At 56.7% G+C, this 139256-nt stretch overlaps 4 protein-coding genes and 1 long non-coding RNA gene across 11 annotated transcripts in view; 2 read left to right on the top strand and 3 right to left on the bottom strand.

Moving 5' to 3' along the window:
* The window catches only part of MAP7D1 (MAP7 domain containing 1), a 41737-nt gene extending 12113 nt beyond the window's left edge, over positions 1-29624 (bottom strand). For 3 of the 5 annotated variants that reach the window (XM_034754064.1, XM_034754065.1, XM_034754063.1), the window contains exons 1-7: positions 29250-29624; positions 9525-10379; positions 8976-9044; positions 7404-7567; positions 6804-6918; positions 3047-3157; positions 33-155 (exon numbers count right to left, since the gene is read on the bottom strand). In XM_034754064.1, coding sequence (XP_034609955.1) covers positions 33-155; positions 3047-3157; positions 6804-6918; positions 7404-7567; positions 8976-9044; positions 9525-10379; positions 29250-29289 — 1477 coding nt within the window. In that variant the 5' untranslated portion in view covers positions 29290-29624. The remainder of the gene's footprint in view (positions 1-32; positions 156-3046; positions 3158-6803; positions 6919-7403; positions 7568-8975; positions 9045-9524; positions 10380-29249) is intronic. The other 2 variants (XM_034754067.1, XM_034754066.1) reach the window with 1 other exon arrangement.
* A 14482-nt stretch (positions 29625-44106) lies between these two features.
* LOC117868218 (probable beta-D-xylosidase 2) lies at positions 44107-53663 on the bottom strand. Of its 2 annotated transcripts, none has more exons than XM_034754006.1 (15): positions 53561-53663; positions 52738-52913; positions 52092-52252; positions 51712-51871; positions 51241-51411; positions 49984-50075; positions 49209-49366; positions 48630-48733; positions 48086-48310; positions 47065-47150; positions 46580-46716; positions 45980-46069; positions 45359-45567; positions 45000-45206; positions 44107-44656 (listed from the first exon to the last, which is right to left on the bottom strand). In XM_034754006.1, exons 2-15 carry the CDS (start codon positions 52882-52884, stop codon positions 44369-44371), a joined length of 2235 nt encoding a protein of 744 aa, XP_034609897.1. In that variant the 5' UTR covers positions 52885-52913; positions 53561-53663; the 3' UTR covers positions 44107-44368. The 2 variants fall into 2 exon arrangements, with proteins under 2 accessions (XP_034609897.1, XP_034609898.1); XM_034754007.1 differs by lacking the exon at positions 53561-53663 and adding an exon at positions 53394-53414.
* Positions 53664-56991: 3328 nt separating this feature from the next.
* Positions 56992-86124, bottom strand: LOC117868219 (angiopoietin-2-like). 2 transcript variants are annotated; one of them, XM_034754009.1, is made up of 9 exons: positions 85933-86124; positions 69198-69353; positions 68248-68369; positions 66080-66312; positions 65388-65512; positions 64545-64646; positions 62572-62738; positions 58076-58206; positions 56992-57554 (listed from the first exon to the last, which is right to left on the bottom strand). In XM_034754009.1, exons 1-9 carry the CDS (start codon positions 86023-86025, stop codon positions 57394-57396), a joined length of 1290 nt encoding a protein of 429 aa, XP_034609900.1. In that variant the 5' UTR covers positions 86026-86124; the 3' UTR covers positions 56992-57393. The 2 variants fall into 2 exon arrangements, with proteins under 2 accessions (XP_034609900.1, XP_034609899.1); XM_034754008.1 differs by lacking the exon at positions 85933-86124 and adding an exon at positions 76434-77008.
* Positions 86125-103077: 16953 nt separating this feature from the next.
* Positions 103078-111483, top strand: TRAPPC3 (trafficking protein particle complex 3). The gene is made up of 5 exons (XM_034754089.1): positions 103078-103202; positions 106583-106680; positions 106965-107064; positions 107870-108052; positions 108635-111483. The coding sequence occupies exons 1-5, from the start codon at positions 103161-103163 to the stop codon at positions 108752-108754; spliced, it is 543 nt and encodes a 180-aa protein (XP_034609980.1). The 5' UTR covers positions 103078-103160; the 3' UTR covers positions 108755-111483.
* Positions 111484-139139: 27656 nt separating this feature from the next.
* Positions 139140-139256, top strand: part of LOC117868151 — a 7826-nt gene continuing 7709 nt past the window's right edge. The window contains exon 1 of the long non-coding RNA XR_004643575.1: positions 139140-139233. This is a non-coding gene — a long non-coding RNA (uncharacterized LOC117868151). The remainder of the gene's footprint in view (positions 139234-139256) is intronic.

Consider the following 139256-nt stretch of genomic DNA (forward strand, 5'->3'; position numbering starts at 1 on the left):
CGCCCCCGGATGCCCCAGAGGGCCCAGCTTACCCTGCTCCTTGCCAGTGCCGGCCAGCGTCACGGCGCTTCTGCTGCGGGCCAGGAAGGAGAGGGTGGGCGTCATGAGCCGGTCCACGATGCTGCTCTCCCAGGGGCTCAGCTGCAAGCTCCGGTCTGGAAAAGAAAGAGTTTGGGAGACAGGGACCTTAGCACCGCTCTGGGCCCAGCTGCGCCCCAGCCCTCAGGCCCTGGGTTCATGCTGGCCCCAGCTGGCTAAACACCCACCCCTTCCCCACCGTCTCCATTCCCGGGTCTCCGCGCTGCCACCCCATTCAGCGCCTCAGTGACACCCCAAGCCCACCGAGAGCTCCCCAAGTTTGGGCGGGCTAGGTCAGGGCCCTGGTGCCCCCGGACGCCTGCCAGTGCCCACCGGTAGCAGTCCCACCTGCAAGGCCTTTGGAGCGGCTCAGCTGGGCCGGGCCGGGCCCTTCCCTAGGGCTGCTCTCCCCCAGGCCAGCCTGTGGGCCCTGCTTCAGCTACTCTCCCGGTGGGCGCCCCACAGGGCCCACGCGGCACAGGAAGGGAGGGGGAGCCCGGGGGGCCTGCAGTTCCTGATCCAACGGGGTGCAGGGGGAACGGCCACCAGCTTGGGAGAGGAGCCTCCAGGCCCTGCCTGTCCACCGCAGAGCCGCCCTCTGGCGCAGCCCCGCCAGCCCGCTCTCAGCAGAGGGCCAAGGATTGAGCCAAGCATGGAGCCCCGTCTCCTGCTGCACTGGGTCCCACTCTGCTGCTGCCCAGGTTGCCGCTTGCCAGCACCTTCCCCAGCCTGGTGGGCGCCTCGGGGAAGCCAGTGAAATGGGGACAGATGGGCAGGGACAGACAGATGTACACAGTAAGAGGAGACCGGCTGGCAACAGCGCCACAGGATGACAACGGGATAGGCACTGCCCATGCCAGCTCCCCAGAGGTGGGCAGGACATTCATCCCCAAGGCCTCTGCATGCCGTGGTGGCACTGGCTCTGGGCCCAGACCCACGGCTTGCATCACCCCGGCCATGGGGCAGTGGGCACTGGCTTTGGCGTCCCCATGGACCCTGGGCCCAGCTCCCAGCTCAGCCCCCAGACGGCGAACACCTGCTCAGCCACGCGGGCTGACGCTCCAAGTGTGACGGCTGCGCAGGGCTGGCATCGCAGCTCCAGGACCATGTGATGCCCTTGGCAGCCTCCCCCTGCCCATCCCCGTCCTGGGCCCTGCTGGGATCCATCTGTCCCTTCACTACAACCCCCACCCCCCAAACAGCCTCAGCCACAGGCCAGCGCCCCTCCTAGGAATCCCTCTCACAGGGCTGGAGCAAACACCCTCCAGGCCAGGGTGGGTGAATCGGGGACACGAGTGACAATGGGGGGCACCGGACAAGGACCCCCAACCCCGAGTTCTCTATAATAAATAATATATGGAGATATACTTATCTCCTAGAACTGGAAGGGACCTTGAAAGGTCATCGAGTCCAGCCCCCTGCCTTCACTAGCAGGACCAAGTACTGATTTTTGCCCCAGATCCCTAAGTGGCCCCCTCAAGGATTGAACTCACAACCCTGGGTTTAGCAGGCCAATGCTCAAACCACTGAGCTAGCCCTCCCCCTGCTCCTTCCCCTGGCACCATGCCTGGCTAACACAGCCCCACAGCTCCTGGGGGTCAGGCCCTGGGCTCAGACTGTGACACTCCTGGAAACAGCAAGTCCTGAACTCGGGTCAGCTGCACCTCTGTCCCACTGAGCCCCGAGACCCATGTGCCCTGGGGCTGCAGCACCTGCCGCTTGGGCCCTGACCCACAGGGCTGGAGGGCGGCCCAGCCCCTGGCAGAGCTCTGCAGCTGACCCCCTGGTAGAGCCAGCTCCCCTCAGCCCCCGTGGGGCAGCTGAGCCAGGTCCACACAGCCCTGCCCCTGCCAGTCACCGCCCCCATCAGCTGCTCAGGTTATTTATACCTCAGCGGGATGGAGGGCTGCAAACTCCCATCACTAGGCAACCAGCAAACAGAACAGCGGCTCGGGGGTTATAAATAGCCTCTGGCTCGGTGAGCCGCGGTGCAGGGCTGGGCACCGGGCTCCGGCTCCCCGGGCAAGCTCCTTGCAGAGCCAGGCGGCCCGTGCAGGCAGCCAACCTTGTTCCCGGCGAGCCGCCCGGCCTAGGAGCCCCTATGGACGGGCACGGCGCATACAGACTCCTGCTCCGCCCGCCAGACCCCCATGGCCCATGCTGCAAGGGCAGAGGCGGAGCCGAACCAAGAACTAGCCCCTCCCCCTGAGCACTGCGGTGGGGACGGGCCGGCCCTAGGCCAGCAGTCCGGGGGGGCGCCATCCCCCAGCAACCCCCCTGCCCGGCCCCATAGCCGATGGAGCCCAAGCAGCTGGCAGCCCACCCGTGACCCCACGCTCTGAGCACAGCAGCGCCATCCCTATCCCCTCCCCCCGGATCACACATGCATGTAACCCCATGCGCCCCATACGCCAGTCACACTAACAGAGCATCACCAGCACCCTGACAGCTCACCCCCAGCCCGAGGGGCAGCAAGGACCCCAGTGCGTCTGGCACCAGTCCCTCTGGTGCTGAATTCACCGGCCCTGCGCAGCTTTCCCCCGGCTCCCTTGGGTGAGAGCTGCCGAGGGTGGGGGGCGGTGCCCGAATGGCCTCAGCTCCCACCGAACATGGGGGTGTTCCCCAGAGAACCGGCTGGTTCCCCACGGGAGACCTGGGTCCCAGAGCCCTCAGTCACCGGCAGAACGGCATCTGCAGAGCGCCACGCTGGCAGGCCAGGCGAGGGCGTTTCGCCCAGCAAGTGAGGAGATGCCTGCAGGCTCCTGGCTCTCCCTGCAAGAGAAAACAGCAAACGGCTTCTCCCCTCTCCACGGGCGGCACATTGCGAGGGCAGGGACTTGGGGGGATGGGCACTCCCTGGCACTCAAGGGGGCATCTCCCTAGTGCTGGGCTGGAACTGGGGTCAGCTCCCTCAGCTGCTTCTCCCCACTGGCCCCATGCACTGGGGGGAAAGGCAGAGGTCTCTTACTTCTACTGGGAGAGTTCCAGAGAGTGGCGGAGGATTTGGAGAGCCGCTTGTTGATTATAGAGTCCACGTGTTTGGGGAGGTTAACAGCGGACACTGAGCACCGGCTCGCACCTAAAGGAGGGAAAAGACACAAGGGCATTACGGTCACGGCGGCTGGAAGCCGGGGGAACCTCGCATGCAGGCATGCAGCATCGTGTGCCCCTCGAGTGGCAGGATGGAGCTCCCATCGGCGGGATGTGGGCACTGGGGCGGCGGCCGGGGATCCGGGAGGAGGTCTGCCCCCAGCACAGGACTGCAGGGTGGAGGGGCAGCATCAGATCAGCCCAGCCCAGCGCAGACAGAGCCCTGGGCCCAGGGAGCGGCACGCAGGAGGCACAGGGACAGCTGCTGGGATCCACTGAGATCTGGCACCTGCTGGAACATCCATCGGGGGTGCTGGACCCTCTGCCCAGGGGAAGCACCCGCTGGAGGGAGCGATGAACAGCACCAGGGCCCCGTGGCACTCTGGCTTCCCGGGGCAGGAGGCTCGGCTTGGCCCGGCCCGTCAGTGGTTCTGCTCATCAGGCAGGGATCTCCTCTTTGGGACGACGCACCTGGGCCCCGTACAGCTGGGCCTCTTGAGAAGCCAGGTCTGTGTCTGGCCCTGGAGGCTGCTGGGAGCAGGGGCGGTGCTGGGGGGCGCTCAGAAGTTGCTGGCTAAGGACCCCAGCTTGGGCTCAAAGGGCAGTTCGCCTCTCCTGAATCCCAGCCCACTGGGGCAGCGTCTCCAGTGCACAGAGGGAGAGCAGCGGAGTTTGGTTGGAGAGGAGGCTGGGGGGCTGCGAGTGGGGGTGGGCCGCAGGCACTAGACAGGCTCCCCCCAGACATACACACTGAACCCAGCCCCCCGACTCCGCCAGCGCCCCTCGATCCTGTCCTGCTCCAGTCCCGGCCCTCTCACAGCTGTGCATCACTGCTCTGGTGCGGTGGGAGTTTGCATCCGAGTGCCAGGGGCTGGGGGCTAACCCCCGTCTCAGACATGGGCCAGGGCAGCCTCAGCCCACCCGAGGGGCTGCCCCAGGGTGGAACTGCCCCCTCCCTTCTGGCTTACTGCAGCTTGCCCTGGTTGGGGTGCAGCCCTCCCTGGGCGGTCGGTGCAGGGGAGGGGGAGCAGCTCGGCCACTGCCAGGAGTCTCAGCCAGGGACCGGCCATGGGAGGGCTGGGAGCAGAGTCCCTGGGAAGGTTTCGTCCCACAGTGCTCCAGGCAGCCCCACGCCTTGGAGGTGGGAGCTGGGGTGTTCTCTGCTCTGAGCCAGCACTGCTGAGTGGCACAGGCTGGCAACCAGAGCGGAGCCCTGAGGCAGGGACATGGCACTCCGGCCGGGGCTCCAGGGCTGTCACACATCTCCTGCCGGTGGGGCAGGTCTAGGCGCCCTTGGCCCAGACGCCAGGCGAGCCCGAGGGAGCATCCCGACGCCCCACAGAGACCCCTGCAGCAGGGCGGGGTGTCAGACAGGGCCGGGGGGCGGGGATCTGCTGGTCAGTTCATTGCTCAGGAAAGAGCCATTTACAAAACAAATTAAGAGCAAAAAGGGGGTTTCCCCCCAAACTGCCCAGGGGTGGAATCTGCAAAAGCAGCTGCTGATGGGCGGAGCTGGCCCGAGATGCCCAAGGAGCCGCCCCATTGCGAGCTGCCCAGCCTCTGGGAGAAGCAGATCTGGGGCACCCCATGCTGGGCTCCCCGGAACCAGAGGGGGCGAGTCAGAGCGACAGGCGCCCCCAGCCAGTTCAAGCACCTGTCAGAATTTGGGGCAGGGCCGGAGCTGGGCCCAACTCTCCCAGGTCAGGACCCTGCCTGTGAACTCAGCTCCATGGACGGCTCCCAGCAGAAACAAACCAAACTCAGCCATTCCCTCCAAGTTCCCCCACAAACGGCACTTGGAGTCAGCCAGTGCGCACCCCCACATCTCTGCCTCTCCAGCACCTCGGCCTGCGCCCCTTACAGCCAGCCTCTAGCTGCTCTGGCTGCAAAGAGAACCCCAGAAATGTGGCCTGCGTGTAAATGAGGCAGAGACATTTACTTGAGTCTGCAGAGAGCCTGCACCCACAGCTCGGCAAGGAGAACCGCCCCATTCGCTCAGCGGCCCAGCCACGATCACGTCAATGCCAGCACTGTTCACTATTTCACGCCACACGTGTGAAGAGCAGAGAGGGCTGTGGGGGTGCGTCCCTGATCTGCACAGCTCACGGGGAGCAACGCTGCATTTTGGTGTCACAGGTGGGCGGCTTGGGGAGCTGCCGCCACAGGTTTCTTTCTCCTCAGTCAAAGCGGAGCTGAGCCCAGCAGAGCCCCACCGACCCGGAGAGGTGACCTCACAGGGCGGAGCTTGTTTGTGGGCAGAGCGTCCCCCATTCGGGCCCTGCTCAAACCCGTCCATTGGGGGAGGCGGCGCAAACCCTGGGCAGTGCCAGTCCCAGTTGAGTGCCCAGGAACAGGTGAAGCCGCAGTAAAGGGGACAAATGACTCGGAGGCCCGTCCCACTGTGACGAACTGGGACTGTTCTTACTGTGGTGTGTGAATGCTGACAGGGGAGTGTGGCTCGGATAGTCTGCATTGGAGGATGGGAGACGGCCCGAAGGCGCATACCTGAGCGTGTAACATGAGAACCCAGGAAGGGGTTGGAGGCCAGGTCACACCTTAGCCCAGGAAACTGAACAAAGGCGGTGGGAGGGGTCGCTGAAGGCAGAGTCTTGGAAGCTGGGCGGTGAGATGGTTGGGAGGCAGAGATTGCTCTGATCTCCCAAGGTGGGCTGGGATGCCCTGGGACCCCCAGATGGACCTAACTGAGGGGGGGCCCTGTTGTCTGTGTCTGCAAGACCTGTCTTGGACTGTATTCCTGTCATCCAAATAAACCTTCTGCTTTACTGGCTGGCTGAGAGTCATGGTGAATCGCAGGAAGCCGGGGGTGCAGGGCCCTGAGTTCCCCAATACTCCGTAACACCCACCTGGCCACGAGGGGCTCCCCAGAAGGCGAAGCGAACGCGATGGATGGCGCTCTGTGCAGTGCCGAGCCGGCTGCAGCCCCAGCTCAGCACACGCAGACCGGACGTCAACTGGACTGCGCCACGTCTCCACCCGGGGACGGGGTAACGGCAGCACGGGCCCCCAGAACATTGTGCCATGTCCACACATGCTCACTCGTGCCACATTCCCAGAGAGATGGAGGACGACACGGCAGCGACACAGCTCCGTATTCACAACAACCAGCCGACGTGACTCCCCTTTCTACAGGCTGCCCAGGAACGGCCGGGCAAGGGCACGGCTTTGGAGACGGGGAGCGAGCAGGCGGCAACACCCCTGCTGGCGGACAGGACACCAGCCACTGAACTCCGCTGGGCAATGCGGACACGGAGCGCCCACACACAGGGCGAGGGCACCGAGAGCAACACCCCGGTGCAGAGAGAGGGGCCCCGACGGGCTCAGGGTACCATGCTGGTGCTGCTGCGCAGAGGGCAGCTGCTCAGGGCCAAGGAGGTTCTGATGGATCCCCCCAGCCCTGCCCCTACCTGGACACTGCAAACCTGCCCAGCCCCTCCCTGGAGGCAGGCTGTGGTGGGTGAACCCTGCAGAGCATGGCCCGCTGCCGAGAGCCTGGGGCCCCACCTGGGCAGGGGAGATTTCCGAGGATTCCACATTCCCCCCTTCATTTTCTCACGCCAACGGAGAGCCCAGGCAGCTTGTGCCCAGCCATGCGTGCGCCTGAGCCCCCGACTCACCATCCTTGTGCCGGGGGGAGCTCTGGTGCAGCGCGCCAGCCCACGACCACCTCTGCTGCCGGATCTCAGCCCAGGTCTTCTTGGCTGACCTCTGGATGGCGGCTTCGTAGCGCTCCTGCGACGAGGAGAGGAGGTGGTGAGGGGCGGGACCAGGCGGAGGGAGCAGGTGCAGAACAGCCAGCAGCTGCATCCCAGCATCGGGGCCCAGCCTGAGGGGTCAGGGTTAGGGACTGGGGCGAGGGGCTGGCTCTGAAACTAGTACCTGGGGAGAAGGAGACGTGACGTGGGCTCCAGAGCGAGCCAGGACAAGCACCTGTCGCCGGCCGCACCCAGCACTGCCAGGGCATGTGGAGGGAGCTGCAGGAGGGGGAGCTGGGGGGCGATTGCATGCTGGGGGGTGCAGGGGCACAGGGGAGGTGGGGGATGGGACATGCAGTGGGGGGTACAGGTGCCCAGGGCAGGCGGGGGCTGGGATGACTCTTCTAAGGGCTGGAGAGTTTGGGGTGGTTTTTCCATCCCGTTTTGTGCCCGGAGATCTCACACCCAGGGGCATTTATGCCAACCAGAGGCTGTCCCTGCCCTGCCCATCCCCGCGCCCACCTTGTTCTTCTCCAGCTTCTGCCTCTGGCGCTCCTCCAGGATGGCCCGACGCTTCTCTGCCTTCAGCCTCTGCTCCTCCAGCCGCTTCCTGCGATCCTCCAGCTGCCTCTCCCGCAGCACCTTGGCCTTCTCCTCCTTCTCCAGCCACAGCGCTCGCTTGGTGGCTGCCGAGAGAGAGCTCGGCTGTGAGGGGATGGAGCCCGCAGCGCCCAGCCCCCAGCGAGCTGCACCACAGGGGCAGGTTGGGCTGGGTTCCTGCCCAGGGCCACAGCTAGTGCGGCTGGGCTCATTCTGCAGTGCCCCACCCCGGCCCTTCCACTTAACAGTCATGACAATGCAGGGCCTCTAGAAACAGCCCCTTCTCCCCGCCGCGTTCGTTTGAAACCTGGTCTGAACAAACGAAGCCGCTGACAGGCCCCGGCGCCTGGCCCAGCACCTCAGCCTCTGCCAGACCATGCAGCCAGGGCCCCCGGAGCCAGCTGCCCTGGGAAGACTCGGAGCCCCTGGGACCAAAGACCTGTGTTTCTATAAAGCACATGGTGCCGGGCAGTGCCCATACGCTGCACCACAGCCCTTTCCATCCTGGGCCTCTCTGCTCCTGGGGCCAGGCAGTGCCAAGCGCGATGGGGACCCCATCTAAGCTGGCCCCCTTTCACTGCCCAAGGCAGATACAGCGAGGGAGGGCAGCCTGGCCAAGCTCCCATGCCCAGGATGCAGCCCCCAGCACAGCACTGCTGGCCATAGGCCCCCTCTCTGGACACTGGCCAGACAGCAGCGGGTGGAGCAGTGGCCACTCTGGCCCGGCAGGGCACGGGGCACTGCCCGAGGATGGGTGGGAAGCCCTGGGACAGCACCTCTGACTGTCTGCTCACTTAGATCCCCCCAGGGAGTGCTGGAGCAGAGGCTCTGGAGAGGCCCAGAGTTGGGCACAGTGGGGCTGTGGAGCTGCTGGGGTGAGGTGGCCAGAGGTGCTGGGCTCTGCCGAGCTCCCTGCAGGCAGAAGCCCAAGGCAGGAGTCAGCGCCACAGGTGTTGGAGGAGGATTTGGGGCAGAGGCATCGGCAGCAACGGCTGGGCCCGGAGGGGAGGAGCCTGGGGCCAGGACAAAGGGGAGTGGAGAAGCCGGCCTGAAAAGCACATTCAGGGAAACAATGGGGGAATGAGGGTGGAAATAGTTGGGAGACAAGGAGGCTGCTGTGTGGGGACGCGCAGGGGGCCCTGCAGTGCGACTGCCGGGAGCTGCGAGAGCACGAGGCCCCGGCTCGCTCAGGGCTCCTGGAGCAGTAGGGGCGCTGTGTTTCACCGGGATCCCAGCGCCCGGGGCTATCCTGCGACTCCCAATGAACCCGCAAAGCTCCTCTAACCGGGTTTGTCTTTATCCCGCTTTCCCCTTTGAGAACCGAATCCAGGCCAAGTCCCTGGTGCCCACGGCGCCCTCTCCACGCTCCTGTGTGCCTATCACCCACCGGAGCCCACCCAGAGCCCAGGGCACCTGCACACACAGCCCTGTCCCCCAGCTCCCTTCCGCAAGGGGCCTGGCCTGGGGCTCACGCCAGCCTCTCTGGCTCCTCACCCAGGTACTTGGCCCGCTCCTCCCTCCGCTCCTTCGCCTGCCTCTGCCTCGCTTCGGCTTTCTGGGCACCTGCGGGGGAAAGGAGAGAAAATCTACTCAGCACAGGGCTTGCAGCCCCACCCTGCCCCCAGCCCGCCGGCCAGGGGAGGCTCGGGACATCTGCTGGGCAGGGGGGAGGCACCGACATGTGATCCATGAGGGCCAACGTTTGGCCTGGGCCAAGAGCCGCCCAGGGAACCAGACCATGGCATAAGAGCACAGGCAGCTGCTCGGTGCTGTGACGGGCGCAGCCCCCCTGCTCATCCCTGCAGAGGGGCGCTCCGGGACCACACACCCGCCCTGGGCCCCAGCTGGCCTGTGCAGTCCCTGCAGAGCCTGGTCCAGCACTCACAGCCAGCTGCAGGGATCAACGCACCAGCTCCCGAGAGCTCCACTCGGGTCGTCCCAGCCCTGCTGTTCTGGGCCTGTCGTCCCCTCTGGCCAGGGCTATGGGGGCAGGAGAAGAGGTACCCAAGGCCCCGTGCAGCACTGCCCCAGGGATGCACGCACCTTGCTTGGGCCTGGGGCTGGTGGCCGCTGCGGCAGGCGGTGGAGAAGCAGCGGTGGCAGGGGATGGCCCATTGCTCCTGCGGGGTAGCGCTTCTCCTGGGGGGGTGGCTGCAGCTGGGGAAAGCCGGGCATTTCCTGGAGGGCTCTTTGCAAATGTAGGGGTCTCTTCCACAGCAGCTGGAGCAACTACTGGGGCTGGCTGGTCTCCCCGGGGGGGCAGAGCTTCTCCTGGAGGGGGGGGAGCAGCGGCAGGGGCTGGCTGGTCTCGCTGGGGGGGCAAGGCTTCTTCTGGAGGGGGGGGGGCAGGGGCTGGCTGGTCTCCCCGGGGGGGCGGGGCTTCTCCTGGAGGTGGGGGGGCAGCGGCAGGGGCTGGCTGGTCTCGCCCGGGGGGCAGAGCTTCTCCTGTAGGTGTTGGGGCAGTGGCAGGGTCTGGCTGGTCTCGCCGGGGGGGCAGGGCTTCTCCTGTAGGTGTTGGGGCAGTGGCAGGGGCTGGCTGGTCTCCCCGGGGGGGCGGGGCTTCTCCTGGAGGTGGGGGGGCAGCGGCAGGGGCTGGCTGGTCTCGCCCGGGGGGCAGAGCTTCTCCTGTAGGTGTTGGGGCAGTGGCAGGGTCTGGCTGGTCTCGCCGGGGGGGCAGGGCTTCTCCCAGAGGAGTCACTGCAACAGGGGCAGGCGTGGCAGGGGGGGAAGGCTGGTCGCTCTGGGGGGGGATGCACTCTCCCATAGAGGTCGCTGCGGGAGGGGCAGGCCAGTCACTCCTGGGGGGCAGTGTTTCTCCTGTAGACGGGGAGGGGGCTGCAGCAGGAGCTGGCTGGTCACTCTTGGGGACGCTCTGCCCTGGAGGGGTTGCTGCTTTAGCTGAAACACAGAAGCAGAAGAGAACAAGGTCAGTCCTTCCCCAGAGCCCAGGGCAGCCCCACACATGGGCCCCAGGGCAGATCTCCAGCCTCATGGGGGCAGGAATCGGGGGAGGTCGGCATGCCAGAGCCCCACTCTGCCCCCCCACCCCAGCGCTCCTGACTGTGGCCTCACTCAGCAGCGACCCCTGCCAGCTGTGTTCTGGGGCTGGGGTGATCTACAGATAGGCAGGGCCGTGCTGGCTCCACGGGGCCGCCAGTGCTGCCCGTCTGCCCTGGGCCGTAGCGGCAGAGGGGGAGCCAGTCGGCGCCGCCCTCCCCAATGGCCACCGACTATTTTAGCCTCGAAACAGGAACCAAGGACGGGATGTGAGAAGTGACACTGAATGCTGCTTGCTCCAGCCCCAGGGCCTGTGACTTACAGCCTGGCCCCCACTCCCCGCTCCCCCCAGTCCCTCAGCAGCCCCATTGACCTCTGCCAGGCATGGGGCAGCCCCTGGGGGCCCCCATGTGTCTCATACAAGGGCCCCCCACTGCTTGTTCTCTCAGGCCTGGGCAGACGGTTCAGCCCCACTGGAGGAGGCTGGGCTCGGGCGGCTTGACCAGGGCGGATTTCTGAACAAAACCGCCGCATACCAGGCAGGGAGCTGGCTAGAGGGACAGAGTGGGGCGTCTGTGGGGACCCAGTCAGCCCAGCCCCATGGGAGTGAGCCTGCCAGGCCCACAGGCCAGCCCATGGCAACTCGCGCCCCACCTGGCCTGTCCCCCGGCACTGTGATGTGTTGCCTGGAGCAGAACCACAGACTATGGGAGACAAAGCCCCAGGTGTCAACTCCCTGCAGGAGCAGGGGCAGCCGAGTAGCCAGGGTGTGGGTCGGGGGGTGGAGGGGGGTGGCAGGACCCACAGGCCGGACTGGGGGAGGGGGAGATCTGAAGGAAGCAAAGGGGACCCATTGCACAGGAACCAGGCGTTTGCTCTCACGGGGCTGCATGGACGGCCTCCCAGCATTGGCAGGACCAGCGAAGACCCAGAGCATGAGGACAGAGGGGACAGGGCAGGGGCTGAAGCAGCGGCTGGGTGGGTGGGACAGGTTCCAGCTGGGAGGCCGAGGCCCTGGTGTCCCAGGGAGATGAGAGGGCCAAGCCGGAGGCTCCTTCAGCCAATCCACAGCCATTGGCATTCCCAAGGAGGGGGACGGCATGACCCCCCGGCCCTGCCTTGCCCCCTTCCGAACACAGCCGTGTCCCCCCATGGAGGGCAGGGCCCCACGGCAGTTAGTCGCCCACATGCCCCACAGCCCCATGCTCCAGGTGCCAGGCACAGCGCGTCCCTCTGGCCAGCTCACACAATGCACAGAGCGCCCATCGGCGAGGGCCTGGCACTGCCCGGCACCGGCCATCAGCCAGCAGGGCACAAAGCCGCCCTGTTTCCTGTGGGAGCAGCTGCCTGCCCTGCTCCCAGGTGGGGGCCGAGGGTCCTGGATCCTTGGCTCAGAGCCAAGCCTGCCCCAAAACAGCACCACTCAGAAGGGAAGGGTTCCTGGGCTGGGGAAGGGGAGGGCCCGGGGCTGGACTGTGCAGCAGGGGGCAGGACCCCCCGCTCGCCCGGCTGGCTGGGGGATGCAGCGCCCCGTCCCTTCCCAGCGCTGGAGTGGGAGCTGCCTTTCCCAGCCCAGGACAGTGCCGTCCCCGCTCCCCCGACGTCATCGCTCCAGCCCGGCTCTGGTCCCGGCAGCAGAGACAGAGCCCGCGGCAAGTGCCTGCACACAACAATTGACTAATGCAGCAAGAATGTCCATGTGAGGCCGACGCATCTCCAGCAACCAACAGCCGCCTCCCCCGCGCGGGGCCACCCAGCGCCTCCCGCACCCCACCCGCTCCCACAGGAAGTGACAGACTGGGCCTGACCGGACGGAGGTGTAGGCCTCTCCCAGCCCAGCGGGGGTGAGACAAAGCAGGGAGAACACCCCCCCACACACACACACACACGGTGAGTTGTCAGCAGAGAACGGGGCCGGCTCCTGCCCATGGCTACAGGAGGGCATGCTGGGAGGGCATCCCACAGGCCGTTCGGCAGAGCTGGCAGGCTCAGCTCCGGTTCAGATACAGGCTAGCGGGGGCTGCAATTCAGGACTGAGGGGCACCGACGTTCCTTTGGGAGCATGGTACCAAAAGGTGACCCGGAGGGAAGGTGCCATGATGCATTTGCCGCTGGGGCTCAGGACACTTCCCCCTCCGCAGGAGGCGCCCAGGTCCGTGCCCGCAGACGTCCCCAGAGATGAGCGAGAGGCGTCGGTCCCCTGCGGCTGCAGCGGGGCCTGCGTGCCGGTTTGGAGAACGTGTCCCCTTGGGAGGGGTTTATTCCAGCCCTGGCGTCGGGGCTGCCCGTGTCCATCACAGGAGCCAGGCAGGGAGAGGGGACGGGAGCAGGGCCTGGATCCGGGGCTGCTGCATTAGTGTGTCACTATGGCGCTCCACAGAGGAGTCCGACGGACGGACGGACAGACACGTAGGAAGGGCACGGACAGCGAAGCCAACGCCTGTCCCCACAGACAAGCATCACCTCAGCCTGCCCCCTGGGTCCAGGCTGCCCCCCTCAGGCCAAGGGGTCACAGACGCATCATTAGGCGGCACGGCCAACGGGAAAAGTGCCTCCAGACATAGGGCCCTGGGGGAGCGGGCCCACCAGACGCCAATCACCGGGCTGGACCACGTGGGTGCTCTCCCCACGCCTGTGCCATGGCGGCATGGCAGCAACATGGCTGGTGGCTGCACGAGGCCCCATCAGCGCAGGCCCAGGAGAGTGAAGCAGCTGGGCAGTTTGGGGGGGGCCAGGATCCCGCAGCGGATTGGGGGAGAGGGGCCATGGGGTCCCTGGTGGGACACACCCACAGTCCAGGCTGGGGAAGAGCAGGATGGCACTGCCCTCCCAGAGCCATGGCCACTCCTGGGATGGCAAAGACCCCAGAACCCTCCAGGGAAAGGGCCCGACCATGGCTGGTCCCTTCCCCCCACCCCTAACGAGGACCGAGAGCTAACCCGTCCATGCCAAGAGAAGAGGCAAAGCCACCCTCCCCCCCGAGGTGCTGGGCCTAGAGCTCTGCTCTGTGGCTAGGGTGGCCCGTGCCTGCTCCATGCACCTGGGCTCCAGTCGATCCCCGTGACCCCCTCTCCCAAGCGCGGGACCCTCGCTTCACCGAGTGGGATCTCACCTCTGAGCCACTCAAAACAGAACTCAGCTGGGGCAAAACTGCCAGCACTGGCCACCCCCGCAGTGGGGAGGAGACAGACAGACATGCCACCCTGGAGGGACACTGGCTGCACCAGCACAGGAAATGATTGAACCCACAAAGGGCCTTCAGCATAGTCAAAAAGTCAGCGAGCAGCTGGGCGTGAACGGCTGCCTGTGTGTGCCGAGGGCTGGGATGGCAGCAGAGGCTGTGGGTCGGGACTGAGGGGCACTGGCAGAGGTGGGGGGAAGGGAGGTAGGGATTTGCTCTGGCTTGCTGGTGTTGCCTCCAACACACCCAAAGAGCCCTCCCCAAACGGATACGCCCTGACACACAGAAACCCATTTCCCCAGTCACAGGACCCGGCCCCGGTGCCCGCACCCACAGACACAACAGGGGAACACACTGTCCCTGCCTCTGAGAGGAATTGCTCCCGCATGCGTCCGCCTCTCCTGCCAGGCTACTCCCACCCATCAGTCTGCTTCGGCGCGGGCGCGTTACACGCCAGATCAAAGGGGCGTTTTGTTTACAAGGCAGCGGGTGTCAGCTCTGGCATCACAGCGCCCGGTTCCCAGCGAAGCTGCAGCATAGGCAGCGTGAGCCAGGCGGCTCCAGCTCCGTGACTCGCGGCTCCCGTGCAGCTGCACCAGGAGAGCTTTGGCCCAGCTGGGCCAGATGCTCACCGAACTCAGCACCCCTCCTCGGGGCTGGAGTCCTGGAGAGCTCTGCTCGCAGTCAGGCTTGGAAACAAGGGCTGAATTCTAGTGCCCAGCAGCTCCCAACTGGGACACCAACAGCCAGAATCTCCAGAGAGCCCAGCACCCAGTGTGAGCTCAACAGGGACATCCACCGGCAGTGGGATCCCAGCCCACACTTTCACAGCTCACAAGATTTACTGCACTGTGTCCTTCCATGCCCCTGCTCAGAGAACATGGGCGCTCAGCGGCCCCTGCCCGTTTACGGAGCAGCACACGGGGCAGTGCGAGAGAAAAGCCAGACCATGCTGCAAGGGCAACACACGCCGGGCACGCACCAGAGGGACGAACGCCACCTCCAGCCCGTTCGCCAGCCCCAGGAGTGGGGCCGAGGCTGGGTCAGAACCAGGAGCGGGTGGAAATTCTAACACGGCGTATTTGGAGAAGTCTCGGGAAGGGCGTGTGCCCGTTGAGGGGAGAGGAGGGGCGGGCGCGTTCCCTCCATCCATAGGAGTTTGCCTTCATAACACCCCAGATAGAAAACTCCCCGTTCAGACGCAGGCCTGCCAGGTTCGAGAGACTCGCGCTCACAGCCAGAGACTGACCACAAGATCCCACGTGCCTGGCAGTGCAGCTCTAGCTCGGGAACGGTGACTGGGCCGGCCCGGCCCTCAGAAAGCAGCCGACTCCCTGGCCGGGCTGTCTGCAAAGCCACTGAATAATCCCCTGGACTAAACCAAGCAGGGAGCAGCCTGGGAAGCGCAAGTAACCACTGCAGCAAGAGCCAGGGAGGGGCAGGAGAGACGCCCAGCTCCGGGCCGAGTGCTGGCAGGGGGAGGTCACTCCAGGGCAGCCCAATCTTGGCACATTTCCTCTTTTCCTGACCTCGCAATGCAGAGTGGGCACACTGGACGTGCTGTGCCATCCTTGCACACGCACACAGCACCAGCAGGGTGCGTGGAGACGCCGCTGCCCCATGGGGTCTCCTGGCCTCGGCCTGGGTTACGGGTCCAGTATGGAGGAGTGAGCCGCGGACGTTGGCAGCTCGCATGGGAACAGTTCAAAGCCCCTTGGTAGTACGTGCCAGTTATAAGCAAGCAGTTGAAAACTGATTAGCATCTATTAACCCTTTATTCATGTGACCTTAATACAGACCGTGACCCAGACCCCTGCCTCCGGCCAGACCCTGCTACCAGCATCCCTGGTGGGAAGGGCTGCCGGAGCCCTGTCTACACCAGGGGTGGGTCACCCAGTCAGCTATGGCTCTGTGTTCCCGGCACAGGAACACACCGCATCTGGGCTGGGATCCCACGAACCCCGCTGAGTGTGCCCCGGACGGGAAGGGGACCAGGCCAGCAGAAACCAGGCACTGGGGGGTTCAAAGGCCTGAGAGCAGCTCTGCTTGCAGCCCAATACTGCCCCCACCCCGGCCCGTGGCAGGAGCAGGCTCTGAGCCCCAAGGAGCATGCCAGGGGCTGGCACAGTCTGGCTGTTGGAGCCAACTCGGGACATCATTCAGCTGCTGCATGCGGAGCTGGGAGATGGCGTTGCGGGGAGAGGGTCTGCGTTCTGCTCCCTGGGTGCTGACTGTCTCTCTCCAGGGAGCCATCAGCCCCGATCTCCTCCAAGAGCCCGTGGCAGCAGCAGCACCAGGCAGGCGACCCCAACGGGATCCTGGTGCCTGGGCCCCACAAGCCACTGACGGTGCAGCACGTGGCAGGGAAGGGCGACGCTGTGGTGACTGCTGACCATTCGCGTGGGGAGCAGCCCGTTCAGGGGCAAGCGTGCACAGGGGCACGCGCATGGGGAGTCGTCACTTTGCCCTGGAAAGTCCCCTCAGTTCCAGGTCCACAGCCCTGCGTATCACAGCAGCGTGGAGCCTCTTGGCGGGTTCAGACCTTGCACTCCAGACTGAACAGTCCCGGGCGTAATGGTTTGTAAATAACGGTCTGATCCAGCACTATCTAGCGCTTAGAGCAGGGCCCTGGGAGCCAGGACTCCTGGGTTCTGGGTTCCCAGCTCAGGGAGGAGAGTGGTGTTTAGTGGTTAGCGTGGGGGGGGTGAGAGCCAGGACTCCTGAGGTCTATTCCAGACTCTGCATGGCTACATGCCTCAGTTTCCCTATATATAAAACACACATATAACGATATATGTGTCTTATAACCTGATATAACGCGACCTGATACAACACGAATTCGGATATAACATGGTAAAGGAGCGCTCCGGGGGGCACGGGGCTGCATGCTCCGGCGGATCAAAGCAAGTTCAATATAACACGGTTTCACCTATAACACGGTAAGACTTTTTGGCTCCTGAGGACAGCGTTATATCGGGGTAGAGGTGTATTAGGAGGCCCAGCCAATGCTCTCAGATCAGCCTATGCATGGAAAGCTCCTAGCTGGGACGTGGCCCCTGCACTAGCAGTGGGGAGGCTGAAGCGCGGGCAGGCTAGGGCAGTTGGGAGGTGAGATGTGGCTGCAGAGCCGGCCCCTCCCGGCAGGGTGACGTAATGCACCCCGAGAACCGAGGGCTGGGTAATGTTTGCAAAGTGCTCTGCAACCTGGGGCTGGACAGGGCCACTGAGCCCGACAGACACATGAGCTGTATAAAGGGCCCCGGCCCCTCTCCTGCCACAGCCAGGACAGGAGAGAAAAACAAACGCACAAGGACCAGCCCTGGCTGGCTCCTGACGGCAGCACGGCACAGCCGCAGGGCCAGGGCCTGGCGGGCCAGGACGTCCCCGCTGCCGTCTCGGCACTTTGGCCACAAAGGCGGCAAGCTGCCGGTCGGTATGTCTCAGCACAGACCCAGCCTGCAGCTGGCAAGGAGCCGTTTGCACTAGCGCAGGGGCTGCCTGGTGAGAACGTCCCCAGGGATCCCAGAGACACTCTGTGCCACCGGCAGAGGCATGCTCACCCCAGGAGCTTTGAGAGCAGCGCTGGCACTGGGAGAGGATGGCATCGCTTTCCAGGAGCAACCCAGCTCACAGCTGCAAGGGGCTCGTTCCAGGGGAGAACGTGGAAAAATTGCCAGTGATGGGCACCCAACTCCAGTGTCCCCTACCACAGCATGCACCCCCCCCAACACAGGCTGCACCCTGCCTTGCAGCTCTTGCAGGGAGGCGTCCTGGCAGGCGAGCCCAGCCCCCGGTCACTGCCAGGGCTGGGGATACAGATGGAGGAGCGAGAGCTGGAGGTGGCAGCCTCATGGGTTCTCGGCTGTCTGGGCTGGACCAGCTCCATCCTGCTGCGCTGTAAGAACTGCCCCAGCCCTCTGCCCACAGCACCGGGTGTGTCTGAACAGGAGTCTGCCCAGTGCAACCCTGCAATCAACTGCACCAGCTCTGCCCACAGCCCGTTCCCCCTGCCACTGCACAGCAACGCCCCTGGCAGCATGGCAGCATCCCCCCAGTGGGGCAGGCAGGAGGGGGACCAGCGGGGTCCCCCATCCTGAGGCTCATGGTGCCCTACTCAGCAGTTGCAATGCCGGCAGGTGCTGCACATGGTGCAGACCAGCTTGGCTGCTCCAACAGGTTAGACACACACGTGCATTCCCACCTGCAGCGGCAGCTCCAGTCTGACCTGTCCTAATGCCCCAAGCCCTCCCTGAGTGCCACCTGCAGCGATCCGGCCTCCGCTCTGCCCGCCTCGGACCTAGCGCGGAACCAGCCACCCCAGCACTGGCCTAGTGCACACAGGCCGGGGCGGGAGCCCAAGGGAGCCTGGCATGGGTGGACATGACATGGGCCAGAGACAGCCCCTTCGCAAATCTGCCTGTCCCATTCCCCCCCCACACACACACACACTGCACCCCTTCTCTGCCGCCCCAGGGCAGAGCTGCTGGCAGATTTGGCTGCACATGGAGCCAGATCTGGCAAGGAGACTCGGGCCATTTACGGGCCAGGAGTAGTTGAGGGTATCACCCCCTCCCCCCGCCCAGGGTCACAGCTCCTCGGGCACCCACACCCAGACCGCCCTCCATGGCCCAGTCAGACAAAGATTCTCCGAGAGGCAGCCGTGTCCTGCCCCGCCCGGGGCCTGCAGCCACCAGATGAGTGAAAGCTTCAAGCCCAGGATGACGCCTCAGAACAGATGGCAATACTCTCCCAGATCCCCAAACGTACCCAAGGCAAGGCCGGGGGATGGGCGACTCTGACCAACGCCAAGACCAGTCAGGGTCCCCCTGCAAGCCCGGACCCCCGTCAGGGTCCCCCTGCACACGATTTCCCTCAGGACTCTTGGACCTGCAGCCGAACCGCCGTGGGCTGCCGAATTAGTGGGCTCGGCAGGGTCAGGCTTGGCCAGTGGGCAGATGGGAACCCTCCTAGGAAAGCCCAGGCGGCGCTTCGGGAAGCAGGCTGGGGGGACGCAGTCGGGGCGCACACCCCAATGCATCAGGGCTGCATGAGGCCAGGTCATGCTGCAGTATCGGCTGTGTAGGACTCCATTAGGGACCCCCAGCTCCCTCGCTTTCAGCTCAGCCTCCTGGGAGAGCCCACGGAGAACATGATGCCAGAGAAACAGGCCTGGAGGCGGGTTCCTGGCCCGCAACGGCTTCAGGTTGCAGGTCTGGGCCCTTGACGCTGCAGAGAGCTCCCCTCCCTGCCATCGGCGAGGCTAACGCACATCCAGTGAGTACCAGGCAGGCAGGGAACACCACCCCCTTACTGGGGCAGTAGGGCAGAGCTGGGGCCGCCGGCCCGAGCCACCAGGGCCCATGTAGGCCAGTTCACCGGCCAGGCCAAGATCCTTCCTAGGTGACCAGAGGAGCCAGAATTTCTTCGGCTGAGGCAGCGCCTGTGTCGGCCCCTGCGCTGACCCAGCTGAGGCACAGCCTCGCCCTGCCCTGCCCCAGCCTGTCGCCAGCTGTCGCTGTCTCGTCCCAGCAGCTGCCCCGAAACCCGACGCGGTTTGTCTGCCAGGACAACGGTCAGGGTGGGTGTACTGCGAGTGGGGAGGGAATTCCAGAGGGGATGAACTCCCCCCACGCATGCGCAGAGCCAGGCTCTCCGCCCTGGCCCCCCAGACACAGGTGTTTCCCATTCGCCTCGTGCAGACTGGCGATTCCAGGGCACGCCAGGCAACTCCCCACTTGCTGTGGCGAGCCCTTGGGCCCAGAGTGCCCCAGCTCCCATAGCTGGCGTGCAGGGGGGCAATGGCGCTGAATGGCAGGGCCTGCTCGCCCCCGTCTCAGTGTTGTCGGGGGGCAGCAGGAGGGATGCTCAGGACAGGCAAAGTGCTGCTGTCAAAGCCATTGGGGCAAGGCAGGACACACACACCCCTGCAGCTAGCTCACAATCCTGCCGTCACCACGGCACACAAGCACCTGGGGGCATCTCTGCTGGCGAAGCCTCATCTACACTAGGCAAGAAAGCTTTGCAACCAGCCAACCAGAGGGACACTTTACTCTCTCCGGGCACGTGCCACAGGTCCGCACACACGCCTTGCCCCAGGCGTCTGATGAGCGCTGGTGGGGGTGCCCTCCTGCAGGGCCCCCGCCAGAGAGATGGAGCTGGGCACAGGCCCCACAGCTAAGCAATGATCAGGCCCTCCTTTGCTGCCGGCGCTCCCCATGCCACCTCGCTCGGGGCCCCATGGCGGGCACGAACACGCGCAGCTCAGCAGGGCACGGGGGAGTAGCCTGGTAACATGGGGCAGCTGCTCAGAGAGGCTGGGAAGCACATTGCTAACGGACTGGATGCTCGCTGAGACCCCTCAGGGCTGGGCTGTCCTGGGGGTCAAGGAGGGGCCTTGGATCCCTCCTGAGGATGGAGGCGTGGCACCCCTGGCCTGGCTGCTGAGCTCTGCCCCAGCGGGGCCTCTGCTGGAGGGGATGGAGGCGCTTGGCTCTGTAGGAGCAGGCACTTTCCCAGGGCCCCGTGGGAGCTGCCAGGCAGAGAGAGGATCAGAGCATCCCCCGTCATCACAATCCCAGGGCCCTGCCCCCTTCCCAGGCCTTTGGGCTGACGCCACTTGTCCCTAGCAGGCTGCAGCATGCCAGGCTGGGGTCCCTGTGCCCTCACCCGGCCCCGCTTTGCGCCAGCGTCTCTTCTAACGTCAGCAGTTTATGCAGGGGAAGATCCAGGCTTCACACACGCCTGGGCCCAGCAGAGCTCTGAGCTAACGCCCTTACCTAGCACAGGAAGGGCAGGGCACGGCGGTGACGCCAGGCCTGGCCCCGAGCCAGGGGCTGCATCTCACCGGCCTGCTTCCCTTCATCCCCAAGCAAGGCTGATCCCGAACAGCCCAGTCGCAGCCCCTGCCTCCCTCTGCACTTGGGAGGGGCAAAGACCCCAGGACACCAGCTTCGGCCTTGGCTCCCTTCAGAGCCACAGCGCAGAGCCCAGCCCACACCCCACTGCCTCTCCCATGGACCAACGCTGCCTCGTTGGTTCCTGGCGCTCCCCCAGCTCTGCCGGTGCCCACCTCTTCAACTGGAAGCACCTTGGGGCTTTGTCATCTCTGTATCGCACCTAGCGCAGCGAGCCCCTGCTCCATGGGTGCTGCTCCTGGGTGCTGCCGGAGTGCAAATGAAGAGCGATCTCTGGTCTTGTTTCACGTATGCCTTGGCACTGCCTGGCTAACCCCAGCAGCCAGTCACGAGCCTGTGGAAAGCCCAGCCCCCCGCACTGCCTGCCAGAGCGGGAAGAGGAAGAGGAAGAGCTAGAAGTCTCCGCTGGATGCTCCGGCAGCCCAGAGTCAGGCGGGGCAGAGGCTGAGCGAAACTGAAGCGGCGCTAACTCCCAAGCATCCGTGGGTCCCCAGTCTCCGTCTCAAAGGGCTGCGCTCAGCTCCGGGAGCCCCCTGGGCTGCTTGTGCAGCACTGACACAGCAGGGCCCTGGGGAGCCGAGTGCAAAAGCAGTCATCCTGCGGGTACCTGCGGTCTCCCAAGCAATACTGCAGGACAGGCGATATCCCCTGGGGCGCACACACCCGCCCGGGCACCAGCGCAACTTTCCTGGGAGGGTCTTTCTTGTGCAATCTGCTGCTGACGCAGCTCTCCGCGCTGCAACCCCTAACCTTGCTTAGCTCATCAACAGCTCAAGGGGAGCCTCTCGCAGCCAGCGGGGCGGGGTGTCAAGTCTCTGCATGTGCATGGCTGGGATGGGAAGGCGCCAGTAGGTTCCCAGTTACAGGGCAGCAGGTGGGCAGCCCAGCATTGAGCCAAGCAAAGGAAGTTAAAATGCGGCTTTCCAGAGCCCATCTGTGCGGCGTGCAGTCCACAGCCAGCCCGCCGTGGGCTTTGGAGCTCCCTATCCAGGGCCATACAACGGCACAGAAGGATCCCCACCCCAGAGCAGGCTTCCATGGAGGGTGGCTAAAGAGGTCTCCCACCGGCTGTCAATGCTCATTTCCAGCTGAATCCTGCCATGCTGGGTACCGCTGCCAAGGGCCAGGGTGTGTGGCACGAAGGGGAGCCAACAGGGAATTCAGCCGAATGCTCAGGTCAGTGCAGCTGGTTACTGGAAGATGTGTGAGCCGCTGGGGCTGGCTCGTTACTGCAGGGATCTTGTTGCTCATGGACAACAGGCTGCAGGGTTTGGCTGTTTGAGGAAGAATTTGTTTGGGGGAATAAAACAAAGAACCCAACGCCGAGACGCCGGGGAGCTAAGCAGTCACCGCGCTGGGCCCCGCAGAGCTGCTGTCCCTTGAACAGAGGGATTCTGCCGCTCTGGGCGGAGGCCAAGTAACGGGGCCACCTCGGGCATGAGGCCAGCGGTGTGTCGCTCCCTCCCAGGTTAGCACAGCTTCTGCCCAGGCCACTCACACAGCTCGCAGAGGGCCAACTCCTACCCCAGCTCAGCACACCAGGGCATGGCAAGTGCCTCTGAATCCGGCCACTGGCAGACACACCTGGGCTCTTCCCTCATTGAGGAGCACACGGGGCTGGAGAAAGGCACCCCACTACCTGCCCCAGGAGGGGGGTCCCCTTCCCATCCCCAGCATGGGGCCACCTCCTCTACCCCCACTCGGGCAAATGTGCCTCAATGACTCAGAGAAAGCCCTCTAGCAGGCAAGGGATGGTGCAATCTCCATGGTTCATTCAGTCCTTGGCCTCCTCACCGCAACGGCCAACTAGGGTCCATTGCCTGAGGCGCCCACAGAAACCTGGATCACGTTACACGGGCCAGACTGTCATCACGTGGGAACAACTGCTGGTCACTACTAACCTGACGTCAGATTGGAACCAGCACCCTAGGGCCCTGCCTCTGAGTCAGCCAGCCCCTGCCCTGGGGCCGGATCAGAGCCAGGACCCCTAGAGGGGAAAGCCCCCGGACCCCATTCTGCAGCCTTCCTGTCTTCCCACGGGATGATCAGGAGCAGCGGAGCGTGTCTCAGACATGCTACAAAGCCACACGCCCAATTGCTCACACACACGCAGCTTCCGGGGGATTAGCATGAACAACTGTATCCGTCACACCTGAATGACAGCATCTGAGAGCGTAACTAAGCAGCCCGCGCCTGACGCAGCTCCTGGCAGGTACAACCGCTCCTCTGCCCACAGCGCCGCTTGTACGCCCACCCCATGACAGCTCAGAGCTGCAGGCCTGCCTGCCCCACAGCAGGAAGCCAGGGCCGACCCAGAGAGCGCCCACCACAGTCTGAGGGCAAAGCGCTGAATGGAACCCCTGCCCTTCCATGCCAGCTCAGCACAGACAGATGCCACACAAAGGGGTGCTCATGACACAGAGACTACGACCCTCCCCCGTGACTGGCGTGGGCTGGCAGCCCGGTCCCACAGCACCTGGGCTCGGTGCCCAGGGGAAGCCAACATCCCCCCAGGACCATCTTCCAACACTCAGAAATGAAAACTGAGCTGCTCCCGTTCGGGTCTGGCTCCCAGCTGCCCTGGGGCGGGAAGGGGGGTGCAGCAGGCTCAGGCCCGAGCCCTGAACTCCCCCCGGGCTCGGCAGGGGAGCTGCAGCTGGGGTTTTTGAATATCCATAGATCATGCCCCCAGTACCTTCCCCAGCATTCATTCATCCTCCCAGTGAAAACAGGGCAGGGGTGTGTGTGTGTGTGTTGGGTTTAACCCTTCCCCTGCACTGTTTGCACCAGAGTCGTCAGGGCCCACAGCCCATAGCCCATGAGAACCCAAAAGCTAAACAGACTGGAACCAAAGCCTGAAGCTCCCCAACTCTCCCCGGACTCTGGCAGGGGGTGTCCAGACGCCTTCTCCAGGTTAGCCTGCATTTTAAGGGGCTCTCTGCTTCCTACGGTGCCATCACATTTCCGCTTGCTCCTTATTTGGGGGAGCTGGGAGGGCCGTCCTACCCAGCACACAGAAGCCTGCTGAGCTGTCACTGAGCTTAGGGGAGAGACAGACACTGCCCCAAAGACCTTCCTAACCCTAAACCGACCCGCGATAGGGCAAGGGAGGCCGCACCACAGCAAGGGGCCTGCCTGTGTGGGGCCGGGCACTACCCAGGAGATTTAGGGTCAATTGCTCTACAGACCAAGCCAAAAGAACTTGTTCTAAGAGGAGGACGTTCTGGGGACCATTGGCTCAGCCAGCTCCCTGTTCCCCCCGTGGATAACCTGCTGCATCTCCACAGCTTGTGGAGCACCGGAGCAATCCTCGAGGAGCAAGGGAGGCCTGCTCGCCACGCAGGAGCTGAGAATACTTCGCTGCAGTCGTGACCCCGGCCCCTCAGTGCCAAGGCAGAGCAGCCGTGCTGCAAGGCCGTGTCCAGGATGTGGAGCGAGGAGCGAGGCGTGACAGGGGAACTCAGGGAGGCAGGATCTCAGGGCGGCGCTGGGATGGGACCTCGGGTTGTTTACAATTCATTTAAAAATAAACAAAGGAAAATGGGCCAGAGAACCTGAGCTGCTTTCAAGCCCCATGCCTATCTCTGCACTGGACCGGCCCGGAGTCAGCGCTAGACCCCCAGGGCACGCTCTGCGACCGGACACCCATCGGGCCAGTGACAGCAGCTGGGTAGGAAGTGCCTGAGGACCGGGGACACCCTGAGCAGCAGCAGCAGCTTACAGCATGGGCAGAATTGCTAGCAGACCTCGGTGAGTCGGGCGCTGAGCTCTGAGAAAACCTGCCCATCAGGGCCACATGGTGGCTGCTGGGCACTTCTGAAAGTCTGGCCCTTGTCCCAGTGCCTTCCAGAAATCAGGCCTAGCAACCTCATTTGCAGAGGTGCTGAGCATCTGCCGCTCCCCTGGACTCTAACTGGAGCAGGGGAGCCCAGCACCTCTGCGAATGAGACCACCGGCGTTAACCCTGCAGCATGACCCCTAGATCACTAGCAGGACCCAGCCCGCAGAGCCGGCTGTTCTCCCAGCAGTGAGGTCGGCCGTTTCCCCAGCGCTGGGCTCTTGTCCCGTCCCGGAGTCAGCGCCCCAGAGCGCTCTCCGGAGTGAAAGCTGCACTAAGTCTTTTGGACAACGTACTCCGGGGCTGTCACACTGCAGTTCTGCATGTTGCATAGCTCAGAAAAGCAATCGGGCTGGCCTCGGCCAAGCCCTGGCCTCCACCCCATGCCACCCCTTCCATCCTCTCCCTGACCTGGCTTTCTCCAGAGTCCCTGCCTTGGCTGGTGACCCAAGTTCTCTGTATTTTGGGCCCCCAGTCCCAGCGGGAAGAGGAAAGAGACCACAGAGAACAGGCCCGTGCCCGCTCTGTCCTTGTCCTTGGCCGGCCTCACCCAGCTGCTTGCATTTAGCTACCATCTCTCTGCTGATGGCTCCACAGAGCCGCCCTTCCTTGCCCAGTCCTAGATCTGTGCCACTAGCACCCTGGCTGGCTTGCTAGGGGACGCGGTGCACCCGTTGTTCCTCTGCCAAGCCCTGTCCAGGTCAATTGGAAGATGCCCAGCCCTCCCCTGGATGCCAGCCAGCTCGAGGCCCCCCTGAGGAGTGTAAACACCTCGGGCAGGCGAAATCCCGGCCCCATTGAAGTCAATGGCAAAACGAGTTGAGCGGGGGCCAGATTTCACCCCGTTTCCTCGTCCCCATGGGCTCAGGGCCGTTTCACACAGTCAGAGCAATGGGCAGTCAGGGCGAGTCCACTCTCCGGGCAGTTTGGACTGACCAAAATTAATAGAAAGGGGGAAATGTTTAAACAAACCCCTTTCCACCAGAAATACAAACTCGTTGATATTCGTGCCAGGCTTCACAGAGACCCGCTCTGCAAAGACAGGCCTAACACAACTCGATAACATCCTTTGGAAACGATAAAGAGCTAACTTGTCCCCAGGACTGTGGCATGCTGCAAAACTGTTCCCACATCTTCCAGAGGCTTAGCACCTGGATCTCTCTCCCTCCCTCCCCCCACCCCATTCCCATTGTTTTCTTGCTAGGAGATTAACAACAAACTAGCTTCCCATCATATCGGTGGGACACACAGAAATCCCTTGGGTGTCTGGCAGCAGGACCTCCCACCAATGGCAGGGAACTTGCCCCCACCCAGCCAGAACACATGCCCCCGCCTCAGGCACAGGCCATCATCACCAGGAGGGAAAGAACAGTCCTGCTCAGCTATAAACAACGGAAAGCCAGGCCCATCGGAGGAGCCGAGAGCCAGGCACAGACAATACGTCTGCAGTTTTCTTTTTAAACACAGTATTTATCAAACGCTGCAGGGCCCCAGGGCTGCAGCTCGGCATTTAGGGCCGGGTCGCCTGCCTGCGACCAGCAGCGAGCTCCGAAGGGCCCTGGTTCGTCTGGTTCCCCTGCCAACACTGTCCTCCCCTCCCCCGGACGGCTCAGGCCTCCATGAATCACAGCAGCTGTCCCTCCCACTCCTGCAACAGGGCATCAGGGACGGAGGGGGGAGGGGGCTGCGGGCCTTCCCTCTTCCTCCATCAGTGGAAAGACAGGCCTGCCACAAAGCCATGCTTAGTCACAGCGCTGCCCTGCCTGCGCCCAGAGATACCAACACAGACAGGGCCAAAGAGCATTTGGCTGGGTCCCTTCGAGGGACTCGGAGCCAAAACAAATCCTGACTCCAGCCAGCCGCTGCCCTCCCTCCGGCTGCCCAGGAGCAAGAGAATTCAGCAGCGTTGGGCAAAGCTGCAACTTCAGGCCTGGCTGCTCCTGTCACCCAGGGAGACAGAAAACCCCTGGCCGGGGGAGAGCAGCACGGCACCTGGGAATGCCGTAAACCTGCCCAGAAATGCAGCAGGAGACAGCCACACATGGATGTTGCATCCTCAGCATCTGTCCCCCGATGTCCTCCCACCACGCAGCCACCACGAAAGGCCTTTTCCTTCCCACTCGTCAGACCAGCCTCCTGCCTTCCTCACTGAGATCTAGGGGGCGGCTATGCTGCACATGTGACCATGCTGGGGGGACCCGGTTATGGGCTAACACACCATTGCACCCTGTGGTGTAGACAAGACCCGACAGCGTTTTGACCATGTCTCCAACCAATCCCAGGGTCTGGATAAGCTGTAGCGCAGTTCAGGGACACCGTGAGCTCCCAGCTCCACAGCAAGACGGAGCAGTGTCAGAGGACAGACGGGTTGTACCCAGGTTGCCCGACACTGCGGACGGTCTGGGAAAGCTGCAGAGATGGGTACTGTGGCACTTACAGCTAAGCACACGGATGCCAACCAAGCTCTGAGTGGGGCTGGCTCAGCTCTGCCCTCAGCCACAGCAGGGGTATGAGGAGCAGCGACAGAGCCAGCACACAGACGGGGCAGGGCGGGCACAGAATCCCCTGCAGGTGCCTGCTTCGGTTCTGGATTTCATGAGCCAGCAGATGTGCCCTGCACCCTGTGTGCCAGGGGGCTGAAGCCGCTGGCATTGGGGAGGGGCCACCTGTATGGGGTAGGAGAAACCCAGCGAAGAGGGAGAATAAAATTAACACCCCCTTCACCCCAGCTCTGCTCCTGAAGAAAGGGGAGCCAGCAGACAAGAGGATGAGACCCGGGGGAGAGATTCAGCTGACCCGTGTCAGTGCCACCCCTGCTCGGGCCTGGCCCATGCCCCTACCATGTGTCAGGGCTGGGGACCCATGCCGGTGATGCCCCAGGGCAAAGGGAAAGGAGGAGCAGGCAGGTTCTGGGGGAACGGTGGCCTGACCCACAGCAGCCCCAATGCCCCCTGCAGCTCAGTGGGGAACGAGGCACACCCAGAAACACCAAGATCTTGCCCTCTCTGCACTGCACGACAGAGACTGCTACTGTCTGGAAAGGTCTCATCAAGGGCAACTTCTATCTTGCAGCCACTTGAGTGAATCTAATTAGCTCCTAGAGGCTGCAGGCTTGGCAATCTGTGGGCCTACTGAGACCACGTTAGCTCCTTTCCTCCTGCTCCCTAAAACTCCAGGGAGGGGGCACTGCCTTCCCCTGGACCCTCCATTTCAACTGGGTCTATCTGCCTACCCAGCTGGGCCTTCGTCACCCCCCAGTGAAAGCGAGCACATCATTCACGACTGGATGGCGAGGAGACCTCTCCGGAGAGCCTGGGACCTGCCATACTACCCTGAGCTCTGCAGAGCTGGGATGCCCGCAGGAGTTGGTCGTTCAGAGGGACCCGTACTCCCCTCACTCCGCTCAGACTTGTCCGTTTCCCCAGAGTGACTCCTGATTTACGCTGGGATGGGCGAGTGCAGAATCAGGTCCCCTCTGGCACCATCTGCTACTCAGACGCCAATTCTCCTGGTGTAAAACATCACAGTCCCACAGCCCCCACATACACATCTATGGATCTGGCCTGTTCATTCCAATGGGAGCTGCATCCATTCACACCAGCTGGGGGGCCCAGACTGCAGAAGTCACTCCCGATTTGTATCAGAGGGGGAGCCGTGTTAGTCTGTACCCACAAAAACAACGACGAGTCTGGTGGCACCTTAAACACTAACAGATTTATTTGGGCCTGAGCTTTCGTGGGTAAAAATCCAGACGTGGTGTTTTACCCATGAAAGTTTATGCCCACATAAACCTGATCGTCTTTAAGGGGCCACCGGACTCCTTGTTACTCCTGATTTGCAGAGTCCGGTGTCTCTGTGCCCCAGCCCGGTTTAGTCACGTCTGGGCTGCAAACACTGCAGGGCGAGGCTGACGGTCCCGGGCCTGGCCTAAATTAGGACATCTCTGGGACTTGGCTCCAAAAGTCTGCTTCTGCTGGGGGAAGATTCCAAATCGCCCTGGAACCCCCAGGCCTAGGGCTGAATTCAGGGGTATCTACCCAGCCGGAGGAGGGACCGTGCCCCCCCCCAAACTCCCTCCTCCAGGGAAGGGGTCTGAGCGCCCCCCCATCACCCCTTTCCCCGCAGCCCAGAAAGCCCCTGGACAGGCCCAGCCCCCCAGCGTGGCGCACCCCCGGTTATTCACACTCTGCAGCCCGGCTGGGGGTCCCCGGCCCGCCCCGCGAGCCTGGGCCAGCGGCCGTTTGCCCACCACCCTCCAGCAAAGGCGGCTGTTCCCGGCCAGCAGAGGCGCCCGGAGAGATGCTCCCGCCCAGCCCAGGCCCGGCGCTGGGGAGGAATCCGGGAGTTCAGACCCGCTGATCTCTCGGCTCCCGGGGCTCAGGGGGGCGGCCGGGCTGGGGACCCCCCCCGCCCCCGGGGAACTCCCCCTCCCCCATCCCCAGGCACCGCCACGAGCTTCCTCCTTCCCCACCCTGCGAGCGGGACCGGGGAGAAGGGCCAGAGCCCCGCGCCGCGGCCCCTTCCCAGCGCCCTGCGGGGCTCGGGCTCGGACCGGGGAGACGGGCCAGAGCCCCGGCACGTCCCGACAGCAGGGCGCGGGGAGGAGGGGGGTAACCGCAGAGCCCCGCGCTGGAGAGGGGCCGGGGCGCGCCGCACAATGGAGCTGGGGGGGGGACCCTGGCGCTTCGCGGGACTGACTCCGACTGGACGCTGCTTTCGCCTCCCGGGCTGCAACCCCCCCCCCCCGGCCCGGGGGCTGGAGACCAACCAGTGGGGGAGGGGCACGAAGTATCTCACGACCCCCCCAGGCTGCCCGAAGGCCCCGCGCAGCTATTTACCTTGGGCTCGGGGCCGCATCGCCTCGGCCTCCCGCTCCATGCCGCGCGGGGGAGGGCGCTGCTCGCTCTGTTGTGGCCCCCCCGCCCCACAGCAGCGGGATCGGACACGAATCAGTCACTGCTCCGCCGCAGGCTCATCCCGCCCCGGATCCGACCCAGCCCCTTCCAGGGGGGGGCGGAATCCGCCCCGGCTCGTCGCCGGTCCCCGCGCCCCCCGCGCAAACACCACGCGCCGCCCCGGGGCGCAGGACCCGGGCGCCTGCGGTGAAAGGGAAGCGGGGCCCCGGGGCTCTCCAGCCCTGGCCCGGGGGGTGCAGCCCGGCGAGCTGGGGGGCGGCAGGACGGGGACCGAGACTCCCCCAGGCAAAGAACCCCGCGGCCTCTCGCCGGCGGCAGCAGCTGATGGGGCAGCAGCGAGCCCCGGCGCTATTGTACAGCCAGCCCGGTCCCTGCCCGGCCTCCGGGACAGGCCCCTACCATGTCTGCACACCCAGCCGGGAGGGGGGTCTCCGCCTCGCCCCGGGAGAGGCCGGGGGCAGGGGGACGCCTGCTCTGGGACGGGGGGTGGCCAGAAATCCCCTGCGCTGCGCCGAGCGCCGGCGCGCCCCGGCCTGCGCGCTGGGTGCCCGGCGGGGGAGGGCAGGGGCCCGGGCAGATCAGCCTTCCCCCTGCCTCTTGGTTGTGTCCGGCAGCGCGCTGAGACTATCTAGGGAAAGTTGGATGCTTGGGCGAGCCGCGGCTGGTGACTCACTTAGGAAAGGAAAGAAGGGCCAGGAGCAGCCGTGCGCCAGCTGGGAGCGGGGAGGGGGGTACCAGGCTGGGGGATGCTGGGAGCAAGGGGGGGACCCAGCGGGGGGGGGCTGGGGGCAGGGGGGTCCCTCAGTCCTGGGGATGATGCTGGGGTGAAGTAGTTCCCCTACCTAGCCTGTGCGTTCCCCTCCACGCCTGCCTGGTCTGTCTTTACTCTCCGCCTGCTGCCGGCTGTCCCTGTCACCAGCTGCAATGGGGCTCATTACACACACAGCACCTGCCACACCAGTTAGTTGCATTGACTGGAGTTTGAATCATCCCGCAGAGACACTGGTTTCCTGACCAGGAGTCACAATCCCAATTTTAATTCTTGCCTCTCCCTTGCTAAATTCTCTCCCCTGGCTGCTCCCCGCCTGCACGGGGCTCTGAAGACCGGCCACTTACTGACGGCCTTATTCTGAACAGCACTCAGCGTGCCCCTTATATGAGGGGAAGGGCGATGGGACCTTTCGTTCCCAGCTCAATGTGCCCCTACACTCCCCCGCCCCTGCCCCCGGGAGCCCAGGGTGCTCTGCAGCCACCCGCTCTTTTAAACTCAGCCCTTTTGTCTGGCAAAACTCCTTTGGCCTGAGAAGGTGATAGGGATCAGGGCTTGTATCTCTCACCCACCACTGCAATGCAGCCCCCTCTGGGGCAGCCCCCAGCAGCTAGCAGCTGGGACCTCAGGTTCGTGTCTCCCCCAAAGGCTGGGGTGCCTCCCTGTGCAGCACACCCTGGTGTTGAGTCTTGCTACCAGCTGAACCTGCTCCTTGCTGGGGCCCCCAGGGGCTTATAGAATCATAGAGTCTCAGGGTTGGAAGGGACCTCAGGAGGTCATCTAGTCCATCCCCCTGCTCAAAGCAGGACCAATTCCCAACTAAATCATCCCAGCCAGGGCTTTGTCAAACCTGACCTTAAAAACCTCTAAGGAAGGAGATTCCACCACCTCCCTAGGGAACCCATTCCAGTGCTTCACCACCCTCCTAGTGAAAAAGTTTTTCCTAATATCCAACCTAAACCTCCCCCACTGCAACTTGAGACCATTGCATCTTGTTCTGTCATCTGCTACCACTGATAACAGTCTAGATCCATTCTCTTTGGAACCCCCCTTCAGGTAGTTGAAAGCAGCTATCAAATCCCCCCCTCATTCTTCTCTTCTGCAGACTAAACAATCCCAGTTCTCTCAGCCTCTCCTCATAAGTCATGTGCTCCAGCCCCCGATCATTTTTGTTGCCCTCCGTTGGACTCTTTCCAATTTTTCCAAATCCTTCTTGTAGTGTGGGGCCCAAAACTGGACACAGTACTCCAGATGAGGCTTCACCAATGCTGAATACAGGGGAATGATCACGTCCCTCGATCTGCTGGCAATGCCCCTACTTATACAGCCCAAAATGCCATTAGCCTTCTTGGCAACAAGGGGACACTGTCGACTCCTCTCCAGCTTCTCGTCCACTGTAACCCCTTGGTCCTTTTCTGCAGAACTGCTGCCTAGCCACTCGATACCTAGACTGTAGCAGTGCATGGGATTCTTCCGTCCTAAGTGCAGGACTCTGCACTTGTCCTTGTTGAACCTCATCGGATTTCTTTTGGCCCAATCTTCTAATTTGTCTAGGTCCCTCTGTATCCTATCCCTACCCTCCAGCGTATCTACCACTCCTCCCAGTTTAGTGTCATCTGCAAACTTGCTGAGGGTGCAGTCCACGCCATCCTCCAGATCATTAATGAAGATATTGAACAAAACTGGCCCCAGGGCTGACCGTTGGGGCACTCCACTTGATACTGGCTGCCAACTAGACATGGAGCCATTGATCACTACCAGCTGAGTCCGATGATCTAGCCAGCTTTCTATCCACCGTACAGTCCATTCATCCAGCCCATACTTCTTTAACTTGCTGACAAGAATACTGTGGGAGACCGTATCAAAAGCTTTGCTAAAGTCAAGGAATAACACATCCACTGCTTTCCCCTCATCCACAGACCTAGTTATCTCCTCATAGAAGGCAATTAGGTTAGTCAGGCATGACTTGCCCTTGGTGAATCCAAGCTGACTGTTCCTGATCACCTTCCTCTCCTCTAAGTGCTTCAGAATTGATTCCTTGAGGATAATGCTCCATGATTTTTCCAGGGACTGAGGTGAGGCTGACTGGCCTGTAGTTCTCTGGCTTATGCTTGGCAAGTTGTGGTGCTGTCACAAAGGCCCAGGGAAGAGGGGTCAAGGTAGGTGCAACACGCTGCCGAGGTGACCAGGCTGGTCATGAGGGGAGTAGGAAGTAAACTCACAACCCGACTGCACCAATAATCATCCGTCCCGTCCCAAGGGGGAAAGGACTGCTCCAGGTAGCAGCTGGATGTTTGTCCGTGCCAGGTCTCCTGCTTCCAACCACAACCTAGTCACAATTGTGGCTTCCCACACGGAGTGGTGGCCACAAAGCTCTAAGAGGGGCCGATGGACACAGCTGGCTCAGGGGAGCATCACAAGAGGTAACGAGCCTTTCTGTCCCTACATCACTGACCCGAGACACCAGGTCAGCAGCAGCCTAAAGTCATTACCATGTGATGGCTGTTTGGCGGGGGGCCTGCGTGCAATGAGCTTCATGGGTCTCAGTTCTGTTACTAGTGGGCCAGGACTAAAACCTCCCCCACAATGTCCCCCCGCCTTGTTAGGGCTGGTGGCTGGGTCCTGAACACATGCAGGGCCTAAATGAGAGCTTGTGCTTGGCTGTTTTAATTCGTTTGCAGCATGCTAGTCTAGATGCTCCCGGTCACATTTCTGGTCATGTTCATTAACTCAAGTTAAAACAGGAGCGGAGTCTCCCGCAGAGGTACCCTAAACTCTCCCTGGAGCTCTGTACTTCGCACTGCCTGGGCCTGCACCAGAGCGGAGAGGGTTCGATCCAGCACGAGCACCTCTCAAACAGGCATCACCGGGCTCTCCAGCAGGCCCCCTCACACCCAGTCTAGCACTCGCTGGGCAAGTGCTTTGGAGCCCAGAGTCTCCTTCCAGTTCCATGGCTCTGTCCCGCCCGGCCCTGCCACTAGTACAGGTAGGTCCCTTTGGGCGCGTGGGGCTGGAGCAGGGTCACTGAGGGAGGTGGGACTCTAATGAAGCAGGTCCTGGATGTTTTTTGCTGCAGCCCAGGGGTTAGATACTTGTAGGGTGTAAATCACTGACTTTAAGGGGGTGACAGATTTGCACCAGCCGAGGCTCCGGCTCAGTGAGAATGACTCAGTGGGCACCACCCTGCACACCCTGTCACACACAGCTTGGCTCCGACTCCGGCAGGGCCATTTGCACCAGGAGGGCTGCTCACGTTTTGCTGGCCCCGCGCACACTGCTCTGGGTGGACGCTCATCGCGGCGCTGTATAACCGTTGGCTGGAGAAGAAGCCACCTCCGCTACATTCTGCCGGCAGAACCTAATTACCCTCATTGGAATCCAGCCAGGAATGTGCAGAATAAAGTGAAAGATTTAAAAAAAAAAAACCACCCACTAGCCCCTTCAATCTGGGTTTTGAAGCAGCCAGTGGCGCAGTGGGCCCGGCCCATTGATTGTGCTGCAGGGGTAGAGCTGTGCTCAATAGGACGCTTGCCTGGCTCAGGGAATCGTTCGATTCAATACATTGTTCAGCTAAACTGCCTATGGCTCTTTGAGGTCAGATTATCAACGGGCAGCATTGAGAGGGGATTAGCAGCATCTCGCTGGGGACTGCGAATTCCGGCGCTATTTGCATGTTTAAGGAAGGGCTCTGGTGCCAGCACTCGTATGTGCGGGCAGGGATCCGGCAGCAGGGAGGAGCTGGGGAAAGCAGCCCGTCCGGCGTGGAAGCCAAGGGGGCTTGGGCAAGGCGGATGGTGTGACCGGCCCGGGGATGCAGGGACACGGCCTGCTACTGCTTGGGGTGGGGAAGTCGGGGCTCAGTAGCTAATGGCTGCACCTGTTCGTGTGACAGGCGCTGCTCTGGGGTTCGGGGCTTCGCTCCCCTACGGGATCTGCCAACACAGGGGCTGCAACCACCATTATCACATGGTCAGAAGCAGCAAGGGGGACTAGACTGGAGGGAACAGTCCCTTCCGGGAGAGGGAGCTGACGGGGCTTCCTGGCCACTAGCCTCTGGATCAGCCCATTGCCCAGCAAAGCACATCCTTCCTTTAGCCAACTAGCTGCCCATCAACTAGGAGCAAATTAGCCATAAGGAACTTTGCCTGTAATTCGATCTTCTGTCCTCACCCTGCCATCACCCAGAAGAGCGGGGCCTTTAAAGGCACCCTGTAGCGGGGCCGTCTATATCTAAATCACATTCTCTAGCGCTAGCTCTCAGAGCCAGGCTGCCTGTCCCGACCCACCGCCAAGCGGGTTTCCCAAACCCTCCCCTCTCCGGGAATGCCAGGAGTGACTCAGGGGCTGGGGAGCCTGGTGGCCCCAATGAACTGGCTAAACCAGGGCCAGTTTGGCAAGAGCAGGAAACCGAGGGCCGCGCCCGGAGTGCCAGGAATAGAACGCGTGGCAGCCACCCGTTCAGAGGGACAGCCCCGCAGATCCCAGTGAGTGGCACTCCATCTTGGCTCCGAGTAGAGCAGAACATGCTGGGATCCAGCCCTCTCTGCCAGCCTCTGCCTTGACAAGGAGGGAGAGGAGGCTGCGAAGATGAGCACCAGGCGCAGACAGCCCGAGATGCAGGAAAGGCGGGCGTGGGACAGAGCCCATCCAGCCTGTGCTCGCCAGGAGTCCTTCCTGGGCTCAGCTCCTCGATAGATTGGCGCTAGCAAGGCTGGTCTCGCCCGTCAGGGCAGTAAAGACACTGACACTGAGGAGTGACTTGAAAGCGAGAGAGTGGAAGGGAGGCAGCTGTGGGGTCGTGGGAGGATTGCTAAGCTGAGCTCCTAGCCCAGGGCCAGCTCCGCTCTGGCTGAGCCCCGCACTTGGCAGCCCCGTTCCCAGCCCTGGGGCTTTTCGCCCAGCTCAGCACAGTGCCGAGGTTTCCCCGAAACCCCATCTGGCCTCGCCCTCCCGGCTGACTCCACACCGGGGAATGTTGTACGACAGAAGGAGAGTGAAGGGAGCCACGCAGCCGCGTGCCAGGAGTGTGCGGAGCTCAGGCACAGAGCCTGGGGGGAGCTGGGCAGCTCCCAGCCAGCCTTTGCCCCCGGCAGAGCTCCTGGGGCAGGAGGAGACAGATGCTAACAGGCTCCCACAGGCCCCTGCTGGTGGGTTGGGGGTGGGGGAAGTGCTCTCAGCATCAAGGGGCCAGGACCCTCCCTCACCACGTGCTGGCTTCATGCTCAGAATAAACCTGCAGACACTTGGAGGGGGTGGGGGAAATCGGCCCAAAATATCCAGGGGACAATTGCCCAGTGGCCCTGCTACCGACCGGTCCCCTATCCACCATCAAAGCTCCAGCGCCCTGCTGGCTGGGGTGAGCAGGGGCACGGCGGACTCAGGAGGGCAAACAGCAGCCACTAGGGATGGGGACTCTGCCTTCCAATGCCCAGCGGGGTCAGAGAAGAGCCAGGCCGAGCGGGGCAGGATTGTTCCCTGTGCCCAGCCTGGCTTTAGAGGAGGAACCCCCCCCCCCCCGCCCCATATACCCACAGGGCAGCTCCCAGAAAGGCTGGGTAGCTACCGCCTTTGCCCAGCCAGCCCTGACTGCAGCCGCTGGCTCTGCATGACTGAGTGGCCCAGCGAGCCGCTGTATTGTCACTCCCCTTCCGGGGGTCTCCAGCAGCCCCACACCCTTTCATTTCCATGACAAATGGCATCGGACAAGGGACCCCCAGCGGAGTCCAGACAGGGCTGCTCAGCAGAGACCCCGCGGGCGGCCACAGACAAGGCGGCCAGGCAGCTCTCAAAGGCATTTTTGCTTGGTGAGGCAATGGCACCTGTGGAGGGGTCGTTCGGGGACACAATGGGAGCAAGGAGACCCCTCCCTGCATCTCCGGAGTAACCCCCCCACCCTGCCCCTGCCCCTGCAATGGGGCTTTGCATTCCCCAGCCACAATCAGAGGGGCAGGGATCGGGGCTGCTCCCAGCAGCGCTCCGTGGTGCTCTGGGATTCTCCAGCGGCTCTCAGCCTGGGGGTTGCCAGCCTTGGGGCAGGGGTCCTTCCTTCCCCCTTCTCTGCTGCCAGGCTGACTCGGCCACACTGAGCTTCTGGGACAGCAGGGGGAGGGGATTCGAACCCCGATGGCTCAGCTCTCACCTGGGGTCTGCTAGGAATCGAGGCAGCTAGCGGGGGACGATGCTCAGCGCCCGCCCCAGAGGCAGGCTCCTTACTGGATGCAGTCGGAGTGGGGCAGGAGAGCTGGCATCTCAGTGCTGCTCACACCCCTCTGCCTCCCCTGGCCCTGAGGACAGGATCAGCTGCCCGATCAGGGCCTCACTCTTCCACACCCTCCTCCCCCAGGCCTGGTCCAGCTCCTCTCTCTGGATTCAGGGCCGCAGCCAGCCCCCCTTTCCTTAGCATCCCCATAATGCACCACCCCCAGAGACTCCTTCCATCTGCCAGGGGATGCGGCGCCTGGGCAATGGGGGAGGGAGTGTGCTATGGAAGGGGCGTAGGGGTGCTTCCCTGTCACAGCTCCAGCTGAGCACCCCTTCTTAGCCACTCACCGGCCTGCTACGTGAGGGCCTCTGGGCACACTCCTGGGGTGCAGATCTTCTGTCCAGCACCCCGTCCCAAGCGCTGCGGCCATGCAGTCCACTGCCGGGCCTCTGGAGCCTCCCAGAGCTGATACACACCCTCTCTACCAGAGCCCCACCTTTGAGCCTGCCGCGTTGCCTCTCCAGCTGGGCATGTGGTAGGTGTCAATGCCTCACACACACTTTGCGCCAGACTCTGAACCACCATTGCTCTTTACTTAGTAGTACAAGAAATACACAGAGCTATGCAAACATCATAAATCCTACCTGCATTGCCCTGCCTCAGTTTCCCCCCCCCCAAACACTCCAGAGCATTCTCTGGGCTGGGGTCAGGCTCCTCTGCCATTCAGGGTCCTCCTGCTGCAATGCGTGGCTGGGGTTGTGAAACATTCTCACACCAGCTCACCTCCTCTGGCCTCGGCCAGCCCTTGCCCTCCTCCGTCCTGCACCATGCTTCCTGGGGGGATGTTAGTCTGTCCCTCCCCCCATAAGTCCTTTGTGAGGACACATCCTTGGAGCACCCCATTGTGGCCAGGCGTAATGTCACCGGTGTCCTCCAGCCAAGACACATTGTGTTCAAGCCCCTTCTGGGGTAACCAAACAGCAATCCAAACAAGTCTGAATAATTCTTCTGCCCCCTTGGGCTACTGCAACTTTCTCTTCTGCTTCCCCTTCCAAACCCTATCTCAGGGCTCCCCCCAGGAGCCTCCCCGGCTCCCCAGCGGCTTCTCTTCCTACCAGAGTCCTGCCTTCTCTTGCCCCCTTTCCAGGGCCCACCACAGGGATCAGTTCTGACCCTACCGCCTTCCTCAGCCTGCCAACTCCAGCCTTCTCAGGGACGGGGGAGCGTCCTATCTCCTAGGTCCTCTCTCTTCAGCTGAGCACCCCAGCTCCTTACAACCTAGCTCCACCTCCTCAGGCCAGAAGACAGTTAGTTCCTCAGCCCCCCAGGTGCGGAGCGTGACTAACTGGAGTTCTTTCCCTTGCCTGGCAGGTAATGGGGGTTAAGCCTCATCACTTCCTTTTAGAACCTTTCCGTCCCTTGGTCCAGTGACTCCTGGATCCGAGTCGACAGGTGATCCAGGAGGCTTCTTTGCCAGGGGCCTTCTCCCTTGGCAGACCAGTTCCCCTGGATGGGAGCCAGTCTCCTGCCTGGCATGTGTGTATTAGAATGGAGGAGCAGCCTGAGTTAACGACCCTCTGTTGGCAGCCCTCTACCAGCCCCCTGGGAATTTCAGTCCAACATGGAGATAAAGAGGCAACAACGAAGGCAGCTAGTTTCCTCCCCCTTCCCAGTGGTGTTGGGAGCACAGGGAGAGTTCTGAATCTCACAGAGAATTCATACACGCAGCTCCCGCAGTCATCACCTCTTCCTTTCCCCAGAGACAATGTGAGGTGAGCCAGGTCCCTTCCCTGTGCATGAGGCAGCCTGGGGCTCTCTGTCTTGGCAGTCCGTGTGTGATCTGCCACAGGACCCGCACTCGCCAGACGGTGTTTTGGGACGCACTAAACTGTTATTTCTTGCCCTGTTCCTGGGAAGAGGCAGCGTTCCTGACTGGACGGCAACGTAACACAAAGAATCACGTTCCCCACGCTGCCCCTCTCCTGCACCGCCCTCTGTCCCACTGGCCTGTGGGTCTCTGGAGCACCAGTCCCCAGAGAAGTGGGATTCTGGTTACTCTGGGAACCGTCATTCTGAGAACGCCCAAGTGGAAAACTACAGTGTAGACGGAGCAAGAACGAAGAGGAGCGAGTGCGCAGAGCCCTCCGTGACCCCGGGACGGTCAATACGCTTGTATAATAACCTCAGTATGTATTGATCGCTCCGCTGCAGATCGAGTCACTGCTGTATCGCTTGCTTTTTGCTGGTTCCTGTGGAGACTGGGAGCAACCAGCCTCCCAATCCTTATGGAAAAATCGATGAGTTAATTATGATTGTGTCTGCACGTGCTAAGCTGGCCCGACAGAGAGCCCCTAGTCCTCGAGGCAGAGACAGCGTGTTCCTCATTCTCCTCTGCACCGAGTGCAGAGCCCAACGCCAAGGCAGCTCGACCTTGAGACCTGGGAGGCGGCTGCCTCTGGGTGGGGGTATGTGCGGGGGTTACAGGCAAGTCCCCCCCCTTTTCCCAGGGGGATCTGAGCGGGAAGATGGGGATATGATCCCAGAGGCAGCTTTGCACATGGATCGCTGCTCCCACTCCGGGCCCCTGGAATGCTGCAGGCTGCTGGAGCTGCGATGTGCACAGGTGCTCAACACCTACTGTTAATCAGTGGTTGCTAGGTGCCCATTGCCTCAGGGTGCCAGCCAGCCAGTGAGAGCGTGTGCGGATGGGGTGACCCGTGGGTCTCTGCTGGGAATGGGCCCAGTGCTGTGCCAGCGAGGCCGCTGCAGGAGTTGTGTGGGCGGGCGGAGCTCTGCCACGGGTCAGGCACCAAACCGGGATGGATTCGGGGTACAGATCAGGCGCAAGGTGGCTCGAGCTGCGCCTGCCTGTGCCGCTGAATTGTGGCTTTGGGCCGAGCCTGGCGGTCCTTGCTCACTCAATCTGTGCGTGCCAGCAGGAGCAGGGGACGCTCTCAGGGAGGGCCGCTGCGTTCGGGGCTTTAATCAGACGGAGCATTACTCTTTCCTAGTCGCCTCCTGCCGATGCACTCCTGAGAGCCCCGGAGCTGGGCGTGCCAGAGCCTGGGCTGGAGGGAGTGCAGGGGCAAAGAGCCTGTTCCCCTCTCTAGCCCTCAGCAATCAGGGGGAATGGCTCCCAGCCTCGCCGCAGCTGCGCTAGGAACGACCCCACTGCCCACACCCACACGAGTCTGCCTCTGGCTGCGCTGTCTCATCAGCAGTGTTGGAGCAAAGTCTAGAGCCGGCTGATGAGCTGGGCATGTTGGCTGTGTCGGGACGGGTCCCCGGCCTTGCGCTCTGAGCCAAAGACAAACAGGGAGGAGGTCGGGGCAAACATCAGGCGGTGCTGAGATCATCGAGCAAAGTACTCACTAGGGCTCTTTCCCTTCGGCCTGCCAGTGCCCAGGGGCTGCTGGTCACTCTCCTCTTGTAGCCAACACCCAGCAGAGCCACTGACACACACACAGCTCCATCCCAGAGCCGCTGACACACACACAGCTCCATCCCAGAGCCACTGACACACACAGCTCCATCCCAGAGCCACTGACACACACACAGCTCCATCCCAGAGCCGCTGACACACACAGCTCCATCCCAGAGCCACTGACACACACAGCTCCGTCCCAGAGCCACTGACACACACGCAGCTCCATCCCAGAGCCACTGACACACACACAGCTCCGTCCCAGAGCCGCTGACACACACACAGCTCCATTCCAGAGCCGCTGACACACACACAGCTCCATCCCAGAGCCACTGACACACACGCAGCTCCATCCCAGAGCTGCTGACAAATATATAGCTTCGTCACGGCTTTATGGCACAGCAAAGCCACCTCTTCTTGAAACTGGGGGCTCCTTGCTCACAGGCTCAGGCTTGCTGGCCGGCTACCCAGGGCACGGTACCTCTCCCCAATACACAGGGCTCTGTCCTCTTAGACTCCAATTCCCCCACAGCCACGGGTTCCCCCCTTCTAGCTCATGGTAAGTTACTGCCACTGGAGGCTGTGATTTCAGCTGAACATGCGCTGGGCACAGACCTGAGGGGCCCAGCCCATTCATCACAGCTATCACTGTCCCTTTCAGCCCTGAGCTGGGGGATAGATAGATAGATAGATAGATAGATAGATGGGTGGATGGGGATAGGGGGGTGTATTTGGATAGATAGATAGATGGATAGATAGATGGGGAGTGGATGGGGATAGATAGAGGGGTGTACGTGGATAGATAAATGGATAGATAGATAGAGGCTGAGTCACTCCTGGCATGTGAGTTTCACCGTGAGTGTGGGGGACAAAGGAACCAGCCGGCCACTCCTACCCCGCCCCGGCGTGGCCACACACCCAGCTCTGTGATGATGCTGGACGGCACCTGTCATTAGCATCGCGGTGTGATCTCATCCTGGCCTGTGCAGGAAGCCAGTGTGCCAGCCTGGCTGGGCAAAGCTTACAGCAACGGCATTAGCTCCGCCAGCTTCTCCCTCAGTTCTCGCCCTCCGTGCCCACTTAGCTGGGCTCTCTCTCCCCTCCAGCGACCCTGCCCTGAGAAGGGCACCCGCTCCCTCTGGGCCATTGCCAGCCGAATGCGCCACAGCACTCCTGGGCTTCTCTAGGGCCGGGGGAGGGGATCCTGCCCGTCAGGGCCTGGAGTTGGGCTGGAGGGATCCCAGAGCAGGCCCTGGTGACTGCTTGGCCCCAATCCAGCCTGGCGCGCTCCCTCCTCCTTGTCACCAGACCCCGCAATCGTTACTGGCCTCCTTGGGCATGGGCATCTGCAGCAGGGCCGGTGACTCTGCCCTGCCCTCACCCACCTGGAGTCCATGGCCCAGCGTGAATTCCCAGCACATGCCGCTCAGGCTGGACTCTCACCCAGAGCCGGTGTTACTGGCCCCGTGCTGTGTGTGTGTGTGTGGGGGGACAGTACCTGAGTACTGCTCTGCAGCTGGCATGGCAGGACCCTGGCTCAGAACTCTGCTTTGTCCTATGGTTCTACCTGCTTCTCGGGCTCCCAGGGCACCCTCGTACCTGGCACCCCCGCAGGCAGGCAGTTTGCATGACTCCAAAGGCAGCCGCAGGAACGCCAGGGCTTATTTTCAGTTTGCTGGCGGCACAGAGGCTGGCGGCATGACACACAGACGCACAACCTCCCCCAGAGACAGACCCTCCAACACCCTTGTGCACCCACGTTCCTCCACACACCCAGTGCTAGTCACACAAACAACTGGTCACAGCCAGGCACACACCCCATTTCCCATCACCCTGGAGGAGGGGCAGCTCTGTGGCCCGGGCAGAGTGGGGCTCAACGCCACCTGGCTGACTGGTTTCTCTGGAGCGAGGGCATGTTTGGGCTGCAGGGCACAACCCAGCACACCCCGGGGCCATCTGTCCAGCCAGCAGAGAGCCCAGGGCCCTTTCGGTAGGGTTCTGGTTGCCCACCAGGTGTCCCACCCAAACTCCACTCCGCTCACTCTGCTCTGCCAGCCCAAACCCCCAGAGCCCTCCCATGGGATCCAGCACCAAGCGTCGCTCCCCGCCCTAACCGGCTGGGCAGCATTTGCTGTGTGCCATTAAGCAACTTCCACGGCACACCCCAGAGGCAGCTGCACTTCCGTGGGGAGATAAAGGATCCCTCAGCAGCCTTTCACAGTTCAGAGAGCTGGGCAGCACCCTGGGCTTCTCAGATGGAAAGTGCCAGCTCCATCCCAGGCGCAGCATCTGCCTCCACCACGTGGCCCCCAGTGCCGCTGATCCCTGCGTGGCACCGTACAGCTCTGTGGGGACCCGGCCCCCGAGTCTGGGGAGAGCTGGGCAAGGAGCCCCGTTCTCACCCTTCTCTGCCCACAAGCCCCAGCCCTGAGCCGTTTGGCAAATCAGCCACAGGCCGACGCACGGGGGTCTGCAGCCCTCACTCCTGGGAAAGTCCCTGTGGCAGGGGGCAGAGGCCTGTGTAACCTGACCTGTCCCCACACACAGCCTGGCACAGAGGGGAGGGGGGCATCCATGGAGCTGGCCACCACCTGGCCCCAGCTGCTCCTGCCAGGAAGCGGGCTGCACCGCCTGGGATGCAGGAGCACAGAGCTGTGCCCCTGTTGGTGCCATCATAGCATTGTCCAGCCGGCCCTGCCAGCAGCATTGGCTCTGGGCACTCTCTCTCCACCCAGTGCCCAGCCCCACCCCTGCTATCATAGAGAAATCAAAGGAGGGCAGGGCTAGGGCGGGCCGTCTGTGCACGGCGTGTGCCTGGGTGTCGCAGGGACGGGCATGCCAGCCTAGGTGACCACCCAGCCAGCCCCATCCATCCCTGCCGTGCCCTGAGGGCAGGCCTACCCTGGTGTGGCACTCCCGGCCCACAGTGCCCCCCAGCTCTGGGGAGGTGCACGTGGCCAGTGGCTGAGTTCCAGCCTGGGCCCTTTCCACTGCCTGCTCTATTCCCAGGGCCGCCCCTTCCTGTTGGGGCTTGCTGACCTCAGGCAGCTGTGGGACTCCCTGTCCCTTCCTGCCCATTGTGTGTGTGTGGGGGGAGGGCATGCTGCCAGGCGGAAGGGGGAGAGCCAGCAGGATTTGTCATCACCCTCCCCCACACATCCACCCCTCTGCCCCCACATCCTCCCATCCTCCCCCTGCACTGTTCCCCTCCCCCCAGCACGGCTCCCGTGTCCATCCCTGTCCCCTGGCGCCGGACTGAGCTTGGTAACTCATTTCACATGCTGCCAGCCCTTGGTTCCCTCTGCCCTGCGCTGGCCTGCAGGGCTTGCCCAGGCAGGAACAGCTCCTTGCCCCGTCCCTGAGCCAGCCAGCCCCCACGCTGGTGGGGCCAGTGAGCCTGCCAGTGCCAGGGACCTCCCACCTCTATTCAGCCAGCCAGCTTGGTCCCTGCCGGAGGGGAGGGGATGTGGGCTGGGATCATCCCCTGCCGTGCCAGGCTGGGGAGGAGGGAGCTGGGCTCCAGATCTCTCCTGACCAGGTGGCACCTGCGGCAGCAGGGCCCTGGGACATGGCCGACCCATAGCCGTTGGGCCGGGAGGTGGCAGGGCTGCCCGCTCGGCCAAGCTCCTGCCCCAGGGCAGCGCCCACAGCAGGGTCGCTCACGGGGCACAGCTCTGGCCTGGCTGCGTGCCCATCGGTGAGTCACTCTCTCTGCCTGGGCTGCCCGGTCTGTGGTGGAATCTGGGGGTCGCTGGTGCTGCGAGAGCTCAGCGAACCGGGCAGAGCCCACGGGGACGGGCGCTGGAGAGACCGGCCCAGACGGAGCAATGCCCCTGGCAGGGGCAAGCCCCCCGTTCGCAGGCCCTCCATGCACTTGGCCAGAGCCTGGCTGGGCTGTAAGGAAGGGGGGCGCCACCCAGCGGAGAAAGGGGGGCATGACAGCTGGGAGGAGGGTGCCTGGGGGCAGGGCAGGTCAGCACGTCCCATCCTGGTGCCAGGAGCTTTGTGCCGCTCCTGTCGCCTGGGCACAGTGGGGGAGACGTGGCCCCCTTGGGAGTGCTGTTGCTGGGGGGTCAGGTCGGGGGGAAGGGGCCTATCTGAGAAGCACCCTTCTGGTCTGGGGGAGGGGGGAGCTCCTACACAGCAGGGGTTCAACCAGCACCCAGGTGGACTCAGTGCTCACCGGAGTGTGCGGCCACATGGCCCATGCAATCCCGCCAGGACCCCCTCCAACCTGTGCCATGGCTCCAGCACCCCCTTTGGCCTGCAGTGCGTGGCTGCAGGCGGGGAACAGCGCTGCCAGGCCCCGGCAGGGGCTGGCAGAGAAAGATGGGGGAGCCCAGTTCCTCAGCACCCCCATTTCCAGCTGCAGCTTCCATAGGGGTCAACGCTGGGCAAAGTTTATTGTGCATCGAGTGAATGAGCTCCCATTGTCCCCAGTAGAGCCAGCCAAGTGCCAGCCGGGCCCCCGAATACAGCCAGCCAGGTGCCGGGCCGGCCCTCCTAACCCTGATAGAGCCAGCCATGTGCCCCCGCTTCCTGCTACAGCCAGCTGGGTGCTGGGCCAGATCCCAGCCCCACCGCACATGGCCACATCCTAGCCCCCTGCAATTCCCATTCCAGTGCCCCAGAAACCGTCCCTGTCCTTAGCAGCGGCTCAGGGGTCGGGTGCTGCCGGTCACAGTGAACTCCGCCCGCAGGACCTCGGAGCTGGCACGTGTCTCCTGGCCCGGCTGCTGCCCGCCCACAAAGAGCGTGAAGGCGCCCGGCTCCAGCTGCCACTGCTCGGCCCAGACGGCGCGCTGCACGTAGGTCACCAGGAACAGCAGCTTCGCCGCCCGGCCTGCGGCAACAGGCACCCGGCGGAATCCAACCAGCTGCCAGCGGGGCACTGGCACGGAGGGCTGCGCCCAACGCAGGTACAGCTGCACCACCTGCAGGGAGGGGAGAGGTGGGCTGGGAACAGCAACGGGGAGCCAAACGCCCAGGGCAAGGCCAGCAGGGACCAAGGGGTCCTGCCAGGTGCTGCTTCTCCATGGGCAGCGTCACCCCTCAGAGATAACCTGAGAGACTGGCTGGAGCAGAACCATGGCACTGCCTCACCCCAATGCCACAGGAGTCAGTAGGGTGCCACCTCTCCTGACCGCCCCGGCCCCACAGGGGAGGAGCCATCAGGGCTAAGTGCTGGCCTGGCACAGGGCCCACATGACAATCCCATTCCCCCCAAGCCAGGCCCTGCCTCACAGCCCCCCGATCCGGGGCAGGGAGAGCTCTCACCTCTTCACCATCCCTCTGCCCAGTGTTCTCCACCACCACGGAGACGCTGAGGTTGGCGCAGAGGGGCAGCACTGTGGGGCTCAAGGCCAGGTCCCGGTAGAGGAAGGTGGTGTAGGACAGTCCGTAGCCGAAGGGGTAGAGCGGGGCCACTGGCCCATAGTACCGGTACGTGCGCCCCTCCATGGTGTAATTCTCCATGGCTGGCACCTGCAGCCACAAGGGATGGAAGATGTCAGCCACAGGCCATGGTGCCATGTGGGCATGGGGGGGCATGGTGCCAAGCTGGCCTCAGGAATAGGTGGGGGAGCTGGGGGTTTTCCGATTTCTGAGCCCCCAGCACCGGTGCCCCTGGGCCTTACCTGGTCCATGCCAGCTGGCCAGGTGGCCGGGAGCCTGCCCGCCGGGCTGGACCCCTCCTCCCCCAGCAGCACCTTGATGATGGCGATGCCCGTGGCCTGCGCTGGGAAGAAGCACGCCAGGATGGCGCCTACTCCGTGGTGGGCCTGGGCCCAGCCCACGTCCAGTGGCCCCGCGTTGAACAGCAGCAGGATGACGGGGCGCCCCACGGCTGGAAGGGACAGTCCAGGTCAGTCCAGAGCCGTCCCCTTGGCATGGCAGCTTGGGGGACGACAGCAAACTGGGGCCCCACACTAGCTCAGGGAAGCCCATGGGGCAGCGCATGTTGGGGTCTCATCCCTAGACCAGGCAGACTGAGGTCTGCGATGCTCCGAATACCCCAACTCTATGTCCCACTGGGCTCTTCCATGGAAGCCCATCACTGTGGTCTCTGGGCTGGGCACGCAGGGCACTGAGCTCAGTCCCTCCAGGGCCACCCACGCGCAGGGGCAATGGGTCCCCCGAGGGTGGGCTGGGCTGAGCCTCAGGGGGTGCTGTGCCCACACATCCGGCCCCCTGGCAGCTCCTCACGGGTGCCCAGATTCCCATCCCTTGCAGCCCCAGGTTGCCCCAAACCACCTCACCCCAGGCCACAGCGTCCTGCAGCAGCTTCTGCTGGTGCCCGGGCAGGGACAGGTCCCGTCGGTCCTTCGCCTCTGTCTCCAGGTCAGTCCCTGAGCAGGAAGGGCCAGCGCCAGTCAGTTCTGATGCCCCCGCCCTGGGCTGCCAGGGGCTGGGTCGCACCCCCCGTGCAGAGCATGTGCCTCATCTCCACCCCCCGACCCGGCGGGGACATGATGTGGGGGGAACATCCTGGTCCCCTTGGCCGAGGGCTCCCGGCAGATCGAGGAATTGTGGGAGTTGCCATGCTGAGGAGAAGCTCACGCCGCACCCTTTGGGGAGCAGGCAGCCCGGCAGGGGGCCCCGGGCCTTACCCGCCCTGGGCACTCGCGGGCTGTCTTGGTGGGAGGCCCCTCACACAACGGGCAGCCTGGGCCCGCAGGCCCAGCCCTGCCCCCGCGCCAGGCTCTGCCACAGCCTCTTGCGGATCTGGGGGGGGAAGAAGGGGGGGGCAGGAAGGCAAATGCCAGAGCGGCTGAGCCCATCCCCTCAGATCCAGACCAGGCCCCCCATCACTGCCCGGGGACCCTGCTGCCCCCCCCCCCTGCCCCCGCCCCCCATACCTGTGCCCAGGCACACCACGACGACGTCGGCTCCCCAGACCGCCCTCTCCACCTCGCCCGGTGAGTAGTACTGGCACCTGGGCTCACTGCAGCCTGCGGCGAAGCTGACATTGGCTGGCAGGGTCTCCAGGCCCCTCCTGCACCGGAACGGGACCAGCCTGCCATCAGCGACGTCACTGATACAGGGGCCGGGCACCCCCCTCCAGACGGAGAATCCGCCTCCCCGGCAGGGCCGAGTGGGACCAATGGGCAATTCTGCACCAGGTGTCAGGCGGGGATGGGGGAGTCCCACCGATGCCCCTTTGCCCTGGGAGCTGCCCGGCTCGGACCAGGAACCAAGCAGTGCCATGTACCCAGCCCGCAGAGCAGAGAAATGCCACAGCACCCTCCCCACCCAGCTGACGGATGGATCAGGGCAGCAGCCTGAACTCCGGGGTTGGGGGATCCCAGGAACCGATGGGGGGTGGGTTTTGCTCTTGCTCTACCTGGGGGTGTAGATGTACTGGGGGTCCGGGATGGGTGCGTAGTCCCCAAACAGCACCCTGGGGTTGTCGGCAAAGGGACCAACGACCTGCAGAGGAGGGGAAACAGCCGAGGGTGGGACAGGAGCCGCCCGCTCCACCCTGGCAGCCCCAGGGCCCAGGCGGCGCACAGAAGCCGGGGGGAGGAGGGCCAGGGGGGCCATGGAATGAGCTGGGTGGGTCAAGGGCTGGCCTAATGCAGCCCCTGGCAGCTTTGAGCCTCACTCTGGGGGAGGGCCGGCCGTGCTGCCCCCCACCCCCACACTCCCCCCTGCCCCACGCAGCGCCTGCTGTCCCTGGGACCCATCGAGCAGCGCCCACCCCAAGCTCACCTGTGCAGTGCCCCCCCTCACTGTGCAGCCTCTGTCCAGGCCCCCAGGTCCCACTGAGCAGTGCCCGCCCCCCCATGATGCGCCCACTGCCCGCATAGAGCAGCGCCCGCCCCCCCATGCAGTGCCCACCACCCCCATCGAGCAGCACCCGCCCCCACATGCAGCGCCCACTGCCTCCCATCGAGCAGCACCCACTGCTCCCCATCGAGCAGCGCCTGCCCCAAACTCCCTGTGCAGTGCCCCCCCACTGTGCAGTGTCCCCCCCGGGTTCCCAGGCCCCACCACGCCTTGCTCCCTCTTGCTCTCATCAGCCAGGCTCCAGTGCCCGCCAGGACCCGCAGTCTGCACAGGGCACCCTTTGGTACTGAAGGGTGGGGGGCTGCAGCTTGCTCCAGGGGGGTGTGGCTGTGGGGCCCCTGGCAGGCTGTCAACGTGGCAGGGTGCCCCTGGTGTCACGCAGTCCCCAGCTGAGGTGTCCGGTGTGGGGCAGGGAGCCCCAGTGCGGCCGCGGTTCTCTGGGGCAGGGCACGCAGTGACTGAGGATGCCAGGGGCTGTGTGCTCTGCTGGGTGGTCAGCCTGGGCTCCCCCGCGGCATCCCAGTCACCACAGCCCCAGTGGGTCCCCCCATCCCCGCCCCGAGCAGGACACTTACCGCGATCCGCTTGCCGGCCAGGGCCTGGGCGCTGAGGGGCAGCGTCCCCCCCTTGTTCTTCAGCAGCACAAAGCTCTTGACGGCGGCCTCCACGGCGAGGCTCCTGTGGGCGGGGCTCTGCACGGCGCTCAGGTCGAGGGCGCTGTAGGGGTTCATGGCAGGGGGGTCGAACTCCCCCAGCCGCAGACGTGTGTAGAAGAGTGGCCGGACCCGGGCCCTCACCGTCTGCAAAGGGCAGTGAGATCCCGTTACACCGGCTAGGGGGCAGCCAGAGCTCAGATCTGGGGGGGCCGCTGCAGCCCCACATCCCAGTCATGCCGGCGCAGGGGGTGGCTCAAGCTCATACTTGGGGGAGACGGGCTCCCACCCCACATCCACTCTCCCGCCAGTCCCAGGTACCCGGCACTCTCCCAGCCCAAGCAGGGTGACCCAGCCCAAGTAAGTCCATGCCCTGGGGCCCGGGGCCCCTGGTGCTGAGCTTGCCGGCCCCAGGCCCTGCTCCGGTGGGGGGTGTCCCATCCACGCTGCCCCCAGAGCTTCTCACCTCCAGCGTGATGTTACCCTTGGCCACAGCCTCGCTGATGCTCATGAAGACGTTCTCCGTCAGGCTGAAGGACAGCTCTAGGTTGCAGCCAGCGTTCACCGAGGCTGCAGCGTGGCAGAGAGACAGGAAACAGCGCATTACCGCCGGGCTCAGCCTCTGCCCCCATTGCCCTCCCCCCTGAGGGCCCCCAGCCCTCTGCGCCTGCCAGGCTGGGGGCAATGAGCTCAGCTCTTGAACGGAGGCTCCAGCACCCTTGTTAACTAGGCCTCGCGGGCCCTTGGGAAGGGGAGCAGCAGGGTTTGTACAGAGGGAAAACTGAGGCACATGCGTGTGTGTGACTTGCCCAAGGTCACAGAGCAGGTCAGTGGCGGAGCTGGGAATAGAACCCAGGAGTCCTGACCATCAAACCAGTGCCCAACCTTATCCCGCCCCACCACCGACTGTGCCCCTGCCCTCAGATGCCAGTTCTGCTCTAGTGGCACCAGCAGCAGCTGGGCCCTGCCTCGCTCCCAGCCCAGGCAGCTCTCGGCCAAGCGGGGCCAGGCTCCTGGGCCGTGGGCTGTGTGCGTCCAGGCTCACCGATGGCCGTCTCCAGGAAGCTGTGTGTGTAGCGGTGGGCCAACATGATCAACTCCACGGCCCCCTCGTCGCTCACCACGTAGCCCTGGAAGCCCCACTCTGCCCGCAGGATGTCTGTCAGCAGCTTCTTGTTGGCGCAGGCGGGCACGCCGTTGATCCTGCCGGGTTGGGTCTGGCAGTTATTGCAATACCGAATGCAGCCACCTCTGGGGCGGGGCACGGCAGCTGTTTTAACAGTGCCTGGCAGTTTGGGACAGGAAGTGAAGGAGAACGCTGCACTCAGTTGGAATTGCAGGGGGATTTACTTCAGCAGAATGTAACTGCCCACCTGGGAACCCCAGGCCACGGGGCTCCCGCCCTGACTCGCCCCGGAACTGCCACGAGGTCACTAGCAATGACGGACGGAGAGGACCGAGGTTTGACTTCTCCTCTAGAGGACAGCGCCCCCGAGCAGCATGCAGGGGCATTGGCTCAACCGAGACGTGGGTGGAATAGCGCCCCCTCCTGAGCCACTTGGGGACTCCATCCAAATCCCAAACAGCCAACCCTGCTCAGCTCGAAAGCTGTACAGCTGCGGTGGGGTTCAGGCTGCTGACCTGCCCCCTTCCAGGGCAGAGGGGTGCGTGTCTGAGAAGAGCCCTCGTCTCCCCCAGGAGAAGCTAATGCTGAGAACGGGCCAGGAGCGGCCTGCAGAGACCCCTGCCCCGGGCACTGCCCCCCAGCCACGTGCCCCGTCTCGGGGCCTGTCCGGCCGCGGGCCTGCCTCGCCTGGTACCTGTTGTAGCTGCACATGACGCTGTAGGAGCCAGCGCGCACACAGGCCTGGAACTGGGGCAGGAAGGTCATTCTCCAGTCCCGCTCTTGCACCTGCAGGACGCAGAGCACTCGGTCAGGGTCGCGAGCCTGGCGCAGTCCCCACCCCCGCCCCATGGCCCCCAACATCAGCCCTGGCGGAGCTCACCGGGACCCAGAGACCACAGAATCGTACAGGGATGCCCTAGGCCAGATATATGCACCCAAGGGTGGCATGTGAAGTCTCTCCCACTGGTCGTAAATGTGTGTACGGGTCATATTTCAGGCGTCCTGTATCTACACTGAAAAGTACGTTCTGAAGATAAGGCAGATCACCGGGAGGTGACACACCTCAGCCAGGTTCCTTGCAGGCAAGGGGTGACAGACGCTCATCTATCTGTCTGGTCACATGTGTTTATGCATCGTAGGTCTTACAATGGATGCCTATGTGCACACCAAGCCAGGCACCAGGGGTAGGATTATGAAATCTCCAGGAGAAAAAACCTACAGGAAAAACAATCAGGCAGGCATGGCGGGGGCGCTGCTTCAGACTAAGATCAAAGGATTCATCTGGTATATCAGGTACCGCAAGGAAACACACAGTAACTTTCACCTAGCAGGCAAGCTGACAGCGTGACTTGTCTCCTGAACGAAGATCACAGCCAAGCCTGGAAGGATGGTGGGTGAGCATTGCTCGATCAGGCAGAAAAGTAGCTGGTTCAACAAGCCTGGGTTCTTCACACCTCCAGAGATTCCAGGGCCAGAAGGGAGCGCTGGGATCCAGACAGACCCCTGTACTGCGCTGGCCAGAGACCTGCCCTACAATCGTTCCTGGAGCAGATCTTCAGACAAACTTCCCACGTGGATGTGAAGCTGACCTGGGATGGAGACTGCCCCCCACCCCAGGCCTGCTCTATTTCCATCACTCAACTTGCTCACTCCAATCTCTGGGCTGTGTTAAATAACCGTTCCCTTGTTCTCACTGCCCAGGGCTCTCAGCGCTGGGTGCTGAGCGGAGATGGAACTGGCCTGCTCCTTTGGGAGCTGCAAACCTGTGAATATCGCACGCGTCCAGTGGCTGGAGTGGGCCTATCTCTAGCCTGTAATCAGCCAGCGGGGCCTGTGGGGCAGCGCTTGTGGCCGGTGGAGTGGGGGAGCTGACCCCCAGCAGACACAGACCAGACTCTCGCGCTAAGGGTCCCTCACGGCCCTGCGTATCGCCAAGGAGCGTCGCACTCACCTTGGCATCAAAGCTGAGCCTGGAGACGGGCACGTTCTCGGGCCCCCCGTGCACGCTGAAGTGTTTGCAGCCGGCACTGGCCTTGACGTAACGGGGGTGGTCGCCCTGCAGCCCCTGCACGAACGCCACGGCCAGCTCTGCGCTCAGGAACGGGTCTTCGCCGTACGTCTCCTGAGGAGAGACAGACACATGCATTGCTGCTGCCGCCCCCTCCCCCAGTTCTGCCGGTGCCCCTCAGTCCCACCCGCAGCCCCTGGGCTCCCCCTCCCCCAGCTCTGCCGGTGCCCCCCAGTCCCACCCGCAGCTCCCCCTCCCCCAGCTCTGCCGGTGTCCCTCAGTCCCACCTACAGCCCCCTGCTATCCCAGTCCTCCCATCCCAGCTCTGCTGATGCCCTCAGTCCCACCAGCAGCCCCCTGCGCTCCCAGTCCTGGGCTCCCCCTCCCCCACCCCACTCCCGGTCCGGCTGTTACCTGGTTCCTGCCCCACAACGGGTGTCTCATGATGTTCAGCACCGGGCTGAAGCAGCTGAGGCCTGTGTGGTCGCCGTAGATGCCCGTGGACATGAAGTAGTTGTGCTTGGCTCTCACTTCCGTGGCAGTGGCATTGGCCACACGGTGGATGAGCTCGGGGCTGTGGGAGAGGGGAGAGCAGCTGAAGCATCGGGGGATGAGCCAGGGCTGTGCCCAGAGATGGCACAGGTCCCCTCAGTGCCACAGCAGCTGCCCCTGCCCTGGGCAGAGCTGGGGCAGACACACGCCCAGGCACAGAGCCTGCGCTGGGCTAGGCCCCAGCACGGCCTGGGGGGATGCCCAGACATGGCAGCACGGGGGCCCCTCTGTTCAGACAGTACCTGAAGGAGGCCGCCAAGCCCAGCGCTTGGGGGAAGGCCGTGGCCCAGCCGGGGGCTTCCCCATCCCCACTCAGGCACTCAGTGTTCCAGTTGTAGGGCTTGATCCCCAGCCGCTCAATGGGGGGCGCTGGCCCGTTGTACTTAGCGCCACCTCTCGCCATCTGTGGGGCAGACACCAGAGGTGAAGGGGGGCACTGAGGGACATATGAGGTTGGGCACTCTGCCAAGGGGCTGCCCTTGTTCGCCCGGCCTGGCCCTGCAGAGAGGTGGGGCAGCCGGCACGCTCGGCTCTTCCATGCCAGATCTCATTCTCCGTCCCAGCAGGAGACATGGACAGGGCTGGGGAGGCACCATCTGGGGGCGGGATCTGTGGGATGGGAGATTCCAGGGGCACACAGCTTGACCCACCCCCTCCAATTCAGAAACCCTACCCCACTGATTCCCCTCCCAGCTCCCTCCCCTTGGACCGAGGGTCTTTATAGGGTGCCCTGCCAGGCCCAGACTCCCACAATGGGACGCCGAGGCCCCAAGGATGCTGCCCTCGCCTCACTGCCCCCCGCCCCCCGGGAGGGCAGAGGCTGTCGCCCCCCCAGGAATGCAGCTGTCAGTGGGGTTGCTGTTCTGGCTACAGAGACCCGCTCCATACCTGCAGCACCAGCTCCCCCAGGGTGAGCCGCCCGATGAGGTCGTCCAGCCGCTGCTCCCAGGGCAGGGTGGGGTCCCGGAATGGGTAATCCTGGGCCAGGCCCAGCCCTGCCCAGAGCAGCAGGGCCGCAGCACGAAGCCAGCACATGGCGCGCAGGATCTAGCACAGACCACGGGCTGAGGAGAGAACACATCCATCGATAGCACCCGACAGCCCCAGCCCAGGGCCCCTGGCACAGCTGGGGCAGGGGCTGGACTCGCAGCTGGTTCCAGCGAGGCTGAGCGCCCCCAGACCAAGCTCCCCACTCGGAGGGATCCCCATAAATCCTGCAGCCACCGGCCACCGTCTGGGGCTTCCCACAGGCCGCGCCCGGAGCTCTCCAGCCTCAAACATGTCGTTTACCCCGTGGGGCCGGCCCCCAGCCCCGCACACAGCAACAGAGTGAATTCCTGGCCACGATCCGTGTGGCATGTGCCAGGCTGGGGCGCGTCCCAGGTCAGGGCTGCGATAACAACCCCAGAGCCATGGCACCAGAGGTGGCACAGCGCCACGCCCGAACCGGAGCCCCCAGGCTCCATCAATTAACCAGGCTTGGCAGGACCGGGGAACCCCCCAGCCAGGGACCGGGGAACCCTGCTAGAAGCAGCCCCCGAGACCTGGAACGGGGGTGACTGGGAAAGGCCAGGCAGCCCCGATCCTGCCCCCGCAGTGCAGCGGGGCGGGCGAACCGGCGCTCGCCCAGGGCGCACGGGGCGCTCCCAGCTCCGGGCCCCGCCAGCGACCCCCCGCCCGTGCCCAGCTCCCCGCCCCGCGGGTCAGTCACCGGCCGAGCGGGGCTCGCTGCGGGCTGCGCTGCGCTGGTGGCGGCGGAGCGGATCACGAGGGCTCCCGGAAGCCCGGCGGAGGGAGGCGGCGCTGGGGAGGAGCGTTACGCGGAGGGGAGCCGGGACACCCCCGCACCTGGGGGCCGAGCCTGGCGGGCGGAGACAGGGGCCGAGCCTGGCGGTGCTCTCGCAATGCTGGTGCCAGCCTGTGCCCCCAGCCCCATCCAGGCCAGGGCTCGGGCGAGCTTCTGTGACCCAGCAGAGCCCACCGCTGCCCGCAGCTCTTTGGAGCCTGCCCCAGGACTGTGCATTGGGTGAGCAGCGCTGGCTGCAGGCAGGTCTGAGAGGAGGCCCCCGGGGGGGGGGGCTGGCCCCCTGCATTGGATTCTGGGCTGGGTCCAGCTGCTGCCACATGCGCCCCGTGGCACAGACCTTGCTGAGCGGTGTCAGCTCTTACTGGGGCCTGGCGCCCTTCCCAAGCAGGCTGGGCTGTGGGTGCTGTGCCCACAATCCGCGCTGCCGAGCGCCAGGACAGCTGTTCCCGCTGGATCCGGCTCTCAGGGCACAGGCAGACAAGGGCAGGGCCATGCACCAACAGCTGGGGGTTGGGGGAAGAGTCGTAAGGAATCCTGGCAGCACTTGGATTGGAAACCCCAGCTGGACGGGGGAGCCCCGGCCTGGTTCTGGTGGGAGCGCACTGAGCCCCGCGGGGTCACCCTACCTGCGCCCGGGGAGATGAGAACCAGGCATCGGGCCTTGGGCATCTCGATACCTGTATCCAGCCGGACTGGCATGGCCAGCAGAGGGCAGGGCTCACTTACATATGGGCTCCAGCAGCCCCTGGCAGCAGCTGGGTCGGGCACAGCTGGTTTGATGTGGGGCGGGGGGAGCATGCCTGGGTCCTCAGCCTCCAGGTGGCACCATGGGGAGCGGGGTTCCCTTGCTCACTTGCCCCCTTGGCCTATCATGTCCCCCTGTGCTGGGCTCGGGGGCTGTTTGTATCAGAGCCCATTGAAGCTGGGGGGCATCCAGTGAACTCCCCAGCACCCTATAGCCCGTATCCTACAATTTGCCCTCTTCCCTTTTCCAACATCAGCTGGTTGCGGGGCGCTGACTGGTGGCCAGATGTTACTACGGCAGTGCTCACAGCTGCAGGGGAGGGGGGTGAACTGTCTGACGTGTAGACGGGAGGGTAACAGCAGACGCTGCCTCTGGAGCAGCATCCTCTCCAGCTCAGGCTGTGCCCTGTGAATCCCCTGGCACCACCAGCCATAAGAACAGTGTGTGTCAGTTTCCCATTTGCTCAGCCTCTCTCTCGCCACAGCCCCCTGCCGCCCAGCCCCTGGGGGGGAAGAGATGAAATTGCTGCCCATGGTGGGATTCTAGGCCAAGGCCACTGTCCTGATACAGCACGCTAGGAGGTCACGAATGCCAAGCATAACCCACAGCTCTAAGTGCTGATGTGGGGCTAGTTGATGAATTTGCCAGGGGGCCAATTAGATTTTAAAGCTGAAATCTAACACTAGATGGGCTACAACATTTTTCAAACTGGCTAATATTGCAATGGAATTGAAATAGGAGAACCTCTTTTGTTGAGTCCTGGGAGCGTTAGCAGGCTAATTTTAATGCTAGGTTCTTTTCAGGTCAGCTTTAATCTGGGATAGTAAAGGGGCTGTTTTTCCCACATGCCAGCTACTGCCCTGTGTGCACGGCCTAGCTCCTTCCCCAGGCACTGAGCTGAGAGGCCTTCTATAGTCTGGATTGGCCAGCAGTGCCTGCCCTCGCCCAGCTCTCACCTCTCCCTGCTGAGTATGACCAAGGGCCCTGGAGGTTCAGAGGTGCCCTCGAAGAAGCCAGCCCCATCCACATGGATAATTAAAAAGCTGCCCTGAGAGCAGCTGCCAAGGCAGGGAAACGAACCCCCTGGAGTCGATAAGAGGCCTTTGAAAGGGACCCACAAAATCTTCCCGCACAACTTTTGCATGCATGGAAATTCATATTTGCATCTGCACTCAGATTCTCATATGCAACCCTACAATAACAAACCCACGTGTGCAGCCCAGCGCTCGTGAGCAACCCTACAGTAACAAACCCACGTGTGCAGCCCAGCGCTCACGATCACAGAGCTCATTGGGATGGGGAGCGAGAGACACGAGGCATGGGCATTTTGGCTGCTGGCACATGGCAATTTTGGGGTTAGCATTTCAGTGCCAGCCAGAGTGGTGCCCCAAGCCAACTCCTGAGCCTGCCCCTCCTCCTTGGGAAGGCGGGGTCATTGCTGCGCTGGCCGTTTGGGGGGGGGTTAGACCCAGGGAGAGGGTAGCAGCACCATAACTTTGCTTTTCCAAAGCACACCCAGGCCCCAGCGCAGCTCTGACTCCTGCATGGTCTGGGGTTCCCTCTTTGTGTGCGTGGGGGGGAAGTGGTCGCCTGGCATCACCTCTGTAGAGCTGCTTTGGAGAGGGTGGATGGCGGCTGGGGGTTATGAACAAGCCACAGTGCCAGGATCCAAACCACCTGCCCTCCAGGGGCACCTGGCTCAGCCCCCTGCTCACTGGGCCCCAGACCCCTGTGTGCGGCGCGTGGCGTACCTGCCCTCCCAGCCATGCACACATTCTGTTACAACCCCAGACGGTGCCAACCCTGAGCCCGGGGCCTCGTTCATTGAGGTGCAGGGGCCTCGGCCCGACCCAGCCCTGGGCTTTGCCTGAGCCTGGCCCAGTTTCTGGTGCCTGCCTTCGGGGTGAGCAGCAGCCGAGCGAGGGAACCTGCCAGCTTTGCCCTCTTCACGCTGCAGCGCCTCGTGGCTTTGTGACGTCTCCGCGGGGCTGTAACCGCCCCAGACGCTGGGCCCTGCTGGCAAAGACTCGTCACCTGCTCAGCAGAGACTCTGTGTTACAGTGACAGAGGGGCAGAAAGAGCTTAGAACACGCCACTGGGGGGTCAGGACCCCTGGGTTCTCTTCCCAGCTCCCTGTGTGACCTCGGCACATCCCTTGCCCGCTGGGTGCCCGCCTTTCCCTGGCTGTGAGGTGGGGATACCTGTTCGTACAGGCCGGTTGCGAGGCGCTGCAGCCTCACCAGGCAAGGGCACAGAGCCCCTCGGCCAACCCCCGCCAGTCTGCTTCTCCTCTCCCAGCCCCAGAGTGCTCAGCAGGCCCCCCTCGGGGGTTTCTGTCCCCGGGGGCCATGGGGATCCAGGGGCTGCATGTTCTCAGCAAACCCTCACCCTGGGCTGAGACCCTGCCCCTCCCTGCAACACAGGGGGAGGGGGCTGGGCATTCCCCTCCCTCGCTGCCCATTTGGTTTGCACGCCAAGCAGCCCGGACCACAGGGCAGCGCGCTGGGGCCAGCCCAGCCCCAATGCACCCAGACTGGGGGGGTAAGATCAGCCCCCCAGCTCACGCCCAGGGACTCATCCAGCACAGCTGTGCTCTCCACTGATGCTTTATCTGAACACCGTGACCCCAGTGTCACAAGCCCCCAGCTCCCCAGGAAACAGCAGGATGTTTGTGAACCAGTTCCTGACCCGGGAGGAGATTAAGGCCTGGACGCAGGCTGCGTTTGGACGAGCTGGAGGGGGCCGCCTCTGCTCAGGCCCGTCCTCGCTGGCTGGTGCCTGGGAGCGAGCGCTGGCGCGGCGGGGAGGAGGCACCGAACAGAGGCAGGGCAAAGCAGGTGTCCAGAGCGCTGTGCCAGCTCGCCCTCGGGGCCGGACCCACGTGCCGGAGGCCGTTCACGTGGCGCCACAGGAGCCTTGGTGCAGCCGCAGCCCGGCCCAGCTCCCCTGCAGGGACGGCCCAGCCCCAGCGCCCCGTCCCGTCTGGGGCCTCTCAGAAGTCCGCAGCCCGGATCATCAGGGTGGTGGCCTTGAGTCTGTGGCTGGGCCCCTTCCAGTAGTGCCACTTCATGCCGTTGTAGCGGACTGTCGCGGGGCTAGCGGGGTAGTAAATCCCATTCAGGTTGGAGGGGCCGCAGGCATCGAACCACCAACCTAGGGCACAGAGAGGGGGTCAGAGGGACGGCGCACCAGAGCCCCAGGGCGAAAGTGGGGGCTGGGACTGACTGGCTCTCTGTGGGGCTGCCACTTTCCCAGTGTTGCCCAGGGAAGCCCAGCAGCGAGCTCCTGCTTTCCTGTGTCTCCCTAGTCAGGCGGTACCACGATATCGCCCCGGGGGTGGGGGGGAGCTGGGGGAGGAGCGGCCGGGACGTTACCAGAGCTGGAGTCATTGGGGGCGCGAGAAGCAATGGGCGCTGCCCAGGCAGGGAAGGGCCTTCGTTATCTCACTGCAGCGCTAAGGAGAGCAACAGAGGTGTTCCCAGGGGCCGAGGATCCTGGAGAATACACGGCGGGACCCAGTGGGAGCTGATTCCCGCAGGGAGCGTTAGATGGACCACGACAGAAGAGGCCCAGTTACACGCCTCCCAGCCTCAGCACGGTCATTCAGGGCTGAGTCGGCTACGAGCCCCACCCAGCCCACCCACAGCCCCGCAGCGCCCCCTGGGGGCAGTTACCTCCGGTCGCCATCTGAGCGCACTTGCAGCCGCAGCGGTCGTTGTCGGCATCCTTGGTGCTGAAGGCCGTCCCCGGGGGGCTGAGGCTGCTCGTCCTGCCGGCCGTCCCGCTGTAGTCCCGCACGTGGAGCCTGGGGAGACACAAACACAGAGCTGCCACGCCAGGGCCGGGCTCACGGGAGATCAGGGACACGGGAGGCCACGTGGGCATGGTACAAGGCAGGCCTAGAAATGGGCAGCACAAAGGGAGCAAACCCCAGAGGCTTCAGCGCCTTCCAATCCTCAGTTTCTCTGGCACACACCAGGCTGTCTTCCAAAGTGTCCTTCCCGCTTCCCTCCTTAGGGCAGGAGTTTTCCCCAGCTCGGGGCTGGGCTGTGGTTCAGGCCAGCCACAGGGCTTTTGACCAGCTTCTCCGCCAGTGGGGCGCTTTTACCAAACAGTCCTTGCCCTGTCGCCCTCTTCTCCCTGCTAACTCGGCCCTGCAGGAGCCTTCTAGCTGCCCAGTGTCTACAGACACCTGCCTTGTGCTAGGCCGAGGCAGCATTTACATCGGCCCCTTCTCCCAACTCATTCCTTGTTGGCTGGGTGAGAAGGGAGCCCTGCCCTGCCCCTCGCAAGGCTCCGGGTCCCAGCCCCTTAAAGATTCAGTAACCGGATCCCTTTTAACTGCTACTTCTTCCCTGGACCCTTTTCCTCTCTCCCTAGATCTCCTCGGGCCTTGTGGGTCCAACCACCTGAAACCTTAAAGGCCACGTCACCTGACGGGGACTGACCAGTGGGCAGTGCTGCCCCCAAGGGGCAGAGTTCCCCATGGCACTGCCATTTTCTATGCCTGCCTTGTGCAGGGTGCTGCCCGAACACAGAGAGCGACAGGCGAAAGGAGCTGGGACTTTGTGAGCAGTACCAGAGCTGGCAATGGCCCCATTCCCTCCCAACCCTGGAGAATCCGCAAAGGGCAGACGCTGTGTGACAGGTGCCTGTCGCACCAGCTGTGCTTGGCCTCCGTTGCTGGCTCTCTGGAGTGGGATGGCGTGGGGGGGATCTGCTGCAGGGCACTGACTGGCGGGGAAGGGGGGAGGTTGGAGTCATGCCGGATGTCCTCAGGGCCTTGAAGCCGTGCGCTGGGTGAAAACAGGAGCTGCAGTTTCCAAAGCAGTTGCCAGTATTGTCCCCTCAGCAATTTGCCGTGGGCAGCCACTGCCCGCTCCTGCCTCCTCTACAGAGACGATGTTTGTTTTGCTTCTTTCTCACACAAAAACACCCTGCCCGAGACAGGGGTTATTTAGCTTGGCACTAGGGCCCGCAGGGTCTATTGTTCTCGTGGTGTCCTGACCAGCTGAAGCAGCAGGTGGCTTTATAGGTAAGAGAACCAGCTTCCCACCCTGGACATGCACAGACACAAATATTATTGCCGGCAGGCATCAAGGAGTTGTGACTTGCCGCAGCTGTGAAGCCGAGCGCCCCCTGCTGGTGCAACTGTGTTTGGACCAAAGGCCAGGCCAGGGAGAAACCCAGGGCCCCACTGCACAGCTCCAGCCACCCATGGGCTCTGAAAGCAAGATGCAACGGTGGCTCAGGGTTTTCAAAGAGCTGCAGCCAAGGAGCTGTCGCGGCTGTGTCTAGCCCTGGAGACCACGGAGGGGGCACTCGGATGGACAATGACCCCTTCTTGCTCATGGGCCAGCTATGGATTCACAGTGTAAGAACCCGCAGCGCTGCCTCTGCGTGCGCCGAGCTGCGTGGGTGGTAGCGGCTACTCTGGGGTGCTGGGCTTGGAAAGGGACCCGCTGGCCTTGCTTTGGATGCTGTCATTGGCCAGCCTGTCTGGAGCTGGATGGAATGCGAGGAGTTGAGTGACGGACCTGCCATGGAGCAAGGGCAGCTGTTGGATGTGGGTTGTTACCCATGACCTTGTGTTTTGCTGGGGCCGATCGCCAAGAAGGACTCGGCGAGAGCCCTGCTTCTCATGGCACAAAACAAAGACAGCATCGGGGCAAACCACGTGCACAAGCTGCCAGGCCAGGGTGACGAAACGCAAACTGGCTAGTGAGGACTCTTAGGTGTTTGCAGATGGAATTTCACAGCATAGTCCCAGCATCCAGGATAAAAACGCCTCTAAAATTCCTGAAAAAGCTGCCTGTGTGTCTCACCAGGTTTGGGGACTCAGAGCCAAATTCTCAGCGCTTGGGGAAAAGCTGTTAGATCAAACAAATGGAGAACGAGCCCGGTCTCCTGCCAGGAACCCCGATCCCCATTCATTACCGGGGTGTGGTGCTGCGCCGGCCAGTCCAGTAACCATGATTTGTATTCCCTGGAGGGATCAATTAGAACCAAAGCCCAGTGCAGCCACTGGAGAGACTCCCCCTGATTTCCACTGGCTGTAGATCAGGCACAGACGAAGATTTCTGCCCTTCATCGCAGAGCCGGGATACTCAGGAGAGCAGGATTAGCCTGCCAAGCACAGACCCCACTGGAAAACACGGCTTCTGGATTTAAAGCTCTGAGGCCACGGTTCCATTGGGTTTTAGCAAAGGGCATGTGCTTGGCTACTATAAAAAGCTGTTTTATTCCCTTGTCTCTTTCGTTTGCAAAGTGCATGCCACCCTGGAGGCAGCAGGACTCTCACTGGAAAAGACATTTGCATTAAGATGATTTCAGTGAACTGGGAGGAGGCGCGTGAGACTCTTGAAAAGGTTTCATGGAATTGTTTCCTCACGTGAGATATAACTGGGGGAGTCTTTGCCAAACTCCAGGCCAGGGCTGCCAGTCCTGTATTGACTCACCTCATTGGGAAAGCTCTTCCCAGCGATAGGCCCTGTCTGTACGTGTTTGACTCCACCAGCGTTACTAATGTGGGGCCATCGGAGCAAGTGCTTTTGGTGCTGGAGCTGCCTGGAGTCTATGAAGCACACAGAATCACGCGTGTCCGCTGATCACGGCCAGGACTGGGCCAGTGCAGCTGCAGTGCCGGTAGCTCTCTGTGAGGTCACACTGGTGTTGTATGGCACAGAATCCCGATTCCCACGTCACCAAGCTGCTGCCACGTGCAAAGCAGACCCCGTGGGGTATTGCAGCCCAGCTAGGAGGAGGCCATGCCCCAGGTGCCTGGTAAAGGAGCCGATTCTGAGCTGGCTTGGATGGTGGGTATGGGTGGGGTTGTTGGCACCAATTGGCGTGGAAGGAGCCCGCTCTCTCTTCGAGAGGGGTCACAGGTGTTCCCCAAAAGCTGGGCTCAGACGTACAATGTGGACAGCCTGTAGGGCCCGGCGTGCTCTGCCGTGTGGGGAATCTAGGCTCAATTCCTGCTCTACTCATGAACACGGCAACATGCCCAGTAGAGAGAGCCGGATAAGGCACTTCACAGGATCACGTTCCTCCCTAGCGACCGCTCCGCCCAGTTACTGAGTCAGCGTCTGATCAGAGGCTCTGACAGCTTGGGGGTGTTAAAGCTAAAGGGGGTGAAAATGGGAGGGAGCGTGGACAAAATCCCAACGAGACTTTGCAGAAGGAACTCCGAGCCGGGGGTGCTCCGGGCTGGGCTTCTCCAGGAACAGGAGCATCGGGACGGAGCCGAAACATCACTGGCGGGCTCCAGGGCCTGGTGCAATGCGGGTGGTGGTAGTACCTTGGGACAGAAAGTGCCTGTATCGGGGGGGGAGGGGCGGGGGAGCTGCCCCTTTGAGGTCCAGAGACCTGGAGTTGGCCAGCCCCATAGAGTTAGCCCTGCCTGCCGCACCTGGGAGAGGTCTCCTGTTCCTCCCCGCACCTCACCTGGGCTCGGGGTGGGGTTTAATTGGTAGAACCAGCTGGGCACGGAAGAGCTGATTTTCCTCCCAAGAGCAGCAGGAAGCGGCAGAGGAAGGGGGATGTTCAGGGAGAGACAACAGGAGTGAAGCTGGAGTGAGACTTCAGCAGAGGCTGCCACGGCAGGGAATGGCTGGCAGGAGGGAACGCTGCGTCTTCAGGGAAAGGCTCTGGGCAGGGAAGGCCTGAGAGACCCCAGCAGGAAAGCCTACGTGTCTGGACTTGCCGCAGATTCGAGAACTATATTTGGGGAATGATTTGATGTTAATCAATCTAGCCCCCAGGGGGGAGGGGTGCCGAATGAGAGAAGAGCTTGATTGACAGAGTCCTGAGAAGTGGGGAAACTGAGGCAGGGCACCTGCAGAGCAACTTCAGGCCACAAGGGGGTGCTGAGGCAGCAGCTGGCTCATGCACAATGCAAGGGGAGCTTCTGCTGCAGCATGGGAAAGGCAGGGGATTCTCCATGGCATGTGCTGTGCCCATGAAATCTCTCTGGACTCTGCTGTGTGGGATGAGAGTGAGCGGGAATTAACCCCCCACCCCCCTTCAGGAGACCCAGAGGCTGATCCTGGCTCTCCAGGCCCAGGTGGGCCTAGTGGATTTGGCAAGGGCTGATTGCCATCGTGGGCGGGGCGGGGTCATCCTTCGTGCACAAATCGCGACGCTGGAAGCTGGGCGAAGCGAGACTCACCGATAGAGCTGCTCCTCGCTGCCCAGGTGGAAATGCCCGTACAGGGAGTAGGCCTCGTTGCTGTCCCAGTCCCGGAGCTGGATTCGGAGGGAATAGGAGCCCTGAGCAGTGAGCCGGTGGATGAAGTCATTTCCCAGCCAGTGTTCTCCAGATGGGGACCCAAAGCCCTGCGTGGAAAGACCAGAAACCCAATGAAGCAGGAGGGGGCTGCCAAGAACCAGCCGGCGGCACTGGGGCTCACCTGGCTTCGCGCTTAGTGGCTGCTACCCGAGAAGTCCCCAGGTTCCTGCTTTGTGATTTCTGTGGTGGAAGGGGCCAGCTCTGCTCTGCTCTGGGGGAACTGTACGTACAATGGTAGCTTTGTAACTAGAGCGTCACTGTGGGGATTAAGATCCCACTTCTGGGCCTCTGAGACGCCTCAGGCTCTGGCATCTGGATCTGGTTAGAACGGCTTTCCAAAAACAAAGCCCGTGGGTGGCACCGCAGTGTTCAATGCAGCCAGGCAAAGGCCAAGAGGTGCCCAAGATGGGCTGAAAGAAGGAACCCGGAAGGAAGCAGGTTTTGCAGCACGTCATTCGCTCTACCAGCCCCACAACAGTGCGCGTGGCTGATCCAGGCGTGGTCCAGGGAGCTCTGTGCTGGGCTTTGGAATTCTGAATGAATCCAGACAACGGTTCATTGACCAGTAACTTCTCTGGAGAGCCCACAAGTCAATTGCCTTGGTTACCCCTGCTGTGCCCAGATACATCCCCTCCATCACATTGCAGCCTGAGAAAGGCCAACCAGGGCACCGCACAACACCACAGGCTGAGCCAGTGTATGAGAGGAAGGAGTTTCAGAGCCCCCTGCACTCCTGCTCCTGCCATGTATGGAACCAGGCCATTTCTTGGATGAGACACAGAATCTCCCCTACACCCAGATCCACACCCACACCCCCTCTCCCAGCGCTGTGGCTACAAAACCACTTTCCAGGGCCAGCCACACGACTCACAGGGGAATGAGCTGAAACCACAGCCAGGATCTGAGATCTTTTCCCAGCATCTGCACAGATAGCTTTTCCACGGGAGTGTTTCAGATGGTGGAGAGTGTGTGTGCGTGTGTGCACCAGACACTTCACCATGTCGCCACTTGCCCACGGGGCTCACAGAGCCAAATCCATGCATGGTGCATCTCTGCAGACTTCAGTGGGCAGGTCCTGGGGATGGATTTGGTGGGACTGGCTGAGATATAACCTTCTAAAACTGTCCCGCCACATGGAAGAAGCCCTGCAATTCGGGACTCACTTGGAGCAGCTGGGGTCTTTCCAAACACCAAGGGTATGGATCCAGATGTTCCCTTCCATACAGCCCACGCAACCAACTCCCAGCAGGGTATCCGGGGGGAACCCTCCCTCCCTTGACCAGTTAGCAATTTGGGCATCTACATTTGACACCCCCTCGGACCCTGGGCCGTCCGTGGAAAGCGGGGCCTGGCCTGCTTTGATTCAGGAACGCTGGTGGCACAGAATCTCCAGGTCATGGCCTCTCTCTGTCTATGGGACTTCTGTGCCCGTTACCACAGTATCTGAGCGCCTCTCCGTCTTTACATCACAACACCCCAGTGAAAATAGCCCTGACCCTGCAGCGGGGGGCAACCTCAGCTCCCTCCTTGTGGTGCAGGGGCGGCCCCGCTCTCCATCCCTTCCCCCATCGCTGGGTTCCTGTTTGCGGCCTCCCGTGTACCCAGAGCCAAGGCCTTCACCACATGCCCTGAACAATAAGGCAGTAACCTCTGCTCCTCTTCTTCCTTCCCACGTGTGTAGGGCGGCCGGGGCTCTGGGTGGGGAAGCGAGGGCCCTTCGCCCCTGGGAGTGGCTGGCTATTCCTAGCCTCCACAGGAAGCTCTTCCTGCCCCAGCGTGAGGAAATGCCGGGGGTCCCACACCACGGCCTCACCAGGGCGGCGCTGGCTGCCGACAGGACGGGGAAGCCTTACGTGTTTGTATTCCTTCCAGGTGCGGTGGAAGTCCACGGAGCCGTCCTTCCGGTGCTGGATGACAGTCCAGCCTCCCCCACTGGTCTCCATGTCGCAGAATGCCTGTGAACGGGATAGCATGGTCACGGCTGGACACATACAGCACAGCCCCACGAGCGGGCGTGGCCCATGCCAGAGCGTGAGGGGCCCACGTCAGAGCGTGAGGGCCTCGTATCCAAAGCAGGGGCTCGGCTGTGATCCCCAGGCCTGGCCCCGGCTAGTAACCATCCCCACTGTGGTGTCCGTGAGAGGCAGAGCGGGCCAGTGGGGTGGGTGGATGTGATGGGCGAGGGTTGTTTTGGTTTGACAAGTGCCATTTTTCAGGGCCGGGGATACTCGTCTGCATCTCAGGAATGTGAATGCTCAGCCCCTCTCTGACACATCGCCTCCCAGGTGCTTGGTGCGCTTTGCCTGCACTCGTTAACCCAGCCAACCAGCAGACCCTGTTTGCAGATGGATACGTGGTGGGGCAGAGCTGAAGCGATTTGCCCAAGGCCAGACAGTGAAGCAGTGGCAGAGCTGAGGGAAGAACCAGAATCCCATTGCCCGGCTCCAGACAGTAGCCGCCCCCCGTTCCCCAGAGGTGGGACCAGAAACCAGGAGTCCTGACTCCCCGCCCCTCTCTGCTTTACCCCACTCCCCGCCCTCTACCACTGGCCCCTCCTAGTGGGTGTCAATAAGCTACATCAAGGTGGGGGCTCTGCCAGCAGCCATGTGCTCGCATATCCCGGACCCTGGGCCAAGTCTGCCGGGGGCTGGGGAGGGGGCCCGGCTCAGCTGAATGGTGCCAGGCTGGAGACTTACCCTGGTGGTGGCTGTGGAGTTGGGGAAGCGCAGGGTGTAGACTCCGCTGGCAGTGAGGCCCGATTTGTACGCGCCCCCGCAGTCCCGGAACACCTTCTGCTCCCCCTGCGGGGCCGGGGAGATTTCTGGGTGGAGCAGACAAGGGGACACTCAGCTCTTCCCCCCGCTGCTTCAATTCCAGACGCTGCCCAGGGAGACTGACCCCACCGTCCCCCCTCCCTGTGGCTCTGCTGCCATGGGACCTTGCTCCTTGTGCACCTCCGATTAGCAGCTCACGCCGCACGGTCCCAACCACACTGACATCGCACTCTGCTCCAGCCGCCTGAGTGGAGCCAGTGGCCCAGAATCTGCCGGGAACCCACGGGAGGAGGGAATTCTCAACAGGTGTAAACCCAGCCCGGCGTCTCCTACGCCAGCCCTCCAACCCCAGCATAGGGGGCCTGCTGGGACGGGATGGGGCCTGGTGGCGAAAAGGCTATGCCCAGGGTCCCACAGGGAGCAGAGCCAACCCTCCAAATTAGAGCAGCCCCTAGGCTCTTCAAATTAAAGTGGGGTGGGGCAGCTTGAGAGTCGGGGAGCAGCTCTCCCGACACTCCCCCAGTCTTGCACCAAGTGCGCTGGGCCATTGCTTGGGCCCGACTCCCGAGCAGCCACTCCCAGCCCCCCCCCCCCCCATGCCCCGCAGTACTGACGGTTGCACTGAGAGACCAGGCTCAGGAGCTGGTGCACTGTGTCCATGAGAGACGCCTGCTGTCTCTGCAGCACCGTGTTGTTGGCTGAGGCTGTGGCGAGGTGCTGCTCCAGTTCCCGGATGAGCTGGGTTTGCTTGGACAGCAGGCTCTGCATCTCCAGCTTCTCGGCTTTGATCCCTTGCAGCTCCTCCTCGTGTTTGCCTTCCACGTCCAGGACTTTCTTCTCCAGAAAGCTGGGGGCAGGGGGCCGAGAAGGGGGGGATTAAGAGGAGCCTCAGAGACAGGGAGCCAAGGAGGGGTGGCCCAGCCTCGGCTGGGGCCTGGGAGCCCTGGCTTCCCCTCCTGGCTTTGCCAGACTCCCGGTGTGACCTTGGTTGGGTCACTTAGTTTCTGTGCCTCTGTTCACATCTACACAAGGGGATAATTGCCCAGCCTTACCTCAGAGGGGGGCTGTGAGGAGAAACACACTAGAGACCGGAAGGAGCCCAGATACCGCGGTACAGGGCAGATGAGGACCAGACAGACAGATCCTGCCCACTGCCTGCTGCAGTCCCCAGGGAGGCACGGCTCTGGGGCTCTGGCTTTCGGCCCCCACTAGCACAGCGCTGCCAGCCCCACGCTTTCCAAAGGCAGGGTGTCTTTTTCAAACTCCACACCCCAGCTTTTCCTGAATCGGCCTCCTGTGTTCTGAGCTTTTAGGGGACGCGTTTTCAAGCTGTGCCTCTATGAAGCCGTCGGCCCAAGCACAGCGCTCAGCGTCCTTCCCAAATGCAATGAGCTGGGGACAGGCCGCCTGCCGCCGGGGCAAGGGGGGTAGGGACGAGCCATAAACCCTTTAATGACAAGTCCCTGGTCTAGCAGAGGCCCCTCTCCCAGCCAGAGCTGGTTGGCTGGCTCCCCGGCAGGCTCTGCCAGCTCCGGTGCCGGGGCCTTAGCTGCAGGGAGGATTGACAAGGGAGAATGTTCCCAGAAGCATAAGCCGGGTGGTCACTTCCAGTCAGTGGGGATCTCACTGGAGCTCAGTCCATTCACGGCACCCGCACTGGGGGCCTTTGACACAAGCCCTTCGCAGTTCTGGGATGTGCAGTGCGGAGCCGCCCCTCTCCAAGCAGGCACCCTAAGCCGGCTGCCCCCCTCTGCGTCTGTTAATCACCCTAATAGTGGGGGCAACAACCTATTTATTTACAAGACAAGATGGGGGAGGGAATATCTTGTATTGGACCAACTCCTACTGGGGAGAGAGCCAAGCTTTGGAGCCGCGCAGAGCTCTTCTGTAGGACTGGGAAAGATGCTCCGAGCAAGTGGCACAGCTAAACGCAGGTGGAACAGATTGTTAGCACATATTCTAGGGAGCGTTCAAGGTAGAGTGTCCATTAACACCTCTGCAGTCATAGGACAAAAAGGGGAGTTAGCGGGGTTACAGATTGTTGTAGTAAGCTTGGCTCTCTCACCAACAGCAGATGGGCCAATAAAAGACATTCCTCGCCCACCTTGTCTCCAATATCCTGGGAGCAACAGGGCTACAACTACACTGCGTGTTTCTTTACAGTCACTGCAGGCAGCAGCTGCCTGAGTTTCAGACACACAGTCGCCCACCTCCCTACGCCGCACTCCAGGAAAGGGAGCAGGGCGCTTGCCTGGAGACGCTTAGAACCACTTCTGGAAAGGTAGGTTCTGGGCAAGAGGAGAACTCCAAAGCTCTGGAGTCTGGGATCCATTTTGCAAAACAAAAGTTCCCGTGAGCTGCAGGGACTTTTGTATTTTATTGTATTTTTACTGGTTGTTCTGTAAGCCAGAGCAAGAATTTCATCCAAACAGGGGTGTTTATTATGATCACAACACAGGCTGCCAGTTAATTAGCAATATAGGAGCTTAAAATGAGATTTTACTGAATTTGCCATGAAAAATATTTGAAATGAAAGGGGGAAATGTTCCATGAAATGCCAAAGAGTTCCCTGAAACCCACAACTTTTGTCAAGTCCTCTGGGCCAGATCCTCACCTGGAAGGTGACGTCATTGGAGTGGTGTGGCTTGACGCCAGCTGGGGATCTGGCCCTAGAAACAATGCTAAGTCCCAGACCACGCTGGGTTGTCTTGTTTCTATTCTGTGTGGTAGAGACAGCCAGATCCCCGCAGTCTCACAGCCCGACCCAGAGAAGGGATTTTACCTGTTCTTCTCCTGGAGCTTGTTTATTTCCTGGGTCTGCAGCAGCAGCTGTTTCTCCAGCTTGTTAGTGGACAGAGAGTTCTCCAGCAGCTGGATCTCCAGCCTTGAGGTCTGATTGAGAACCTGCGCGGGGGGAGAAACCAGACTGGGATGGTCAGGAAGGGATGGGATCCGAGGGGATGTGGGTTTGGGAAACATGCTCCGAAGTCCAGCAGCAGGAGGAGCAGGCTGCATGGGGAAACGGATTTTGGCCTAAGTTTGGGCGGGGAGGAAGACTCTGGGGATTGGGGTTTCCTGTCCCGGTAGAGCCCTCAGTGCAGTAGGGGGCAGATTTGCAAGGGCTCACCACCCACCGTCGGGGCTGGATTTCTAGACCCCTGCACGGATACAAAATTTGCATTTGCCTCCAATCCGCAAACATGGTCCATGGGTATCCACATGCGGATATCCACGGATATAAAGCGGATATCCACAGATTTGCAGGGCTCTATGGATTTCCCAGAGCGCTCAGCTCCCATGTAGGCACCAAAACAAAAAGCCAGATTTTCACAAGAGCCCAGGATGCAACATGCATGCAAGATGCTGAGCAATTCTGAAGTGTCCAGCCTCAGTCCTCTGAAAGCTGGAGTGCACCTTCTACAACTTTGAGGATCAGGGAGAAGCTGTTTGAAATCACAGCAGCTTCAGTGGTGCACTTGTCATTTAGGTGTCTTCACCGGAGGTGGCATCAAATTCCCCTCTGTTTCTTATAAAGATCTCCAGCAAAAAATACAAATCCCAATGCACGGAGACTAGCGAGATGCAGCGGAACATTCTCTGCCGTGAGCGGGGAACAAGTCCAGCCCGGGGGTATATGAATGCAATCTTGTTCCAGTCCGTGGAGTCACACGCAACGACTCCAGGGCTCGGCGCCTGGGGGACAGCTCGGGAGACAGCCCAGCCAGCAGTTACCTGCGTCTCCACATCGGTGAGCTTGCGGGTCTGCTCAGCCGTCTGGCTCAGGAGGTTGCTCCCGATCTCCAATATGGCAGCTGTGTGGTTCTGCACCGTGTGGAACTGGATCTCGGCAAGCTCCATTTTCACATTCTCCTGGATGTAGCTCTCCAGCTGGGAACAAAAAACAGGCAAAGAAGGGGTTGTGTGGGAAACGACTACTTCCCTCAGCAGTGGGAATGGAACGGGGGGGTTTACACAGTGCGTCGTCAATAGGTGACGGTGTTACACTGGTAGATAAAGGCCATGCTGTAGCTGCAGCTTGATGTGCTGACTTGGTTGCATACCTACTTACCTACCTGCCCATCTATCTATCCATCCCCCTACATGTCCCGCTAGCTAGCCAGCCAGACCACCCCTGCACTCCCTTCTCCCTTTCCCCAATCACACTTCTGTATCTATCCGTCCATCCATCTGACCCCCGGCACACACCTCCATCCATCCGTCCATCCACCACCATGATATTTAGGCACCTGCCTTCTGTGAAACATGCAACATGAACTCTAGGAAACATACCTCATAGTCAGGTTCTCAGGTTAATAATATCAGCCTCCCATGTCTGAGCTGCTCCGCACGCTTTGGTTAAACCTCACCTGCCCCCCACCCCCAGAAAGGCAAGGCAGTGCTACTGATCCCCCCAAGGAGACAGGTACAGAGACGTGCAGTGGGGTCACCTGCAGTCATGCTCCCCCCGGGCCTGGCAGAGCTGGGACTGGGTTGTGCTCTAACCACTAGACCGTTCTCTCTCCCTGCGTTCCTTGTGCTGGAGGGGACGAGTGGTAAACAAATGAGAGTCTGGGAACGGGCGAACCGAGCCCCGCTTGCTTCTTTCTGCCTATTGTTTTGTAACTGACCCCCTGCCCCCGAAGGCTGTGGCAAGGGGGCCGCGTGCTTTTCGCCCGCAGGGCCTCCTCGCTGCATAAATATTGCTCTCCGCACTGTGTATGCAGATGATGTGCCCTGCCCATGTACAAACACCATCATCCCCATGGGCATTTGCCAAACTTCCTCCCATTGTAACGGGGGAGCGAGGAAGGGAATTCAGCTCATCACACCCGCCTGCGCTTGGCTCCTCTTCGCGTGCCCGAGCCGAGAGCGCACGGGGTACGCTGCTTCGGAGCAGGGGCTCAAACCCATTCACTGCTTGCCTCCCATGGCAGTACACAGACTTCCTTCCTGGACTGGGAGCTCTCCGGGGCAGCGGCCATGTGTCTGTACCAGTGGCCCATTTCACTGCATCGCTTTGCTTTCGTCTGTTACACAGATGTAAACAAGGACTTATTTAATCCTTCCACTGTGCCATGGAGCCCATCCTGAAGTGATGCAGGACGGGCCCAGCTCTGCAGTGACTTGTTTAACTTGGAGAGAGATTTTTAAAAAGAAAATTTAAAAAAAGGGTGGGGGTTAAATTAATAAACACTGATGGATTCCCGGTGACTCTGGGAGCACCTCCAACACTCTCAGGTCTGGAATGAATGTGATTCCCTCCCTCACAGCAACCTCTCTCCTTCGTGAAGCAGGATGGGAGCAGGTTTTCAAGGCACCTTTCCTACCTCAGAAAGAGACTGATCCTGGGTATGCAGCGGCCGTGACATGCACACCCACTGTACCTCCCGATGGCTCACACACAGGCTCACATGTTCTGGAGACAGGCTGCTGGCCCAGACCCTCAGATCCTTGCCTCCTTCTGGGGCAGTTATCAGAGATGGGCAGCTCTATAACCAAAGCCCTGAGGCTCATGGTAGTAAAACACCACCTCCCAGCAGGGCATGTCTGCAGGACCTGGCCCCTTGCCGCTATTTAAAGAGCATCTGCTGGTATTTAGTGTTGTGTTCTCTTTTATTAGGGAACTAAAAGTCCTTGAGAACTAGGGCTAGGAACCAGGCCATTGGAAACTGGGATGATACTGACCTTAGGAACCAGTCGAATCTCTAGGGGAATTAAAGAGTGAGGCAGTACGCTGGGGCTGATTGCAAGGACTGCTTGGCCCACTGAATCCTCAGTCCTCTGACTTGTGCCCAGAAGTCCCACCTGAGTGGGGGCCCCTTGGTGGTGTGCACTGCACGTGCACTCAGCAAGAGACAGGCCCTGGCTCCGCGTGACTCACAGTCTCACTAGACAAGACAAAGGGGAGGAGAAGGGCACAGAACTGACTTGACCAGGCTCCCACCCACCATCTGGCAGAGCCAAGAACTGAGGCCCAGGCCAGTGTCTTAACCGCACGCCGTCCTTCCCAGACACAGGCCCACACTGCTCAGGCAAAGCCAGGTTCATTGAGCTGCAAATGTGCCAGGAGGCTCCACTCTCATTCCCCTCCCCCAGCGGGTTGCCATATCCCTGGCACAAGGCCTGTTACTCAGCCAGGCAGACCAGATGTCCCGATTTTATAGGGTCAGTCCCGATTTTTGGGTCTTTTTTTATATAGGCTCCTATTCCCCCCCGTCCCGTCCCGATTTTTTACACTTGCTGTCTGGTCACCTTCTACTCTGCAAAAGCCCTTTTATTTTAAAATCTGGGTCTCTTTGATGTTACGTGAACCCACCAGAGACTATCCTGAAAGGGCAAAACTCTCACTGGGTTTTGGTCCTGAGCAGCCAGGAACTGCCGATTCGGATCAAAATTGCAAAGTAAATCAGAAAACCTGCTAGATTCCAGCTGATTGTTGACAAGGGGGTGGGGTTGTCAACCCCTTATTGACCAGCGCCCCTGAAATGGGCGCTGGTCAATAAAAATGGACTTAACTCCAGTGGTACCACCCTGATTTGGCCACTTCCAAGCCACAATGGCTGGAAAGCGTTGTCTGACGGGCTTCCCTGCCATATCCCATAACAGCAGGCCCAAGGCGGCCTCTCGCATTCCATTCCTGACGTGCTGGTGGCTGAGTCGCAGCGGGAAGGAGTTACAGGGTGGGGGTTGTTTGGGGAGAGTCGCCCGGGGGGTCTCAGCAAAAGAACAGATTATAAACAGGAAGCTGGGTGTCTGGCAGGAATACCAGGCTCTGTCCGCAGGAGGATCTGAAAGCACTTTGCAGATGTTAATGAACTGAGTCAGGGTCATGATCCCCGTCAATGAAGGAGACGCCTGAGGTACAGACTGTCATGGTTAACACAGGGTCGGCTGGCCAGGACCAGGCGACATGATGTTAAACCTGGCTTGTTCAGGCCTGCTTGATACTGTAACTCAGCAGGGTCGTCTTTCACAGCACAGACAAGCTGAGTGACTTGGCCAAGGTCACGTGCTGAGTCAGTGGCAGAGCTAAGAACAGGCCCCAGGTCAGCCAGAAAACCTTCGTTCTTGTGAGTGAGCGATGGCCAAGCGGAGTCATTCACAATACAGCAGTGCCGGCAGCGTCAGCATGAGCTGTAAAATCCCCCGTCCCTTTGTCCTTGACCAGAGGTTCCAACTCACCTGACAGAACTAGGCTTCCGGTTCCCATGTGGCACCACCAGGGGCATGAGCCTGGCACCAAGGTTGTCACGGCTCTCCACCGCTGAGTGACAGACAATTCTGCCGGGCCTTTTTTGACTTGCAGAAGGAACCCCACCCCTACCTGTGTTGCTAAGACGCCTGATTTTCAAACCTGGGCTCCTTGCACAAAACCTATAACTCCCTTCTGTGGGCACACACAGCTTTATTTTGGCAGTGCTTGGGGCCCCATTGTGCTGAGTGCCGTATATACACCAGTGAGAGCCAGCCCCTGCCCCGGGGAGCTCTCGGAACGGACCGGTTAGTTATCCTCACTTTGCAGATGGGGCACTGAGGCCTAGAGAGATTCAGTGATTTGCTTGAGGTCACCGAGGAAGCCTGAAGCAGAGTCAACAAGTGAACCCAGATCTCCAGAGTCCCAATGCACCGCTGTACCCACAAGCCTATCCATCGTTGCTTCCCGGAGGTAGGTAGCCCCTCTCCGAGGGGCCTAGACCACGCTCGAAGCGCCTCGGTGTGAGGTTTGGAGGGAGAATAATGGGAGATTTGGGGGGGAAATGTTTGCAGGGAAGAGCCGACAGCCTCGTGTCTGAGCTTCATGTGCAAACACTGAGCAGAGGCTCACGGGGAAACGTCAGTGCCAAGCGGTTTCCGCCTTTGGCTCTTTGAGCCCAGCAGGTGGAGTGAAGTTTGCTCCCTTCTGCTGCAGCTGAGCGATTACGGAGCCCTGTCCCCCAGACACTCCTGGCGAGGTTGATGATGCACTTTGCTGAGGCTCAGAACCGGCCCATCCTATTTTGCATCCGCCGTGGTGTCTACTGGCTGTCAGAGAGCCCGAGAACCCCCAGCTGCCCCTCGCCCGGTACGCCCGGGGTGTCCACATTCCATCAGCAGGTCATGGAGCGCAGCAGCAGGGGCTGTCAGGAGGAGGCTGGCACCAGGTCCTCACACGTTGGATCAGCTGGGCCCTAATTGCTGCTTTCCCCCCCACCGCTTGCAGCCATCCTGGGCGGTGACGCGAAGCAGGTTCTCCCCGGGTCATCGTTTGGATGGGAGACTGAGGGCGGCGGTGCTGGCAGTTCAGTGCAGGGGAACTTCTGAGTGGGCCATACCAGACACCTGGGCTTTCGCTGCTGCTCCCCCTCTGCTGTCCAGCTGACATGGCCGGTCCAGCTCAGCACCCAGGGGTGAGAGACAGGCCCTAACATCAGCACCTGCCTTCTCAAGGAGAGGCCCCAGGGTGGGGCTTTAGCAGGCGATGAAGCCACCAGCCCAGGGCATCTTGCTCCCGGTGACGATCCCAGCTATACGATTGGAGTCCGAGCGACCAGAGAGAGGCCTGGTACGAAGCAGCCAGCTAGCCCCTGGCATTCCTCTTTGCTGTTCCCTCCTCTTGCCCCTCGCTCAGCCACCAGCGTTATGGCTTTACAATTCACCAGACCGTGTCTCCTTTCCCTGTGGCAGAACGCCTCTGGCTGGGCTCCCCCTGCTCCTAGTTGGCCCTGGAGGAATCCTGCTTCCCCGATGAGTCTGCCTGAGAAACTGTGGCTGGATCCCAGCAGGGCTGAAAACACGAGTGCCTGGGAGCAGCCCCCTGGCTCCGCTCGCGGCGCTGGGTCCCGCTCAGCAGGGAACCAGATCAGCACTGTTTACCTTCCACCCCAGACAACATGATTCATGGCTTCTTGGGCAATAAACACACATCTGGGTGTCCAGGGAAAGGAAACAGCTGAGGAGAATGTTTTCCAGTCCACTTCCTAACAGTCTGTGCATCTCCATTTAACCCCTGCGGTGCCAGAGGGCCAGGACGGCCTGGGGAGCACCCTCTCCCACCCAGACCGTCCACCCTGCCCTCCCTGCGCATTCAGTGTGTGGCATGTTTGTAAAAGCAGGATCAAGACCTGAGCCCCTGGGGGGGCAGCAGCCTTAGGAACCTGTAATGTGCTGGCAGACAGAAGGGGACTTTTCCATGCAGATCAGGTTCAGCGGCACTGACGACTAAATCGCCCAGTTCCTAGAAACAAAACTCTGCTGCCTCACCCCAGACACATGTTTTCTGCCTGCCTGGAGTCTGGGTCAGCTGCTGCGGCTTCCCAGACTGTGCCTCCATATGGCACAATCACAAGAATCCTGCAGGTTATGTCGCTGCCACCCCTTGTCTTTCAACGGGTCCTCAAACGACACGCAGTATATTCTGCACACAGCACCACGAAAATTCAGCCACAACTCCACAACGGACCCCGGATAGGACAGAAGTGACACAGCTAAGGATTCTGGGGCAAATCCCGTCCCGTGGAATCCTTAGAGTCCATGCTGAGCTGGCAGGAGCTAAGGTCTCATCCAGAGACCCCTGCACAGCAAACAGCATTGCTCTCAATGCTGCACTACATGCTATCCCAGTGAGTGCACAGGAATATGTATTAACACAAGGGCGTTGTAATGCTCGGTATTAATCACGTTCCGACACTTTCCCCTGTACTGCTCACATGCCCTCAGCCTTGATCTGATGGGGTTTTTATTTGGGGGGATTTATTTTTAATTAAATTCTCCCCTAGTGCAACTATTTGCTTATTGCTTTGGTAGAGTGCAAAGAAGTTTGTTCTGCCCGGCGTAGGTCGTCTTTGGAAAGAGATGTAACGTAGTCTGAATTAGACACATGCCCCCCATAGCAGCCTGGGAACAAAGAGGAAGGAAACAACCCCTCTGCTGCCTGGTTGGTATCTGCATGCAAAGCAATTGGTATTTATGGGTTAGGAAGGAGCCCGATATACCCTGCAGGCACGGGGTGAATCCTGGCAGCAGAGAAGTCAGTGGCAGAAATAGTGACAAAAGGATCAGGATTTCACCCATGCGGCTCGATTCTGACATTGCTTCTAAACTGGTTTTACTTCAGTTCGCCGGTGTAAGTGGAGTTATTCCCGATTTACACCAGTGTAACTGGTACCAGAGTCACTCTCAAACTCTCGGCTCGCAAAGGAGAGACCTATGAACCCAAGTGACTGTGATTTCCTGGGTTTTAAAATAACTGGAAAGAAAAACAGAAAAAGAATTTTTCCGCTCCGGCTCTGCCGGTAAAAGAACATCAGGCACAGCCGAGTAGCAGAACACGGGTCTGAGAACAGAGACAGAAAGCATGTCACACTCAGGAGGGGGCTAGTAGAGATCTAACCTTTTAAACAGTTTAAAAGGGGTATTTAATATTAGGCGAGATGCTAGGTTCCCAGGATCAATAAAGAAGTTGCCCATTTAAATGATCCAAGCCCTTGTACTGTTTTCCTCATCTATAGGGGTAACTTACCTGCAATAATGCTGAGACTGTCTGGATCAAGGTGAGAAGCCTGTTTGGTCCCTTTAACAAAGTAATTATACAGCAGTTCCCAGGCACAGACTTTGACCAAAGCCTCTCGAGGAAGCCAGCGCCACATGGTTATGGTCAGAAAAGTGACAGTGCAGCCTTGTGTCACATCCACCCACATTACTGCGCAAAGACGCTTTTGCTGCTGCAAAGGCAGCAGTTAGGGGAGAGCGAGCTGGGTCCTAGCCTGACTCGTGCATCGGCAGCAGAAAGGTAGCAAGCTGCAAGAGGTCGCCCCTTGATGCAAGAGGCAGAGGGAGCCCCGTTTGACTCTCCGAGCCCAGAGGGAGGTTGGCAACGCTGCATGTTTGCAGGCCAAGCCCTGTGTTTGGAAAGGGACTGGCATGCTGTGGGCACTGCTGCAATCTATACAAGAACCACTGCGATCCAAGCAGGCCCTGACTGGATCTTACCTTCTGCAGCCACTGTGTGTTGTTTTCCATGACGTTCTCCAGCTGTTGGAGCCGCTTGGCTGGCCACTTGGGCTCAGGCACGGGCGGAGCATCTCTCTGCAGCGAGTTGGAGACCTGGTATTCGGCGGCGGAGGGGTAACAGCCCCCAAGCTCTGGGAGCAGGAAGGTGTAGCTGCAGGGCCCATGCTGCACCTGGTGCTGAGGTCTCTCAAGGCTGTCCTTCCCTTTCAGGTGGGAACCAAGTCCCAGAGCCAGCACAGCCCATGCAGCCCCCACTAACCACAGCAGGGTTCCCCCAGCTCCCATCCTCACCTTCCAGGGGGCTTACTCCTACCCAGCTGAAAGGGTCTGGTTTGAACTTCACACGCACGCACGTTTCCCTGCTTCTGTGCTGCCTGGTGTGGGACACTCAGTCCTCCCCCTGCTCCACTGCTGCTGACATGTGGCGTCTGACAGCTCCGAGGCTGGGCGCGCAGCTGGCCAGGAATCCTGCTCCCTGAGTCTGTGTTTCCACGATAAAGGCCCTCGATTGCTTCCTATATCTCTGGCCCATGTTCTCCTGACAACCGCAGGAAGTTTTATTATTATTATTATTTTCAGCCCTCCCCTTTCCCCTCCCTCGCCCCCCAGCTCCTCTCCCGCCCCCTGTGGGGCTCTGGAACCCGTCCCAGTCCCAGCCCTCTTTGAGGATGCCTTGTCCCTTGGAATCCAGCTCCCTCAGAGGAGATAATTAGGCCACAAGAATGTGTGTCAGCCCCCAGCCCAGGCCAGGGGCGCTGGGGCTTTCCGTTTATCTCAGGCGGCCGCTTGGCCTCGCCTCCTTCCTTCCTGCCGTTCTCTGCAGACTCACTTTGCCTGGCAGAGCTTGGAGAATAGTCAGCCTCACCCCCCAGAGAGTGCTTCCCAGCACCCCGCTTTCTAACCCTGGCACCCCCTCCCGCACAGGCAGCTTGTCAGTGGCAGGTCTGTCACAGGGGGGTTACATGTGCCAGGAAGGTCTGAAAAACCTGCCCTGCTGGGAGAGACTAGCGAAGCGCCGACTACTTTGCCTGGTGGGTTCAGAGGGGAGCTGCCCACAGTCTGGCTGCAGCTCCCAGGGTGAAGAGCTGTTTGTCACGGAGTCCCCGGGCGATGCTCTGGAACTGCTGCCCACAAAGCCAGTCAGGACTTTGGGGAGCCTCCTCTCCCATGGAGCAGACTGTCTTCAGGGCAAGACGCTCACACGGCTTCACCTCCTGGGTCTCTCCTGGGAGCATTCAGCATATGCCCTTCCGTGCGCTTCCCACAGCAAGTCCACCCAGGCGGGGTCCTGGGGAAGCCAGAGGGTCCTGCACCCCCACTTTGCAGTCAGACGTGACTCTCAGCCAGCCAGTAAAACAGAGGTTTATTGGATGACAGGAACACGGTCTAAAACAGAGCTTGTAGATACAAAAAACAAGATCCTTCCGCCGGGTCCATTCTGGGGCCCAGCGAGGCAGACACCCCCGTCTGCACTCACTCCCCATCCCCAGCCAGCCGCAAACTGAAACCCCCTCCTTTCTCGCCTTTGTCTTTTTCCCCGAGCCAGGTCACCTGATTGTTCACCTTTAGCTGTTCCCTTGCAAGGGGGGAAGGACCCTGGCCATTTGTTCCTAGGATACAGATTGTTGGCCATTTATGCACACCGGAGACTTAAGAAATGCATAGGGGAAACTGAGGCACCCACACGGTATTCAGAGGAAACATTAAGAACAGTCCCACTTCGTCACACTGAGCTGGCTCTAGGGGGAGGTCTTGGCTTGAGAACTGTCCCCCACTCGTACGAGGGTCAAGTCAAGGGGCCGCATCCCTCCCCCTCCCACGCCACACTGGAGGACATCCAGGACAGCCACAGATTCACATACACCGACTGGGAGAGTCCCGGGTGCTGTACATGTAGCTAAAATGGACGCAAATGTTCTTTGCCCTGCTAAGCTCGGGTCCATACGTTTAAGGGTTTAATGTATTTGCTTTTAATTTGCCCAGAATTGTTTTGCAGTGTTTTTGTTACTCAATAAAATTCTATTCTTTGGAAAAGAATCACATGTTTCTTGTAGCAATTACCCTGGGAGCCTCCCCCCCTCCCCAAGCAGGAGGGAGATGCTTTGTTGACCCTCAGGGTTCTTGCTGTTTGCTGTTAGGTTTTCTGTTTGGGGAGCATTACGGGAGGGTCAAATCACTGTCGGCTGAGGCAGGGTAGAGCCTGTGTAAACCATGGCTCTGGGCACAGGCACCAACTTTCCAATGTGCCTGGGGCGGGGGGGGCGGTGCTTGACCCCCGGCTCTGCCCCAGGCCCTGCCCTCACTCTGCCCCCCCAGAGGGGATTGTTTTAGGGACCCCTGACTGCCTTGGGGAGGGTGGTTCTCCAGGGATTACAAACAATCCCATAGCACTTGAGACCAGCAGCGGCTGAACCCCCAAAGATTCAGAGGCTGGGTGTGGTCCAGATGAGCTCCCAAATGCTTGGTCGTTCAATTCTCCAAATGTCTCGCATCTGCAGAGTTGGGCTGGGGGGATCTCCCAAGAATGGCTCCCTTGGGGTATTCTGTCATTTCCAGTGGCTGTCTAGATGCTGCCCCAGACATTTCAGGACTGGGCTCGTAGTTTCCAAACTGGCTCATTCATGCCTACTCATGACCCAAGTCAGACTTGAACCCAGGTCCCCAGCCCACCCGTCCTCGGCAGCATTTCTAAACAACTCGCCCCGCGCCGTGCAAGAGGCCTGTGAGGTTTGCAGGGTTTGTTCCGGCTTGGAAGGGTCACTTGTAACATACTTGTTCCAGTAAATATTTACTGAAGTTCCATGGAGCTCCTGGCAGAACTGGCTCCCACAGCACCTCTGCCCTCAGCCACATTTCCGCAGGGCCAGCATTTGTTTCTCATGCATCTCAGCTGAGGAAAACCCAAAGGGAAGGTTTCAAGCGCCTATGAATATACCCCCTGCCCACTCCTGTCGCTGTAGCTACAATGACAGTCCCTGATACCAGCGCGGGCTGGAGCAGCCTACAGTATTGTTTCCTGAATCCAGGTGGGAGAAGGGCTCCCACATCCACCCATCTTGGGACCCCCTAGTAGCACCTTGTGCCAGCTGCCAAAAGGAAAGTTTGTTTCTTCAAGAAGAGGAAGCCCAAGCCCCAGGGACTGCCCCAAGCAGCTGGCACAAGCCCAGGTAGGACAGGTTGGCACACTCGGTGGGACAGTGAGAAGGTGAATAAACACCTGGACAAAGTATCAGGGGGTAGCCGTGTTAGTCTGTATCTACAAAAACAACAAGGAGTCTGGTGGCACCTTAAAGACTAACAGATTTATTTGGGCATAAGCTTTCGTGAGTAAAAACCTCACTTCTTCGGATGCACCTGGACAAAGACATCCCTCATCTGAATTCAGGGCTTGCAGAAATTGATATATAGGCCTCCCTGCAGGTTCATACAGTAGGAACTTGCCCTACTGCTTCGAGCACAGGACGCAGATTGTACGATTCTCAGGCAGATGAGAAAGCCTGGAAGTTCGCGCACTGGGGCTGCCTTACGCAGCCGCAGCCTGTGAGGCCCCAGGATGGCAGCGCTCCCGGCGTGGGCAGCAGAGAACGCGTAGCCAATGCATGTCAGTATCTGATCCATGGTCCTATTCTTGTGGCCTCCCTGGCCTCTCGTGTGCCGCACTGGAGAGCCAGCCCAGGTGGCCCCTGGCTTGGAAAGGTGCTGTTAAATCAGGCCCCTCGAACGGAAACCACTCGCCTTGCCGGGCAAATGACTTGGTCAGGAGAGCTGCTCCCATACATTTGCTAACGAGAGCTGAGACGGGGTAGTTTTTTCCTGCCCCCCAAACAGCAAAATAATTACACAAGTGCATTTGTTGAATCTAGCAGAGATGGAAAGGGCAGCCGGAGCTTCAGGGACTGGGCTACTTTGTATTCCAACAGCAAGGCTCAGAACTCTAAGGGACCCCAGTCGTGGGCAGTCGCCCATTGACTAGGGGCCGCTAATTACATGCAAGGTCGCAGGCTGAAGCTGGGGTGTACCTGGGGTGCACGGCCCCAGCACCCCCGTGATGGAAGACAGCGATGCATGCTTGCTAACAGAATGGTGCGATCGTTCCCAGGGACTCAGCCTCAGCCCAGCAGGGAGCTCGTGGCTGGCCCAGCAGGTGAGCACGGTGCATAGCTGTCACTGGGATCCCCAGGTGCTGTCAGTTACAACAGATCTGTGAGTGCTCCCCACAGTGTACTAACGGGGACCTACTCAGAGACAGGAGGGAGGTGGGGAATGGTCCGAGATTAAAGCACAGTAGAGACTTGGGCTCTATTCCTGTCTCTGCTGCAAGTTCCCTATGAGATGTGGGCCAAGTCACATTCCCACTTCGGTTTCCCTGTCTATCAGAGAGGGGTGACAGGATCTGCTCTGAGATCCTGGAGCAGAAGGTGTAAGGGAAGGGCAAAGAAATAGCTTTAAAAGGGGATACTAAATAATCCAGCCTGCCGGACACAACATCTTGTAAGAGCTCCTGCCTCGTCTCACCACGTACCAACCTCCTGGGCGGCTGTGTCCTTCCCAAGTGTTACCCAAGTGTCTGGGCCAGACTCCCAGGCACACAGCTCTGCTCACTCCAAGGGAACTCCTTCACCCGCTCTCCAGCTGCACCTCTGGCCTGTGTGTGTATGGAGCTCTGCTGGTCCTCTCCGTGCCAGTCTTTCCGCCAGAGCCCCAGCCCCATATGTAGGACCAGCACGTTCAGTGGATGGGGAGGGAAGAGGGGACAATGCGGGCACCCACATACCTAGAAGAGCCAGTGCCGGCATGGGCTCTGCTTCAGACAGAAAAGGGAAGGTGGTTTTAATTCCCCCTCCTGACCCACACCCCTGTTCTTTCTGTCTTCATTCAAGTAACTGGGAAGGTTCTTGGTTTGGTGCCTGCATGAGATAATTCCCTGCAGAACGGGCCATTGTTCTGCTACAGCTGAACCGCTCACACCCCAGAACATACACAGATGCAAAGCAAATCCACCCTCCATTAAAACATTCAAAAACCACCCCTCCCCCGCAAAAAAACATAATCTTTTTGTCTCATTCTTGTTCTCTCCAGGCCAGATTTCCAAACACAACTGCCACAATTGGGATTTTGAAGCTCGAGTTCTCACATGCATGACTTTTTGACACCCTGGTTTTGGTGCACACAGAAATAAGGATTTGTCATTTTTACTTAGTATTTGGGACAATGCTGTCCAAAGCAGCGGGTGCACAGTCCCTGCCCCATTGCACTTACATTCTAAATTAGACAGATGCTACATTCAACGAGGAGTTTAGGAACAATGGTCTAATTACAAGGGGATGAGATGGGGGATTAATGTTGAGGAGGGTGATTTTAGTCTGTGTTGTTGCAAATTTGATTTGCATGCACAAATTGGGTAGTTAGCTGCCTCCCTACTCCATTTGCATGCACAAAGCTGAGGATTTGCATGTGCAAAACCTTTGGTGTGAAATATCTCACCTACAAATTGAGAGGCCAGCATGAAGCTTATTTAAAATTCTCCGTCCCCTTCCAGTTTATTTTGCTTTAGATTAATAAACTATCTGGCAAACTCCCAGCAATGGAAAAAAGTCTTGACTGCTCTCCAAGGAGCAAAGAAAAGTGTCCACCAGTGAGGCTGCTTCCTCTCTGATAACCTCCCACTGAGACAGTGCTTCAGCCTGGCTTCACTTATTCTTGACTATCTGGGTCTGGCACAGAAAGCCAAATTGCGGTTCAAGTCCTGCGTGTGTGTCCTGTTTGAGGAGAAGGAATGCAGAGCAGCCAGCCCAGGGCTGAGGAACCTGCTTGGGCAAGCTTCTGGGAGGAACCCTGTAAACCCCCAGCCCTGTGCCCTGGTTCAGAGTTCGTTGGGTGGGGGGGTTCCCCCAGTGGTGGTTTGTCTAACTCCAGAGATTGATGGGAGCCAGCACTGTCCCTGCACCCAGTGAGCAGAAACTGGAAATGTGCATTGGGGAGCTAACCAGTACACAAGGGATCTTCTGTTTGTTCAGATGCTCTCCCTGGGGACGCGCCAGTGGATCCCTGGGGACTGCACCACCCCAAGACCAGACTGCCAGGGATGGTCCCACCACTTTATCCCCCCATTCGACAGACAGGGAACAGAGACTAGAGAGACTCAGTAACTTCGTCAGGGTGACACAGAGAGTCTGTGGCAGAGCCAGGAATGGGACCCAGGAGCCAGGTCCCTTAATCACAGCATCATCCTTCCTCTCACTTTAGAGTCACCATCAATGGGCACTGAGTCACCTACGATTAAGTGGTTTATAATAAGGCCTCTCGAACTTGGTTGCTCATTGCTCCAGTCAGCCAGTGTGAGCTGAGGGGAAAGGGGGGTGACACAGGGAGGAAGCCAACCACTTGGCAAGGAGGAATCTTGGATGGGGGCTGAAGAATCTCTTGTTTTTCCTCCACATTCTCCCTGCCATCATCATGAGTAACATTCTGCAAACACACAAGCCCGTGATTTGGAGGCCAACACTTCCCGTAAACAATGGACATTTCTTAATGAGCCCCGGCACCAAAGCGAGGCTGTAAACACGTAGCCTAGCACAGCTACTGCTCGGTTCAGCGCCCAGGAAATTACAGCCAGCCACAACCAGGATGAGCCCCCGGCCAGGCAGCTCCTTATAAGCCCCTCAGCTCCCGTCACCGCTGCAATTACTCACCAGGCTATTATTTATCCCCCCAACAGCCAGGCAGGAACCTGCCCCCTCCCTCCCCCCATCTGAGTGTTTTAGTTTGCAAGAGCCTGATCCAAACCCCAGCTGAAGGCAGCCGGAGACTTTCCCCATTGACTGCTTTGTCTCGGGCTGTTACTGCTCCTGGAAGTGAAGGGCAGAGGTTCCTAGTTAGGGCAAGCCAGCGTGCAGAGGCACGTTCCCTCACACAGCCCAGGCCTGGCCCACAGCTCCCCTGCCAACAGACCCGTCACCCTGCCCTGCAATACCCTCTGCCCTGCAGCCCTGAGTTCCCACCCAGCTCTGCCAATGTCCCTCAGCCTCTACACGCCATCGCCCGGCTATCCCAGTCCTGGATCCCTTCCTCCACAGCTCTGCCAGTGCCCCTCAGCCTTGCCCTACAATACCCTGTGCTGTTCCAGTCCCGGGCTGCTTCTGAGCAGATTCCGTTCACCCATTCCAGGTCTGGGTCTGCCAGGCAGTAGGCACAGTGAGAGCAGAGGTGGGCACAGTCTGCCATGTGTGTAATCCGAATGGCTGACAAAGACGTCAGGCCTCAGCTCACAAACCCCTGTGTAAGAGCAGAGTGAATACAGAGCGAGGCAGGTTCAGCCCGTCCTGAGCCAGCGCTCCTTGGAGTTCTGTGTCTGGCACGGATGCTGTTGGAACCAAAGAGACATGACTGTGTTACTTAGCTAAGGTGCTACCTTATATGGTGCCTGTCTCCTGGAGACACAGGGGCAGCCCTCAGAGAATTCTCCAGGCCAGACGAGGTGAAATGTTTTCTGGGAAGGTTTTAGCTCACTCTTTATATGGCAGTGTTTCAGTTAGAGGAGCTTTGTGGCTTGATTCAGTGGCTGGGGGAGACTCAGAGCAGTGACTGCATAGTGGGTGGGAGCAGCAAGACTATCTCGTTCTTATTTAGCACTTTCCATGGCTCTCAATGTGCTTCACACAGAGGAGGGGGCAGGATCACTACCCCCATTTTACAGAATAAGAAACTGAGGCACAGGGAGGGGAAGTGACTTGCCCAAGGTCAGTCAGCAAACTAGTGGCAGAGACAAGAAAAAAACCTCAGGTCTCCCAAGTCCCACTCCGATGCTCTATCCACTAGGCAGCGTAGCCTATAGCCTGGTGGGGAGGGAGCTTTATGGAGGGGAGGGAGCTTTATGGAGACGGAGACTAGACTCCCGGGCTCCTTTCCCAGGGCTGCCGCGGACTCACCTTGGCAGCTCATGCTGTCTCTCTGCAGCACACTTGACCCACTGGTAAAACGGGACACCAATACTCAGCTCACAGGGGTGTCTGGGAGGCTGGTCAAGTGCTTTGAGCTCGTTGGCTGAAGGAGGGCTAGAGACAGGCCAGGGCAGTGGCCGAGCAGCCCTTGCACCTGTGACCTGGAGCAACCCTCTACTGGGCTGAGGGTGCATGGTCAGCCTTGGTTTCTTTGCTGAGGTTGTGGCTTGGGGATGTGGACACTAAACTGAGAGGTGTCCCCAGGCTGGCTCTTAGGCTACCAGCCGGACTAGGCCAGTGGCTGCTCTATGCTTACCCTCACTCCTGCGTCTGCCCCAGTCTGCTCTAGCCCTGTTCACCTGCTCACCTCCTGACTCCAGCTCTGACCCTTCGCTTTGGCTCCTGGTTCCCGACTCCAGCTCTGAACTCTGAGGCTGTTCCTGGCCTCTGACCGCTAGGCCTGACCGCCCACGCCCCGTCTGTGCCACAGGGTGACCATGACATGTGTGAATTTCCAGGTGCTAGGTTCCATAACGTTCATTCATTCATTCCCAGAGCTTCCCCGCCTCTGGCTGCCCAATCACAGAGCTTTCGCCAGAGCTGCTGCCCAATCCTGGAGCTTCTTCCCTACCGGCTGCCCGGACGGGCCCCAGCCAGACGGTGAACAAGCGACGAGCAGCATAAACATGTCAGACACATTAGCCGCGAGCCAACACAAACCACAGGCAATGTGCAAAGAGGGGTCAGCCAGCAGACCCTGTTCAGCGCTTCCCGCCACCAGCAAGGCTGCTTCTTCCGGGGCCTCGCTGCACAGAACACGCTCCCGGCTGGAAAGTCCCAGCTACTCCTGAGCAAGCCCAAGAGAATGCGATGAAAGAGTCGCGCCCTAAAGCCTAGAGCCAGGAGCAAGCGTGTGAAGGAGTGACAGCTGGAAGTAAAGTAGGGACCTCAACTGTGTGGAAGTGTGTCACACACACTGCAGCCCTCCCTGGCACTCCTCATGCACAGGCACGCTAACCCTCCGCACAACACGTGTGCCCACACATTCCAGCTCTCCCACCCATCTGCAAACCTGTTATGCAGCGTGTTCATGCCAGTTCCCCCACCCCGATGTCAGACCCACGAGGCTCAGAGCCCCCGCACCACGCCATCCCCATGCACGAGCACCCCCCTCCAGTGTGGGTATTGCAAGGCTTGCCTCCCAGTCTCTTACCGAGCGTGCAGGGGAGAAATAAGCAGATGAGTCTATTGCACGCAAACGAAAATCCATCCCATCCCAGAGCTCCGTGGTTTTTACCAGATGAAGCACAATAAGGGTTTTGTTGCACCAAGGTGTTGCTTTGGCAATAGTGAGAAAAACAAAGCTGCAGTTCCCTGGCGCGATGTCAGTGGGGTTTGGAGAAACCATGTGCGGTTTCCAAAGAATGAGCCCAGAACCGCTGCTAGCCCGGATGGCTCACCCCCACCCCCATCTCAGGCAGACAAGAACTCTCTCTCCAGTTGCAAGCCAAAACAGAGACACACACTCAAGAGCCCACCTCAGTGGTGCTGCATCCAATCCTTTCCTGCCTCAGGGTACGGGTAACTCCCATCAACTTCACGTGCATCTCTGGGAAACAAGCGTTTAGCATGAAATGGACAGCCCAGCCCGACTGCTCTGTGCTGGTGGGGTCTTGTCTGGGCACCTCAATGCGTTTTCCAAGCCCGGCTGATTGGGAAGCCTCAGGATCTTGCTGGGAGGTTGTTTGCTTGCGATTGCGGATGAGTTATGGGCCCGAAGGCTCCCCATGAGGGCCCTGCACAAACACATGTTCATGACCACACTTGAGCAGATAGGCCTTCAAAGCCATCTGCTTTCAGAGGATAAACACCAGGGAGGAGGAGCAGCCTCTGTTCTCTCTCTGCATTTCATCATGCATCGCTCAGCGCTTAGGAAGGGTGAAGACAAGCTCTTGGAACTACAGGCTCCAAACAGCCGGGAAGGTCGCTCTGAGCCAAAGTTCCAGGAGCAGTAGTATTGCAACGGACCCCTTCAGAAGCTAGAAAACCAGAATGTTCCCAGCACATGGAAATGCTCAGCTCAGGGGGTCTGATCCGGGTCCATCGCTGGCTGAAGTGGTTCAAGACTTCCATTCCACTGTACTATTAGTGAGGTCACCACTTCCAAGTCACCTGCATCATTCGACAGTCCCTGGGAGATTGGAGCACCTGCAAGAGCTGTTTGCATGCACAGCATTGGTGATTTGCACACAAACTCCCTGTATGCAGACAGCTGCAAATGCTGCATCTGGCAGGTGCAACAGCTCCATGGACACTGGAACGGGTGCATCTGTTGCTGCTGCCTTTTTTGAAAGTCCACTCCTTGGTCTGATGTCTCGCAGCATTTACTGAGAGTTCCTGGCTGGGACAATGCACCTAGCGATTCCCGCCCCCCCCGCTGCTATTTGGCAATAGCTTGTTTCCAGTTGCTATTAGGCCCTGATCACTTACAGCCAACACCCCCCTCATGTGTTCGTTTTCCTATCGCAGAGCTGGAGGGAACCGGACTCCACTGTGGCTTTCAGCACCAGCCCAAGGCCCCTGCTTATTGTCAGTTTGGCTCCAGCAGGGGAAGACAGAAGGCTCTGATGAAAGGGCCATTTCTCACTCACACCAAGCCATGTGTTAGCATTTCCCTCCTCAGCTGGGAGGTGCAGCTCTTGGGTGGGTTTCGGGGTTCACAGAACTGGTTGGCTGAACTAGGGCAGTGCACGGATTGCCTCTCGGTTCGGGCAGCAGGGAGCATCGGGATGAAGTTGTTGTTGGAAGCTGCTGGATCAGTCTCCACATTTCCTTCTCCCGGACTGGGAATCCCATGGCACTCCTCCTTCCCGGACAGCTAGAGCCGCCCCAGCACAACCTTGGCAAAGTCAGCGGGGGCAGCCGAGGCGGGTCGCTTTGGCTGGGATCTCTTGCTGCACAGCAGCAGCACACGGAGGTATCAGTATGTGGCGCCATGCAGGAGTCACACAACACAGACAAGGGTCCTGTGGCACCTTTAAGACTAACAGAAGTATTGGGAGCACTTCTGTTAGTCTTAAAGGTGCCACAGGACCCTCTGTTGCTTTTTACAGATTCAGACTAACACGGCTACCCCCTTGATACACAACAGACAGTCACTTGTCTCTTAGGCTGGAAACAAGACAGTGCTGTTCTGTACAGGTTCTTGTATCCCTCATCGCCGGAGTAGCCGAGCACCTTCCAGTTGCACATTAAGCCACAGGACTAACATCTGCCAATGTTCATTTTCTCCTCCTCTCCCCAGGTGTGCAGTGGAGGGTCTCGGCTAGCAGGGTTCTTGGGCTGGTGTTCTGGGAGTCAGAGACTGACTCTCCCTTTGACCTGTGGAAGAATCGGTGATATTCAGGCTGCTTGGCACTGCAAGTTTGAATGTATGGAAATTAAAAGCCTTAAGGGCCAAATGAGTGAACCTGGATGCATCACAAACTGACCTTGCACAAACAAAGCAGGTGTTTGCTCAGCTACCTATCCATTTGCATGTGCAGTGATCCAATCGTGAGCCACTAGAGCTAAAGGGGAATCTCTATAATGTATTTGCAGTACAGGGCCTATGACACAACTGAACAGGGCTGATTGTGTCCAACGGAAGGCAGGGCCTGTCTACCCAAACACTTTAGTTTGTGGCAAACTGTGGTGTGAATCTATCCTCCTCCCCCCCTCCGCTGTGCACTAGTTGGCCACGTGGACCCTGCTGTCGCACACTAGTTCTGTTGCGTACTTTGTTCTACCCGCTTTGAAATGCGACTAGAGCTCTTGGGAACTTTGAGTGAGCAGCAGAGTCTCCAGCCAGTTAGCGTGCAGCAGACTGCCCTGGGGTAGGTTCATACCCTAGCTCGCTGCGAGCTAAGCGGTCATGGAGACAAGCCCACACATCAGTCACCAGGTACGTCAATAACAGGCTGTCCCTGTCCTGAGACAAACCTCTCTAACCTGGGGGGGTTGAAATCCCCTTTCTGAAATGTTGTAGGTCAAGATGGGGCACGCAGAGAGGCAGATTCGTGCTGCAAACTCTGACTGAGCCCAAGCCCCCCATTCTGCCGCCCTCCACCCCCTCCCCATTAGGAAAAGCCCCAGCTTGCTGACAAGCAAGTGAACACCCACAAAGATGCATTGATCACCCCCCCCAAAAACATTGCTCCCTTGCCAAAATCCACAGCTGTTTAAAATTGGAGACTAGCGTAGATGAAGCACGCACAGGGGACTAGCAAAACAAGAGGAAAGAGCCAGCCCTGCAGTGGTTTAAAGCAATTACATGATGTTTATTAGTAATTCTGACAGAGACTGAGGGCCAGGCTGGGAGTGGGGAGCGGGGGTGGGCAGTGGTGGTTAAAACGAGGAGGGGAATATCATTGTTGCTCTGGTTTCCCTGGGGAGGAGCAGTCAGCCAGCGGCATTACTGCTCATTAAACGTAACAGCCTGCGGCCGAGCCACTCGACCTGGCGTTCCAGTTTCGCTGTCACTGATAGCAGTTAACTCCCGGTAAATGGCCACTTGTCCAGGTTAAATGGTAGGAGTCCGGAGAGGACAGGGCAGCCGAGCTGGAGAGGCCACCCCACTCATGCTGGCTCTTTTGCCCTGCCCGAGTTCTCCATCATTCGTACACACCCAGGGGAGCTGGAGGTAGCCTCGGGATTGCACGCTCAGTTTGGTATCCTGTCCCCACCCCTGCCCAATGGGGCATGAGCCTCAGAGACAACTGCAAGGAGGTCTGAACACTCCCCCCAAGCGCTTTGCCAGGAGGAATACCCAGTAAGACCATGGGAACACCCAGACACCAGCATGGAGGGACCCCTCTGCAGGGGATGGGCCCGCCCTGGGCCTCCCCCACAGGCAGAGAACCTGGCCATAACGATAAGTATCCCCACAGGTGACCGGTCTGTTGGCACACATGTGCAGGAGGCGAGGCATGGCACTCACTCCTGGGAGGGCGCCCCATGGCCACCAGACTCCCTGCTGGGAGAACAAACCCCCTTCTCCTTCCAGCTAGCATCAGCCATGTAAAGACACGGTCCCTCTGGCGTGGGAGGGAAGGAGGCAGGGATGCCGAGAGCCGCTGGGGTTCACTGCGTTAGAGGAGCGAGGCCTGTGGGTTCTCAGCAATGGGTGCACGGCTGGATAGACCAGACAGGCTGCAACTGTTCCAACCGTCAGATCCTCTTCCTCCCCATCCAGCAAGGGCTCAAAGCACCTACTCAGGTGAGCATCTTGGCTGGGTGGCAGTAAGGGAAGCCACCGGAGAAATAAGGGCCAACACTTGAAATAAAGGGACATTTCAGGGAACCACCGTTTCCCAGGGCACAGCATGGAGTTCTCCCGCCAGCCTGTCCTTCTACTGCCCTCAGGCCCACAATGCAATGATCATAACCTACAAGCTTCAGTGTAATGTTTGCAGTGGTACCGCTCATCAGCTTTAATACAGCTTACACTAAGGGAGGGATGGTCACCCTCACAGACAACTCAATGAAGTAAGGGACAGGGGGTCACCCTAGAGCGGCACACATGGGGGACAGGCCTGCAGAGCTTGTCGGCTGGGCTGGGAGCTCATTCCCTCCCCCCCCAGACCAGCTCACGCGATGGGGCCAGGGGGTGTCAGCAAATGGAGAGGATTGACAGACATGACAGCCAGTCACAGCCCTTGCCCCATGCACTCACCTCCATCCTTCTTCCACTCCCACAGGGGCTGTGTCCCCTTCTACACGTGGCCTCCTGGCAGCCCTGCGGGGTCCCATTTCAGCAGGCGAGGGCAGGTCATGCGCTCCCCATTCTCCTCAGGGAGGGGGCAGTTGGGGCTGTTCACCTCTTGCTGAACCCCCTCTCCCAGACTGGGGAAGTACCTGCCCTAGGAGGGTTTGGAGCAGGGCTGACTACGCAAAGGGCCGGCTAGGTCCCCTCTCTGGAGTAGGGAAAGGCCTGACAGAAGTTGCAGCTGCCCCTCACCCAGCACAAGGCCCGTGTGCAAAGGTGGGCAGCGCAGCTGAACCGGAGCCCTGAGCCCTGGCTTTGGCGTTCAGCCCCTTCCTCTCACGCAGGGTTCTGCCCCTCCAGGGGCTGCATGCATGGCGGGCGGGGCAGGAGGAGGTGTAAGGGCTGATACAGGCTCCTCCACCCATGGAGCACAGCCTGGAAGGAGAATCCTTCCCCCGTGCATCTGTCCAGTGCCCGACCGGTTCCTCAGGGCTCCAGATTTGCTCCTAAAGTGGCATCTCTTGGAGTAGCCGTTGAAGCCAGAGGGGCACCTCTGATTGGCACGATGTACATAACAAACAGACGAGAAATGGAGCACGCTCTATAGATGCTTTATAAACCGCATGTGCTGGAGGTGGTAAGGAAAGGAGAATGTGTGTCTTCGCATTTTAGAAATTACAGGTGTAATATATTGCTGCAAATGGTGGAACCCAGAGCTTGGTCCAGAAAGCCATCGATCTGAGCTTAATAGTTCCTGTTACACTAGGATAAAAGATGAGTCCCAGATCTGGAAAAAGAAAGAGGGAAAGTCTGTTTGGGGAATTAGGTCATGGGCACTCAATGTATATTTTATTCTTTCTGGCTCATAGTCAGTCAAACCGAGTCGTTGGAAGGCTACCATAATTATGATAAATTTAGTCTTGATTAACGACAAAAGATATTATTTCCTGGAGGTTACATATATCTTCGGACCAAGCTTCTCATATTCTACCAGGCGTCGGTGAAATAATACCAGAATCACCGTGGTTCTCCACCTCGCTCAGTGCTGTCTGTGTGTGTGGAGCAGGGGTGAGGGGTGTTTTATAGCCAGTGAAGTGCTACGACCCACCAGGGAAGGAGATGTTCATTGAGGGCTCGGTTGCAAGAAACCAAGCGGGATGACGGGACGACACTCTGCAAACACGAAGGTTGCAGCTCTCTGAGGGCTCTTCAGTGCACCCTCATTCACCACCTTCAAGTGTTCCTGTCTCCTAGCCTCATGACTCTTCTGCAGCTGGGAGTGGGATGTGTCTGTGTAACCGGTGGGAGGCCATCTGAACCTGTGCGTTTAAGATGTTGGGGGCAGCTATTCTCCAGCTCCCCCATGAGAGTCCTGCTACAGCAACGCCCTTAAGCACATGCTTAACTTTAAGCCTATCCTGGTTCACAACAGCACACAGGAGCTGCTTCAGGTGTGCTCAATGGAGAGCCTGTGCACAAAGGCTTGGCTGAATGGGGCCCAGGGAAGGGAGGCGGAAATGCCAAGGGGCACACTTAGTGCCGTGGTTATGGGATGAAGTGAATAGTTGGACCCGTGAATGTGGAGCTCTCTCTCCATCTGTGGTCTTTGGATCTCTCCTTCCATGGCATTTTGAAGGCGTTATCCCCTCGGTATTGAGGGAGATGGAGCTGGGTCTGGAAACGTTTCTCTTGTTATTTTGCCCTGCGCTAATGCAGAGCTCACAAGCCACGTGGAGTAGGGGGTGATGCAGGGAGGTGAGATCCCTGAGTCCGTTTAGTCTGGAGGAATGATGAGTCTCGCTTTGCCATTGCCAGGAAATACGCACATGGGGGTTGGTGTCTTCAGGGGAACTCCATGCTCCCACGGGCTCCATCCTGCCCCATCACTAGGACAAAGCATTCCGGAGTGAGGAGACTCTCCAGCCAGTGTCAGCACCTGCTCTGAGACCTGCTCTTCCTACTCACACATCTGGGAAACCGTTCGCCACACGGGGATGAGCCCTGCCCTGGGAGTCTGATGGCGACCCTCGCGCCGCTGAGTCTCCAGGCCCAGCCTTTCAGCCCAGGATTCAGCTGCAGGAACCTGGTTGGGGCGGAGAGGAAATAGCTCTTGGCTCTCTAAAGGGTATCTCTGGGTGTGCTGCGAATCCTTTTAGCACTAACCTGTCCTTAATACAGCTGACTGAGATCAGCATAAAGGGCTCCACGCTAACCTCTCTGGGAAGCGGGTACCGATTCCAGGCATGGGGCAGGGGGCCTGGGGCCTGGAACAGGGAATGGACTCTTTACACCCATCCCAAACTGACTGGCCTGTCATGGGGTTAACGGAGTTACACACACACACACGCACACTCACCATAGTCCAGCTGAGCAGTGTCTAGAACAATTGGAACAACTGTTCTAGAAAGTGATTGTTCCTGTATTCCATTCATTCTCACTGGAGCACGTGCCCTGGGACACTCTAGAATCCATGGGTCAGATTTGAATCCAGAGGAAAGTATTTTTCACACAATGCACAACTAACCTGTGAAACTCACTGCCACGAGGATGGTGTGATGGCCAAAAGTCTGAGTAAGTTCAAAAAGGAATGGGACAGTATCATGGAGGATGGGTCCTACAATGGCGATTAGGCAAGACAGTCAGGGATGCAACTCTGTGCTTGGAGTGACCCCCAAACTCTGACTGCCAGATACCAGGGTGGGTCTCTCCCATAGTTGCCCTGTTCTGTATCCTCCCTGTGAAGCGCTGGTATGGGCCACTGTCGGAGACAGGCTACTGGGGAAGATGGGCCACGACCTGACCGAATATGGCAGGTGCAAAGTATTATTTTATCACTGATACAATGGAAGGAAGCTGGTTAATGACTAGCACTGCTGCTGAAATCCGCCTAAGCTGGCAATTATAAAGAGAAGAGCAGCTAAAAGTCCATCGGAAGAGATTTTTCAGGAAGGGTCATTTGCAATATCTGTGGAGATAAGACGTCTCCACAGGGCTTTATCCCCATTTTGCAGCTGCTGCCCCCAAACAGCAGCGTGCTGCTATTCTTGTGATTGGCGCCCTCCTCTATAGTTCTGGTTTGGATTTCAAACCCCTTGGAGAGATGGAGAGAGGTATGCTGCCTCCCTGCAACGCTTCGCTTGAAAAGTTCCATTATGATGTTTTCCATAAGGTCCCTGTAAAACCCACATACATTATAGAGCAGAACTGCTAAGCCAGGCTCTCTCCAAGGCCTGCTCGACATATTTCTGGCACTGCTGTGCTCTTCGTCAGCTCTTGTATCTTCAAAGCTTAGTGAAATTCCTTGGCCAAAAAAAAGAAAAAGGAATTATTGGTCACTGGTAATCGTGGAGCCTTGGAACGCTCTGGTTAAGTCTGGGGATAATCATAAAGCACTCCGGTTAGCCTCTGGGACTCCCAGCCCCACTGCTGCTGCCTGGGCTCCATTCATCGCTGTTCAAACTTAGCAGCTAGGCAACGGCCTTGAGACGGTGATCTGTTATGCTACAGCCAGATGGAATATGCCTCTAGCCAGGGGCTACAGGCTGGAGCAAAGTCACTCACCTCGTTGCTTTGTCACAGACAAATTATTTGCCAAAAGTTATACTCCAGGCCACGATTTGGGGGGGCACTGGTTTTGGGGCACCCACCCTGAGACACCTTAATGGAGAGCCTTATCTTCAGAAAGGGTGGAGCACCCACTCTTTGAAAATCATGTCTCTTGAAAGCATCTCAGGTGGGCACCCAAAACCACTAGTCACTTCTGAAAATCCTGGCCCTGGTATCTGTAAGTGGCATTGATGCACACAGAAAAAATGCAGAAGAGGGGCTGGGATAACGCTCGCTCTGTGGAGCAGCTCGTCTCTGAAATGGCTGCCCCAGTCCAGCCTGGGGTGGTATTGGTAGTGTGGGGAACCTTCCTTGATTGTTTCTTTAATGAGATAGATTCACTGAGAGGCTGGGGCAAAAGCTTTATCTGTTCCTTGTGTGTAAAGTCTGGTTCAGTGGGACGTGCTGGCTGGCAGCCCTGCACCATGGGAAAGTTCTGCTTGTTCACCGAACATGGAATCCTAGAGCTGGAAGGGAGCTGGAGAGGAGAGCCCAGCCCAGCCCCTGCCCTGAGGCAGGGCCGAGTAAACCCGTCCTAGACCATCTGTGGCAGGGTGCTGAGCGTTAGCACCTACTGAGTTCTGGGAACATCTGAAGGCCCCTCCCCCAGTGCTCAAGCAATTAATGAGCAAACAGGTGCAGGAAGGAGGCCTACAGGTGCAAACTCAGGGATCCAGAAGGGGATTTTGAGACAATGACAGGCAGGCCTAGCGGGGTGCAGGGGAAGCAGCCGCTTCCCCTCACCCCTTTTCCCAAAAGCGGCACCTTTCCAAAGGCGGCCGCTGGCCGGAGGAGCCGGGGGGCACAGGCTGGCCGCCCGCAGCGCAGCCGGCAGCCATGGGGGGGCAGCCAGAGGAGCGAGGGGGGGTGCAGGCTGGCCGCCCACAGCGCGGCCGGCAGCCATGGGGGGGTGGCGGGCGCAGCATGGTGGCCAGAGGAGCGGGGAGGGAAGGGGCGGTCAGCGGTGCAGCTGGAGGAGGAGCCAAGGGGGGCGTGGCCAGAGGAGGAGCCAAGGAGGGGCGCCTTTTTTAGGTTTGCTCCCCCTCCTCTTAAAAGCTGGCTACGCCACTGGGCTTTCCCCACACTGCTCGCTGTGCCCTGGCCTGGAACATCACCTCTGGGGGAGAGCGTGGTCTCTGTTTCCCATGTGGTCTTTAGCCTCTCAGCTGAGCCCACCAACCAGGAACCCAAACAGGCTGGTGGGTGTGTGATATGGGCACCTGCTTGCTGGGAATAGGACTGAGAACTCCCAGAAATCATCTCCCAGCCATCCATGGCTACCTGCAGTGGGTCAAATGCAAACCAGTGGCTGAAGCTAGAAGGCCCTGGGTACCCCCTTTGTCCATTTGAGCTGCAAGCCAAAGCCTTCAGAAGGGTGAGGGTTCCTGATGTCCCACGGTCGGTGCTCAGCACCGTCTACCTTCAGCTTTCCAGGCCGAAGCATGCTATGTAAGTGTAAGAGCCTCGTTTATAACCTAGCTTGGATAGGACAGCAGTGAGTACAGCACTCATTTCCCCTTTAAACACATACACAGCAGAGGTCTTGAGACGTGAAAGCCTTAATCCTTCACAAAGCAAACTACACCACCTACTAATCTCAATCAATTTAAACCTTCCCCCATGGCAAGTTGCTGCAGTGTTTCCCCCAGATGGATTCATTTCAGAAGGGGCTGCAGCCCTGCACCAAGGTGCTCTGGGCAGAGCCCATTTCTCCTGGCTTTCTGTCTGCAAAGAGGTATCTGAGCTTCGTCCTGATTTCCAGGGAGAACAGGCATACACATCTGGCAAGTACAATATATGGCGTTACATTGCACCAAGAGCAGCCGAGGAGTGCACTGATGTTGTAAAATGGTCCTACTCAAACAGCTGAGAATCCCCAAGCTAGAGTCTTTCAGCCTAATAACCACCAACTCATTGCTCCCGGGGAGCCTGTCACTACTCAATAGGTACATTAAACATTTCATTTAGCGATCCCATCGGGCACTCTGAGTGCTAGTGCTGCTGCTACAAGGTGGAATCCACCAGGCTTTCTACCATGAACCCCAGCCACTTAGGGGTCCTGAAAGCAAGTGGCTTTCCCAATCAGCCTCTAGCACATCTCATGGATGCACAATGGTGAAAGGCCAAGCTGACCCCCTTCCTGGGGGTTCCTTTGATGTTATATAAACTTCCTGCTAGGACTGCTCCCTGCTAGCCCACTATCACCCTGTCCTCCTGCCCCAGGCTCAAACCCATCTATATATATCTTGGATTGGAGCTAATAGAATCCACCTGGTCTGATTGCCAGGGTGAGTCAGCAGAACAGCTCTGCACCTTAATGCTGGGTCCTGGGACCTGACCCACAGCAGAAGAGATTAGGCACCCGGTTAAAGGGCTGTACCCGAGATATCACAAATTTTCCTCATGGCTGAAACACCACAAGAAGCATGAAAGATAGAGTCAGTAAGATATATTCGTTAGAAGAACCAACCACCCTTCTCTGGACCTCCCCTCAACCAGGCCAACAAGGCACTACATGTATGCACTGTACTCCTGTACCACATCTGCTGAGAATGCCTACTGTAGAACTCCTGGCACCATGTCAGCCTTCACTATGAATTTCTTGGTCTCTGTAGGTTGAAACCAGTCACTGTAGGCTGATGGGTCTTTATAAAGGGATCATCACATGGACTATTAGCTCTGTGTTTCCCACGCTAGTTTCATCTGGGGCAGGCTTTGCTTCGGAAGGAGTGTGACTACGGTGAAGAACTGCTTGTGTGGCTTTATCTTGTTGGAAAGGCATGCAGGAGATTTCGTGTTTGGGATGTGTGGGAAATATGGGGCTTCATTAGGCCACCGTTAACTTTAAACACATGAATATTCTCATTGCGTTCAGGGGGCTACTCCTGGGGTTAAAGTTAAGCAAGTACTTAAGTACTTGCAGGATGGAGCCCAAATTTACTGAGAGAACAACAACAATTTACATTTATAGAGGGACCCCAAAGCATTTTATAAACTATGTGCCAACAATGCTTCTGAAATGGAGCCACTTGTGGGGCACAGGGTGGCAGAATCTCATTGGTCTGCAGGGGAGGGGTCTGTTCAGCAGGGAGCTAACTCTGTTAGATCTAGGGATTTATTCACTTTGGATCTCAGGGATTTATTTTGATTTATTGTGATATCTTTATCACATCTTTGTAATGATCGCATACTCATTGAAAAGCTGGAAACGTAAGAATAAATATTGCATCTGGAGAATCTTTTTGGGGGCCATTTATAGGAAGAACCTACCAGAGAACTGTCTGACAGCGGTAAGCATTGCTCTAGGCTCAGACCAGGCAGTGAGCCACTTGCATATAAATTCACTTTTTGCTCATACATGCTTTATGGATCCACATAAACCCCCGACATTTCTCATTATTAATCATGCGCTGAATGTGTAACAGGAGGCGTAGAAAAACCAGTGGAGGACGGAGAACACAACCTGTCTGCACAAGTATATTTGAGGGACTTTTTCCATTTTTCATGAATAGGGCCGTATATTTAGCAATTTCCCTTTCAATATTATTCATCAGACAAAAATTTAATTTAAACTCCATGGGCACTGAGGAGCCTTTGCAGAGTCGGTCAGATATTCGCTGGTCCTGTTTGTAGCTGGGGCTCTGATGGATTGCCATCTTGACTTCATTTGAAAGAGACGCCTGGAAAATATCACAAGGAACATGAGCAATTTCATCAATAGAAAATAGCTCAGCTCTCCTTTCTTTCTGTATGTTTACTGGGCACTATTCCTAGCCATCATACGAAGCATGTAACAATGGTTAGTTTAACTCCCATGCAGAGACTCAAGGAACTCAAAAGCCAATGGGGAAAAATAGTGACAATATCTATATAATTGGGAGCTCACTCTGACTGTAGGCATAAAGGCAAACATGTCTGAGGGGTGCCAAACCAACATATTGTGGCAAATAGTGCAAGACCCATCATAGTAGTGCTGGCATTCTCTTCTTGGGGGGGGGGAAATGGGGTTCAGGGCACCATTTCTTGCCCCTGAACGGGAACATTAACTGCCTCACTAGTGTCCTAGAGGAGGAGAGTGGAGAGGGAGGGACCCGGGCCCACCCTCTACTCCGGGTCCCAGCCCAGGGCCCTAGGGATAGTGGTAAACCACTTGAACGAGCGGTTCCTTCCCCTGGGCTACTTCCCTCTCCTGCCCTTTAGCTTGTGGGGGCTTCCTGCCCTCCCTCTGCACAAGCCAGGTGCCCCTTTACCTAAGGTCTTGGTCTCCTTAGCCCACTGCAGCACTTCTCCAAACTTTCCTCTGCTTCCCTCCAAACTGCTCTCTGCTCCAACACCAATCCTCTCTGCTTCAACTAATTCCCCTGTCTGATTGAAGCAGGGGGGTTTTATCAGGTGACTGACTTCAGGTGCTCTAATTGGCTTCAGGTGCTCTAATTAATCTATAGCAAACTTCTTCCCTCTACAGGGAATAAGGCTCCCTTCTAACCCTCTCCTGCTGCCCTCTGGCCATGCTGTATCACAATATACTGATCTGCCTTCTAACTGTCCCAACTGGGCTGTTTGATCCAACACTCTCCAGAAATTGGCTGCACTTACAGTCAAAAGCCTTTGTATTCAAGACTCAATCCAGAGCACGGATACATTAATGTCCCTGTTCTCTGGGACACCTTGTATTGAATGCCAGGCGGTGCTCCAGCAGATCTCAAAGCACTTTGCAGTGATCCATGAACTGAAGCCTCCCTCATCCTTCTGAAATATCAGTATCCCCCATTTTGCAGATGGGAAGACTGAAGCACAGAGCAAGGCGGTGACTTGCCCAAGGTCACCCAGAGAGACTGCAGCAGAGTGGGTAACCGATCCCAGATTGCCTGGCTCTCAGCCCCACGAGACCAGGCTTTCTATGCTGCAAATAAAGTATCTATGGCACCTGAAGTTGGAAGCTGAAATAAAAACATCTTCTGCCACTAGCCTTTGCTTTGGGGGCTTCCATCTGCTCTTTGCACTAGGCTGATACACTTGATGCCTGTAAGGAAAGGCGAGATCTTCCAGGGCCACGAAGAGGAGCTACTGTGTCGGCGCAGGAGGTCCAAGGCTTTGGGACATCAGACTAGCCCTGAGTGTGAGGAGCTGTCGCAGGGAGATTAATGAGCACAGCTGTTCTTAGCTTGCTCTCAGTGCCTTTCAGACAAGGATCCCAAAATGCTTCATTAAATTAATCAGCAACGTCTCACAGTCTCTGTGTGGTAGGCAAGGGTGTGTTACTAAACACATTTCGGGGGGGTGGGAGGGGACTAGAAGTGAGGTGGCTTACTCAAAGTCACACAGTCGAGTGTGGAACCTAGGAGCCCGGGCGATCTCTGTACAAAGCAGCACAGGAAAACCATGAATAGACTTCTACGGCACACACCTCTCAGGGCCCTCATCACAATGGCCCCCACAAAAGCTTTGTCCTTGTGGTTATCATGACCTCATGAGAAACCTGTGAGAGGTGTGTGTGTCCGATAGACCATTATGTGTATGCGCTGTCCCGTTCTCCCTCTCTCTGTAGGGATAAAACCAGTAACTGACTTCTCTCAGGACCCCCGTGTCCTCCCCAGCTGCACAGAAAGCATTTCTCTCTCCCAGGGCCTTGGGTATCATTGTTACAACAGAACTTCCTGTTATTCCAGTGGTGTCAGAACAAACAGCTGGGCACCTGTCCACCCTTCCTCAGCAGGGGCCAGACGGTTGTTTTTCTTTAAGTGTTAAAACACTGCTGATGCCAAGGGCTGTGGGGCGTGGGCTCTTTTGTAGTCTAGGTGCTTTGACAAACAAGAATCTGAGCTATTACAATAAAAGTGTTGACTTGCTGCAATGAGAGGGCCGGATTCTGATCCCTTTACTCACACTGAATGGTCCCTTAGGCCTAGTCTGCACTAGAAAGTTAGGTTGACCCAGCTCTGTGAAAAATCCCCATTCCTGAATGACATAGTTAATTCTTCCATCAACCTAGCTCCCGTCACTCGGGGGGGTGGGTTACCTATGCGGATGGGAGAACCCCTCAGTCCTGGCAGTGGAGGTAGTGTCTATGCTGAAACACTGCAGTGGTGCATTTCAAGGGTGGACAAGCCCTTACTCCACAAATAGGCTCCTTGAAGTCAGTGCTAGCCCAGATAAGCAAGGGGATCAGAACCTGGCCCAGAGTCTACTGTGCTGCAGAGCTGTGGCTTGAAAAATGTACTTGTGGCAGAGATAGGGCCAGACTCTTCGTGGCACTGTAGTGGGGGTAGCCCTCTGCGAATGGGACCTGTGAATACTCCATGCCCCATGGTGCTGCTGGAAGTGGTGTGGCGTTACAACAAAAGGATCGGCAGGAACAGTTATCTGGGTAACAAGCTTTCCAAAAGCCTCAGTGAAGTAGATTGGGACAGAAGGGGAGAGATGAGCCAAGATGGAAAAGGACCCTGGGCAGTGACTTGAGCTTCTCCCACTTCATCTGCTTTCATTGTTGACCTAACTTCAGGCTATTGGTTATTGTCTTTTTTTATATAGTTCTGGAGAAAAAACTCCTAATGTAATATCCTGATGTTACTCTGTAATGTAATAATGACACCCCCACTTCCACATGGGTCATCAGCACAGTATGAACGTGGCACCTTCTGCAATGCAGCACAAGCATCTACAGCATGAGCTAAAACAGTAAGTATCTGCAGGCTGCAGTTGTAGCTTGCTCTCACCAGCAATTGGAAGGAGAGAGACAGACACACGTACGTACGTGCATTGCCAGTATGTTACACTAAGAACATGTCAGACTTTGGTAAGAAGGCAGAAGTGACTCAGCCAACACGGCTCTAGTAGATAGAGAGGTAGAAGCCTGCATTTTAGACTTCAAGCTAAGAGAAAACTGATGCTGGACAGATTATTGTTCCAACCGACTACACCAAAGAAAATGGGTCAGCAGTGGTATCGTTATACAAACTGACAGCAACATTTCTGGTCAGATTAATTTGGGGGTAAACTATTGTTTGGCAGAATCAGACTTCTAGGCGTGAAACACTCAACTAAATTACACAATCTCTGCAAAGAACAAGGAGTGCCCCAGAGCCCCTGGCATTAGCTGAAGCACCATTTCTCCATGAGATAACGCATACTGTGTTATCTCATAAACGGAAGGCCCTTAGATACTGTCACCATTGTGCAGTATTAACACAGGCACTGTGGGTCCTTATCTCTAAGAGCCAGTTATGTTCTGTTAACATGTGCAGTATGGAGAATGTGGGCACCGCATGTTGGCCAAATAACTAGGGTGACCAGATGGCCCGTTTTTAAAGGGACAGTTCCGTTTTTTGGGACTTTTTCTTATATAGGCGCCTATTACCCCCTGCCCCCGTCCTGTTTTTTCACATTTGCTATCTGGTCACCTAACGAAATAACACACATGGCATATATCACCCATCAAATACTTAGCGAAAGGCTTCCTTGGATGCAGCTGACTGCTTTGCTTCAGGGCGTCCTGCAGCCAATGAGCTCTGGTTATTTAGCTATGGTATGTGATGGAGTTAATACTATTTTCTGAACTCAGTGGCTATGAAGCAATTTCAGGAAATAGACGAATAAACCAGCCTTTTGTTTCTGAGAAATCACACTCCAATTCAAAGCTCGGGTCGCAAGTTCAAATGTTTGTGGGTTCCTAGCCTATTGTCAAAGGTTCACACTGCAAATCCAACAGAGAACTTGGCCTGATGTGTCTAGTCTCTGCTCAAGGAGAGCCAGGACTGGAACAATAATGGGAGTTTCAGGTCGGGAATAAGGTGCATTGGCAGAGTTGTGTAAGGTCCTAGGATTGGAATTGTAGGAGGGCTGCAGGTCAGGAATGAAGGACATTGGAAGAGAGGTTTGGTGAGCCTGCATGTTTAGCAGCCGGAAGCAGGTCTGGGTTGAAGTGAATCAGTGAAGTCACTTTCACTTCTCTCCCCTGTAGCTTTCCTGAGCTGACTCTTCTACCATACAAGGAGATACTCAGCTATAAACATGAAAAGTTTATATTTCCTGTCAGTTTCCAAACCCACTTCCAAATGGGCCTCCTGGTTTCCAAAGCTCTCCCTGGACTTGCTCCTTCACTTCTCCTGCTCTCTGATTTTACGTCCTATAGCTGTGCTCCTCCAACCCACTCACTCCTCTCCTCCAATTACCATCCTCCCCCCTCCCACCGCTTCCCCACTCTATTCTACCAGGGCGACTCTTCAGTTAAGTTTGCTCACTTGCACTGCTCTATGTCTCAAGAAGCAATTACATACTTAGAGAACAACACATAAAGTAACATAAAACAGTTGTTGCACTTTGAGGACTCCAATCCATGTTAATTCAGATTTAACTGCAAACAAACTGCCCTCTTTTTGTGAATTGCCTCTAGTCAGTTGCAATAGTAACTGTGGAATGACACTGGTAGCAGCAGGAACATAAACATATTGTCCCATGTTTGCTAGTGTAGCATTCATTTGGGGGAAAGGTACTGTGTGAGACGAGTGCCTGAGCGGCCGCAGAGCTGGTTCACTCTGTGAGTGTTTTTGTGTCTGTATGTTAAGTTAGCAGCACATGGACCAGGGTTCAGGGTGAGTCACGACACACACACCCTGCAGAGTTTCACATGGAACAATGGGGCCCCCCTCACCCAGACAGGTGGCAGCTACACCCTCCTCCTGGGGAGCTCCCCAGCTGGCCTGCCCAAAGGAGTGTAATCCCAGCCAAGAGCCGGATGACCCTGTGCCCTCACTCCAGGGGGGTCGTGGCCAGGCGTGCCAGCAGGCCCCACTCCACTCCCGTGCCAGGGAGATGGTTCTGCCCACCTAGCGGGGGGCACTGACCCCAGCCCGGCAAGACAGACACGCCCAGCCCCTGGCGCTGCCCAGGGCACCAAACTGGCCAGGCTGGCGCTGCAACCGAGACTCCAGCACCTGGGCCAGGCACCACCCCACCTCGCAAGGCCACATGGCAGGGGATGCAGCTGCTCCTCCAGCAGCCTGCTCCCCAAGTACCACCTAGAGGCCAGACTCGCCGTCGCTGGGCATGCTGGGGATTGTAGTCCTTCCACCTGAGCCCGCCCAGGGCATGCTGGGAGCTGTAGTCTCTGCTGGCCCTGTTCTCCCAGGGCATGCTGGGAACTGTAGTTGAGTCGCGCGCTGCTCTCCCAGGGCATGCTGGGAGTGGTACGTCTCCCTCCCTCTCACCTCTCGTTCCCAGCATGCCCCGAGGGCGGCGAGCGGTGCATTGTGGGGGCGGTAGTTCTCCGGGCGGAGCGGCCGCGCTGGGGTGGAGGAGGCGCTGGGCCGAGGGGACTCCAGTTCCCGTCACGCCCCGCGCCAGGCCCTGCCCCTAGGCTCTGAGGGAGGCTGTCGGCTGAGCGGGTCCGGGCCGACGCACACCGGGCCGGGCAGGATGTCGCGCCAGGCCGGTCGGGGCACCGAGAGCAAGAAAATGGTAACTGGGGGCGGCGGCTGAGGAGCGCTACGGGGACGGGGGTGTTTGGGGCCTGGCCGGGGGGGCTGGAGTCGGGGTCGGGGTGTGTGTCCGGGCCGGGGGTGCCTGGAGCCGGGGGGGGGGGGGGGGGGGGACGCGTCTGGCCCGGGGGGGCTGGAGCCAGGGCGGAGTGTGTGTGTCCGGGCGGTGCCTGCAGACCGGGGAAGGGGCGGGGCGGGGTGGGGAGCCCGGGCCCCGGATCCCTGCTGTGTCTCCCCAACATGCACCCCACCGTGCTTGGAGGCGGCTGCTGTGGTAGGAGCTTGGCATTGTCTGACAGTGGCGGTGGTTCTGTAGTAGGGGCTTGTGTGAATGTTTATGTGGGGCGTTATCAGTCCTAAGCCATGGCTATGCTCATTCTGAGAGCAACACCCACAGTGTAAGGAGCTGAGTGTAATAGTGCTGCAAAGCAGGGCTTTGGAGCGGAGCCCGGAGCTGGAGCGTAGACCAGTAGGTTTGCCCGGAGCCGGAGCGGAGCAATTCAAATATTTGATTGCTCCAAATCCCTGCTGCCAAATCCTGGCTTCCTTAGGTTAAGAGCAGCAAGGCTCTTTGTTTGCGTTTATAGAAATGTGCCTTTGAACTGCACAGTACATACCACACATTGCCTTTCCGAAAAGGTAATGCCATGTTTGTGTCTTACCTGTCTATAATCTTATTCCGTATTACCAGTCCAGATGAACCTAGGAGTGTGAAAGATATGAGGAGCAAAGATATAGAGCTTCAATTTCAACACTAAGATAAATGGAGCCAAACTCATTCATCCTTGATATAATGGCCCCATTACGTCACAAGTGCATGTGGCCGGTTGACTTAAATAGAACTTCATTCATTAATTTTATTTTCTCCCTCAGCCTTTTCTACACTAGGATGAATATTTGTTGCAGTTTGCAGGTTTCAGCAATGGGTGCAGGTGCTGAATTTGGTTTGTCTGTACTCAGCAGTAATTGAGCTCCATCCATTGCAGACCCCCTTTGTCGGCCACGGACTCCATTATTCTTGTGTGGACACGGCTTTTGTGTTTAAGGCATTGGATTTATTTAATTAGCATTCAAACACTTTTGTTACCACAATAGTATTATGCTACTGACATGGTACAAAAGGCCAAGTAAACATAGGTTAATGATTAGTTTGCTGTGCTTTCATATATAAATGAGAATGAAATACAAAAAGGCTACCTGCTGTAAAGCCGATAGGCAATTTGAGTCTATCAGATTACTTAAAACCAAGCATTGATCTACAGGTCAGATCTCTGTGACTTTGGGTATTTTTAAATTGTATAGGTGCATTGACTGTAACATTTGAACCTTACTAAATGGCATCCTCTAGCCTCTTCCTTTCAATTGTGGGCTCCTTTTATACACTTCTTTCAGACTGAGAGCAGTAGATGAAAGCTTGATGACAGGATGCAGTTCATTTAAACACTTTGGACTGGTAACAGCTGGATTTTCTCCATCTATTCACCCACCGGTCTGTCCAGCTGCCAGGCACATGACTTCATTGAAACGACCTGGTCCCTTAACAATAATTTAACCTTTTGGGCATGTTGGTTAATTTTCCCCCCCAGGTTCCTGACTGTACCAGGTGAGCTAAAGGGGCGTTCTGTTGTGTCATTTTTGAGTAATGTAAACTTAATCTTTGACTTTCAATGATGAATTTAGCAAAGTAAATGCTAAACAAAGAATAAATGCCAGAGCTCTAGAGCTGTAATTCTAGTGGCTTTCCTGCTGGTTTCGCTGATTCTCCTTTACCCCAACAGGAGAGCCTAGCTGTGTATTCTCTCCAGTTGTTGACCCTGTTAATTAACATTAGCTCTTAATGACAGGACAGAATACTCTATAGCTTCTAACAAATCCAAGTTCTACTCATTGAATGTTGCAGCTTGGGAGTGATTCCTGCCTGTGTTTCAGACTTGGCTGTGTGTGAACTTGTTCAGAATGTGGTGTGATCAGCGTGTCTCACTTAACTCTGATGTTGTCTCTTTTCCCTTCCTTTCTGCCTGCCTGCTGCTTTCATTCTGTAGTATTGGTATTTGCCATTCATTTCACCTTCTGCATCTATGCATCTCATGGTAGGTGATAGGCTACTTAATTTGAGACTAGACTTTCCATATTTCTAACAGCTGCAAAAAAATGAAATCAAAAGTCTTAAATATTAAAAATAACACGTCTCCTTGAGTATTTACATTTATTTCAGATAATGTGAAAAACTAACTTTGGTGTAGATTCTTTGCTTTTGTTTTTCAGACACTTAGGAGAGAATGAATTGGTAATCGCTGTTCTAATTAATGGCTACACACTAACCATGTTTTAATCACTTCAGGCTCAGGAAATATAGTGGGAGCAGCTGTGAGAGAGCATCTGTTCTTTTATTCATCTTCTGTATGAATCTGGCACTTGTGGAAGAAAAATGATCTTGATTAGAATTGGGCATAGTGCAGATGCATTGCATAGAGTCTACCAGTGTACTTCAGTCCTGACCTGAAACAGTCCCAGCTGTTCCAATCCTGGTCTTTGTGAGCAGATATAGCCTTTTGTGCTAAATTATGTGCTGTGGACAAATCATCTTTGGGGGCTGGGATGTAACTATCAGACTGACCAAAAAAAAAAAATCAGTTTATGAATGCAGGGTGTGTTATGTTCTAATGAAGAGAACTGCATGTGGAATCTGAGAAATACAGTGCAAACGACACAGGTAAAATATGGATTAGTGGTTGAGGGCTTTTATGGGATATGTACAATATCACCTCTTTAAGTCACTAGTCCAAATCTAGCTCACATTGCTAGTAGTTGTAAATTGTTGCAATGATAGAGATTATTTGGTGGTCTGTATGAAACGACTTGGAGGTTTCACTCCAGTTCTTAGTGTCTCTAGATCATAATCAGCACACATCATTAACTGGCAGTCCACCAGAGAGGCTAAGGATTGAATGACAATGGAGACTGAACAGCCTTATAGATGGCTGCTTCAGTTCAGGGCTGGACATATTAGTGGGGAGTGCAGTGTGTACTGGGTGCGTGTAAGGGAATGTGCTTTTTCCTCTGCCCGTGTGGTTCATATGCTGGAGATGGAAGATTTCTGTCTCTGGGGCAGTCAGTTTGTCACCTTTGAGCAGCACCCCAAAGAATTTAAAATATACTAAAGTTTACTGTGAGGTTAAAGTTTCCTTAAAATATGAAATCTGGGACCTCTGCAGAGTTGGTTTAGTAATTGATTCCTTTGAATTGGAAGCTTTCTGGCCCCCTCTCCAGGCCAACTAAAGTAAAGGTGGGAACAAAACCCAAAAATGCCCAGGGATTTTTCTGCCCAGCTGATGATAAATTCCTTTTGAATCTGTTTAGAGCTCGGAGCTCTTCACTCTGACCTATGGAGCTTTGGTCACTCAGCTGTGTAAGGACTATGAGAACGATGAAGATGTCAATAAACAGCTTGACAAAATGTAAGTTAAAGTTGGAGTTTGAGTCCTTTGGGGGAGGAGTTTGTAGTAGGCAGAACTGTTTAAACTGCTGTTCCTTATTTTCTGCACCCAACCCAACCGGCAGGCTGAACACTGTTCACTTGTGGATTTTTCAGAATTTAAACAAAATATTTTCCCCTCCTTTGGTATCTCCTCTCATACTTAGTTTCAGAGCACAGCTTTATTGCATAGATTTAGAACATCTTCCTGGAGCTGAGCTGTGCTGTTATGATTCTATAGTTTGCTGCTGTTTGGTGCATTGACAGGGGCTACAACATTGGAGTTCGATTAATAGAAGATTTTCTGGCCCGGTCCAATGTAGGAAGATGCCATGACTTCCGGGAAACTGCAGATGTAATTGCAAAGGTAATCCTCCAAGTACAACCTTGCATGCCTTTATCAGTGCTGGTCCCATGCATGTCCCAGCACCATATCCAAGCTGTTCAGGGACTGTTAAGAAGAACCATGCAGTGGATCACCAGGGGCACAGCTTCTGATTAAGAGTGAGATAATGAATGGTGCACAAATTGTATTCTCATAGACTTTAAGGTCAGAAGGGACCATTATGTTCTTCTAGTCTGACCTTCTGCACAACACAGGCCACAGAATCTCACCCACACGCTCCTGTAACAAACCTCTGAGCTATTGAAGTCCTCAACTTGTGGTTTAAAGACTTCAAGGTGCAGAGAATCCTCCAGCAAGTGAAGTCTTTAAACCACAAGTTGAGGACTTCTAAAATGTATCTTGTGGCTTCTTGCTTCCTGAGCTTAACTAGAGACTTTGAAGGCATTTTGTATCCAAACTAGATTTTCCTGAATATGGGAAGAAAATAACCCAAGGAAATGGAAACTGCTCCAAACTAGGCAAAATCTGATGCAAATAGTGTTCTTGGATTTTTCCCATTGGGGAGGGAATATTGCTCCCCTCAATTTCCCCACCTGTGAGAAGAGGATAAAATTACTTACAGGGCTGGTTTGTAGCTTTGGGTTGGATTGTCCAAAGCACCTAAGGAAGTTAGGTCCCTGACTCCTCTTAACTTTCAATGGGAGCCAAGGGTCTGATTTCCTTAGTAAATATTTTGAAGCTCATTAAGATTCTTTGATGAACAGCGTTGACGGGAAATATTACTGTTTGGGTCACTTGCTTGTCTCTGCTCCATATAACTCAATAGGTGGCATTTAAAATGTATCTGGGCATCACCCCGAGCATCACCAACTGGAGCCCAGCAGGTGATGAGTTCTCCCTCATCTTGGAAAATAACCCTCTGGTGGACTTTGTGGAGCTGCCTGATAACCATTCATCTCTTATTTACTCCAACCTCTTGTGTGGGGTGCTGCGAGGAGCCCTGGAAATGGTGAGGCTTCACTTCTCTCCCAGGAAGGGTGGGGGAGTTGTGGAGGTCTTGGCTGGAAATGAAAACCTGGAACCTTCTGCAGACATTTCAACCCACCCCCTTCTGCAAGTTTGTGGTCTTCATGTTTTCTCTTGCTGTGAATCTATGTTAAGAGCAAAGTAGAACTGGAGGAGCCAGTTGGTTGGTATTGTTCTAAGGGAAGGTTCTGTGCTGCTTAAAGTTTATAACTCTGCCTCGATGAATAGAGGGAGTGTGTAGATGCCCTGGGGATGCGGGTTAGATGGACTCTGTCTTCTAGAAGCAATGCAGAGTTCTGAAGGGAATCCCAACCGCTGCTTTTGTTGGGAGGTTTGTCTGTCTAGGGAATGATACGGCCCTGTCCCCATAGTATCTGAATGCCTATGGCATAGGGGGACAAGCCAGTGATCTTTGATACAGTAATCAGTGCCTTTCTTGGACCCCATATGACGTGTCCTGTCCTATGTCCTGCGCTATCTTAAGGGGTGGACGGATAACAGGGAAGCTGTTAGTTTAACTTCATAGCAACTTTCCTTTTGGTTTTTCTTCCCCTCCGTCCCCCAGGTTCAGATGGCCGTGGACGTGAAATTTGTCCAGGATACGTTGAAAGGAGATGGCGTCACAGAAATACGGATGAAGTTTGTTAGGCGGATTGAAGACAATCTCCCGGCTGGAGAGGAGTGAGCCACAGCGCAATCTCCCCAAGGGACTGGAGGGACCAGCTGCTGTGGCCTATAGCTCGTCATGGACTCGTAGGGATTTAGTGCCCCCTTTAAATTCCAACTCCTAAAGACTCACTGACTGTTTACGTTGTTACATTTCCATTTTCCATATAAGACAACTCTCTGGGTTATTCTACTTATCCCACAGGTTCACTCTAAAGATTTTCATAGGGTGGATAACTTTTTCATACGACCCACAGAGACTCTTTCTACACTCGGTTTTTAGCTGGATATTTGGCTGTGGGCAAAGTTTGCTCCTTAAACGCTAAAAGATCTCCAGGTGGTTCAAGTATGGGACTGAGTTTCATAACCAAAAGAGAACCCATCAAGGGAGCTGCTTTCTTCTTGAGACACATGCATTGCTCCCACTGATGCTTGTGAAGGCTATGCTAGGCTTGCAGATGGAGGGGGTGACGCATGTGACTGACTGGCTAACACATGTATGTAGCAGCAAAGAATGAAGCATATAAAGTGAAAGGAATGGGAGCGCCTAATGGCACACACAGTCGGTCCTACTCTCTCCAGTTGTGCCTCTTCTTACTGAGGACACAGTGTCTGTAGTTAAAACTCTGCAAAGGCTCATGGAGTGAAAAAGTGATGGCAGAGCACTTCAGACAAGCCCTTTTTATCCAAAATAAAGCTTGGGGGCTTTTCAGTGCAAATGATCTGCTTCCATTTGGGGTCATGGTGCTCTTGGGGGAGAGGGGTTTGGTGGCAAAGCGAACTTCTGGTTTGTCAGGGACTGTATCTGAGGGTCAGCAGCATCAGGCTCTTAGTTCATTTAGCAGAACAGAATTTCAGTGGCCACATTAGCACCCCGCGGCTCTCACTGTTGTACTAATCCGCTGAACATTTCCAGTCTCTGCTGAAAAAAATAGCTCTGGTTAGCTTGCTATGAATATTTGGTCTGAAACATTTGTTATTAAATATTGTTCTCCAAAATATACACTGAGATACGCACTGATCTCAGCTTCTTACTCAAAGCAAACTACTCATAACTAATTCTGAGTTTAATAGTTAAATACACATACAATTAAAACCTCATTATCTTAAGGATTAGACAGGGAAGGCTGCCTTAGAGTGTAGTATCCTAACAGGAGGCTGGGCGCCTTCCTTTAGAGGAAAACGGTATAAAGATGAAGAGCATAACCAGCATCTCAGGAGATTCAAATTACCTGCTTCCTTCTTTTGGAGGCAAGAATTTTCAGTTTTTCTCCCACAACAATGCTGCTAGGAACCAATCCGTGGAACAGTCTTGTGCTATGGTGGTGGTCTGACTCTGTTATGTGATAAGGTTCATAGGGGGACAAGTAAATTGCATTATAATGCCCTGAATATTTTTAATAGAAAAAATAAATTACAGTGGCTGAAATGCATTCAGCATTTCATATAGTATACACAGCCTGGAATTTATTTCCACTGTCTGACAAAATCTAGATATCAAATCTAAACAGTACGAAGTACTAAATGCATTTCAGCCAATGTAATTCCACTTTCCTGCTATGATATAGAAATACTCCGCAGTGTGAAATGGGACTTTGGTACTTTCTGTTGTGCATAGTTAGATTAAAACAGAAGTTTCCACTTTATTTTAATTGGTAAGGTACAGCAATTTATATCCTCTGCTCTTGTTTAGAATAACTAAATGAATTGAAGTAGCGGTACTGGGTCTAACATAAACCAAGAGGCTAGAAAATTCACCCTTTTGACACTTTATTCAAATGGAAAATTCAATTGAACATTGCAAAGTGCTTGGAGGATGAAAAGCATTTAAGTGCAATGTTGTGAGAGACAAATTTTAACAGGCATTTTCAAAATGAACCCCTCTGGGACATGAGTTGTGGCTACCTTAATGTCAGCCTTAGCCAGGAAGTCGTGGACTGGACTGTGCAGACAAATGTCCCCTTTTATCTGTAGTGGGGGGATGTCTCCAAGTTGAAGATGAGCACACACTGAAAGATGGTGTGAGTGAAGCTTGAGCTGCTGCCACCTCTGTTGTATCTGTTCTAGGGATAGACGCTGCAAATCTGTCGCCTTTCACTAGCCTGAAATGCCCTTTAGTCCACTTCTGTAAAATCCTTTGCTGGGTACGTCTGTGACCGTGAAAAGCTCCCCCATCTGAGTCAGAATTTACCTTGGCGTTCAGTGCAATTACAACTCTGAGCAAATCCTGCCTCTTTCACTTGATTCCTGAGGGCAAAGGTAGGTATGATTATGAAGTGAACTACAGTCACCAAGTTCATTTCACCCAGTCAGTGAGTGGGGTGCAGAAGGGTTTGAAATGGAACTGTCTAGATTGTGAATGTTCTTGTTATGTATTGGTCCATCTACTGTCTTATTTATATCCCTCTATGAGATAGATGCCAGTTCCTGTTTCGAACATTGAGCTGTCTGGAATGTCACCCATTGTGGAATTCCTGCCTCACCCGAATGAATTCCGATAGCTACAGGAGTTGAATGCCCAAAATAGTATCTTGCAATTCTCCCTTAAGGGGGCAGTAAGAGTCTATACTTAGAGTTGCATTGACAGAGCTGATGGCTCTGTGTGTGTGTTGGGTGTACAATTGCAATGTGGTGTTTCAAAGATGTGTAAGGATCACTCATTTGTTTCACTTTATTGGTCCTTGTAAACCATTTTAAGGCTGCATTTTAAAAGCCATTACATTAAAAAACATCCCAATGATGACTTTTCAGTGGTCTCCTGATCCTTTCAGTAAAGTCTGGGAAGGGGCTGAGATGAGCGTGGATGTGGCATGCTTTCTTGGGGTGACAAGGTGATAGGAGTGCTGTGGAAGGAATGTGTTCGGTCATGCGTGTGTGTGGTGGGAAGGAATTTCAACAGTGGTAATTAAGAAACAGTCGTGATTAGTTATCTTAAAGGAAGCGTGTGTAATTCTTCTTGCCCAGAAGGATGGTAGCTTGGAGAAGCTTTTATGTGTGGATTCCAGACTCCTTGCTGGGTCGCATTAGGGCATGGCACAAACTCTGTTTTTGCTCATTCAAGAACTGGCATTCTGGCAAGGTCATCCTCTCCAGTATGCATTCCGTGTGCCAGTGCTGGGTGAACATACTCTGCAAAACAGTCACTAACTTTACAAGTGGCTCCTTTGTACTAGAAATTTACACTAGGAAAACGCCTTGGCCATACTGCAAGGAGAGAATCTAGCCCTCCCCCTGCTGCCTCTTTCTGTTCGATCTCTAAAGAAATGACAGGCTTGGTGGCTGTAGACACACCATGACTCTTTGCTGTACTAAACAGCTTAATCTTTAAGTCCTGGTTCCACCTTTTTTATGCTTATCTAACCACAGTGCTTTGTTCCCTTTTCTGCCTACAACCTGCTCCTACACTTATGGCCCAAATAGAATGTGCTGAACTATAAATGAAGGTAACTTTACCTGGCAATGAGGCAGAAAACTGTCTCCCATGCTAAATAACACTGTGAGCAATGGTGAAATAAGGCTGAGGTGGGTGAATGGATGCCCGTAGCCATAGGTCCTAAAAGGCAGCAGAAGGCAGGTTGTGATGCACTTTCTAGCTCAAAGATACTAATCTTAAAGCTGCAGGAATGGTGATGTAGCTGACTGAGTAATTTACGGTGGATAATGTTCCTACCAGAGGTACTAGGCTTAAAACTGATGGAAGATGCTGCCGTTTGTGATGGTGTGGCCTGTATTTCTTTTCCCAATGAGGTCCTATAAAGGTGAGAGATTTGCAAGGGATTAAACCAAAGCAGAGTTAGTGGTTAGTAGAGGAAAAATGCTGTCAGTTTAAACAGGAATAGATACCCAGTGACTGAGGGACCCAAATTCTGCTTTTGAGCCGTTTGTCTAATTCACTAAGTATATATCACTCTGTTTAAAACAACTTAAAACCCATCTCAGCATGGAAACCTTTTACTCTCAGCTGAGTCTTCAGCCTGTAGGAAATCTCATCTGCAATACTTCATTGGGTAGGATTTGTGCCAAGGGTTCTTTGCTGGAAAAGTTTAATGCCAAACTGTAAGGTGGCCCTGAGAACTATGGCACATACCTGCCAGCAGGTGTCTCCAGCCATCAAATGTAGCAGCACCGAGGCAGTTTCAGAATGCATTCTATTGGCTGTGTAGCCATCTCGAAAAAGTATACAGTCACACTGGTGACACAAGCTGTAAGTTTTTGGTGGGAAGAATGGACTCCGGTTGAGGGTGCAGAAATCTCTAATTCACCATAACTGCAGCAGCTGCAAAGAAAAGAGCTTTAGAGACTAAAATCTCAACTTAAACTTCCCTTGTGCTTCTTTCTGTCATTGCTGCCTAGGAACTTGTGTGACAGCAGCGGGCTCTCTGCAGTGCGGACCCTGTGTACAGCTCTGCCTATGAGCCTCAATCTTCACCTTCTCCCACATGCTGTTAGTCCTGACCTGAGCTCCCATACAGCTCTGTCAAGGCATAGGAGGAGATACTTTAAAGCTGTTTGTTGTTAGTAGTAGGTAGCAACCCTGATGCAATATCACTATCCACGCACAGTCACTGCACTAAAGAGCTAATGGAGAGTATATCTCTAACCTTTAAAACTCTCTTAAATCATTAAAATTGTATTATGCCTAATGTGGTTATAAATGTCTGAATACTGGGTCTTCAATATAGCCGGCATAGTTTAAATACTACAACAGTAGCTAATTTCATAATACAAATAGTTAAATATTTGTAAATTATTTTAGCATAGCATCTTGTGCCCTACCCAATTCAATTCTCATGCCTCTCAGTGCAGCACCCCCAGCTCTTCCACTCCCCAAAGCACCTCTGCCCTTGCTTTTTGCTCTCCAGCTATTCCACTTGTGAGCCAAATTTTGATGCCATGATGCCACTTGGGGCTATACTAAAATCTTTTACCCTTTAGAGCTGGGACTTGAACGTGCCTCCCAATAGTCAGACTTCCTTTTCCAGCTCGCTCCCTGCAAAAAACCAACAGACCCCCCCCCCACATTTGAAAAGAATAATATCCGGATTTGATCTCCATTATAGCACTTTGTTTTAAGATTACAAAGCCCAGTGTGCAAGCTTGCATGGCCTGTTTCTATTGTAGTCATAACACTTGTTACAACATTGGGGCTCTCCTTTGCTTTCACATGGCGATGGGATTGAGTCCAAGTCAAACATTACCAAATGCCAATTTTCAAGTCTGTTTCCCCCGTAGATTAGAAAAACTGAGAGTGAGCCCCTTAGCCTTTCAAAGGGAGGCCGTGTCAGCCTCCTGCTGAATTCACTCGGGAGGTGGGGAAGTAGCAGAAAGCTGCTAGAACCAGGAAAAGGGAAATGTGCCCCTGGTTAGTTTGCTGAGGTGTTGAAAGGGGAACAAAGCAATTTCTCACCTCCTGCCAGAGCTGGGCATAGAGAAGGGTTTTCAGAGCTGGATCTGTTTTAGCCAGACCCTTTGGGGGGGGAAGTGGTGAAGGTGTTGGATAAATGCCCTCGGCTTTGCTTATTTTGCCATGAAGCTCACCTCGGTCCCATAGCAAGATTAATTTGGTTACTCAACGGCTGCAGGAAAAAAACCTACCTGGGCCCCAATTTTGTGGACACGGCTTATTTGCTGAGAGTGGATTTTGAAGCAGGCTCAAACTCGGCCTTACCTATGGACCAAACGCTGCAACTCCATCATATAGGGATGTTGAGAGTTCTGATGGGCCACAGCTGAACTGGGCAATGTGTGAGGTGAAACTGGCTCTCAGGATTTACAGGTGTAAAATGTGGGCTCATATACAATTAGAGCAGAAATTGCCAATGATTTATCCTCGAGTGGAACCAGCCTGTCATGAGCTTGAATTATTGAGGGCTTGTCTACAGGGGGAGATGGACCAGACTAGCTATTCCAGAGTAGCTCACTTCGTGGGCACTCTATTCTGGAATAAAAGTCCCTGTATTCTGGAGTAATTCGTGTTCTCACAAAGCCCACTCATTATTTCAGAGTGTCCACATGGGCAGCTATTCTGGAATAGCTATTTTGGTCCATTTCCCCATGTAGCTAAGCCTGGACACTCTCTGTATAGCTCAGCAGAATGCCAGTTCTGAATAGTTTCTGTTCCTAGTAGAGTGACCAGACAGCAAGTGTGAAAAATCGGGACGGGGTGGGGGGTAATAGGAGCCTGTATAAGAAAAAGACCCAAAAATCGGGACTGTCCCTATAAAATTGGGACATCTGGTCACCCTAGTAATAAGCAAATTGCAGTCCCAGGGAGGCCATCGCTTACTTTTTTCTGGGGGGGAAATTCTTCCCTAGATGTGAATTCTGCTGGTGGTTATATCCCCACTGGTTGTTTATATTTAAGTATAAAACTCAATGTGTCCCTAACGATGAAGCTGGGCCCGATGTGGACAGTATTGCCTGGGAGCCGAGCTCTGTTGTGCCAGGCACTTCAGACAGGTACCAGACAGTCTCTGTCCCAAAGCGCGAGCTCAGGCAGGACAGAACTGACAAATGTGGAGAGAATGAGAGAGCAAAATGAATAAAGTTGTGCAAGAATCACAGCTCACCACTTAAAAAGCAACAGAGGGTCCTGTGGCACCTTTAAGACTAACAGAAGTATTGGGAGCATAAGCTTTCGTGGGTAAGAACCTCACTTCTTCAGTCTGAGCAATTCCAGCAGGACGCAATTTGTAGGCATCACAGCAGGGGTAGGATTTGTTGCTGATGCTGTGCAACTGCTGCAGGAGAGAGTCTGAGCTCTCTTTCTTCTTTTTTTTTTTTTTTTTAAGTGCTAAGACAGCTTCATCTTTGCTTTATGGCCATTTCACCCAAACAGTGTGAAATGCACCTGTCGAGAGCTCGTCCTCTCTGTTGTACCCAGTCGTAGATCTGAGTGTGCTTTTGCTGCTCAGAACTCTTGTTGAATACCTCGACCAGCAGAGGGCATTGACAGCACACAGCGCAACTAGCATCTCTGAATTTTAGCTTAATTCTGTTGCACGGTTGCAGATCTTGGTAGTTATGTAGTTTGTTTAAAACGGGCTCCCCACTTGGCTCTTTAAAGAGTCAGCCTGATGCTGGGATTGTAACACCACGAAAGTCTGCAATCCCCACGGAGCAAAGTCTCTGCCTGCTCACGAGTATGTCTTGGGCTGCTCAGCAGTGTCTGCTGATGTCGGTTGGCAGATAGTAAACGGGTCCCAGGTCAGACTGGGTATTTTATACCGAACATAAAGCCTGAAGTGCACTAGCTGGCATGTTGGCAGCTGCACCTCTGGAGCAGCGGTGTCTGACTGTCTAAGGCGAAGCCCCGGGAAATAGGAGCTGGAGCGCAAGGGGCTTTCTAGGGAACCTGAGGTCAGAGAAGAGGTTCAAGAGTGCTAACAAATAGCCAAAGCCCGGGGCAAGAAATGGAGACTCTGTACCAAAGGTAGGGCTAAACCGCAAAGGCCATGAGTCAAACCTGGTGGGTAAATGCTGTTAGAGCAGTGTATAGCGGTGTCCAGGTACAGCCCTAGTAAGAGGCAGTCTCTGCCCTGCGGAGCTTAGTCTAATTAGACAAGACAGCGTGCAGAGCAACAATCCCAGAGACTTGCTGACGGTCACACCGCAGAGCTGGGACTGGCACTAACATCGCCCAGCCCAGGGCCCTGTCCACTGGGCCAGCTGCTTGTCGGTACTTGGTATAATGGCAATTGCTTGTTACCTGAAAGCTGCAGAGCACTGAGCAGAATCCCATTGATGCATGCAAGCACGCGGCCCGCTTGGAGTCTGTTATTAAAAACAAGCCCAAACGTTTGAGATTTAATCTGCCTGCTGAGGTGGCCGGCTGCGATTCTGAGGATGTGCCCCACAGAGCTCTAAACTACAAACCAGTGGAAGCCTGAGGGTTAGTGTGAAAAGTGCTGGTGTTCTGGGCTGTGGTAATAGTGCGTGTGGTGCCATTGCCAAGGGAGTTCTGGACACGTGCAGGTAGAGGGACAGGTGCTGTGCCAATCGCGGGAGCAGGGGAGCTACCTATTCCTTATTTCTGTTCCCCGAGGAATTCTTGGCCTTTTCCCAGCAGTGACAGCCCCCCTTGTCTGGTGAGAGAGGAGGACACACCAACTACAGGAGGGGGAAGAGGGACTGTTTAGGGTGAATAAGCGTCCCACTCACATACCCGCAACTCGGCCTCCAGCTGCCTGTGCGCAGCTTTCTCTGACCCCGGAATAGCAGCAGCTTTGGCTCTCTGGTGCATCCTCCGGAGACAGGCTGCATGCCCGGTTCATTCATGACTGTGCACGTCACTGGGGTTCTGCAGTTGGCCGAGGTGTGGCAGTCAGGCCTGGCTGCTCGTTATTTCGGGCCGCCTGGCCGAGACAGGTGAGCAAGAGAAAAGCACAAAGCAGGGTATCCTCCCCTGCATCCCCAAGGCTGTGGAAAGGGGGACTTCATAGCTGCAGCCAGTTAGCTACTGCGCTGCTAGCGCTGCTACCCGAGTGAGAATGAAGGGAGAGGAAAAGAGCCTCCCAGCACACCAGGCATTGAGCTTGGGAACGATGCTGCCTGCTCAGCCTTGCCATGCAGATACGCGGCTTGATTTCCAGCTACGGGGCTTGGCACCTACAGCCCCGCTGCCTTCACAGGGGTGAGCTGAGAATCAGTCCAATGGTGCCATGTCCCTGGGGGCCCTGCATCACCCTGTTCCAGAGGCGTAGCGAGTACCCTCCGACCGGAGGGGGCCCCGCAAGGAAGGGGGCCCCTAAAAGTGGCAAAATAAATACCGCATTCCAGTTTCTGCATTGTAAGGGGCCCCGCCCGGACATATGTTTGGAGGGGGCCACCGTTCGGAGGGGGCCACGTTCTTTGTTGCTACGGCCCTGCCCTGTTCCTCTGACCTTTCACAGGCAGCGATACTCAAGGCTCTGCTAGACCAGAATGCAAATTCCTTGCTGGTATGGCTGTGAGAATTAATTAGCATTTGCAAAGTGCTTGGAGACCCTCCGCTGACAGCTGCAGAGAACTGATGATTGATTAGCAGCGAGTTATGGTCTGGGGAAGAGATGCTGCCGAACGGCTGTGGTTTGTTCCTACCCTCTTCTGGCAGGACTGTCACATTTTCCCTACAGCCAGTACAGTACACTTTGTCACAGCCGTCCCAGTTCCTGTCCCGCCAGCCCCAGAGACAGGGAGCAAGAACAGGCTTTTGCAATACAGTGGCTTTTTTTACTGGAGCAGCTGGGGGTCACATGACTTCCTACCCAGCCTGTAGCAATAGAACCAGGGCCTGCCAACCAGAACCTCCTTCAACATCGACCGCCTTGAAATGCTCCCAGCTTTTCCTAAGATAACCTTTTGTATCGTCAAGGAATTGGCCCACCCTGGGCTATGCTGGGGGCTTGGAGGAAGCAGGACTGTACTAAACGTCCCTATAACTGCAGGCCTGGCTGGAGTGCTGAAATTCCTGGTCCCACTGATGCAGCATCCCCTCCTGGCTTAAGCTGCATCCAAAATGGGGTTATGTTGCAATGGCTGATTTGCTCCAATTAATTTTCCCTTCTTCATCAGAGAGAGAAAATGAGTAAGCTTCCTCCAGATCCTCCGGGGAGCGAGCAAGGCTGTGGAAAAGCAGGTTCTGAAATCTCCCTCTCAGCCCCCACAGGAATGATAAAGCTGTGGAGTAATGTTCTGGGGCGACTGGGTCAAAAGCAGCCCAGCCCCGCTGGGAGCACAAACAGCAGAAATTGCAGTAAGTAAATTAAAAGTGTCTACTAACAAGTAGCTCATTGTGGACAAGGGAGAATATGCAAAAAGCTCTGTTTGAAACCTACTAAATATTACCATGTGCTGTTTATAGGAAACAAATGGGAATGGCATGCTGCATCAATAAAACCTAGCCATGGTTGGAGTTTGGACGAAAGCTTTTCCAAGGCTTTAGGTTATTGACTACCCTTCACTTTGATGTTGTGCCAGGCCTGACCCCTGGACACATACCATGGAGGGGAAAGTTGACTTGTGGGAATAATAAACATTCCTGGTGAACAATTTAACCTGGCAGGAAAAGAGGCAACTTGCAGCTTTTCATATCTCGGCCTGATATTAAAGATGACAATAGCAATCTGTAGACAAGAAATGGAGAGAGAGAGAGAGAGAGGTGGGAGGGATAGACTGAGGCCGGGTGTAATGTAAAGTCGTGTCATGCATGAAAATCTGCCTCTGGACTGCAACACTGAGTGTGCGCACACACAGCCCGCCCCACAGAGACACGCATGGCACACACACAACCACACACTATCCTCCAGATATACAAAAGCACAGAGAAGCACAACCATACAGACAGGGGTGCACACACATGGGAACAACCAAAATCCAGAGATGCACAAACACACAAAGTTCCACAGAGAGGCAGCTAGGTGCACACAAAGACCTGCAGACAGGAAAAACACAAGCACACAAAAACCCTCTCACACACTCAATTTGCAAGAGAAGCCAAATCTGGATTAAAACAAGATTGAAATAGTTGTGAACTGGTCACTTTAATCCAGAGGTTCCCTGGGCCGGGCCCAGGCCTACATCTGGGTAAAACCTGCTGCTTGTTTTTGGGTTATTTTATAAATTGTCTCCGCTTCTCCTGATTTGCTGGCTGTTCGTTGGGCAGCTCCGCAGGCCAGCCAGGCTCCTGCCCTCAGGGCCTGTAGGGCAGAGGGGTCTGACTCTGATGTTTGGCCTCTCTCCTACACTCCTTACCTCTCCTCAAACCCAACACGTGCCCTCTACACACACACACAGAATCATGCCGCCACACCCCATAACACCCCCCCTCCAATAACATATCCCATATACACGGCCATGGAACGTACACACCATAGCGTGCGCACACACACACACACAGTGCCATGCATGCACACACCCATAACAACCCCCACTCCCCAATAACATATCCTATATACACATCCACGGGACAGACACCCACCATAACACACATGGCACTATATATGCACACACCCGTAACTCCTAACACAACCTATTTGCACACACTGAGCCAAGCATGCACACACCGTAGCACACACATGCACTGTAACACACACAGAAATGGAACTCCACACACATTGACCTATAAACACCCCCCTCCCTGCATACAGCCACCCCACCCCAAACACACATGTGGTGCTTTGTATGAACATGCCCCTAACGCACCCAGCACACATCTCATACGTCCACATGGGCACCACACACACAGCCATGTAGCACAACTAACACCCCCCACTTACACACACACACGCTCATAACATACCCACCACACGGCCACTCAACACAAAAATGCATGCACACAGCCAGTAACACTGCGCACACATGCTAAGCACAAGCTCACCTGTAACACAAACCTCACACACACACACTCCCCCAACACACTTTCCTACTATCTCTCATACCTTCCCCACCACTAGATATAAACTCACATCTAACACAGACACACAAACTTCCACAGGCAGCTTTGTCATTCTCTCCCTACAATTTTGGGAAGGTGTAAAAAATCAAACAACTTATTTTGCCTGAAATGTAAGAAATAGGGACACTTAAACCCCATGAAATAACGATCTTACAAGATACAAAACTTTTCCCCTGAATGTTGGAGCAAACGGCTCTGAGGACGCAGATTGATTTTGCTGGCCGGTCCCACTCAGTACATCCCACTTACATGCATGACTTCATGTTCTAGGGAAGCCATTTATGGCAGTGGGGACAGTGAGGATAGAATAACAAGCCAATGCAATAAACATTAAATTTCCAAATCAGAGCTGCCTTGGGAGGGGGCAGAGCCAGTTCTACCATTTTTGCCACCCCAAGCAAAATAAAATAAAATTAAAAAAGCTGAACTGCCGAAGCAAAAAAAAAAGGCCGCCCGGACTGTGCCATCCCAAGAATGGACGGAATGCCGCCCCTTAGCATGTGCCACCCCAGGCACGTGCTCCCTCCGCTGGTGCGTGGAGCTGGTCCTGGGAGGGGGGCAATGTGGGCCAGTGCAGCTGCCTTTCTCCACTGCAATAATGGGGACTAATCTGGTACTGGACACAAGCGACATGTATTTAATAACCAGGTGTATCCCTAACGAACACAACTCATCCCACTACCTGAGGGAGTCTAGCTCAGTGGTTCTCAACCTTTCCAGACTCCTGTACCCCTTTCAGGAGTCTGATTTGTCTTGTGTGCCCCCAAGTTTCACCTCACTTAAACTTCTTGCTTACAAAATCAGACCTAAAAATACGGAAGTGTCACAGCGCACTATTACTGAACAATTGCTGACTTTCTCATTTTATCATATTATAAAATAAATCAATTGGAATATAAATATTGTACTTACATTTCAGTGTATAGTATATAGAGCATTGTCTGTATGCAATTTTAGTTTGCTAACTTTGCTAGTGACTTCACTAATGCTCCTGTTGTAAAGCTAGGCAAATACCTAGATGAGTTGATGTACCCCCATGGGTATCTGTGCCCCTGATTGAGAACCACAGCGCTAGCTGGATTGGCAGTCTCTGCTGAGAAGGAGCTAAGGGCTGGTTGTCTCTATACAATTCCTGCACTGGTCTAGGTCAAAGTGATGTTGTCAGACCAATCGCATATCTTCCTTCTCTTGCGCTGGCGTGAGCTACATTGCATGTGAAGCCGGGTGTTCGTAGTGTTATCCCCTTTCTGACCTGAGTGGTTAGCCAAAACCTGGGTCCTGCAGGTTGTTTCAGACTGGAGGAGTCGGGTATTTTCTTTGGTGCAATCTGTCTAGTTACAAAGGACGTACAAAGTCCTGTTCCCCTGAACGCAGGGGGAATGAAACAACAGGAGATTCTTTGCTCACAGCTCCAAGCCTCTTTCAGCCAGCACTCTTCCCACACAGCTTTCTCTCTCTGGGCTTCTCCTCAGGACCCTGCTCCCATGCCTTGCTCTGGCTCTACTACCTTGGCTTTCTGCTCCAAGTGTTTCTTTCTGGGGTGTATCTCGCTGCTTCTCTTTCCCCTCCAGACTTCCAACAAACAGGACCAGGCACAATCCCACCTGTGCCTTGCAGGGGGGGGGGGGGGGGCTATGTTTTGGGTAGAAGCCGCTATTGTTTCAGATACCTGGCTGCTTCCATAAAGGAGCCTAATAGTTTCTTATAATGCCCTGAAATGAAGGGCAGCGGCTACACCCTCCCACTCCCAGCTTCAGCGAGGTTTAGCCCAACCTGTAACAGTGCCTTGCCATCAGCCATAGCGCGCAGCATTGTGGGTAGCTCTCTCAGGGTGCCTTGCGCGGCCCCCAGCCTCAATCTGGGCAGTGTTTGCATGGCATTGTGGGATGCCGCTTGGGGCAGTTGTGGGAGCAGGAGTCAAATGCTCAGGAACCCTCCCGCTGGAGCTGAATTCTGTGGCTGCCCAGCTGTTTCCAAGCAGACCCCCGCAAGGCAAGCCCAGCAGCTGGGGGGAGGCGGGCAGGGGTCTTGCAGTCTCTTGAGGGGTCCATTGCAGCCCACGGAGACAAACGGTACATTTCTCTTCGCTCCCCTCTGATCCGCTGCGCTCGGCGGAGTGGTCGTCCAGCACCGAGGAGGGGGACTGGGCCGCACGGGGACCCGGGGTGACCAGCAGTAGCTTCAGAACTGCAGGGTACAACCGGGCGTTTTCATAGACCAGCAAGGCAAGAGGTGGGTCGGGATTGAGGGGCACTGGCAGAGCAATGGGGGGAGCCCAGGGGAGGCCTAGCAGGGGCTGCAGGTTGGGGCTGAGCCTCGCTGAGATGTGAGGTGAAAGGGCAGAGCTGTGTTGGAGCCTGTATCTGGCAGCGCAGGGGATGCTCTGGCCAAGGCCCAGCTGAATTGGCTGAGCGCAGGGGGCACCAGCAGAGCTGTGGTGGGAGAGCCCAGGGCTGGAGAGCAGGGGGCTGTGGGTCAGGACTGAGGGGCACTGGTAGAGCTGTGGTGGGGTGAAATCTGCCTCTGCCGGACTCGTCTCTCACCAGTTCCAGGCCCCAGGAAACGAAAGCGCCAAACGCAGAGAGAGATTGAGAACTGAGGCGGGGCAGTGCTGGCTCTGGGAGCCCAAGAATCCCCGTTCCAGGCTGGCCACAGCTCCCTGCCCTCTTCCCCTGTGGTCCCTGCTCACACATGAAGACTCCAGGCAGCAGTAAATCATCCAGAGTCACTCTGGCATCGCATCACTCAGCCCCGAATTGGAGTGCTGCCCTGGGCCTGCTCCTGCCAACGCTGCCGATAGCCCGGGGCCTCCTCCGTTCACTCCATCCTCCTGTCCTGGGTGATCAAGGGCAGGGCCGGCTCCAGGCACCAGCTTGGCAAGCTGGTGCTTGGGGTGGCCACTCCGGACAGGGGCGGCAGGTCCAGCTATTCGGCGGCAATTCGGCGAACGGTCCCTCACTCCTGCTCGGAGCGAAGGACCTTCCGCCGAATTGCCGCCGCAGATCGCGATCACGATCGCGGCTTTTTTTTTCTTTTTTTTGTGGCTGCTTGGGGCGGCCAAAACCCTGGAGCCAGCACTGATCAAGGGTCTGGCTGCGGCCCGAGGCTGGCTTGGCTGAGGAGAGCTGTCCTGGGATCATCTCCATGCTGGGACCCAGGGGGGCTAGCTGGGACTGTGTCTAGGGTGGTTTAATCCCTTCCCTGTTGTCACCATGGAGGATTTGTGGGTGAATGGCAGTGGCATGTCTGCCTGGCTGCATGCAACGGGTGCTCCTTTTTCAGAGCCAGCCGGTGTCTGCTTGGGGCAGGGCCGGTTCCCGTCTCCTCCTCTCGTTGGAGTTCGATTGATGCTTCATTTCAAAGATTTAAAATCACCAGATACTGTCACCAGCTTGTGTGCTCTTTGGGGTTTTCTTTAAAGCACCAGCACATGGAGTCAGGAGAATCTCCGCTTTCGTTTACAAACACATAGTGGGTTTCTAGGCCTGGTGGTTGTGGAGAACGTGACCCTGAAAGGCTCTCTGGCCAGCAGGCAAATACAGAGCCTCCCCCTTTATTATTGTTCAACATCTCAGGATTTTTAAGCCAGTCACATGATTTTGGGGGCTTTATTCATGATTTCTGAATGACTGAGGTTGGTGAAAGTGCAACATATATTCAGCTCATATGGGACTGGTCTATACAGGGTGATATGGCCTGGTATAACAGACTGTCTCCCAGACACCATCATAATGAGGACACTTAGTGTTTTTCTACCCTTGTTCTCAAAGTATTTGATGCAGGTGGGTCAGTAACACTGTCCCCATTTTACAGGTGAGTCAGGGACATTCCCATGGCCACAGAGAAACTCACGGTCAGAGCTGGGACTAGGCTGTTGCTTAATGAATAGGGAACACAAATGAGAGTAGGACTCCTGGGTTCTTTTCCTGGCTTTGTCCCTAACTTGCTGTGTGATCCTGAGTCCCTTCACTTCTCTGTGCCTCGGTTTCTCCACCTTAAAATGCGGCTGACAATACTCATTCTCCTCTTTAAAGAGCTTTGAGCTCAGTGGATGACGGGTGCAATTTGGGAGGTAAAGGTGATTGCTGTTAGAGCGCAGGAGTCCCTGCCTCCCAGTCCTGTGCTCAGCTCACTAGGCCTCACTTCTGCCTATTTTGGCAGCTGGAAGGCTTCCTCTCCACAGGGTCTGGGCTAGGGATCATTTTGTTCATATGTGGGACGTGTCCCCCCTTGACGATCATAAGAACCCCAGACTGTTATAGGGCCTGTTGCTTAGCGGTTAGAGCAGGAGGCACTTGGAGTCGGGCACATCCCAGGTTCTGTTCCCAGTCCAGGAGGGGCGTGAGGTCTAGTGACTAGAGTGGGAGTCACGAATGCTGGGCTCTATTCCTATCCGAGGGCGAAAATGGGACACTAATATTTCTGCCATTGGCTTCTCTTCCTTTCCTATCCTCCTTTCTCTGTCTCTCTCCTTCCTTCCCTGTAGCAATTCCCATTGCCCAGGGTTACTCCCGTGCCCCTCCTTGATCCAGCCACTCAAGCGATCAGCTCAGTACCAAAGAAGATAGCGTCTCTTCACATCAAGATCAGCTCTCTCTCTCCTGTAGTTCAGCCACCAGTTACTGGGTTTGATGCGGAAATTCTCTGGCCTTAAACGCCATGACTCTGCGACTCCCTGAATGGCGCAGCCCAATCTGGCGTTCCTGGGGCTGCAGCAGCATTGACTGTGGACCCGGGTGCTCCCTTGCATTTCCGTGCCAGTCGGTGCCGACCCCAGTCACATTCCCACCCCTGTCTCCTGCCGGCTGGGCCGGGAGGTGAGTACATTCTGCGCCTGTTGGCCACATGCTGGGGTTTCTGCCCTTGCCGTGCTAGAGCAGGGCTTGGTGTGTGCCACCACAGATGGGTTCCACACCCTGGGTACTGCCAGCCGGATCACAGCCCCCAGAGAAACGGGGGGAGGGCCCCAACAAGGTTTCCTTGTTCCTCTCCTAACCCACAGGTAGGAAGCTGGAGTCTGCTCCTGTGGCCCCAAGCTGGCTCCAGCCTCGTTTGCAGGACACCTCTCTGCACAGAAGCTGTCTGGGGCGCCCTGGCCCTGGCCAGAAGAACTAATGAGGGGAAGGGCTGAGCCCAGAGGGAGTGGGAGCCGGGGTCAGGGAGGAGCGTGGAGCAGGTTGTAGGCTGGGCTCCACTCCTCGTTAGTGCCTGGGAAAGCAGGGTGGCTACTGAAGGTCCGTTCCAGCTGGGGCTGGGAGCGCAGGGCAGTGCGGTCTGTGGCTTGCGCAGAGCAGGTGTGTGGGACACACGGGGCTTTGTGTGCAGGGCTCGGGGCGGTTTGGGGGCTGTGTGCGCATTCGTGTGTGTTTAAAAACTGCCCGCACCCCCTGTTCTCCCCGCCTTGCTGAGGGCAACCGCAGGCCGGCCTTGGTGCTGAGTTGGCTCCGCAGCTCCAAGGAGCTCTGCTTGGAGAGGAGAGACTTGATGCCGTCTTCCTTGTACCCAGCCACGAAGATTTCTGTGGCTGTCTCCCCTCCGGCACCCCCAGTTGTTACAGTCCCTGGCTTCAGGCCCTTGTGCGCCACGCCGCCCCACTGCCAGCGAGGAGGAAGCTGCACCAATGTTCAGAGCAGCAGCAGAATCGCTCCTGTGGTGCAAACCCAGCACCCGTTCCGGCCACAGCATCTCCTGCTCCTTAACCTCCCCCTCGGCAGGGAACAGCTGGCTCTTGTGGCCCAGCCGCCATTGCGGCTGGGGAAATAATCATCCTGGCTGCCCTGTGTGTGTAATTCTGTGGGGGAGAATCCGAATGGCTCAGCTGTGTGTCACAGGCCCCGTACTGCTAAGGGCGGTTCCACTGCAGCTCTGAGTCCTGCCCTAGCAGCGGCTGCAAGCCAACGAGGCGGGACGCAGCTCGCTCCTTCCCCTGTCTGCTGTTGCAATATCATCACATCTCCCCGCTTGCAAGCTGTGCAAATAATGGGAGCCTCTCAATCCTTACAGGTCCGATGCCCTTGGATTGGTTGTCTGTGGGGCCTGAACCCAGGATGTCAAAGCAGAAACCCCTGCTGGCAGAGCAAAAGGATCACAGTAGTTCACAGGCAGTGGCAGACTTATAAACCTCGATACGTTGGCTAGGCACTAAACGCGGACAAGGCTCAGCGGGTATTGCACATGCACCCTGCGGTGGGGGTTGCTTTGGCTTCAGGCTACACCCCAAACTCGGTGGGAACTCGGTGGGAACTGCTGAGTTGTACCTGGTTTTGTGCTGCCACAGGCGGGCCCAAGAGTTCACTGCACACAGGACTCAGGGTCCCCCGGAAGCACCAGTGAATGGCAGATGATGTGTGTGTGTGTGGGGGGAAGCATGGTCTAGTGCAGTGTTTCTCAACGACTGGTCCGTGGAGTGGCGCCGGTCCCTGAGATCTCCCTGACACAGTTTAGAAAGGCAGCAAGCCGGTCCTTGGAATCTAAAAGGTTGAGAAACACTGGTTCTACTGGGTAGGACTGGGTCTTCTGGGGACCTGGACTCCATTCCTGGCTCCATACAGGTGCTAATTCGTCAGTCTCCTTGTCTGTACAATGGGGATAGCCCTTCCTCCCTCCCGGGGTGTTGAGGCTAAATCCATCACTGGTCAGGAGGTGCTGAGGTGTTGAGGGCCAGGCTAGGGGAGTTGGGGGTATGGAACCTCTCAATCTCAACGACTGTCCTTGCTCCGGGTGCGGCTCCCCAGCTCTTGGCCAGCTGTGCGGTGGGTCGGGTCCCTGCGTGCGAGCAGGAGCTGTGTAAATGTCTGCCTGGGCTGAGATGTGTAAGAAGGAGACGGCTGTTTCTCAGCTGACGTTGGCTAAGCTGTCTGGGTTGGGGCCAAGTCCACAGTAGGTATAAACCCATTGAGGCCGCTGAAGTTTACACCAATGATGAACCAGGCAACTTGGTAAACAATGCGTTCCTGTCGCACAAGCTCGCTGCCAAACAACACAAATGTGGAACAACAACAACCCGCGTTTATTTCTTTCCGGTGCTCCTGGGCCCCGCATGTCAGAACGCCCACCCTCGGCTCAGGCCGGGGCACGCACGCATCGCTATGGCGACGCTGGAGGCCTCTCCTGCAGTAGCGGAGCGACCCGGGCTCTCGACCCAGTGGGATGTTTGTGCGATAATCGGGTTTCTGCTCCTTCCTCAAACACAACAAACAAACCACATTTGGACAAGCGGAAAACCGCGATTGGCTGCATGTTCCCCAGCTCCTGCAGGCCGGGATGCTGGGAGGCCGCCAAGCACCCACTCCACCTGCCTGCCCAGCGGATAACTCCCTGATTGGACCTCTGCTGGGCCCTACCCGGCTTGCCTCTCGCTCACTCACTCTCACACCCACCCCATCTCCCTCCATTTTTCAATACCCACCTCATTTTCCCCACAGAGTTTTAATGTTAGTTATATACCAGTTGCGCTGACTGAGGTAGGGCCCCGCCGTGCTAGGCACTGCACAGATACATAGTGAAAGAGTCCCCACCCCAGCGTTAATTTAAATAGGCAAGAAGATGGACACCGTGGGTACTGTTCTCCCGACTGTAGAGCTAGGGAACCAAGGCACAGAGAGATCAAGTGACTTCTCCAAGGACACACAGCGGGTCGGTGACAGAGCCGGAAATTGAACAACAGATCGTCCCGAGTCCCAGTCCAGTACTTTAACCACATGGTGGGGCTAGTGAGTATTTATACTTTGGTCTCGTCTCAATTTTTATTACTTCTTAGATTTGTTTATTTTGATTTATCACACTTTTTAAGCACTATTCTGGCCTCCTGGGACAATGTTATTTTAAGAAACAAAAAAACTAGAAAGAGCCTGCAACACCCTGAAAAACTCCACCCTCTGTGTGCTGCTGTAAGGTCTCCCGTGCAGTCACTCTGCCTAATTAAACCACCGCCAATGAGCGGTGTTAACTGTCCACACCAGCACTTTTGTCAGTGAAATGTACGTGGTCCTGACTGACAAAAGTTTTGCTGACAAAAGTGCTAGCGTAGGCAAAGCCTTAGTGTGATCATTCCTGGTTTCCCCAAGAATAATCCGAACTAGCTGAATTATTTGCTGTGAATAATATTCATTGAGAAATATAGTCCCTTTCTCTGTTCACATATCAGTCCTGCTTTCTGAAGCTATCTATCTAGCAGAGCAGGTTGGAAAGCCAACATCTTCCATGCAAACAATGTTTTGCCTGTCTGAATTTTTTTCAGCTGCAAAACGTTGGTTGTCTGAAAGAAATTTCATAGTGAATCACAATGAAAATATTTGTGTGTTTCAGGTTTTGTGAACTTGAAATATTTTGGTTTGCCAGTTTCAGGTTTGGACTTGTTTTTTTAAAAAGTCACCTTTTCCCCCCAATGGAAAAAGTTTAAAGTACAAGAAAGTGCTTGTGTGTTGGAGGGGAGAGCCCATTTCTCACACTTGTTTTTTTCTTTTTTTAAAGTGTTTTTTTCAACTGGAAAAAGCGTGAGAAAGTAAGCTTCCCTGTTTCCCGATGGGCTCTAGTGACTGTCATTTAATTGCTCATCAGCTCTGGATTCTAGGGCTGCCCCGCACTGAACTGCAGTGCCAGCCTTGGGTGACGCAGCTCCTGTTCCTCCACCGGGGAAAACCAAAGACTTTGCTGAATCTTTAACGTCGGAGGATTTGAAAATGGTTGAGGAAGAATCCCTTGTGAGCAGGGCTCTGTGGTCAATGCCGCAGGCTGCTTTAAAAGGAAACGTATGTGTGGTTTTTTAGTTTGTTCCCCTGGGATCGGATTTATTTTCTGGCACCAGCTAAACAGTAAAACTACAAGTGTGCTCCTCCCAGTGCCCTGCATGGGGGAGGAGGGGGAGCTCTAGACAAAACATTCAGCGGGGCCTTGAATCAGCACCTTTCAGGGTATTAAACAATAAAGGGCTCACACTGGGCACAGACACTCCCATCCTGCAAAGGGAAACCCTGCAAAACTCCAGCAGCTTTTTCACTCAAAGGCATAGCCCTGGGCATGGATGGAGTCCTGGGACTGGCGGGGAGATCCGTGATTTACACTCCTTATTGCTAGATGTGGTAGGAGGTGGTCCAAGCTGCTGCCAAAATATCCTACATTAATCTTGGGGAAATATCCTATTTTGAGTGTATGTGGATGTACAGAGAGAGACCAAACATGGGGCTGTGGAAAGACTTCAAGGTACTCGGTTATTGGAGTGTCACTTAGAGCCTTTGATCCTATCTGCTCAGGCAAATTAGCCCTGGGGGAGTTAGTGCAAGTGCGTCTATTTGCTTTTGTTACGAACAGAGCAGGGCAAACAATTGTAGGGAACGATTTCGTTTCAGAATTTAGCTCTTTTATTCTGCAAATATTTTCCAACCATGGATGCAAAGAAGGAAATCATCAGCGTCTTGCCGCAAAGGGGCAAGAGGCCAGTTATTCACCCACTTTCATTAAGGAGTCACATGAGTGTGTCTGTCTAGCCAGCCTGCCCACCCCATGCTTATTTGTCTGTTTATCCATCCATCCATCCATCCATCTAGTAACAGTCTGCCCAAGTGTGCCTTTGTCCCTCTCCAGTGGCTAGACCAGAGGTAAATGGCTTTGCTACTTCCTCCAAGATAATGGATCCAGGCTTTTAGATTGGGCAGTTAAGGCTCATGGTCTTAGCTCCAGAGCTCCTGGGTTCAGTCCCCACAGATGACTCAACCAGGGGCACTGCTGGGTAAGCTTTCCTACCGTACCCATTGCTGTACTGTCTGGGCATAATGGAGTCTGTGCAACAAAGACCAGGCTTGGAAAGGCCCAGAGAGGTGATGGGTCCATCATGAGAAGATACAAGCTGGACAGGATGGTGCTTGGGATGGGCCGTGATGGAAGAGATGCGGACTGCTGAGGGGAGAGCACAGGCCGAATGGGCAGGGATAACGTCAGGGGAATCCTACCTGAAAAGGGATTAATAACTTCAAGAACATGGTCTACAGGGAGGGCAGTGATGCTGAGTGGTACTGATAGTGCTGCAGAAGTGCAGCCCTGGGAACAGTGACTGGGGTAGGGCTTGAACGGCCTGAAGCGGAGGAAGAAGATTCAAGAGAAGAGGAAGACACTGAGCTCAGCCTGCTCTCAGTTACATGTAGGCGATGGAGACCAGTCACAGCCAAAGCCTGGAGGAGCAAGGCTGAAATGATTCAAGTGCAGGATGGGTGGGACTGGATTGGAGAGGGACGTTAGCAACAGGATGTGGAGCCTTTCGCCTTGCGAGAAGATGGAAAATCCATTGAGGGCCCTGGAAGATTACCAAGAGGGCGACTGAAAAGGACGCTAGGAGCTTCCCCAGAAATATCCCACTGGTGCAGGCCTCGGATTGGTAGAGCAGTGGGAGCACTAATGCGGGGCGGGGGCAGCAGGGAGCTGCTGCCATTTGAAGTACCACGTTATCTAATCCTGCCCAGAGCAGGTGTAGAAAGGGATCTGGAGCAGATGTGATTAGAACCAAGAGTGGATTGAGAAGCCTGGTAGCACAAGAGCAAGGTGGGCTAGTGGGAAACCTGACCCTGGTGACAGTAACAGGCCAGGGGGAAGAAGGAAGGATTTAAGGCCCCTGCCTGAGGCGCAAAGGTAGAAGCTGGATGCAGCTGCCCACCCTCTCTCAGGCTCAGGGAAAGTTGAGCATGCAACAAAGAGTAACAGCTCGTTGCTTAAATAAGGACCAAAAATGATTAAAATTCCTGTGTGTGAAAGTCCAGTGTGCTGCCCTCCCTTGCTGTGGCGGGCCCTGGGCTGGATGGGAGCTGGGACAGATCCCTCAGCTCGTGTAGTCTCTCCTCATGTTTACTCAAACGTGGAATTTGACAGCCATTCTTTTCACTCTTGCAGGGTGTGTGTTTCAGGCTCTCTCTGGAGTTGACAAGGAATGTTTTGAGAAAGGGCCCCCTGTCTATGTATCCTCTGGGAGCAGCAGGATTAATTTATACATCCCTAATGACTAATCCAAGATCAATAAACTTCCAGTCCACCCTTTGCATTACCCTTCCCGTTTGGCTCTGGAGTCTCCACTGAACAAATTACAAACATTAATTAGATATCAGCCCATGTTCTCCCACAGGGGATTTTTTTCATTATTTTCCTTAGAAAAGAGAGGACTGAGGGGAGATACGATAGAAGTCTATAAAATCATGAATGGCATGGAAAAAGTGAGTAGAAAAGTGTTATTTACCCCATCACAAAATACAAAAACCACGGATCACCTGATGAAATTAATCAGTTTAAGACAAAAACAAATGGAAGTACTTTTTCCCATAACAAACAACTAACCTGTGGAACTCATTGCCATGGGATGTTGTGATGGTCAAAAGTATAACTGGGTACAAAAAATAACTCAATAAGTTTATGGAGGATAGGTTCATTAATGGCTCTTAGCCAAGATGGTCAGGGACACATCCCTATGCTCAACCTCTGAAGCGGGAGGGGAAGACGGGGTGGATGACTCCATCATTGCCCTGTTTTGTAGACTCCCCCTGGAGCTTTGGTATGGGTCGCTGTTGGAGACAAGATACTGGGTAAGATGGACCATGGTCTGACTCAGTAGGGCAGCTCCTATGTTCTCTCTTCTCCTCTTACATTCAGGTCTTTCAAGAACCTCCCACATCCCCAAGATCCACAGTGAACAGTGTTATTGAGTGGAATGGTACTTCCCCAAATGCATTCCACACTCATTATTGAATCAGGCCCCACCCAGCCCCAAAAGCTCCCATTCAAATACTTTCACACTCCCCTTTGCGATAAAGTCATTAGTTCTGGTTTTAATAATACTGCTGGAATTCCAGCTCCAGGATCTGACATTAAACAGGCTGAAACGGGAATGGCATGAACCATCACTATCCTTCCAGCGTAGCCCTTGACCATAACAATCACCAGCACAGGGTTAAAGGAGTGACCCCCATCAGCGGGCATGGAACGCCTTACAGCCAGCACCAGGGACTGTGTCATCATTCTTTCCCAAGATGAAATAAATATAAAAACAGAGGCACGAAACAGGATCTGATGGAATCACAGTGTAAATAAATACGCACATTCTTCTCCCTGGGAACCGAGCCGGGCCGTCCATAGGCGGGTGGGCTGCCCTGACCATTCCCACACTGAGTGCGCTATGTCAATAGAAGGCGCAGCACCAGGGTTACAGGGAGGGAAGCTGGATGGGACCAGTGTGGGTGAGGAGGCCCTGTTCGGGTGGCGTGGCTGGACTGCAGTTTGCTTTGTTCATTGGTGGCATCAGTGTGATGCCCAATGCAGAGGGAATTGCGCTTAAATATGGGAGAGAAGCCAAATTCCGAGTGTTGATGTTCTTCACCCCACGATCTCGGGAAGTGAGTTCTTCCTGGTTAGGTCCAGCTGTGATGGGGCATTCCTTCGAATCAAGGCCTATTGCATCTTAAATACACAGGCTGGTGGATTAGTTGGTTAAATGGGACATTCTATGAAGAAAGGGGAAGTTTAGGCTGATTATTATGTCCTGATGTTGGGATCTATTAAACCAATTAATGTTCTTCCCTAGAGAAGTGGTGGATGTCTAAGGCTTGGGCCTCTTAAAGGTGGAGAAGACAGGGCACTAGTGAATATATGGTAGAGGTTGAGTCTCCATTAGCCCAGGGGAATAGAGTAGATGGCACAAGAGGCTTTTCCTACCTCTACCTTCCCTGGACCAGGTTCTGATCTCATGTACTCCAGGCTAAATTGGAACAACCCATTGAATGGAATTGCACTAGTGGGAGATCAGAATCTGTGAGCCACTGGCTTGTTTTACCCTGGGGGTATTTCAGGCCACCTGGCTCCAACCAGCTTTAAAATCGAATTAGCTGAGCCAATTTTAAAACAGCTTGGAAGGTTTCGGGAAATTTCCCTTGTCTACACCAATGCCATGAAAGGTAATTTGAAATGAAGGCCGGGATTGACCTCTTTGTAGGTGTAATGATATGTGCCTGCAGTCATGAGGTGTCTCTGTGTGCTGTGTATATTTCCAGGCAAGTGCAGAGGCTGGTAAACAAGAGAGACTAATCTGGAACTCAAGCTGTGTGGAGGCCTGTTTCTCTAAGTCTGTGACCATAGCTGTTTTACTTTAATAACTGTCTCCTAGTTTAGAAGGACAGAATCGTGTATATCATGATAGCACCCAAGGCCACGAAAGGAGATAGTGCCAGATCTGGGATTAGAACTAAGGAGTACATGGCTCCTTAGTCCTGGGGACCAAACCAAGCCTCTTTGTAATACTTTGATCAATGTGGTTATCAAACATATTTGCCGGCTAGAAAAGAATGTGGCAACTTGATATAAATACATTAAAAAAAACCCTTTGTGAGCCCCTGCATGTTGAATGTAGAGTGCCTGGCTAAGTCTGTTGGTTACCATAGAAGTCAACAGCTGCACTGTTTGCAATATTCCAGCTATAAAAGAGACTAAAGCAGGGATAATATGGCAGGGCTGTGTATTGCTCTGTGCACAGACAGTGCTTCGGAGCTAGAAAAGTATCATTGAAACTGGGAAAGAATGACTGGAAGTGCTTTGATACACTCAGATAAACAGTGACTGGCAGGAAGCTTGTCAAGAAAGATTAGGGGCTAGATCCTGCTCCCATGGCAGGTATCCCAAGGATGCCATTGGTATAGGAACAGCTCCTAAAAAATAAACTAAAGCATGGATAGTTTAGCTAAATGATAATTAGGGAGGAAATGATAACTGTCCACAAATAACTGGAGGGTGCGAACACTGTGGAGGGAGAGGAATTGCTTGCAGCCGTAACACACGGGGATGAAACCGAACGAATGAACATTTAGGATGACTATCAGAAGAAATGTCCTGCTAGTGAGATGTCAGCCTGTAGAAGCATCTCTGGAGGGAGACAGTAGGAGCATCATGGCTTGGGGAATTTGAAATGAGGCTGGACAAAGCACATGGAGGGCACAATCCTACGGTGGAAGCTAGGAGATTAGAGGAAGGTTTTTTTGTCTCCCATTGACGAGCCTGGGTGGAATTCACCTCCATGTGGAGGGCCCATGTGCCACGAGAGTCCTCAAGATAGCTTTTAAGTAATGCATAGGCCTAGCGCAAGCAATGGGCATGAGGGCAAATCTCTCCCTCCATGAATCCAGTGTGTGTGTGAGACAACAAAACATAATCTTGCCAGTGCACGTTGCTGGGAGCAAGGGTCAAGCGGGTGAACACCAGTTACCATCGACCAAGGCTCCTGCTTGCAAACTCCGAGAGCGCTTGGAGTCTTGAAAAACCAAAGGGGCAGGAGGGAGTAGGACTTCACTTATTGACACTGGTAGGATTGGTGCATCCTTTGCCGCTGCCCTGGACATTGCTCAGGGGGAAAAGAAAACTCCCAGCGCAAAAGGATCAAAACCAAAACGGGATCGTTACACCAAGTTATATTGCTATACTTTGCTGAACATTTTCAGTTTTCCATCAGGAAACTTAAATGAACTATTTTGATTCAGGTTGAACCAGCCCACATCAGAGAATAGCAGTTTTTGAACTGACCCAAAATATTTGTTTCAAATCAGTTTAACAAAACATTAAGATGCATTTTTCCACAGTGGAAATTTATTTTTTATCGGAGTTGTAGTTTGGAACCTGATGCTCCGATTCCCTCCCATGGGCCAGGCTCCCTAGAGGACTATATCTCCCATAATGCAATGCAGATTTTGGCATATGTGGTGCATCATGGGAGTCACATGATTCTGGGTGCATTATGAGAGATGTAGTCTGGCCGGGGAGCCTGGCCTTAGGGGAAAATGGGGGCATTAGGCTCCCAAACAACATCTCCCATAAGGCAATGTGCCACTATGGGAAAATGCAATTTAATATTGAACAGACTTGAAGTGATGCATTTCAGATCCATTCAATAAACCACAATGAAACACACTGACATTTCTAAATTGAAGTTTTTTTGGAATTTTTGTTCTGCAAACTTTTTTGAAAATTTCAACTTTTTGTCCCAGTTTGGGATGAAAACAAATGTCGCGATGTCAGCATTTCCAGGACAGAAATTATGAATTTTGCTCAGCTCTACCTTCAAGCTTCCCATTGGAAGAATATAAGGCTTGTTGAAATTCACAGCAGTAAGAGGAGAAGGTGCTGTGACTGACGGGCAGATGTTTGCACAGTACAGGGTAGCAAGAGCAAAACCTCCCTTCCAAGGCAAGCCAGCGCTAAGAGAAAACAGCACCAGAAAACGCGATACAAACCTGACCTTCCTGCAACACTGGCCTGAAGCAAGGCACAGCTGTGAACGGGCAGGGTGAGAAAGTGCCATTCAGACTACATCAGCCTGGCAGGTTCACCAGAGGGGAAGGATGGGGTTAAGGCACTGGATTGAGATTTAGCAGATTTGGATTCAATTCCTAGCTCAGCTGCTTGACCTTTGGTGAGTCACTGAATCTCTTTTGAGCCCCAGCTCCATGTCTGTAAAATGAGGATTGTTCTACTTCCTGCCTCCCACCATTTGTCTGTCTCCTTCATTTAGACCTTAAGCACGTCTGGGCAGAGATTGTCTGTTGCTGTATCTCTGCACGGCGCTTGGTGTGATGGGACCATGGTCTTGGCTGAATCCTCTAGGTGCCATCGTAACATGGGCTGGGATCTTCAGCACCTAGTTCCATTAGACCCCTTTGGAAATTCCAGCCAGAATTAAGAATGGTCAATCTGACCCCCAGAGACGAACTCAAACCACCTACGTTAATGGCTGGACAAAGCGCCGTCCTCAAGTCACACTGCTCCCCCACGTCCTCTGCAGGCCACAAAGCCAAGTATCTGTGTTAGTTCTGAGGCACCTCTGGGGAGGAGCTGGCCACCCTTGGGTGCTGTGGGATGCAAACACCCGGCTGCAGCACTCCAAGATCTTGTTCCTGAAATTCACTCGACACCAGCGTGGGCACCGGGCAGCCCAGACCAGTGACTCGGGATGAACAGCAGGGGCCGGGACTAGGTGACCTCTCGAGGTCCCTTCCAGTCCTACGAGTCTATGATTCTTTTCAAAAATATGTCGGTGGCTGAAGACGCCACGGCCCATTTTCAGAGCAGCCCACTGAAAGCCCTTTGAAAATGGGCCTTCGATTCTTAGGTCATGTAGATGCTTTTGAACATTTTGCCCGAAATCTTATTATGAATGTCCCAGGACCCAGGCTGTGGATTCCTACATCTCGCAAAGAAAGGAGGCCATCCTTCCTTCCACGTGGCCCTAAGGATGCTGTACAGTGGTCTTTCCAATGGGAGAAAAGCAGCTCGTCTGTTTTGAAGGGGCATGTAGATACTGTAATCTCACAGGAGCGCATCTGCGTGGACGGATTTTAAGAAGTGAACGTAGATTCCTTGCAGTTGGAAGCCTTTATTCAGTGCTACCCCTGTGAAATCCAGACCAGATGTCTGGGATTCGCTCCTCTGAAGAGCCTATGGCTGTCTGCAAAGCAATGAAATGATGCTACACGATCACTGGCCCAATCCAAAGTCAAAGCAAAGTTCCTAAAGATTCGAACATGGCCACTGGAGATTTGCGGCTCAGACAGGACAAGGTCAGATCGATGTTGCCCACAAATCATAGAATCATAGAATATCGGGGGTGGAAGGGACCTCAGGAGGTCATCTAGTCCAACCCCCTGCTCAAAGCAGGACCAATCCCCAACTAAATCATCCAGCCGGGCCTGGTGATTCTGTCCTGTGAACTGAACACAGGGCTTTTCACTGGTAGCAGGCAGAGGCAGCAGGGGTACATGACAACGTAGGCATTCATGTCATTGACTCAGGTTGTCTGGTGCCATTGACACCCCCCTTTTCTCGGACTCAACCCCGTGTAGCATTGCGGTAATTATTCCTGTTAATGCCACTATGCTTCCAGCATGCCCACCACATGTGACAGATGGTCACGTTGCTTAATCCATGATGGAAGGTGCTTGGATACTGCAATGACGACGAGGGAGGGGTAAGAACCTACATAGACTAGAATAGAACTGCAAAAAATCAAGATATTTACTCTTCAGCCAGCACTAGTGCTGCCTGTTTCAGCAAACCTCAGCAGGGAAGATCGTCTTTACCTGGGCTCGGTAACCGACCATGTGGTCTTTGGTTCACTTTGGGGTAGTCTCTAACCTAATTTTCTACAGTGAAAAAATCCAGCTGCTGGGGAGACCCAGCTCAGGGCAGAGGAGGACTCTGAGCTCTACTCTGGATGACCTTTTAAAGCAGTAACCCACAGTCGCTGGCGTATAAACTCGCCATGGTGCATATTTTTGGTTTTGCCTCTTCCTGAGCAGACGTGAGGCTGCAGGGAGTTGTGGTTCTCGGCTGTCATCTGGGGACAAAACAAAACTCCAAGTCCTTTCAGCTTTAGCGATTATCCAGGCCAATAACTGTGGTGAGGTGGTTGCTTTATATTCTGATGTTTGCTCTGAATGAAGTGTGGGGAACTCCTCCACAGATGCCCATAAACATGCCACCTGTCCCCACACATGCAGAGAAACACAACTTGCCCATGTACACCCACCCACCAAAATACTTTCCAGCTACACCCACCATAGATACACATCCTGGCTGCCCGTGCACACACAGACCCCCCCATATACTCTAGTTCAATCACAAGTTGTTGGCGCAATCGCTGGGTGAAATCCTATGGCCACTCTTATGTAGATTAGACTAAATAGTCATAACGATCCCTTCTGGACTCAACAGCTGTGAATGAGATCTTCTGGGTACACACCCAGAGTACGGAAGGGGGATGCTAGCTGAGTAAGGTTCTACGCCACACGAATAAAGATAGCAGGATCTCGGTTAGAAACGCCGGTGCAAGTTTTGCAGAGTCAGACCTGAATAACATGCTTTCCTCACTTTGCGAGAATCTTAAAGAGGGACTTGGAACATTACACACATGTTTTATCACCTGCTGAAGGGAAAAGAACATTAGCATTACTAGCCAGAGGCTTCTTCAGAACAGCCATTGGAGACTCAAGAGATGTCCATCAAGACAGGGGGTCAGAACTTTCCAAATTTTGATGGAACTTTGATAGAAAATAAAATAAGATAAATTTTTCACAAGTTTTTTTTTTTGGGGGGGGGGAAACAGAAGGGAGGATGAAAATTCATCTCATTTCTTGACCAGCTGTAGTGCAGATCAGAGGATTTTGAAATTTAAAGTTTCAATGAAAATTTTTCACTAGAAAAACGGAGATGAATTTTTCACAAAACTTGTTACGAACAATGTTTCTGTTACTCAACCAACTCTCTTCACCTGTTTAGAAAGCAGGAGCCTGCAGTGAATCCTGGCATCTGAGCTTCTGGTATAAGCTAAGAAGCACGGGCAGTGAATTACTACAGAAAGCATATGTGGCAAAGCCTCAAAGGATATGTGCTCAAGAAAAATCTATGTCTGTCTTGGAGTTCACCTGCACCCCATTGCTCTGCATCCTGGTGGGATTCCCTTTCTGTTAATCTAACCAGCAGATCTCCAGTTTGTCATGTAGGGGTGACAGTAGCTAAGGCCGGGCCCTGTTAGGAAAAAATAACTGCAGGCAATGCAGTGACAGTGGGGAGAAACTTTGACATCAGTTTGGCTTTACAGTCGGTTTGATCTAAAGGTCAGTTTTACCACACATTGCAGAAAGGATGTCAGAGGGTTCCCATTAAATGAGGCCTGGCCCTGCCTCTTTCCTGAGCGTGAGAAGACTCCAAGTAGGCGAAAGGTGAAACAAAGTCGTTTTGTCATCATCCTTGTGGTTTCGTTGCTTGCAGTTTCTCATTATACTAGACACAACCTAATGTTAATTATTAAAAACACAGCCTGGCAACACGAGATTTAGCATTCCTAGAGTTTCAGGCCAGAATGGATGTTAGATCAACTAGTCTGACCTCCTTTAAATCCCACCCAGATAGCCCTGTACTGAGCCCAGTGACTAATTAGATCGAAGCATTTCAGCCGTCCAAAGACAGCACTGTGGTGTGCCAGAGGCAGAGAACAGGAGGGACTGAGGTACCACCAACGCCCGAGGCCCCTGCACTGGCAGGGAATTCATTAGGTGAGACATGCCCAGATAATCCA

The sequence above is a fragment of the Trachemys scripta genome, chromosome 20 (assembly GCF_013100865.1).
Source record: "Trachemys scripta elegans isolate TJP31775 chromosome 20, CAS_Tse_1.0, whole genome shotgun sequence".
In the NCBI taxonomy this organism is placed as follows: Eukaryota; Metazoa; Chordata; order Testudines; family Emydidae; genus Trachemys; species Trachemys scripta.

Coding starts and splice junctions, on each gene's coding strand:
- TRAPPC3 (XM_034754089.1), top strand. CDS start 103,161: ATGTCGCGCCAGGCCGGTCGGGGCACCGAGAGCAAGAAAATG. Junction 106,681..106,964: donor AATAAACAGCTTGACAAAAT/GTAAGTTAAAGT, acceptor GTGCATTGACAG/GGGCTACAACATTGGAGTTC. Junction 108,053..108,634: donor TGCGAGGAGCCCTGGAAATG/GTGAGGCTTCAC, acceptor TCCGTCCCCCAG/GTTCAGATGGCCGTGGACGT.
- LOC117868219 (XM_034754008.1), bottom strand. CDS start 76,739: ATGGGAGCTGGGGGAACCCTGCTGTGGTTAGTGGGGGCTGCATGGGCT. Junction 66,313..68,247: donor AAGCTCCAGGAGAAGAACAG/GTAAAATCCCTT, acceptor CCCTGCCCCCAG/CTTTCTGGAGAAGAAAGTCC. Junction 62,739..64,544: donor CCTGGAAGGAATACAAACAC/GTAAGGCTTCCC, acceptor CTTTCCACGCAG/GGCTTTGGGTCCCCATCTGG.
- LOC117868218 (XM_034754006.1), bottom strand. CDS start 52,884: ATGTGCTGGCTTCGTGCTGCGGCCCTGCTGCTCTGGGCAGGGCTGGGC. Junction 50,076..51,240: donor GGCTCAGCTTTGATGCCAAG/GTGAGTGCGACG, acceptor TGCGTCCTGCAG/GTGCAAGAGCGGGACTGGAG. Junction 45,568..45,979: donor GCAGGACGCTGTGGCCTGGG/GTGAGGTGGTTT, acceptor TGTCCCTTCCAG/CCGTGGGGCGCCCCGTCATC.